A 144179-nucleotide genomic window follows, 5' to 3' on the forward strand; every position below is an offset into this window, starting at 1 on the left:
GTGTGGGCAACTGTCAACCTTGCCATCTTATTTCAGCTTCACAAGGCAAAACAACAACTTTCCCAAGGGAAATAGTTAAATGGGTTTCTCACGTTTTCTTTTTGAAAGGTAAGCTGTGGCTTGTTTACCCAACGGATTTACACAGTAAGGAGCTTATGCAAGCAAACAATTAAAGTTCAGCTTCCTTGTCTGAAGTGAGCAAATTCAGTTATTAAGGCTAAATCTTCAGAACCCCAATTCTAGGATTGGCTCTTGTCTGCTACTATATCATTCTGACAGAAAACTAAAGGTTAGAACTCTGGCTTAGCGACCACGAGAGCACTTGTTCCCCCTCACCAAAATGAAAGTCTCGGAGGGTGGCACAACACTGAAGTGTCTGAAGAGCTGTGTCGCCATGCTGGACTGCTTTGGAATTAATGGTCTCAGCTGAGGCTGAGATCTGTCTGCCCCTCTGACATCTCATGGGCCACCAGCCACTGGGAGGGAGTAGCAGTTTTTCAACTCAAAATGTTGGACAAGATGAGAAGGGCAATATGAAGTGTGCAAGCTTATTCCCGGAAAATCATCAATGTAATGTGCTATGTGTGATGTTGGTGCTCTGAAAACACGGTAGAGATCTTTTGTTTATCTTGTACAGCAATCCCTCATTAAAAGTAGAATTATTAGTAATAAAAATAAGAATCACGCTGCTCTTAAGTGATTCTTTTATCTGTCTCTTTGGGTGAGGATAAAGATTTGTGCACAGAAAACAATTTCAACAAAAATGTAGAGTATAATGAGTAAATCTATAAACATTTTAGATATTGTTACAGTGTTCTAATATACTAACCACTCTCAGATGTTGTCAATTGCTGGTGATAAAATCCTTTGATTCTTATAACTCTTTACTGGGGAGGAATATAAAGGGAACTTAATATTTACATGCTCAGAAATTGGGGAGGTAAGAAGCTATTTAGAAGAGTGTTATGGGAGGAAAGAGAAATGGCACCTAAATAAAATATTAAAAAAAGATTTTATGGAGAAATGAAACACTGAATTTGAAAGGACAGGGAAGAGAGTTTGGGAACCCCAGGACTCCTGTTGGAAAAAAATCTCCGTATTATGTCCCCATCCAACTCCCCCACCAAATTCATATGTTTAGAAGAGAACATTTTAGGATATATACCAAGAGATATGGGAAATGAGGGCACAGAGAGAAAAGGTTGTGCAAGAAGATACCACCTACAAGCCAAGGAGAGAGTTCTCAGGAAAACCAAACTCCCATCTGCATCTTGAACTTAAAACCTCTAGAGCTATGAAAAAAATTAGTTTTTATTGTTTAAGTCACTTGGCCTGTGGCATTTTGTTATGGAAGCCAGAGAAGACTAATACATGTGAATAAGAGAAAAGTTGGCGTCAGGGATGATGGGGGAGAGGAGCTTGGAGAGACGCCTGCAGCCAATCACGAGGGCTCTGTTAGTGTCCACAGTTTGAGCTCCACCTGGAAAACAAGGAGAGCCCTGGAAGGATGTAAAGAGGGACAATCAGAGAATGGGTTTCAGGTTTGTAAGGGGTAAGCTCGCTGGAGGGGGGCACAGCTGTGAGTGGGAGACTCTCCAGGAAGCTAATAATGCAGATGTCAATCACTGAGGTTCTGAACTGAGAAGGTGGGGTGCATGCCAGAGAGGATTATGAGGTTACAGTGATAAAACTGAATGATTGGGAGTGTGCAGTTGTCAGAAGTCAGGGAGGAGCCCAGTTTCTAACTTGGGGAGCTGGGTGACTGGAAATGGCATTTGGTATGGAAGGGAAAATATGAAATTCTATGGTGGATATATGCATTTCACAGGCTCTAGGTGGAAGGGAAGCAGTAGTGAGCTAATGAGCATGCTCAAAGGAAGGCCTCGTTTTTTTTTTTTTTTTTTTTTTCAGAATGGAGGAAGAAGCATGGGCAGGGTGTGGCTCTGCAGTGTAGTGCTTGCTTGGCATGTGCAAGGCCCTGGGTTCCATCCCCAGCACAGGAAAAGAAGAAAATAAGGGAGGTGCATGTGCAAACCCCAAGCTGGGGTCTGAGGCCGGAGGTGGAAGGATGGGATATTGGAAGATACAAAGGGATATTTGCTGTTTTTCAGTTGCCTGCATCAAACCTTCTTCCGAGTTGCTCCCAGGGTCCTTTTGGAGAGGCAGCTTGCAAAAGGGATGGAAAGCAGGGACTCCAGAGTCTGACCCTCATTGTTTTGAATCCAGCTTTTTACCAGACTTAAGAGTGTGACCTCCAAAAGAGTAAGTCAGCTATCTATGCTTCTGCCTCACTGTGTATAAAAAGAGACAATAGCATCTCCTTTAGAGTGTGTGGGAAGGACTAATTGTCTTAAGTGTTAGCTGTCACTCTTGGCCCTGCCACTCCCCTTGGAGTGTGGCCTCAGGAGTGACTCCTTGTGGCTCTCCCCTTCTATGGAAGCCACCTCTCTCCCTGAAGGCTCACTCCTGGGATTGTCCACCTTGAAGCAGAGAAGCTAGAAGAGGAGCCATCCGCCTCAGCACTGAGGTGCAGGTCCTGCCCCCGGCTTCTGGAGGTGTTTGGTGGCACCATCTGCAAGCTTGTTTCCCAGCCTGCCCTCAATTCTTTGGGTCTCAATATTCTTTTGATAAATTCTCCTTTGCTTTTGGAAGCCAGAATCATTTTCTGTTCCAGCTAGGAGTCTCTCCGATGGAGAAAGAGGGACACAGATGATTCTGAACCTATCTAGGATTACTAAGTGACAATGAAGAGCAAGTCTACTTTAGAAATGTCACCTCTGTAAAGTTACCAGTCCTCCATGGTGTTATTTTTTTCCCAAAAGTACTCAGTGGCTTCAGTGGAAATGTAAGAGTCATGCAAATGTCATTTATTATCATCTCCAAAGCAATCCGGAACCAATGAAGAGATGACATAGTGATCAGGGTCTGGTTTTTTGGGTGTTTTTTTGGGTGTTTTTTTTTTTTTTTGGTAAAAAATTGCCACACATTTTTCACTAATCCATTTTTAAAAAGGCTTTTGGTTTTATTTCTTTAATATTGCTTCTGCCTTAAAAGTCTAAAATGCCACCTTGGAATTATCTGTAACCACTTGAAGTTTATAAAATGCTATCATTAATGTTAATAGTTCGTATTTACCTAACTCTTTCGTTCAAAGCACTATATCATTGAATGTTTACTTAAGCTAGGGAAGATTTATCTTGTCATTATATAAGGGAGGATAATGAGAATTTTTCCAGAATTTGGCATGGATATATTTCATTTATAATCAAATGCCTTTTTTAATCATGAGTGTCAGCATCATCATTACTTAGATTTATTAATTATGTTTGTAAAGTACTCCTGCTAATACTACCTTATTTGTATTTGAGCCACACTTTTTTTTCCCAACTGCACATACTTTCTAGTCTTTGCAATGTGTCTTGGATCTGTGGTAGGTGCTAGGGATATAGCTACTAATTACTAAGACTAATTAACTACTACAATTACTAAGGAGGCATCCCCTATTTTCAAAACCCTTACAAGCTAGCAATGGAGTTAGACAAGTAAACTAGTGAGTGCAGCATACTGGGAATAATTCTATGCTGGAATTTGGGAACCAGAGAAGCATACAGGTGGTCCAAAACCAGAATGGAGTAAGGAGGGAATCACAAATTTCCCATAGATTTGAAAAAGCACAATGTAGAGATAATTACCTGTTCCGTTTCATAGAATGAAAACAGAGCTCAGAGTGTTCCAGGGCCCCCCAGTCAATAATAGCTAAGGAATGGATCAAGATGTCCCTGTCCTACCCTTCTCCTTCCGCTATACAATGATGTGTCACAAAGATCATGACTGTCATTTTTACCAATGTTGACATCACCACTGTATGAAATTTAATAGGGAATAACCATTATGTACAACTGTAATACATCAATCGAAATCATGGAAAGGAGATTTAATAGAATAGGGACACCCCATGACTTCACGTCAGACTTGACTGCTCCCAGATCCTGTGAACTCAGATGGGCTTTTCTGATGGTGTGAATGTGGGGAAATGAAAAAAGAACAACAACAGAATTTAAAGAGAAGGATGGGTAATCATTTAGGAAAGAAGCAAGAGAACGTTCTGTCTGTATTTTTAGAAGACTCATCAGAGGATCTTCCTGCATAACTCGCCTGTTGCAGATCAGTTATATTTTGGGGGGCTCAAAGGTAATGACCACTTCTACTCTTCATAAAATGTTCCGTTTCTAACATTGTTCCAAAAGCATTTTTTAAACCATCTAGTTTTTTGGTCTAACTTCTTATGCTTTTTCCTTGAAACTGGGAATATCTTTGTTAGTTTGTTAAAATATGGGGGTTCTCCACCTTTCTGTAATGATCACCTTGGGTGGTAATGAACACCAAGATGATGGTGTAGCTCTTTAGATGTTCAAATATAACCTAAATTTGGAACGATGACTACTGCATTTCAATGATTGCTCATTTCAAACATTTTGATCTAGCCCACAAGCTTCCAAATTTCTTTGCTTCCTAGAGAACTGATTTTTTTCCACTGTGGATGTCTAAGCAGCCTTTAAAACACCTCACCAAACTCCAAATGGTCATATTAGCTGGGTAAGAGATAAGGGTTAAGAAAAGTATCCAGGCATCCAACCACATTACTGCCATTTTGTACAAGCTTCAGATGAAATACAGTCCTTCAATAAAGTCCTTCTGTTTCTCTTTCCCTCCCTCTCTTTTCCTCTCCCTATTTGCTGGAGAGGGGAACCCTAAACCCTGTGGAGCCTCGCCAACAACACCAAAAGAATCTCTTGACTATTTTCCCAGGGAATTCCTGCCTTAAATGTCAGCCGAGTACAACTCCCCAGCCAAAGCAGAGTCTGCCTGAATCTGAATCAAGGCAAATGTGCCTGTTATGCCCAATGAGAAGTCCTGGCTCCATCCAGGGGCCATGGGGGTGCAGAGAGAAACTGATTTCTTTGAAAGTTTCAACATCCATTGGAGAGGCAGGTTTTCTCAGAGTCACCTCATGGAGGAAGAGGAGGCTACAATCAAGCATTCTCATCCCTTGCTGGTGTTCAATTGCTTTTTTTTAATTTCGTTCCTTTGGTGGTGAATATATCTGGAAACCACCCTGAATTATAAACATAAGGTAATGCATCTTTGAAAAGGAAACAAAGCTTCATTAAGCCCTTTGTTGTGGAGGCTTGGGCTGCTACTGCTGTTGTTGTTCTGTTTATTTGTTTGTTTTTAATGAACATACTGATCTATCAGTGCTCTGGGGGAAATTCATGATGCTGAGATTCATGAAAAGCAAAATAAGATTTATGAGTTGGGATTGGATGTGCCCACCAGCCTGGAGACACTTCCCGTCTGGTACCGAGGCATTGTTGGCATTTTTAGTGCCTTTGTTTCAGTCTTCAATCTCTGAACACATGAAGAAATATTAAAAGTTCTCAGGGCAAGGGTAGGGAAAAGCAGTCCACAAATCTCAAAGATATACATCAGCTCCAAAGCAAAACAGTATGGCGTAGAAGATTAAAAATTCAGAAACAGAGCACGTTGAACAGCTAGTTCTGGCTAGGTACCCTTGGCATTTTTCAGTTACTTCATGAGGCTCTGGGATTAAAAATCCATACGGTCATTGGGTGTGGAAGACCAACTGCAGATCAATGTACCCCATAACTATCATTCACCCCACCCCAGAGAATCACAGCATTATACAGTAAGAAAGTCAGGTTTTAATTATAAATCATTATTTCATTTTTAAATGAATTAAGCCTTTTTAAAGTTGTCAAAGGGGTAAAAAAAAAAAAATTGATTCTGACTCTCATATGGGTGGAGGCCCAGTTGCAGGCAGTTCAACTTGGAAGCTGTTACTTACATTCACCAGGGCGCAACCTCACACTGCCCCACCAGCCACCTGAGCATCTTCTAACTGCTTTCTTCCATCCTCCATCCGTCATCACAGACGGTTCTGTGGGAAATTACTGTCCCTCGTCAGAAGGAAAGCCAGGCAAGTAGCTGGTTATTGCACAGAGCTGAGAGGAAGAGTGGGAACTCCATCTCAAATACAAAAAGGTGAATCAGCAAGGCGGTACTGACACAAAGCACATCCAGGAGGTGAAGAGTTAACCTCTGAACGATTGTATGCCCCACTCTGCTGGGAGTACCAATAAGTGTATGAGTTGGTGCCAATTAGGGTGGCCCTTTCCTTGATGGGAACAGTCATCCCTTAGGAATTGGACTGTCAACATATTGGCCAGCCAGAAAAAAAAAAAAATGAAAAAGAGTCTGAGAAACTGTGGTAACCAAGTTTTGCTGGCACTTTTTAAAGAGGCGACTGGAGCTGCCATGGCCCTGTGGAGAATACCAATGAGCCTAGAGTATCCTGCAAAGAGAGGGCCTGAAGAATGTCCCTCCACTCAGCAGCTAAGGAAGAGTGCTCCTCATGGATTCCTGTAGGCCTAAGAAGCACTTAAACACTGCTGTGTGGTTCCTTGGGTTCAAAGACCTCACAAACACTCCTGACTTCTTCTTCTTAGGGTTAACGCAATTACATTTAGCACAACTGCCTGCAAAGTCAATGTTTTAAATTTTTTTTAAAAAAAAAAATTAAATTTAAAAAATTGGGCACCATTTTAAAATCTTGTTCTTAAATCTAAATGGTAAACAGTTTTAAAGTTCAATAGGAAACGTTTCAAGTGTTCTTGGATTCAAATAAATCCTTCCTACCCCTCCCTCTCATCAGAATTTATTTCAACTTTCAGGGAGCATATTTTTTAAAGGCTGCAAACACTGATGCACAATAATCAGTGTGCGACCATATTCTTAAAAATATAAACTCAGCCAGGTGTGGTGGTGTAAGCCTATAATCCCAGTGACAAGGGAGGCTGAAGCAAGAGGATCAAAAGTTCGAGGACAGCCTCAACAATTTAGTGAGATCCTCTCTCAAAGTAAATAAAAAGTACTGGGTGTATGGCTCAATGGTCAAGCACTGCTGGATTCAAGATTCAATCCCCAGTACCGAAAAGAGAAAACAAAGAGAGAGTGTAAACTCAATCTTTGTTATCTGAGAATACTTGAAACGGGAATAAAGTGCTCCTCTGAAATTCATACTCAACATTCTAAGTCCCTATTCTAATGAGAACTTTGTACTCATTGTCCTTGTCTTAAATACACAAATGAGACAACAAAGGTTTTAAAGCATAATCCATCTTCCCTCTGTATTTCTTCCTCATCATACTTCATTCTGGAAAAAAAAAAAAACCCAATTTGAAATGAGGTGGTAGGTGGAGAGACAAAGGAACCTATAGATATCCTATTATCTACTATCTTAACCAAAAATGTGTTATTATCACATTTTTGGTTAAGATAGCCAAACACACACTCATGATGGCAGCATGAACTGAGCATTATGATTAATCCAGTCCTATCCACCTGAGGTCAATTTTAAAAAAAAAAAAAAGTGCTGCTAATTGTTGGACCCTCTGAAAATTCAAGCTCCTTAGGCAGGGTCACTTTCAGGAGCATGTGACCTGTGCACTGGGCTCACTATTAAAAGGGCCCCACACTTTGGTTAATGTCCTGCTATTGCAATTTTGAAATCCTTCATATTTTTTGAGCAAAGAATCTTGCAATTCATTTTGTACCAGGACCGTCAAATTACATAGTCAGTCCTTATACTTGGTTTCCAACTATTGAATTTACCTACAATTCCTCCATCATTTTGTCCCCATCCAGTTTCTATATTTTTTAAATGTGCTACTTCTTACCCCAAAATTATTAATATAGCATCCAGATGAGAAGTCTGGAACCGTCTCATTATTTCCTATTTTGCCTTATTTTTTTATTATCCAAATCAGTGTTGCCTATGTTACAAATAGAGTTACAGTCACATATTGTGCTTCTTTTCACATTAAAAACTTCCAACAGAATTCATTGGCTATTTGACACTCAATTTTTTAAAAAAATGCATAGAAACCTAGATTGCAATTCATCTCAACTCCTGGATAAATACAAATCCATTTTCTGATAGGTGTCCAAATTCAACTACAACATGACAACAAGCAAGACAAATTTTCAGCATTTCTTTGTGGCAGGAAGATTTCAAATAAAGGTTTGGGGAAATTTTTTTGTTTGCAACCATAACTGGCTAAAGAAACATGATGTAAGTAAATGTTTTGCATTCCTGAAACGTTCCTGTGTCTATAGTGATCAGGTACTGAGAAGTTGATTTCAAGTTCAAATATAACTTAGCGATTGCCACATGGTGCAGAATCTTTCCACCCCTACACTCCAAAAACCCAATCAGACAAGTGGCCGTAATCTGACTCCTAGCACACTGAGAGCTGCGGGGCAGGCAATGAGAGCTGCACTCTGGCCAGGGAAGGCATGAGTGACAGACCCGCAGCAAGGCGGTGGGGGTAAGTCCTTCTTTGCCTTAAGGCAACAATGTGCAAGGCCAAAAGATGAAACTCTTTTGTTGCAGATATCTGTGCCTTCTTACACAGAATCTAGAAGGCAGCTCTGAGGTAGACGGGTGGTTCTTTTAAGTCTGAGCACTGAGCAAAATCAGAAGAGGAGGAGAGAGAAGGTAGAAGAAAAGGGATGCCTTTTAGCCAAATCCTCCACTGAAAGATTTGTGAGAGCATGGAGAAATTGCTCTCTGGAGGTAAATCTGTCTGTATTTTTTTCATCAGAAAAATTACTTACCCGGGGATTCAGCTGTCCAGGAGCGGATGAGACTGGGCATTCAACTAGAGAGTAATGTGTCCGGTTCACTACCACCCGGTCACATCAACAAGTCCTCTTTGTTCTGGGGCAAAAGAAGCAAAGCAAATTGTGTTGATCCATTTCCAGTGAGCGTGAACCTGTAAGAGAACATTAATGATCGTAAAGGGAGTTTGAGTGACACTGGAGAGCCCTCGCAAGGCCACAGGTACACACATGCCAGTGAACCTTAGGGTTCCCAGCCAACGGAGGCTGCTTACTCTGCCTAGAAGGAGATCAGATTTGTGGTGGTGTTGGTGGTGGGGGGTGTTGTTTTTGTTTTTGTTTTTCTGTTTTTAAAAAAAGGCTAAAAGCACCCTTAAGGAGTATATGTTTTGTTCTTTGAGTGTGGTGTTTTTTAATTTCTCTGGCTGATGAAAATTGGAAGCTGGAAAAGCAACTGAGTTTTTCAAATTAAGTCCCTGGAGAGGTAGACAGGTGTGTGCATGAGCAGGGACAGAACTCCTGGAGGGGCTGAAGCAAGGGGTAAAGGGGTGTCGCTGGAGGCTGGAGGCTGGCCTTCTCCAGGACCGCCTCTCCTGGGTGCTGGCCTGCACTGTTGAAAAGGGACTGTTTCCTGTTCACCCAGTTCCCTTCGCTTCCTGCTCTGTCCCCTTCTTTTCTCCCATTCAGTCCGGCCACACAGGACAGCACCTGGGGTAGCACCTTTGCCCTTTGGTCATCCAGCTACTGGTGAGTTCCAACGTGACTCTCACGACTGCCTTTTCAGTTTGTGAGTTCTCTGAGCTTCTCCCCCTGTGGGACAGCTTTCATGCCTCTCCTAGAGTGCCCTCGCTGGCCCGTCCCCAGTGCTGTTTTCATCTCCTGACACTCTCTTCCTCTAGGGAGGGTAATGTCAGTGACATCCCAGCAGGGGTTTTTCATAATCACACGATTTACTTAGAGGAACTCACCTGGGCAAGGGACGCTTGGGGTATGGCTGGCTCTTCCCTTTCTGAAGCCAGTCCTTCCTTTATCCTGCCACCCAGAATTGGGCAGATAATGGGTTTCTTTTTCCAAGTTGGAAGCAAAGCCTCATATCAAACCAGAGGCTGAGGGGAGGTGCTAAAGGTGAAGGGAAAGTCCCCCCCAACCCCATCTGCTGCCTATTTCCTTACTGCCTTCACAGAACACAGGCTCCTGGGGACACTAAGTGATGGGGGGGGGGATTAGGAACCCACCATGTATCAGGGGGAGAAGCTGTAAAAGTTCTAATCTCTTGTAAGTACTGGGCATCTTTGCCTAACCTTTTGCTGTCCTCTGTGGTTAGATTCTTTGCTAAATGCTTCCTATACTTTTTTGCTCTCATGATTATCACAGGTGAGGGAGAAGAGCAAATGTGTCAGCTAACGGGGTAACTGGGGTCGCTGTCCTCCCAAAGGGGTATCTTCGGACACTTTTTGCCAGAGAGGGCTGGATGTCAAGAAGACCCCAGGGGGAAAAAAAAAATTCTTTCTTTAGAGCCTTCTGCTCTGAAGACCAGTGTCCCCTGCCACACCCCCTTTTCCTAGTCCTGAACTCTGAGCTCTGCCCCCTGCGGGCAGCCAGGTAACCAGAGCGCAGCTTTCTGCCTTCCCAGCCGCCAGGAGCCCCTTTGGGTTACCTGAGGGGGACATGGAACCCTAGGAGGGGCTGCCAGTCCTCTCCTAACCTTTCAAAAGCATCGTCACCCCCTACTTCCCCTTGCCTCTGCACCGGTCCCTGCAGACCCAAGGCGTGTGCAGGTTCACTTGGCCGTGACCCCGCCCTGCGAGAGGCGATCCAGGCTCCCCTGGGGCCTGGGTTGTCACGTTCTCATGCACAGTGTCCCTGGGCAGGCTCCGCTCCAGGCTCCCCGGCTCCTCCTGCTGGCAGCTGGCTCCCTCCTGGCGCAGGAAAGAGGAGGGAGGGAGTGTCCCTGTCCCAGCCAGGTCTGTTCGCACCACGATGCCAGTCACCTTACTGAGACCTTCTCCTTCCACTAATTTACCTCTCAAAACACGGTCTTAGGCAGTCCTGGCTCCCTAGCTGGCCTCCCCTAAATCCACCTGCTAGGAGGAGGCGGACCGCTCTACAAACCTGTCTCAAAAGGTCATCTTGAAGCTACAAAGTTCAAAGCTAAAACAGACTTGCCTGGTTTTCTGCTTTATGTTCAGAATATAAATAGCATACAAGTAGCACAAATTTTAACTTTTGTCTAAGGGCATTAACTATTTTATTCTTAATATTTTAAGCAATGTGGGAGACTGAGATAGGAGGATAGAAAGTCCAAGGCCAATCTGAAAACCCTGTCTCAAAATAAAAAATAAAAAATAAAATAAAGGCTGAGGATGTAGCCCAGTGGTATAACCCCCCTGGGTTCACTTCCCAGTACCAAAAAAAAAAAACCTTTTAAGGAACTTTGAATTTAGACAATTTCCTTTCTAAGAATAATGCAAATGAATAGTATTTGAACATTAAATCAAAGGAGACTAGAATAAGGAGAACTTGACCATCACAGAGATTTTCTAGAAGCATTCTTTCTTGGTTTGCCAATAAAGGTTGGCAGCCCCTCTCTGCAAGACTACAGGCCCTGCCCCTCACCTCTAAATTTATCAACTCCTCCAACTGAAAGGCTGGTTTGGTGACTTCTGACTCCCCTTTGTTTTTCCTTTCAGTAAGTGTGGACCTCTGTGTAGAAGAGAGAGCATCATGGTGGCCTTCAAGGGGGTGTGGACTCAGGCTTTCTGGAAAGCAGTCACAGCGGAATTTCTGGCCATGCTTATTTTTGTCCTGCTCAGCCTGGGCTCCACCATCAACTGGGGTGGAGCCGAGAAGCCCTTACCTGTGGACATGGTTCTCATCTCCCTTTGCTTTGGACTCAGCATTGCCACCATGGTGCAGTGCTTTGGCCATATCAGCGGTGGCCACATCAACCCTGCTGTGACTGTGGCCATGGTGTGCACCAGGAAGATCAGTATCGCCAAGTCCGTCTTCTACATCGCAGCCCAGTGCCTGGGGGCCATCATTGGAGCGGGGATTCTCTACCTGGTCACACCTCCCAGTGTGGTGGGAGGCCTGGGAGTCACCACGGTAGTCTCTTAAACTCTTCTTTGCAGACTAGGACTCCCCAGTGCTTTCAGACTCTGATGAATGACACTCTAGTGGCCAAGAAACATTCATAAAATTGATAGCTCTTGAATGACTTGAAAATAGCCGAGTCTCGGTAGCACAACCATGATTTGGGTTTTTTTCTTCTCTCTCTATCCCGATATCTGTACTGATTATATATTTATCCTAAGGCATTTACAATTATTTGTTTATTCGGTTGCAGAAGAAATTATTTTATTTCCTCTCATGTTCATGAGATTTAAAATGATCTCCATGAAGGGTCACACTTGAAAAAACCAAATTGAGCCAGGTACAGTGGCGCACACCTGTAATCCTAGCACCTTGAGAGGCTGTGGCAGGAGGATCGAGAGTTCAAAGCCAGCCTCAGCAAAAGCCAGGCGCTAACCAACTCAATGAGACTCTGTTCTAAATAAAATACAAAAAAGGGCTGGGGATGTGGCTCAGTGGTTGGGCGCCCCTGAGTTCAATCCCTGGTACCAAAAACAAAAACAAAAGCAAATTGACATTTGATCCTTGTTTTGTTCTTCACTGATTAGGAATAGCATTTGTTATCTCAGAACCAAGGTTGATTTTATATACACACACACTCCTTAAGTTTTAATTGAGATATATATTAATTCATCTAAACTTAATAAATGGATTTAATCATTGCTAATAAAATTGTCTCTCAAGAAAGTCTTTAATAAGTGCAGCAGTGGCACATTTAGCTTCCTTTGTAGAAAAGAAAATTCAGCACAAACTCCTACTTAGTCTTTATAAAAGTAATTATCTTCAACAGCCCAAAATGAGTGTAAGTTTATTCCTTCTTTTTGGAAGAGGGAAAGGTCAGAGGTCTCCACTGGAGATGGGGTAGAAGATTCAAATTAACGATTATTTTCTATATAGAAAAGAACATGCCTTTCATAATGATTTGTAGTCAGAGAAATGTATTCTTGCTTCACTTCCAATGAAATGTTTTTTCTCTCTTCAGGTTCATGGAAATCTTACTGCTGGTCACGGTCTCCTGGTGGAGTTGATAATCACATTTCAGTTGGTGTTTACTATTTTTGCCAGCTGTGATTCCAAACGGACTGATGTCACTGGTTCAATAGCTTTAGCAATTGGATTTTCTGTTGCAATTGGACATTTATTTGCAGTAAGTTTCCAAGTCCATTTAAATAATTGATCCATCTCATTTATCCTCACACTAGAGCTGGCCCAAAGAGGTTGTGTTTTACAGCTATAGCTCTTTAGAATCCTGCCTTGTCCATTTTAGGTGGTCATTTTTGCCAACTATGTGATAAGAATGTTGATGTAGTAGCTTAACATCTTGAGGTTCTTCTGACTCCACAAAGAATATAGCAAATTGCACGGGATCTGCTTGCAGCCTTCTTTCAGCTATGTCTGACCCTGCTTTCTTTTTTTTTCCTATAGATCAATTACACTGGTGCCAGTATGAATCCAGCCCGATCCTTTGGACCTGCAGTTATCATGGGAAATTGGGAAAACCACTGGGTAACCATCATGTGTACAATTCCTGTCTTCTTAGAGTTGAGGATAATTATCCACGAGGCTTTCTTTTTTCATTATCTGACTCACTTGTTTCTGTTGCATTTCCCCCAACTTTGACTCTGGCTTTATTGCATCTTTCATAAAGACTAAAGAAAGTTTAGCACAGATCTGCTGCAAAACATCTCATCTTATATCTCTTCTGGGCCTGCAGTAATAATCTTTCTTTTGAATGCTAGTCTGAGCACTGTATCTGACAGGCTGCAGCAGAATACACCGCACAGGGAGGTCGCCTATGTGGAACAAATTAGAATGAGAATGGTGTGATAAATATGGTGTTTAAATAATTGAAAGAAAAGCGTTCCCAGAAATAACAGAAAATAAATTTATTTGAAAAATTAAAAAGAAAGAAATATTTAAAAGCACCATCCTTATCAAAAATATTTACCTTTTTTGTTTACAAAAGCATAACCCAATTAATAGTATGCGAGTTGGAAGCATTTGAACTACAGATGGTGCAGAATAAATGGTACAAATGTTTATGCTATTATCACCATAATCATAGCTGGAAAAATAAATGACTCTCAGAAAAGGCACGCTTTTCAATCTCAAGTCTAACCTACTTATTAATGAGGTGGCAATGGTTCCAAAGAATTGTGAGCTCCATATGTAGATACCATGATCAAATTTGTTTCCATTGGAATTTACAGCAAAGGAATTTAAATCCAGTAAGTGAGTCATGAGGCCTTCATGAAAGCCATTCATACATTGACTCAGAATAACCAATATAAATAGAGACGTTTGTAAGCCAACCTAAATTGGGACATTTATTGTCATTCATATGTTGCCAATATTATTTTACATTTTTTTAAAAATTCATGAATATAGCAGAATATATTATTTGGGTTTTAATCTTATGCATATGGTGATTACTGACCTAGTCACACTCACTCCACTGTGGTGTAACATTGCAAAGAAAATATTGCACAGTTGCTACATGTATTTGCTTTATAAAAAGTGTACAGAGTTTTAAAAAGTAATTTGTAATATTAAATAACAATATGAGAGCTAGTGTTCAAAAGCAGAATTTTGGACATGACCATGCAAAGACTTGGCCAACAATGCCATTTTTAAGATTGGTCAGGCTGGGGATGTGGCTCAAGTGGTAGTGCGCTCGCCTGGCATGCGTGGGGCACTGGGTTCGATCCTCAGCACCACATGAAAAAAATAAATAAAATAAAAAGATGTTGTTCCACTGAAAACTAAAAAATAAATATTAAATAATTCTCTCTCTCTCTCTCTCTCTCTCTCTCTCCCCCCCCCTCTTTAGAAAAAAAAAAGATTGGTCATTTTGCCACTGATATTTCCATTTACATCTCAAAAGATTTGCTATTTTATGACATCAACCTTACTAAAAATGAATGTCCACTTATGGAAGTAGTTATGTGAAATTTAAAATCAATTTAAGGTACCTTTGTAGACTAGAAATACCATCAAATTACAAACTGTGATTTTTGTTTAACAACATAATTTTCGTTTTCTTTACACTTCTACATATTTTCTATATTTTTTGCACAAAAAAAAACCCTGCAAAATTTAAAAAGTCACTTTAAAGTACATATTCCTTCATTTTGGAATAGTGACTTAGCACTGAGATTTGTTTACTTTTGAGAACATGCAGCTAGCTGTGCCCTTCATAGGTGTTTTGGGAAACAGTAACAATTATTTAGCATTGCCTGTTCTCCTGTGGGATTTGGAGCCTTGAACTGGCACTAATCTAATGAGCTCTTGCCAAAGGAACAAAGAGCAAAGACACTTAGAGGAGGTCTCTCATTTCTCCTTTAGAGGGCATGTAGAAGATAAAGTCACCCACAGGCTTTTCACATTCAGGATAAGGAGCTTGGTTCTTCTAGTCAATCTATGCAACAGTTTCCCTGTTAAGAACATGTGTTCAGTCTCAGCTAAAAGCTTGAATTTTCTTTAGATTTCACAAGGAGGCTGCTAGAAATGATTAATTTCCAGAGGCTGTTTTAAGCAAGAAACATTTATCACATTTTTGTTCAAGTGAAAGAAGTATTGTATAGTAGAAAACCGTATAATGGTTCAAAAGAGAGGTTTGAAGTTAGACCTGAAATTATAGCTCAACCACTTGCTAAGCATGAAATCTTAAGCAAGTTTCTTACCCTCTCAGACTGTCTGTTGTCTTCTCTATAAAATGCAGATATTAATAATAAAATCTATCTCAAAGGTTACTGTTAGAATTAAATGAGGTGATACAAGAAAAGTGCCAATTACAGCAGCTCAGAAAGAGGGTTCAACTAACAGGATTTGTTTTCTAAGTGAACCTGTTGAAAGTGCATCTAATACCCTACAGCATATCTATTCTCTGAAACAATTGTTGTGGTTCATTCAGACTCAAAACTTAGTTTATTCAAGGCATATAAGTGATATGATAAAAGCTTCATTTATTGCATTTCTGCAAAATTGCTCGACTGTGACTAGCTATCATCCATAAATACAGTCTCTATTCACCAAGCCTCCATGGAAAGGAGAACTCTCTACAATAAGAGAAATGAATAAACCATGGGTTTTTTTTTATTAAATCAAATCACTGGATTTTAAAGAGAAAAAGTAAGGAATGTGAGAAAAATAATAACATAACCAGTATAGTCGCCTACGTCTTTAAATTATCTAAGAAGCATAGGATGGTGCTGGTTACTATAAACTGGGACCTATTAAATACTTTATCAGGATTATTTCATTTAATCTTCACATTATGTCTGTATTAGTATAATCCCCACTTTGCAGATGAGGAAATTAAGGCATAAGAAATTAAGCCACAGATGTAAGCACTCACAAAATTACTAAGTGATAGAACTGGGATTCTATTTGCCATGCTCTACTGAATAACTAAAGCCCCAAAAGATTAAACTGTACTATGATCTTGATTATGCAGAAAACCAAAGTAGGAGGGCAATACTGAGTAAATAAGAGAATTACTCTCCAGAAATTCCTTTTTTTTTCTAATTTAGTTGAAAAATTCCTAGTGTTTTTATTTAAACAATTATCAGAAGATGGGAAAATACAATTAATGAAAGGAAGACAAGAGAGGAAATAAATTTTGTCTTCCATTCAAATGTTATTTAATAATTTATGAATTTCTATTGTGGATTGGGCGTATGTTCTTAGTTCCTTGTAAATTCCCCTCATTTTTATGTATGACACGTTTTCTCTCTTTAATTTAACCCAGCTGAATTCTGTACTCATGAGTTGTTCAACAGAAAAGCTTTCTTTACTCACACTCTATCCTTTTCCATCTTTCCCCCAGATATACTGGGTTGGACCAATAATAGGAGCTGTCCTCGCTGGTGGTCTTTATGAATATGTCTTCTGTCCAGATGTTGAACTCAAACGTCGTTTTAAGGAAGCCTTCAGCAAAGCTGCCCAGCAAACAAAAGGAAGCTATATGGAAGTGGAGGACAACAGGAGTCAGGTGGAGACCGAGGACTTGATTCTGAAACCTGGAGTGGTACATGTGATTGACATTGACCGGGGAGAGGAGAAGAAAGGGAAAGACCCATCTGGAGAGGTATTGTCTTCAGTATGACTAGAAGATAGCACTGAAAGCAGAAGAGAACCCTTAGAACGGTCCTCAGATTTCCTTCCACCCATTAAGGAGACAGATTTGTTATAAATTAGACATGTGCAGATTTGTTATTTCATGTCATATTACTCAGTCTAAACAATAAATATTTCGTAATTTACCAAGGAGGAAAGGAAGAAATCTATTGTGAATTTCAAAAAAAGAGAAGACTTTTTGGAACTATATATCTAGCTTACCTAGGTATAGAGTTTTTTGAACTTTCATTAATAACCTATTTAAAATGTATATCAAGATTGGGCTAAGTCTTGCCTTACAAAATATATAGACACACCTATCAGATTATTTCTCCTTTACCAGAACTTGATATTGACAATTCTCACTTGAATTTATTCCATTAAATTGAGTTGAATAATGACAAAATGCAGAATGTCACAGGGTCATGCAAACTTGAGATAAAATACATCAAGGTTTTTTTTTTATGGGCAATCTCTTATTTATAAACTACCTCGGCAAAAGGATATTAACAAGGATCATTGTTAATTGTTTCCATTCATATTGCAAATACTGACTTTCAAACCCAACTCCAATTTATTATAATCCTTCCTCTTCCTCAGTATCCAAGGTAATGTGGAACTAAAGTCCAGAAATTGGAAAAGAAAAACATTCTGAAATCCTGCATATTTATTAGTTTCATCTAATAAAATATCCCAACCATAAGAGACACCTATTTGGATTCAGAACAAGCATATTTATGAAATCTTAATGGGGGTGGGGAAAAGTTATCATCATGCAAAAATCACAAAGCAAAAGGAAATCTGTATTCTGGTATCAAATGGTTGATCTGTTTTCAGTGCACATCCTCAAATGCACCACACAAGTTAACAATCTAAACTTTTAACCACTAAACCACTTTGCTTTTTTTTTTTTAGTTTATTGGTAAAACTGGGGGTTTTGTTTGTAATTTTGATTATCTCTATGTAAACATTAGCAGAGACAAAGTTTTGACAACAAGATTTTAACTAGTTGGTATTTTATTGGTTATGAGTCCTGAGTCCTGCTCACTCTAGAAAGTGTGGATTTGTTCTGCCCAGGCCCAACTCTGTTGCTCCCTCACTTCTTGTGACATTTCTTCATAATCTTTACTGCAAGTGCAATGATATTTGAGTGAATTAAAATGTATGACAGACAAGGCAGGACATGGCGGCAGCATAGGAAGGTGACAACATCTAAACAGTTAGTTTTCAAAGCTATTTGACAAACCTTTCATTTGTAGAGATATTGTACCTAAGATGTCTTTAATATATTTTTATTACTGACCAGTTTACTTGTTAAAAATAATTTGTTTTTCCTGCACTTCTTTGCTTTTTGTTCGTAGAATGTTCTCTGAAAACCCCAGTTCCTATCCTCTTAACTGTCTAGTCTAGACTTCATCTTAGACAAAGAGCGGCAAATGTCAATTTCACTGAACAAAAGCTGGTAGTAGAAAAGCAAAGACCCATCACTGCGAGGAATGGCTTGTAAATAGCTCCTAACCAAGGGCTTTCTTCTCCCAAGATAGTTCCAACCGTGTGTCTCCTTTTAGTGTTAATGGCAGTTGTGTGTCTGTGGCTGCGAGATAATGGACCACTATTAAACCTGATTCTCTTTGGTGCTAAGAAAGAGTGATGCTCAAGATTCCCCCCAGCATCCCCAAGCCAGTGTGATGCCTGCAAGTGCCCCTGGCATATTTCACAGCAGGTGCCTACAGCACAGGTCCTTTCCTCAGGGGCACAGGGCAGGGCCACACCACACACTATGCCAGGGACAGGGTGGCACCCATGGAAACCAGGGTGCAAATCTCCCAAAGGTGGCTTATGCCCATTATTTCAAATGTTTGCACAATTTACCACTAAAGATTTAAGATCAGGGTGGTTCAAAAGGTAATACCAACCATCAGCAAACATGTCAGTTCAAAAATAAATTTAGTTAACAAGGAATAAACAGATTTCCGAATACGCTTACAAAATACTGGTTTATTATCATTTTTATTCTGCCATATGGTTTACTACATGTGCACTTACTTTTACACTCACTTCCAATTTTGGCATTCAATAAGTTAGGGATTTAAATAGAAGAGTGAATGATGTTTTTGTAATTTGTTTCCTAGCAGCTAGCAGAGCACCACACACATAGTAGGTACTCAAAACATGTGTGTGAATTAATAAAAAGGTATAAATCTCATATGAGGCTTAAGAATGCAGATAATTTCCTTTTCATCTTCATTTTGCTCAATGTTTAATAAAAGCATGATTCCCTATATTACTGAAGTAAGGCAATATAAACATGGAAATCATAAAGTGTTTTTTGCATTCTTCCTACATTTAGGGTAGGAAGTGAATGAAAGCTTATGCGCTCCTTTTCCCTGCATGTGAGACAACATATTTTGTATTTCACTCAAGGCTCTGCCAGTAAAAAGTAATGAAATTGTACCTTTCTAATGACATCTATGCAGCAGGGGTCTGCTGCCTTGTAGATGGCACCAAATTATCCAAGTGTATTAGCAGACTACGGGCTTTTTCCTTTAATCCCTTCTTATTAATGAAGTGCATAGTGCTGTTCCCAAGAGACTACAGCTGACAGATACAGAGAGAAGAGATCAGAGAGGAAAAAAAAAAAAAAGGAAGACATAAATGAATTATACCCAGCCATGGAACAATGCCAACTGCCTCTTCCCTCGGGAAGAGCACACAAACACCCCCAAATCAGAAGGTGCTCCCTACACTGAAAATGCAGAGTTGATCAAAATGGGGGGAAAAAAAGAGTCTTTCTTTTTTTTAAGTATTTGAGGCTTTCTTAAAAACTTAAGAGCCCCAATTGTGAATGTATATCTCCCCCTGTTGAAGCTGACATTTTCTTTGCAAAGTCCTAAGCTTTTTATACTTGGAAGAAACTATTTTCTGGCCTCTAAATAGTTGTTCCTGTCATTTGACACTTTCCATAAGTTCTCATGAGCATTTTTCTGCTGTAGCTCAGAGGCACCACTTGGAGCTGCTGCCCAGTGTTAAGATTTTACAAGATTAGAAATATTTGGAAAGTACATATGATGGAAATGAGCTGTCTGTTTTATTGGAGTTCTGATTCCAAACAGCATAGAATATTCTTCTAGACCACGAATCCAGGCAACATGTGCATTGGTTGAAACTCCGTAACAATAGGGAAACTCCTAAATGAAATAACAAATGCAAATGCTAAAATTAATCCTGGCAACGTCCTTTGTGGCAGCATGTGGCTACCATCCCCACACAGATAAACTGCCTCTGTAACAACTGAAGATGGCAGTCTGGGCTGAGCAGACAATCTCATCCAAAAAAATACAAAAGCCAATATAAATTCTTTGCCTATGCACCACATAATATGTGAATTCGGAATATTTTATACCTGATGGTAATTGTGTCTTCCCTAATAAGTTAATGGCATGAAAGTTATCTGGAAAATGTGGTTATACTCTGGAAAGTGTAATGTAACAAGAATCACTTTCTTTACCTCAAATTTTGTGAGCTTGCATTTGTGTTTTAATACTTTTCCAATCACTGAAACGGCGCTGACTTTTGAACCCTGTGATTCCGAATTGAATTAAATAGAAGTCATTTAATTCAAGAATCAAAAACCGTGGCCACTCACTTTTCCAAATGGCTACTGATAGCCTGTGAAAATACATATCAGGTAAATATTATACAGTATGTGCAGTGAACACTAAATTGAAAAGCAGTTACAGCGTTACCTGTTTATGTTGAAAATCAAAGCGCTAAAAACTACACCTAATTTATACAACCATTAGGATGTATCTCAATATTCTCTTCAGGATTAATTAAACCAACATGCAATTTATGAATATACATAAATTATTTATCACTTTTATGACCCCAATCACAATAAAATTGTAATTCACGATGAAGTAAGGAGAATAGACTGAACATATGGTTATATTCACAGTTATTTATTAACTGAAATGTTATTCCAACATTAGAGCTAATGTTAAAAAGATTTCAACTGTAATGTCTAATATTTGGAATAATCTATTAAAATGATAGCATGGTGGTTGACTTCCACAAATCATGTTGCATCTCATACTACTCAGCTTGTGCAAATAAACTTTCAAATGTTTTAAAGGTAAACTTGTGTCTAATGGTGTTCGAAAATCCATTCATAGTTTTTGCAAGTTAGAGTTGATGAGATTCCTTTAAACTAAATAGGAGGTTTAGGTATTTGGGTGTAATTAGCACCAAATGAAATGGTGGCAGAATCCACAAGATCAAATGTAGTTTTTTGAAAGCCTGCAGAGTGCACACTGTGGTAGGCCCTGATATAGTCAGCGAAAATTATGCTTTCGCAGACTTAATTCAGGATGTCTGCATCTATGCAAAATGGACCATGGGATTTCAACTATCATTTCAATGAGCCTAAGAGTGAAAACTCAACTGCTGCTAGTATCGCTAAATAAATGATCCATCCGCAGGGCACTTGGCAGATTCTGCCTACCCAGATGGATAATGTAGGCTCCATGAGTACTGGTTTGCCCTCTTGGGTTCTTGGTTTGAGGGCCTTCTCAATTTTGAGAGGTTATAGATGCTCAGTAAAGGACCGAGGATAATCATTAATGTAAGGTGCAACCTATCCGACGGAGTATCAATGATGCCTAGGAGCCAGTACCTCTCAGCGATTGTGATATTGGAGTGAAGTTATTCGTGTAAGTATCTGTCTCTTTCGCCAGAGTCTAAACTCCTTAAGGGCTAACACTGTGTTTTATTGTCTTTCCCATTCTCGTGCCCAGCCTTAGTCACTGAGGCTTGACATTTCACTCAGTAAGTTCTTGTTGCTGGGCGTGGTGGTACACTCCTATAATCCCAATAACTTGGGAGTCTGAGGCAGGAGGATCACAAGTTCAAGGCCAGCCTCTGCAACTTAGTGATAATTTCAATAACTTCACAAGACCCTGTCTTAAAATACAAAATTAAAAAAAAAAAGGCTGGGGTTATGGTTCAGTGGTAAAATGCCAATTACCCAAAAGACAAAAATAAAAATAAATAAGCTCTTGTTGTATGGATAAAGAAATTAATGACTGTCTTACAATCATTAGGAAATGCCACAAAACACTATTCTTCAATCTAGGTTTGTTTTTGTTTTTGTTTTTGCTACATGATTGTATGGTAAATATTTGAATTCTTATAGTTGCAGGTAAGATCCCAAAATTAGCTGAAACACCAAAGAAAAAGAGAAATACACACAAAGAATAAAACACTAATTGGATTTCTGAAATTTATACCCAGTGTGTAAGCAACAAGACATATTTTCATTGCTCTATTTAGACAATGCCCAGATGTTAGATGGAATTTAGCTCATTGAGTATTTCAGCAAGAAAACTATTTTAACAAGCATGGAAAGCTGGAGATATAATATCAGACTGCTTTTAGATAATTACCCTGCTTGGAAACTGTCCAAAAGAATACATCACCTGAATTAATTCTTAATATTTTTCAGTTTTTCCACTTCTTGTTTGGGTTTAAGGAGACATTGAGTACCCTGAAAAGCTGAGCTGAGTTCTTCTACCTCCACATATTCAGAAGTCTCTGAGAAAGCAGGACCCTGATGTTTATAACCTTTTTGCATATCACAAGGATAGCACATGGCTAGTGTACAGTCAATGGAAGGTACATGGATGCATGGATGGGTGGAGAGAAGAAACACTCTGATCTAGAGGTATTACTTTAATCTGAGAGCAAAAGGAAATCATAACCTGTATTCCTTTTTCCCCCTTCAAGATCCACTTTACACAGAAAAGCTATGGATTATGAAAATATTAACCAAGGGTAAGAAAGGAAGAAAAAAATGAATTAATTATAATGATTATCAGTTATTAGCACATATATACGGGGCCTTAGCATCGTTCAGTATCATTCTCGATCATTATAAAGCATGTATTACTATCATTCCCATTTCCAAAGATAAAGAAACCAAGGGTCAAGGGCAATAAGTAAATTACCCCAAATCATATCTAATAGCATAGCAGAAACTGGAACCCCAATTAATCCCAATCCCCCACATAATTCCCCTAAATCACACAAAGTTCTCCCAATCATCTATCAACCTTATTTACCATTGGCCACATTTCCCTTCAATAAAAAATTCTTATTATAGAGACTCCTCATTGTACCACACCACCATGAGAAAATAAATTAATTAATAAAATACTGCAGCCCTAGAGGGGGTGTTACAGACTTTAGAAAAAATATCAGATAAGAGATGGGGGATGGGGTTAATGTTACTATGGATTTACTTGGAACTTCAGATAATTTAGGAAATGGAGGGTTTTTTTTTTTTCTTAGGAAAATATCATCCAAGACCACTATTTAAGATTTTTTCACTGGATCCAGGAAAGACTCAAAGACTCAAAGTTGAGGATTAATTGCATATTTGCATATTTGCTCAATCTTCTGCATTTTAATAATAACAATGTAGCTTTCCATTGTCCAGCATCTATTCTGCGCTCATAGGAACCTTATGAGGTAAGCAGTGCTCATAATACTGTAGGTATGTTCCCTGTTTTACAAATGAGGAACAAGTCTAAAGGTAGATAACTTCTTCAAAGTCACAGGGCACTTGTGTGATAGAAATGGCATGGGAGGCCAGGCAGCCTGCTCTCTGCTCTCAGCCACCACCCTGCAGGGTCTCTGTGCTGGGCTGTTTGTGGGTGCCAGTAGTGCCAACTTTCATTATCTGCTTTTTTCCAAGCCTTTGATTTTTCATATCCAATGGAGATTGCAATACACTGGAACCTTTCAGTTGTTGCCGACCTAATCTGTGATTATCATTTCCACCACCTCTGAAGGAAGATTTAAACGCTCAAGTGCAAATGCCACAAAAATAAATCAGCAAAACTCACAGTGTAAGTTTATTTTTGAAAAGGACTTGAATGCTGAAGAAAACTCTCCGCTCACTAATTATGAGCAAAGGTGGGACAGAAAACTCTTACACAATATATCCTCCACAATTTGCTCAAAACTAGTTCTTTAATTTACCTAATTGGACAATTTCTCTTTACCCTTCATTGAGGCTTAATCCCTCATCCCAATTTGCATTGTCAATAAGTATATTAATCCTTATAAACCTATTAATCACCCAATCCACATGGACTCGAGTGCCCATTTTGTTCACGGATCTGTAGAGGATTCTAATAAATTAAATATATTTATCACACATCTATTTGTTTTTGTGAAATATTAATAAGGACATCAGTAAATGTGTTTGGCAATAATCTGAGCTACTGTATGACTACTTACCTCAACCAGCCTGTAGAGTTAAAAGACTGCTTATATTTTATTTAAAAAAAAAAATAAAACAAAGCAAAGGTATTTTTTGAGTGGGTGAAATTGTAACCTTGTCACACTGGCAACAAGTTTGGGAAATAATTGGATGGAATGACTGTTATCAGTACTTTCTCCTTCAATAAGAAAAAGATTTGTCTGTCTAAAATAAGACTGAATATACCTATTACCTCCTTGTTTCTAGACTGCAGGACTGTAGCCTCAGTCCCAAAATATGTCAACTCCAGACTGGCAAAAGACACAATACATAAATAAATCTTTAAAAATGTATTACCAATGACAATGGAAAATTATTTGCTTAAATTTTAGGCTCCCAGAGGGGGAAAAAGAAAAAAAAAGGAAGAGGGAGAGAGAAGGACACTAATTGTTCAGTAACAGTGAAATAGGCAGAGAGGGTCTCCTAGCTCTCCTGCCCCCATCCCCAGAGCAGGAATTACTAAAACAGCAATTGCCCCTGTACAAGGAAAAGTCCCCGTGCTAAATCAGCATGCTCTTGTCATCCTCTATTGTAGTTAGTGCCCCAAAGAGAATTGGGCTATGCATCGTCTTTGACAAACATAAACCCTTATCTCAATTTTAATTGTTAAAATGTCAGGGCAAGAGAAATAGTTAGCACTTCCTGTAGGACGAAAGGACTCACTACATCTTGATTTTCAGCCATGAAAGCAAAAGCAAAGCAAAGCCTCCCCCTTTTCTTTCAAGAAATCTAGTCCCTAAAATTTATTTCTTTAAAAAAAAAAAAAAGGTTATGAGGCTAAATCTCATGGTTCCTGGAAATACTTCACCATATTAAGCTACTCCAAGGTTTCAATGTCAAAACTTATCACAAAGGACTTGAGTTTTATCTCGTTGTTCCAAAAGCTGATATTATGGAAACAGTAGAACTGAAGAATGAGAGCAGCTGAGATTTCTCTAGTGACCTGCAATAAGGAAGAGTTGAGAAATACCAATATAGATTATTCAGCCCTGTGGTGTTGGTACATTGTGGTTAAATCATTCATATTCTTTGAACTCAAATAAAAAATCCTCATCAAACAATGATGACATTTTCATCTCATCAAAGTTTAATCATAAGAGTATTGTAATTCTGATTTTCTTCACCTCAGTTCAAATTGAAAGTAATTGTCAGACGTCATTTTAATTCTAACCATTACATCCATTCTTCCATGTTCTCCCTCATATTATTATGGTCCATTTTCTTTTCTAAAAGGCATGTCATTTTTTTCCTATTATTCAAGCAGTTTTAAAAGAATTTTGTCACCTACTTATAAATAGTACACTTAAGGCTCATTTTAAAACACATTTGAGATAACAAATTAACATGAATGGAGAAATTTTCCTTGAAACACTGAGAGACATGAGTGGTAATAAGTTCTCACTATTGAATTGTTTGATGTTGGGAAACCACTTAATTGCCTGAACTCTTGATTATTTAAAAAAAAAATTGAAGCAAACCCCATTACAGGCTTGAAATGCACAAAAGCACAGAGGGAAATACATACTTGTTAATTTTCTTCCATTTGGGGCTTAGGGGGAAAAAAATTGTTTTATTTCCAAATATCCTGGAACCTAACCTGAGAAAGAAAGCAAGTTTACCCTATTGAGAGAGAGTGGGTAGATTCCTTCCTTTGGAATAAGGAGTCCTAATCACCACTTTCAGGGATATATGGAAAGCCAGTGTGTTTGTCAGCTTTTCACTACTATGACAAAGTAACCTGAGAAAAACAACTTAAAGGAGGAAAGATTTATTTGGATTCATAGTCTCAGAAGTTTCAGTCTAAAATGGGATAGCTCTATTGCTTTGGTCCTAAAATGAGGCAGAAAAATCATGGTAGCAGGAGCATGAGGTAGAGCAAAACTGCTTCGTGGTAGTAAGGAAACAGAGAAAGAGAGAATGTAGAAGGGACCAAGATCAAGGAAGGCCTGGGCATGCCCCCACTGACCTCCCTCTTCCAACTAGGCCCCTCTTCCTACAGCTTCCACCACTCCCCAATAGTCCATTCAACCCCTCAATGGATTAATTGATTGATTACATCAGAACCCTCATGAATCAGTCACTTTCCAAAAGCCCCACTTCTGAATATTGCTGCCCTGGGGACCAAGCCTTCAGCACATGAGCCTTTGGTGGACATTCCAGCTCCAAACCATAATAGCCCACAACAAAATCTGAAAGGGCTACAGGGATTTGGGATATGTATGTGGCTTCTTCTATATTTTCCACAAGAGACATGTATTGCTTCCAGGATCAGAGGGGACAAAAATGAATGATATATTTAAAGAGACCTAAGAGGTCTCATTTAAATATGTGGGCCAGAGAAGGACAAAGAGTACATAATGTGGGGTCGGCCATCAGAGTGCAGTGTCCCTGCAGACACCAAAATCTGCAGGTGCTCAGTCTCTTTATAAAATGACATAGTGTTGGGGCTGGGGTGCTGACTCAGTGGTAGAACGTTTGCCTAGCATGTGTGAGGCACTGGGTTCAATTCTCAGCAGTGCATATAAATAAATAAAATAAAGGTCCATTGACAACTTAAAAAATTAAAAAATTAAAAGCAGGCTATAAAAAAAATGACATAGTGTTTGTATGTGACCCACACACATCCTCCCATGTGCTTTAAATTGTCCGTAGATTACTTATAATGCCTAATACAATGTAAATGCTCTGTAAGTAGCTGTTTTTCTGTATTTTTAGATAATAATGATAGAGACAAAGTGTGTACATGCTCAGTACAGATGTAATGTTTTTAAAGTATTTTCAATCCTCCATTGGCTGAGTCCCTGGATATGGACTGTATGATTTGGAAAGCCTACTGTAATTCCATTGCCCTCCTCAGTGGCTGGTCAAAGAAATGGCCTGAAAATAATTCATTGACTGTCATTTGAAAAAATACTCCCTATTCTTAAAAGGGGGTTATGATAGATTTATTGTGAAGTTGACCATCATAGTTAAAACCTCTTGTTTGTGTGTACCTTTTTTTTTTTTTTTTTGATAACTGGGATTGAACTCAGGGGCACTCAATGATGGAGCCACATCCACAGCCCTATTTTGTACTTTATTTAGAGACAGAGTCTCACTGAGTTGCTTAGGACCTCGCTTTTGCTAAGGCTGACTTTGAACTCAAGGTCTTCCTCCCTCAGCCTCCCGAGCCACTGGGATTACAGGTGTGCACCACCATGCCTGGCCTGTGTATACCTTTTAAATATAACATTGCTGTTCTTTCCAATCGCGGGTTGAAACCTACTCCCAATCCCTTGAATTCGGACTGGCCACCTTGCTTTGATGAACAGGTGGTGCCCTGTGGGCCTCTAGGCCTCAAGAGTTCTTGAAGTTTCAGGTCTCATCTCCTTGGGAAACGGCCTTGAAACTGCCACTTGGGGAAGCCCAATGTAGTCAACTGGGGAATGAGAACTCATAGATCAGAGAAGCCAGCTGCCCAACCATCCAGCTGAGGCTTCAGGGAATAGGGCTATCTTAGACCATCCAGCCCCAGGTGGCCACACAGCCAACTGCAAGTGAATGAGTCCACGATAGAGCCGCAGCAGAATTTTCCAGCTGAGACAAACCCAAAATGCCAACTTACAGAATCATGAGCAGGTAAAACAGTGGTGGTTTTAGAATGTGAAGTTTAGATGGGGTAGGTTTTGATGCAGTAATGAATAACGGATAGACACAAGGACATGTCCAGCCTTTGGAGGTGGGTGTGTGGAAACAGTACCTGGGCTGTTGCTGCCATTCTGACTCAGACCTGTCACTTGAGAAGAGCAGAACCGAAAGAAGAAATGAACTTGACCTTTCACAGTGTCACTGAACTGCTGAATTAAACACCCTACCTCCAGACACCGTGGTGTGTAGCGAAACAGTAAAATTCCCCATGGTTTAAGTTCTTTTGAGTTTTTTTTCTTGCTTGAAGAGAAAAATATCCTTCATTGGATTTTCATCGATCTTAGGATAAAATTGAAGCCTGTTCATGATCTGGTCCCTGCTCATCCCTCATTCCTCTTCCTTCATATTTCAATATCGACCCCTTTCTCCTCCTCCTACTTCCCTGCTGATCAAACTTGAACTTGGTTCAGTTCCTCAAATGAGCCATGCTCCCTGCCCACCACCCCCTCTCTGTCTTTACATGTCCTATTTTTCCTTCTTCTTTCTGAACTCTCTATTAAACCACTCACAATGCCTTCACTTTGATTTTCACTGTTATAAAAAAATGTATATGGTTAAAATAACACTTATTTAAATAGTTCTACAACATTTGCCCAACTGTGTCCACCCATTTTCCCCTCCTCCCATAACGTCAACCACGTTCACCTATTGTAACTAAATATTTTGGTAATTACCTCTATGTTTCTAAATAATAGATTTGTGCTGCCACTTGCTGATTTTGTTAGCTCTTGGTTTTAGACATTTATCTATTGACCTGACACTCTTAAAGAAGATTTATTGTCTTTCCTTGCTTGTTTCCTACACACGAATATATACATACATGCCAAATCTCGAATTTAACCTTGATTTCTTGTTTTCCTTGCATGAGTTTGTTTTCCCTGAAGCTATAAATAATCTTGCATGAGTCTGTTTTTCCTGAAGCTATAAATAATAAGGTCTTTTCCTTAATTTTTATGTATTTACAGTTCAATTCCCAAATTCTTCATCAATTATCTAAAGTTCCTCTTAATATGTTCAGATATAGCGAGAACTCTATCAGTTTTAGTTACCTAAAGAAGCTTCTTCAGCCGCCACAGTGGTTGCACACCTGTAACCCCAGCTACTCAGGAAGCCGAGGCAGGAGGGTCACCTGTTCAAGGCCAGCCTAGGCAACTTGAGGAGATCCTGTCTCAAAATCAAAATCAAATCAAATCAAAATGCCTGGGGGTATAACTCAGTGGTGGAGTGCTTGCATAGCATGCATGAGGCCCTGGGTTTGATCCCAGTACAGAAAGAAAGAAAAAAAGAAAGAAAGAAAGAAAGAAAGAAAGAAAGAAAGAAAGAAAGAAAGAAAGAAAGAAAGAAAGAAAGAAATCCCCAAGAGGCTTCCTGTGCCAGCCTAGATGGGTGGAGCTAGTCACCTGGTCGATCTCTGTCACTCTGTCATCCTAGGCTCTCTCTTTCCATCATATTGGGGATTCCTTTCCCACATTCTTTCTCTAGCCTTTTTTTAAATTTTTGTTCATATTGACGGTTGATTTTTAGTTTTGTGGAGTATACAAATTTTAAAGGCTTCCGATTCATAGCTAAGAGAAGATCTGATGCCTCATTTCTAGAAGAACCACATGCCACTCACTTCTGAGCTATAGATTCTGAGAAGCTGAGTCAGATTTCACCTTTCCCAACTTTAGCTTAGCCTTCAGTTCTCTTTCATCCTTCCCATCCATCTTTCTGCATTAAAAAACTTGATAGCTATTGCCTCCTTTTCTGTTTTTCTTATCCTTTGGAGTTTAATATTTTTTTTAAAAAAATCACTTCATAGTAAAGTAGTTTAATAGGATCTCAGAAGGAAGTAGAATTATTTAATCTGGCAGTTCATCGCAGAAATCCTCTCATCTCTTCTGCTCTTCAAATAGTGTTACTTCTTCTGTGAATCCTCTAGAACTGAGAGCAGACACCTCTGACATGTGCCCTCTGTTAACACTCTTGTGTTCCTCCCACCAGATATGTGGTAGTGGGTCTGAGTGGGACCAAAACACACACACACAAAAAAAATACCCACAAATTTATTTTTGCCTATTTCTGCCCCTTTCAACTTTCTTAGGGAAAGCCATCTTCCTCTGAATCTCTAAGGAATGTTAGCAGATCCCCATGCATTTTTGCCTTCACAATACCGGATTCACTAACTAGAAAGTGTTCTAGTTCTGCCCAAAATATGTAGCAGCTCCTCAATCTTTCTTCAGAGTTAGGAATTCTTCCCCTCCTCCTTACTATGACCTATAGTCGGAGCTGCCTGAATTCAGGGAAGAGGCTGTGACCAGCTTCTGCCCCCTCTCTACTCTCCTCCTGTCACTCTTGACAAATACTGCATTTGCTTTTAGTTATTTTAGTCCCTGTTCTCCTATTTCAAATGGTTCAGGTGTTTCCCTGCACAGGAAGTCTCATGGAATATTCAACTGGGGAGATCTCCCAACATCATAACTGCTGGCAAGGAGGAGAGGAATCAAGTCCAGTTGCCAGATTCAACAGATAAAACAATGATGATCAGGTGACTGATTATTTGAGTCTGTCCAATAATTAAAGTTGACCCTTCCCCCCATAGGGGTGTGTGTGTGTGTGTGTGTGTGTGTGTGTGTGTGTGTGTGTGTGTGTGTTGTTTAATCTGGGATTCCCATTCTCAGGGATTCTCCTTACCTGCAATTCCCAAGATAACCTGAAGGGGGTGCACTGATCTGTCATGCCTACCACCTGCCCTCACAGCAAGCTTTAAGATGGTTTCAGCTTGAACCTTCCTCCCCATGAGTAACATTCCCACAACCTCTGTACTGACAAACTGTAGGCATGCAACTGATGCGTATACAACATGGAAGCAGTTCATCAGCCTTTCTGCTGCCCTCTAGTAACAGTTAGATGCATGGTGATCTGCAGTCCTCAAAAACAGCAAGCTCTGGGCTGGAGTTGTGGCTCAGTGGTAGAGTGCTCACCTAGCATGTGTGAGGCACTGGATTCAACCCTCAGCACCGCATAAAAATAAGTAAATAAAAATAAAAGTATTGTGTCCACTACAACTGAAAAATATTTAAAAAAAAAAAAAAAGCAAACTCTCCAAATAACCATATTAAAGGTTTGAGGTGACTTTTAATGTGGTATCTCTTCCCACTTTACTCCTTGGGAAAAAAGTTGGGAATTTATCACATCATTTCCTGCTAAAGAAATTCTTCTGTCTCTTCTACAGACTTGTCCAGTCTTACACAGGTGAAGAGGATAAAAGGTAAGGAACTGTCCTGGTACATAAATCCTACATCAGGCAGAATTTGCATTACATTGACTTCAACTCCCCATGTCTATTATATCACTGTCTTAATCAAAAGAAAGGCAGAAAGAGTTTCAGATTCTCAATTCTTGTTCACTTTGTCACTTATCAGTATCCACCCACTACTTCCTAAAGCTTGTTGAGGGTAAGGAGTCATTGGGGTAGCTTCAGAATGTGGCACAAGTATATTACATGGATAGCCATCTATACATATTGATTGATTGATGGCTGAAAGAATAAATTAATCAAGAGTGGATTTCTGCCTTGGACTGTGATACAATAAATGGTCAGTTATTTCTCCTCTCCTTAATCAACAGAAGTATGAGTTTCACTTCAATTTGCAGGTATAAATTAAATAGAAGTGCTAAGTCTTGAGACAAATTACCAGTGAAAGTCTTTAAAATCTCTTTTTAAAAAAAAAAATTAATGTGAGGTCCCTATTCTCCTATTTCAAATGGTTCAGGTGTTGCCCTGCACAGGAAGTCTAATGAAATATTCAACTGGGGAGATCTCTCAGCATCATAACTCTGTGAAAATACAATAGCTTTGTCTCATTTCTAAGAAGAAATTGAAGCTAGATTAACATGAAATTAAGTTGGTTAAGGCCTCTTTTTATTGTTCAAGCCAAGTGCAACATGAAAAGTAAGCAAATTATATTCCTATTCTAAAATTCTATGATTCTATGATATGAATAATGGAAAATAATTTGGACTTCTCAAATACTTCCAGCAATAATTTTGCAACTTCTAGTTATAAGCATTTGGAACATATTATATTAGAATTTCATTACTGAATCTTTCCCACAATAATACTGAATTTGCTTTTAGTTATTCAAAAGAGAGTGAAGCAATCCACAAAGGGTTTTTTAAAAGATTTGGGACAACATAAAATTTACCTGAAGTAAATATCATCTCAAATATGTTTTCTTTCTAACTTATTAGTTAATGAATTTATCATATGTACCTCAACCTGCTTCTCAAAATAATTTGAGGTGGATTTCAGTTTATAAAAGGGTATTCAGGTACATAGGACAAAGATAGAAATAACAAAGGATATGGACAGAAAGATGGTTGCATATATAGAGTCAAAAATAGGTATTTACTGCACTTAAAATTTGGCTCTGAAATTTCTGAGCTTGAAACAATGGATAAAATGTAATGGTCTATGTTGAAATTGCTATAAAGTTTTTAGAAAATGGATTTTCAATAATTACTATTTTAGTTTTTGTATGAAATTCCAGGAATAATTTATCCTAAGTCTTCATAAATAAAAATTTGATGTATCTTGAATGTCTATCATGTGCCAGGTACTTACCTAAGCTCTTTATCAATAATTTAATCCTTAAAAAAAAAAAAAAAACATGGCTAGTCAGGCACAGTGACACACAGTCCCAGCAGCTCAGGAGGCTGAGGCAGGAGGATTGCAAGTTCAAAGCCAGCCTCAGCAACGGCAAGGTGCTAAGCAATTCAATGAGACCCTGTCTCTAGAAAAGACAAAATAGGGCTGGGGAGGTGGTTCAATCCCCACTAACTGCCCCCAAATAAAAGAAAGCATGGTTAGGTGGATTATTATCCCTGCTTCACAGTTAGAAAATAAAGGCAAAAGGAGATAAATTGTCCAAGATCACAGCCCAAAAGAAGCAGTTGTCACCTAACCCAGGTAATCCACGCCCAAAGCCCCTGCCTCTGAGAACCACGCTGATGTAAAATCTTCTCCAGTGGCTCCACAGGTCACCAAGAAAGTGTCCATGTCTCACATCAGCGCTCAGGAGATGGTGCTGGCTTTTGATTTACCCTCAAACCTTGATGCTGCTGAGTTAGAATCATTGAGCTTAATGGTCCTCAAACCCCACAACCCTCTGAAATTTCTCCAGACCCCCTAGACTCATGTATGTCCCCTCTCTAGTCCCTGGAGGCATTGTGACTCTATTCTTGTGTCTGGGAGGCAGTGAGGAGAGCTTTGGGCAGTGAGTGGAAGCAAGATCTTGTGCCACCAAATGAAGAAGGCGAATGGGCAGGAAGAGGAGGAGGAGGAGGAAGAGGAGGAGGAGGAGGAGACAACAACGATAACATTGGGTTTTGTCTTTGTCCTCTTTGAGAAAGGGTTTGTCTGCTTGACTTGCAGGTGCTAGAAATACAACTAAGCATAGACTTAAAACCAAGTAGAGAAGGCCAAATTCCTTCCAGGGATTGCTGATCTAAATGAGACAAGTAAAGAATGTTTAAATATACCAAGAGAAGTGATGAGAAGAGAGGAAGAAAGGGAGTGAGCATGTGGAACTAGCAGACAATGGGTGGAAAGCTGTTCTCTAGGATGTGACTCTCCCTGGGACCCCGCCCCCCAGTCTCCTGCCAAGTGAGAGGAAGGTGGAGGTGAAGGAGGGAGGGAAGAAGGCAAACACACAGAGCGGGAGGGAGTGAGGGAATGTGCTCGCACAGGCTAACTCCACATGAGTTTCTTCTGTAAACTGGACAAGAGACCCAATTCTGAATTTAGGGTTTGACTAAACCCAGTAGGATCCACCAGCTTCTATGAAGGAAACCAAAGACCATAAAAAGACAGCTGTGAGAACTTGCAGAGATATTAAACTGAGGTTTCTGAACCCTCCGGACCTGGGAGGTGGTTTCCTGCCAAGTTTAAGCTGATACTAGGGTTACTCTAGTTTCCATGGTCCCCAAAGGAAACCTACTCTCCACCCAGGCTCCAAGAGGCTCCCTGGGTTGGCAGCAGGTATGATAAACACAGTAGACCAAATTCTATTAAAACTCGACCTCTAAACAACTAGTTTCCAACATTTCATGAAAAGTTTCCTTAGTAATATTAGAAAGCCTTGTAAGTATAATTCCCCCTGGCCCTCACCATCACACATGCACACGCACACACACACACACACACACACACACACACACACACACTCACACACTCATACAAAACCAAACCACAACAGTATCAACAACTACAAATACCTTTGTATCATACAAAATGATCCATGTGTATTCTGGAAAGATTACAATGACTTTGCAGGATTTTTTTTTTAAAAAAGAAAGAGGGAAAACAGAAACCCAACCTAGGATCATTGCACCATTGGCAATCTCTTGGTGATTATGATCTAATCTTTTTTTTAAAACTTTTCAATTGTTTTGAGAAGATGCTCCTCAGAGGCTAGGTGCTTAGGATCAGGATATGACGAACCAACACTCCAAATGATGTAGATGACAATAAGCAACAATAGTCATCAGAAGAAATAACTGTGATGATAGTAATAATCCTGGAGGTGCCATCAGAGCCCCACGTTGCCATGACAACTGCAAAACTGAAAGGGGGTGAAAGACGTAGGGAATCTTTTACCCTGGACTGCTGCCTTCCTGGAACTCCTGAGAGTGAGCTTATGCACTGTATCCTAAAGATGATTCAAATAAATAGCGATCTTTCTGTGTTGCGATTATACACAACACAGTTAAAGACAAAATGGCCTGCCAAGGTCGGAAATGATATTCTGGGGCGATGGCGGGGGCATGTGCTTGCCTTTAGGTTCTGCCTCAGAGAAACAGCTGCACAACGTCTTTTTAGAGAGAATTCAGGCCAGCTGCACTGTGAGAAATATACACAACAAAATGAAAACGTTCCAGTGTTTCCATCTTCGCAGCTGTCCAGGGTAGTTCAAGTTTAATGGTGGCACACTTCGTTCTTTTAGGCACAATATAGAAACTTCTGAGTCCTGGGATTGAAATGTGAATGGATATAAAAAAAATCTCTCCAGTGATTTTGCAAGAACATAAAGGAAATGCTGGTGCCGGAAGAGGTCAGAAAAATCCATCTGGATTGCTTTTAAGCTCAGCAGTTCTATCTTTGGGGTATTTTTTTTGTTTAAAAACATTGATCACAATGTTATACAATTATATGTGAAATCGTTCTTTGTGTCAGTCCATACCCTGGCAAATACTTGGGAAGAAAATTTGTCCCATTGCTTGGGATAACCAGCTGGTCTGAACGCAGGCTGGGAGAGTGTTGTGAGAAGAAAACTTTGGAAAGGTGGAGCCATGAAAGGTGGTCCAGTACCAGGCAGCCATGGTGTCCTCCCAACATGGTAGGTTCATCAAGCCTGGCTCGCCGTAAGCACCCAGAGCATCTGGGATGACCAGTGACCTGGAAGGAAGGCTGATGCTTCATGTCAATACAGACTCTTCTCCAGTCTCCTTCCCACATGTGGGGCAATAGCTACTAATGTTTCCTTCCCTTTCCTGAATAAGAGTATACAAGCTGATCCATTAATGATACAATCATTTAATTTAGAGAAGATTAATTTAATTAAAGGATCCACCTTGTCGTCTTTCTTTTCTTCTCAGAAGTTAAGAAGTCCAAAGTCTTGTGCTTACAGTTCTCTAACTGAAAGTAAGTGATAACCAAATAATTCTTCACACAGTCCTCTGACAACACCATCAATGTCCCCGAGTGAAACCCAGTTCAGGGAGTCAGATAGAACTGTATTTAAATCCCATCTTCACTACTTACCAGCCATGGGAACTTTATCTTTCTGAATCCCGTTTTTCTCCTTCATAGGACAAGCATAATGAAGTTACTAAAGCTGTTGGAGGATTAAAGAAAAGTCATATTACATGTCAGGTCCTGTCCACCAAGCACTTCATTTTAGGTGACAAGGGGAAATCTGGTAGCATATGTCACTGTCAGTCATTATAAGACATTTACTCACCTTAAAGGAAAGAAGAGCATGAGAAAACCATGCTATAGCTTTCTACTGAAAATTCCTTTCCAAACCAACTGGAGTCGTTTCCATTGGAGCAAGAACACTTGGTCTGGAAGGTTTGCAGATGATGGGAACAGGCTGTATCCCGATGTGTAGGAGAGGGGTCTTCTACCTTCCTACTATAAGCCCTAGATCTCCAAAAAGACCCTACCACTTCAAGGCTTGTCCCAAAAGAAGTTTTAAAACCCTGAAAGGACATGACTCTGATTTATTACTGCCTGGTTATCTGATCTCAACTACAAGGAATAACCATCACCCCCATTTGGAAGCATTCTTGAATCACAGACCTGGCTCCAGGTTGCTTCTGAGGTCTCACACAGTGGCCACTTCCAAAGAGCCCCTTTCTGGTGCTGATTTAGAATTCTAGAAGCAGTCGAGAAAAAAGGCTTGGCCCTCACCATCTCCAGTGATTCGTATTTCCCCTCTTCCAGCCAAGTTGCAAGAAGAATCTCTAAAGTGGTATAAAACACATATTCAGTTATCAAAGTTTTCAGTCTCGAGTCACTTTGATTTCATTAAAAGCAATCATTCAAAAGGACTTCCTGTAAACCGGTACCCCAAACAGACTAACATGAAGCAGGAGCAAGTGATTTGAATTCTAAGAGGTTTTCCTCTTGAAATGGGCTTTGTAGTCAAGGTTGTGATGCTGAGAAAAGATAAAAGGGAGCAGAGTCACAGATGGAGTTCAGAATGACTTGAAAATCAAATATAATCACGAAGTGTTAGGAGTTTAGCCAGATGAGCACACAGTGAAATCTCAGTCCTCCGTTCTTTCATTAAGATTTCTATTTCATATACTCCGAAGGCTGATGTCAAGGGGTGGACAAGCACAGAGGGCCCCCTAGGGAAGGTTCAGAGGGCTCCCGGTCAAGGTTGGCCCTATCATTAGGCAGAACAGGCAGTAGCCCAGAGCTGCAAAATATTAGAAGCAATGAAAACACACAGTGACTGGAGAGTCTGTGACTGACTGTAGGCTCGCAGGCACCAACATTTTTCAATCCACCTGGAGCAATAAAAGTCTTCATCTCCACCTTGCAATTCAATCAGGGGCATACAGTATTGATTCCCGACATTAAATTACACTGAGGGCTTTTTTACTATTGTTGGTGAATACAGATATTTCCCATTGTTTATAATGCCTATCACTTTGAAGGAAAAAAAAAAGGGAAAAAAAACTTGAAGGAGCTACATCATTTGAGACACTGTGCATTTGAGTGTTTTAATAAACAGATCTCATTGATTTACACATTTCAATTGCCTGCACTGAATCCCTAAGACCAGACCAGATTTTAAAGGACTTTAAACTGTGCTTATTTAAAGACAAGAGGAATTTTTAAAGGGCTGCCTTTCTGAATGCTGATAGTGTGTGTGTGTGTGTGTGTGTGTGTGTGTGTGTGTGTGTGTGTTTTGACTATAAGGACCTACATACTTTATGATAAATGATTCCAAAGCTCTCTCTTAACCAGCCTCAACACAGCTAGGAGGGATTAACCAGGGCTTTCATTTCCCTCCATAAAATATACTGCTTGGTGCTATAGAATGCTGAATTCACACAATTAAGAGCCCACTCACTAGAACAGCCACACAATAACACCACATAATACAGGTCTGCCTGTACTGTGTGCCTAGCAACGAGCAGGCAGACCTCTTTCTAGATCCAGGCTTTCTAGATGCCAGTTTTATTCATTACTGACATTAAGTCATCTAGCTAAATATTATTAAAAGCAATTAATATGAATAGAAAGAGCAAAAATAATCTGATGTCTCTATAAAAGCCACATTAAATGCATTGCAGAGAGGCTTCAATAAAAGATCGCTTTTTAAAAATGCTGTCATATTAAGAGAGCAAGATAAATGTACAAGGACAGAGGAGGGAAATGATCAGAAAAAAAAAATCTAGAAGGATGCTGATCTCAGATTGCTTCCTACGTTTCTCCCCTCACTTAAGGAACTGAAACTAAACATTGTAAAGGATGCCGTGTGGATGCCACTTGGGGGTGAGAGCCAGGGAAAAACTTTAATCACAGGTTCCAACTCAAGGACAAGGTCTTGATCTCCTTCACGAGGCTGATGAACTAGTGTATAATTATGAATTTCACATTTAAATAAAATCTATAAAATTTGTATAAACTCTATTATTATTTCCTACCTTAAATGACCTTTTTTCCCATTGGGAAGAGGTGGGGATGGGAGGGTGGGCATTAAGGGTTTTATTTTGATCTAAGAAGAAGAATTTCATTTTATTATATAAGAAGATAGCACATGGGGATTTTATGAAGGTGATCTCTTCTTTCTTTTGTCGTCAGGCCGATCCCCACTTTGAAAGACACAGAACGATTTTGATAATTCTTCCTTGTGACCTTCCCATCAGTTGGCATCAGCATTCATTTCTAGGTCAGATGGCACACGGTTCTCTTCCCTGCTAAAAGTCACTTCCTCAAAAGACACAATAAAAATAAGATGGAGTATGGTCTTTTAATCTTGGGGTCATGAAAGAAATGCTGAGAGATGGGATTCAAACTACTCCCAGATGACACATCACAACTTGAGGAGCGATGGGGTATATGGTCCTCGTGAGGGAAGCTTCCTCTTGGAGAACCATCAAGGCACGTCACAGACAGGACCAGGAACACGGATTATCCCTCTGGTGCAACCTATTCCATTACATTCTGGAAGATAAAACATGGCGACACGTTTCACGCTCTATCTTCATTAAGAGAAGCTGTTTCCATGTAGGAGTTCAGGGATGATTAGCGTGATGATTCCGGGCTGTCTAGGCTGTCAAAATGAAAAATGCCCCCCACCACAAATGGGTCTCCATGTAGCTGGTCCTAATAGGTCACCTTTCATGATTTAGCAACTAAATCTGGTTATTGTAGCCTAGGTGACTGGAGCAAATTAACCATACACCATCTCATCAGTTAACCTATAAAGGGAGAGGTCATATTTTTGCTCTAACACATACATGCAATGATCTGGATATGGTTTGAGTGTGTCTTTCAAGGGTTAAGGTGTTGACAGCTTGGTCCTCAGTATGGCAGTGTTGGAAAGTGGGAGATCTTTAAGAGCTGGAGCCTACCAGAAGGTCACTGGGATGCTGCCCTTGGAAAAATGAATGCAGTTCTTATGGGATTCTGGTTACGTTTCATCAGAGAGTTGCTCTAAAACAGTGAGCTGAACTCTGACTCTCTCTTTGGTTAATTGCAGTCATATAGGATGAATAAGTTCAAAGGGCCCATTGTATAACATGATAATTATAGTACTAACAATATATTTATTTTAATCATTTTTAAAATATTAATGTGTTTATAGATGCATTATAATTATACACCATGCAGGATTCATGTGTTATAGTTGAAATTAAGAGCAAATTATAATTGTTCTCACCACAAAAAAAATGATATGTCAGGTAACATAGATTAATAAACTTGATTTAGCCATTCCACAATGTATACATATTTCAACTCATGTTTTACATAATAAATATATTCATATATAATTTGTTGATTAAAAATAAATAAATGCTTATCTGGATGGGATGATGTATACAGTAATCCCAGCAACTCAGGAGGCTAAGGCAGGAGGATCACAAGTTCAAGGTCAGCTTCAGCGACTGAGCAAGAACCTGTCTCAAAGTAAAAAATAAAAAGGACTGGCGATGTGGCTCAGTGGTAGAGCATCCCTGGGTTCAATTCCCAGTATGGAAGCAAATAAATAAATACCTAAAGAAAGAAAAGCAGTATGCATAGCAATATGTAATAGAAAAAAAAAACTCTTCAATCTTTAATGAAAGTCATCATTTGAAAACAGAGTTCGAGAACATATTCTTAGTAAGAACTTCTTGTTGTTTTACAGTTTTCTGCAAATAAGGTAAAATCTATAGTATTCCTGAAACAGCATAAATAGAATAAGTAGGATTATGTTTCATATTTACCAATAGCCCTTTTTCTATAAACTAACCTCCATGCAGTTCCTACAATATAATCACCATTACAGAATTACTTAACTTTTTCTACATGCAGCACAAATAAAATCCTTCATCAAAAAAAAATTTTTTTGAGGGCTTATCTAGCTACCTACTCTATTCCAGAATTCTGACATATGAAAATTTTTTGCAAAGTAGAAAGTGCTCTTCAAATATGAATAGCTCTTTCTCAGTCTGAGCAGCCATTCCCCAGTCTGCTGCTTCCTTACAGTGGTTATTGGCTATCCTTGAGAAAGAAAGAGAATCTAATAAGTTTCAGAGGTTATACAGAATCCTCAGCCACTTCTACCCTTTGTAAGAGAATCATATAATATTCTCATTGTACCCGCACTAAAGGCAGCAGATCCTTCTCGGTGGCCTAACAGGACAGAATGCTGGTTAGGCAGCACCACCTAATGGCTGCTGGACAGAACCTGTGTCCTCTACCTTGAGAATGTGGGCTGCTATATCACTCTCTCATAGGTGGATTTTAGAATCAAGCAGGATAAGCATTCATACTACTATGTCTACCAAGGTCAAAAGAGACACATTATCCAGACCACCTCCTTAGATGCTGGTAGAAATGTGACTGGACAGGTCAGCCTCATTAGAATTAATGACAACAAATTAGCCTACCCAAAGCTAATAGATCTAGGGCACCACAACTGTACAATGACATCCTGTGCTCTGTGGAAGACAACTCTTTTAATTCTTGCTACAGTCAAGGAAAAAGAAAATAAAAACTTACCATAAATCCTGCTATCACTTAGCATCTGTCTGAAAAAAAAGAACTTTAGGGGTAATTCAGGCTAAGGTTCACTTTCTAAAGATTAACTTCAAAAAACGTAATAATAAATGATTGAGATGAAGGATGATGTCCCTTTTCATTTTTAGATATAGGTCTAGAAAAAAAAAAAACAGATTTTCAACGTTGTCACCCTAACCATGAGTCATCACTTAGAAACAGTAACATCCCTGTGCACAAAAAAGAAGAAACAAAGGGTGTTGTCTATTAGGCTAGTCCATAAACATTTGTGATGTCATTACTTCCAGTTATTTTTCTGGGGAAAAAAAAAAGAATTACCAAATCAAATAAACACCTAACCTTCCTCCTCTCTCAGGCTCCCTCACTGCTGCTGAATCTGGCCTTTGTCTTCAAGGTTTTCAATTCCTTGACCTTTATTTCCCACTGAATCCCTTACTTTTGCCCATTTTCTCAGTCACACTTTCATCAGGATCCTAGTTTTTTTGGAATCTATTACCCACCTCCACACTCTCCTTTCCAATTTTTAATCTCACGTTAGTCCAGTCCGCCATTTTGCTTTTGATCACCATCTTGAACACCAAGCCTTACCAGGTGACTGAGTGGGAGTGTGTTGCGGGGGCAGAGGCAGCAAATTGAATGGACTGGATCTGCAACATGTCCGCGCTATCTCATTTCACCTTAACTCCATCCACTGGGCAATCCTGGTCATTGTCTCTACTGGTTTCTATCAAGCTTCCCTTTTGGGCTCTTCTGGTTCTTTCTCCCTTCTCAAGTCCTCATCACCACAGCCAAATGACTTCAATCTGAACTCTCTCATTATCCTCCCTTAAGTTCCAACTTCCCCTGCTTCTCATTCTTTCCCCCTTTAAGCCACTTTCAATCAGAAATGTCCTTCACAGATAGCCTTGTCCCTCTTCAGGTACTTAATCTGAGGATCATTTCCTTTCCTCAAATCTTCTCTCTCTCTCTCTCTCTCTCTCTCTCTCTCTCTCTCTCTCTCTCTCTCTCTCTCTCTCTCTCTCTCTCATCTTACTTCTTTGGTTAAAAATACAGCTCTTCCTTTGAACCTCTTTTTTCATCAAGACAAAATTTCATCTGCTGTTTCTTCTTTGCCAAACTTCCAGAAAGAATAGCTGGAACTCACTGCCACCATGTCATTTGATCTCTTTAACCCTCTAGTCACTGACTATTGGGTTTTTCCATCACTAATCACTCCTCCCAGTTACCAAATCCAGAGGCCTATCTTTGGGTCTCTCATTCTTCTATTTCTTCTCAGTATCCAGCCCTGCTATCATCTTCTTCATGAAACCCATTCCTATGCTGACTTTCAGAAACACATGTTTACTTTACTTTTGTTCCTGAACCCAAATTGTTCCTCCCAGTCCCCACCCTTCTGCCTTGATCATACCTCCAAGGTAACTGAGCTCTTATGTGCCCAACATGGGGAAAACATAAGAGAACAAGGCAAACAAAAATCCTTACTGGGCAGAGACAGAATATAACATAGTAATCAGGAAAATTATTTTGTACATTATAAGGTAAAGCAGATATGATCATTCTTTCTCTTAGAGATGAGGAAATAGAGACTAGCATGAATAAATAATTTGCACATGTTGGGATTCCTCCAATCCATCCTTCTGACTGGAGTCCACACTGAAGTAGTCCACACTGGAGTCCACACTGGAGTACCCACTGTGCTGCACAATATCACCAACATCACCAATGCCCAAGCAAACACCTCTTCTCTCAGGTAGAACAGGTGTCTGTCCAGCAGACCTGACTCTTCCTCTGAGTTTTGCCTTTCCTTAGTGCTCACTGGCTCTTCAGGACCCAAACACCACCATGCTTAGCCCCAGTAGCAGATTCTCTCCATTAAAATCCCAGCCCAAGAAAGAAAAGAACTCATCTAGAATTGATTTTGTTTTCCTTCACTCACCTAACAAAGACAGAAAGGGAATTTTTAAAAAATGTCAACATTTAAGGAAGACTTTAACTTCAGAGTACAAATAAAGCATATAAATTATACAAAAAAAAATAGGTATATGTGCAGCCAACCATATGGAGTACAGGTTTCTGATATAGGCATAAATACCTAAGTGACTTGCCCATTCCATCCCTCCCCTGCTTTTGGAAAACGTCTATAGAGAAGATCACCAAGGGTGTACCATGTTATCTTCCAGATGAAGGGCACAGTAGAAGGCTAGGTGGATGCCACTGTACCCCCATGACCTAGTCCTTTCAGATACAAGTTATTAGCTCCTTCTTTCAATAGGGCACTTATCACATCTCCATCCCTTACCCCCATTCCCATTAAACTATGGTCTTATGAAAGTCTACAATTAAGAGTTCTCAGCATAATGACAACTAAACTAGATGGGAATCCCTAAAAGTTAGTTTAGTTCAATTAAACAATTATTGAGTCCCTACCGTATGCTGGACCCTGTACCTGGCACTGAGTGGACAATCAATGTTGACTGAATGAATAAACAAGTAACTAAGTAAATCCTTTGCTGCGTTCTGTGGCCATGCATCCCAGTCCTCAAGGATCAAGTTCAGCTCCCTTGCTGAACCAGTGTACAGACAAAATGTAACGTGTTCACAAATGAGCTCTTGGCCAGCCCACTAGTGCTGGTTCACGAAGCCAAGACAAGAGGATCACAGCATAAGGTCAGTCTGGGTAGCTTAGCCAGACCCTGCCTCAAAATAGAAATAAAAAGACTAGGGATGCAGCTCAGTGGTAGAGCACCCCTGGGTTCAATCCACAGCACTCACTTCCTTACCTCCTTAGATTCCTATTCTCGTGTTACCTGAGTCATTTGCAGCTCCCTTCCCAGAGGCTCCCTCACCTACCAAGTCCATGGCCTCCTCTCCCTTCCCACCACTATCGTCCTAGGTCAGGATCCCATCATCTCCCATCTGAACAGGTGCAGAAACTTCCTTGGCCAGACATTCCAGCTCCAGGCTATTCTGCCCCCTACCCATGCCGCTGACTCTCCACCTTGCACCCCAAATTATCTTTCTTATTTCTGAGATCATTATCACATCAACTCCCTTTTTCAAAAATGTTGATAAGCACCCCACCTTCCCCAACTCTGGTGGCCATAGCCATCCACGATGAAGTCCCAGCCTCCATCTCGAATCTTACCCAAACCACACTCCTTTATCCTACCTGGCCTCCGTACCCACTCACCCCAGGCTCAGCAGGTTGTTCTCTGCTCTGGAGCAGGACCTGCACTCTGCAGCCGCTGCATAAGCTGAGGTCATTCTGTCCTCCTCAAATGCCCTTCTTTTGATCTCTGCCTGGTACTGGTCTACATCTCCTCCAGGGCCTTATTCAAGTCCCTTCTTCCCCGAGGTATCTTTCTTCTTGGAAATATCCTTTACTTCCTTTGTTTCTCTTAATGCAATCCACTCGCACTTTTACTATAGAATATTTCACAGTGTTTCTGATGTTAGAATCATTCCAATCTGTCTCCCCTGTGGGATTTCGAGCCCCGGGAAATCTTTGACTCAATCGAACTCATCCATGTAATCCCCATGGTACTCAGCCCAGTCATAGCTGAATTGGTTTGGTAATTAAATATTTTCTCTATAACTAAAATGAACATAGAATGCTGCTAATGAGGAATGACTGAGGTTTAAAGATGATTTTAAAAGCCCTTAAAAGATCTTGAAAGTAAAGAGAAAGGAACAATTTGTTTTGCATGAACAGAAGTGAGTATCTTAATCACAGACTGTCTCATACACAGTCTTCCAAGAAAACCCCTACACTTTTTCTACAAATGCAAAGTTGTATTCACAGGGGACACTGGTGAGAGAGTTTCACTAACTCAAGTTTAATTCATCATCACAACAATAAATACAGTTCCAAGTACATGCCCTGCAGACAGTAGGTCAATAACATCAACACTCGCATGAAGGATGACCCCAGCAGAAGACAAACTAGGCTGGAAAAAAATATATGAAAAAAAAAAACAACTTATAATTTGTCCAATGCCAGTTTCTGAACCATCTCAGAATATGGTCTCCTAAAGATTGGTAAATATTGGAAGAAAAGGAGTTGGAGTTTCAAGGGTATTGCCCATCTGGTGATCACCAATCGTTGCACTCCATGTTCCGCAACCTGATATTTCCTTTCTGGACACTAATGAGCAGCTCCCTGAATGTCCTCTTGACTTCATAAAGCAATTCTCCCATCCTTGGCCACACACTCGTGATTGGCCTGCCCCTTTGTTGGATTACTCCGTGAGGTGTGGTATCCCCCTCTGATCTGAGTCTGACTCTATTAATCTTGTCTCTAATGGGAATAGAGGAACTAATGGCCCAGATCCCAAATACCTAAATCTCCTACAACTTAGCATTCAGTGATGAGAAGTGACTCAAAAGATGAACCTGAAGAGAAGGTTGCCAAGAACAGTGTGTACCCTCCTGGCATCTTCTATGTTAACCCTTACCTAGCACACCAAGGGTAGTCACAGCCACGGGACGTGGGAAGTTGGGAAAAGGCCGAGCCTTCTCTCTACAAAAGAAACATAAAAAAATGGGCCATAATTACCACTTGCTGTTACCAGGCATGAAATCCACCTTGTTCCTTGAGCTTGGAGTCACCAGTTAACTTGAACAAACTTAACCTCAATATAGCATCCTCATTGAAAACTCCTAATACCAACATCTGGTCCCCTTTATCCCATTTTCCCCTAATGTCCATCTCTAGTCTTGCCCCACACTATTGTCTAAATGTTTGTATGTCTCCAAAAATTCGTGTTGACATCTAATTCCCATTATGTTGTTACTAAGAGGCGGGGCCTGTAGGTGACTAGGTCATGAGGGTGAAGCCCTCATGAAGTGGATTAGTGCCCTGATAAAGGAGGTTCTTGGGAGTCTCTGTGTCCCTTCCATCATGTGAAGATGGTAGCAAGACATGGCCATTTTTTTAAGGAAAGAGCTAGCCCTCACCAAACATTGAATCTGCTAGCACTTTGATCTTGGGCTTCCCAGCCTCCAGAACTATAAAAAACAAACTCTTTGCTTGGCACATTGTTTATAAACTACCTACTCCAAGGTAATTTTGTCATAGCAGCTCAAGCAGACTAAGTCACTCCATATAAATAATTTTACTGTGTAAATACTGGTGCTAATGTTAAAATAGTCTATGGAAGAGAATAGCAAACTTTTCTTTAATCTGAATCTGGCTATACAAAATTTTGTTTAACTTCTTGCATGTGTACACACACAAAAAAAAGTGGGTGGGGGAGAAAGAAAAGTTAAAGGACAATGAAAAATAATAGTTGTTAGAGTTTTTAGAAAATAAATTTCTAGGAGATGTCCTATGATCAATTTCCCATAACTTCTCCATGTAAAATATTGTACAATGAGAATTTATAGTCTGACTGATAACCCTCGGGCACTGTAAAATTCTTCATCATCAAAAATGCAATTATGCTCACTATACTGTAATTACTAAGGAAAGAAAAGTGCACTCATACATTTTACAAAGATTTTCTAAAGAGAGGAAATGATAGGGGGGGATTTCTAATTAACTTTCAATTAATCAGAAATTCAAGTATAACCAGAAAACTCCATTTCTTAAACATTCCATGAGCACTTGCTATGTGCCAAGCAATGAATTACTTTGGTGAAGAGCAAGAAAGCTCATTTCCTAATTGATAGATGGAACACCTTTCTGGAAATCCAATTTAACAAATGACTCCGCTCTGGATTTGCATATCAAAGGAAGTCATATGTAAGTACACAAAGCTCTGTAAGGTTTAGATATTTTAGACATCCAAATCCAAAAGAGACAGTAATATTCGTTTTCAAATTTTTATCTTATGAAGCCATAAAGTGTTTCTCCCTTCCACAGGAATGTTCTAACAGTAATGCCAAGTTTCAGAAGTAGGGACATATATCCTCTATGTTAGCAATTAACCAAAAAAAAAAAAAATCAACTCAGGCAGAATTACTAAATACTTGTTAGTTGTAACTGAAAAGATTGAAGGAAGCAGTGAAAACATAGGATCCAGAATCCATAAAGATACTGCCAGCAGTAGTTTTCTGTCTGACTCTGGTGCTGAATTTGTCCTAGAATTATTACATTCTAGAACTCACATCCTTGTGCCTCCTCACCCAGAGGAAGGGGACGGGGGTCTCTTCCTACAGCATTGAGAAGTACTGAATTTTAATTCCCAGAAACCTTAGCACAGGTCTCCTCAGTCTCTTTGATCCTGCTTGGTTTAGAGATCTACCACGGATCCAGTTCCAGGGCCAGGGGAGATGGATGGGGAATTGGATGGCATGGGCCACTTTGGAACCAGCAGTAAGTCTACCGCATCCCACACTGACTGAAAATAAAGGAAAGTGGTTTTCCCAAAGGAAATCCAGGGTCCTTACAAGAAGAAGAACGGGATACTGGGGCGAAAACATAAATAAGTAAGGTTCTATCTGAACCCATAAATGCAACGCAAATTCTGAGGGTTTTGCCCTTATTTCTAGTCTTGGCTCCAGATCAATAGTAATTTTTCTATCAGGAGTTTTCTAGCATGTTTATTTCAACAAATTTTCGTGAATGAGCTGTGGGAGGGTAGAGATAGCAACATAAGGCTGCCCACATTCCTCTAGAATTCTGGTGTACTGGGACAAAATGTCAGAGGTCTGGGTAAGAAATCTCCAGTGGACCTTGAGGGAGGGGGGGAGTCAGAATTAGTCATCTGTCTGTCCCTGGGATTCCAGAAATTGCCAGGAGGAGAGCAGGGAATTCAGGGACTTGGGCTCTAAGATTTTGCTGGATGGAGAACATGGAGCCAGAGACGATGATCCCTACCTTTAACATTGTTAACTATATTTTGCAATTTGTCCCTTTAGCCAGTATGACCTGGACAAGTCAAGGTTCCACATTACAGGACATGATTAAAGGAAATGTATTACGTTAGCAGATGAGGAGAATCCTAGTAATTACCATGATTTCATCATTTAACTAATTTTTTCTACTTTTTTTTTTTTTTTTTTTTGCCCAAAAGTTGGAAATCTGGGATGGAATTCTAGAATAGGATCTGTCACAAAACCCTCTATCCCATTAGAGGAATTCTCTTGACCCCCTGAGAATGTAGCCAATACAAAAAAATAGAGACCTCAAGCCAAATGGAGTGCAGCTTTTGATGGTAACACTGTAGCTGCTGAAGAAAATCCTGCTGCTGAAAGGAAATGCTAAAACAGCAGGAAGCAGCCAGCTCAGAACCCTGCAGGGAGAGCAAACCGGATCTGAATGAGCTCTGGGTGCAGCTAAAGACCCAATGTTAAAAGACAAGGAGTGTCAGAAGCTCCCAGGCAGGCCAGCTTCGGATTTCTGCACCCACTGTCTGCTGCAATCCTAAATGCTTAAAAGAAGGGTCAAGGAAAGGGACCCGGAATTTCTGCCTCTGTAGAGTAGTTTATTTCCAGCCAACCTACATGTTAGCTGGCTGCAGCATGCCACCTAATGGTGACACCAGTTGTTCTGGTTTAAGAAGATGGCACTTAAAAAAAAAAAAAAAAAAAAGTCTAAGTTTCTCTGCTCTAAGTGAAACGATAAGAGTCTAAATTGCTTTAACAGTTACAAACAGTAGCCTTGCTTAAATTTTTTATGGCTCTAATGAGGATCTTGAGTATGCTTTTAAATATTAACATTCAGATTAACTACCAACTAGATGTAGGGACAACTAAAAAAGCATTTTTGGATAAGCTTAATAAATGTAAAATCCAAAAAAAGACTCAAATTAATTTACTACTTTAAATCCAAGAATTTCAGGCTAGATTTCCTGACCACTTTATTTCCCCCATCAATGTTTTATTTTAACTGTTAAGTGACAGTCCCGCACAGCATTTTAAAACCAAACCTGTTAAAGTTAACAACCCGACCCTAAGAAGCACATTTTCTGCATCATTGTTTTCTCTGACCACTTATTCCTTCTCTCCATGTTATACACACGACTTACCAAGATGTGTTCTCTGGGGGGCTGTGCCCTTGAGCACACCCCATTGCAGAGGAATTTACATCACATTTATAATCAGGGTAAAATTACCTGAAGAAACAAAAGGCAAAGAATCCCATACTGAGGAAGGAAAAGGGATAGAAGAGAGGTCTGCCGGAATCACAGTCAAATGCTGTGTTGAGGAGTCAGAAAACCGGTGTGATACACCAGTGCTCTGTACTTCTGCAGCTCCACCCTTTGGCAGGTGTTGAAAGCAAATAATCCAAAAATCCATCCTCCCTTCTTCCCTCCCTCCCTCCTTCCTTCCTTCTTCTTTCCTTTCCCCTTTCATTTTCTTTGCTCCTTTTGGTACTGAGGATTGAACACGGGGCTTCACAGTGCTAAGCACCCACTCTGCCACCAGGCTACACCCCATTGAAAGGAAATAATGTCTGCACCAGCTGCCCTGGTTTGGTTTTTGTTGTTTGTTTTGTTTTTGTGTTTGTTTTACATTAGGGATGGATGTGTGTGTGTGTGTGTGTGTGTGTGTGTGTGTTTTAAATATTTAGATTTGGGTGGATGTGTCATTTTTCTTGACTGTAGTCATCATGTCTGTGTATACCAAAACATCATATTGTACGTCCTTGTTGTATACAATAAAAATTAATTTTTTTTTAATTTTGACTTAATTTTGGGAGATGAGGAATGAACAAGAGGGTACAGTTTTAAAGCAAGGAGGTCATCATTGCAAAACTGAAAAAGAAAAAGACATAATGGTCCCCCCCCTCATTATACGATGTTCTGTACAAATGCTCTAAAAGCAACTGTAAGTGGCATTAAGTTTGGTGCCTCAGTGTGGTGAACTGATGAGCTCAACTAAGAATGAAGCAATTTAACCATGAGTTGCCTTTTTATCCTTGCCGTTTCAGCTTTGTCTTGTCACAGTGGTGAAGGCTAAAGGCTCAGATCATATTTTAAATTCCAAATGTACTGTAAACTAAGCAAATCACCCAGCATATATAAGATCACACACCAGCACCATTGAAAAGTCTTTATGCAGCATCCTTAGAGGCAAAAGAAATGATTTTGGTTGAAAATAAAGATTGGTGTTTTCAATAAATCAGGCGAGTAGGGAGAGGGCAAAGGATGCTGGGGAATGGCTGTGTCTACAACTGTGAGCAGACGCAGGCAATTTTGTTACCCACCTTCCAGAAACCGCATTAGACTTTCAGGGTCTACACTGAACTGTAGAGGCTGAGGCAAGGATGTGTCTAAGAACAGCCAGCATGGGTGTGAGGGAGATTTGACCTTGACATCTGTCGCCCCATTGATGGCCAGGGTTGATTGGGCTGATCTGGCTGGCTAGGTCGTGTCCTCTTCAACCCTCACTGCTCCACGTCACTGCTGCATGCTCCTGAAGAGGACGACCTTCCTTATAGAGGAGGATTGTTCTTCTGTCAAGGGAATAGGAGTAGCTACGCGCTCCTGCTAGGACCTCTAAAGTTCTCAAGAATGGCCAGCACCTTGCAGTGTGCGCTTCTCCAAGTCAGACCTTATTTTCTCACCCATCTACAGAGGAAAAATAGGCTTTTGGAGCTCAATGTGTTTTCCATAAAGTCAAGAAAACTTTGGCTGTGGCTCTGGGAACTGCTTCAAAGTTTGTTCTTGGAGTCTAACTTGAAATTATTTCCCTCTTCGTCCCTTAGTATCTATCAGCCTAGACTTCAGAACTTTTTGGTCCTTGGCAAACTCATTTCTATATTACAATTTTAGTTGATTTTAAAAAAAATCAAAAAAAAAAAAAACGGCTGTTTGTGATGGAGAACAGTTCATGGTGACTCCCAGGGGATGTCTAATGGAATATGCAAAACCGATATCTAAGGAGGTTGAAATGTTGAGAACCCACATAACTGCCTCAGTGACCCCCAGGATATTCAAGGGGGAGAACCCACATCTGACTGTGATGTGCTACTGATGCTTGACCTGCTCTTACCCCCAAGAGATTCTGATTCCACTTGTCAAACATGGGACCCAGATATCATTTTTTAAATGTCCCCAAATACATGTTATGTGCAGTTAGGGTTGGGCTCCTAATTTTAAATGATTTAGTCTAATTTACACATTCTCTTGGCATTCGTTAAACCTGTTGTGGGGTTTCAATAAGGTTATTAATGGCGGACTCCAAAGGGACCTGAGAAACTTTCTCAAGAGACCCTGAGTGGTCACAGTTCTCCCAAGGCTTACACTAGTGACCTGGTCGCACTAACCCACCTCCCCAATGGTTTTGTGAAATTGGTTCTATTTTCTATTAAGACAAAGCACTAAGAAGGGCAGTATTTTGGAATTATGTGCGACATCGCTGTTCTTCCCTCTCATCTTGGAAGCAAAGGAAAAGCTAGCAGGTGACAACCCTCCCACTAAGTGTCTTTAGGATGAAAACAATATCTTCTATTGATATAATAAATACCTCACTGTGTTGAAGAAATAATAATAATGCCAAGTCTTCTGAATCTCTTGATCATAAAAGATTGGTCACATACCTAAAAAGACCAGCCTTTTCATGCTACTCGATTTCTATTTAATTATTTATTTATTTTAGGAATGTCTTGAGAAGCAGAAGCCAGTTCACAATGGTCTCGAGGCATCTTGTTTATGTTCTTGAGACAAACCAATCAGATAAGTTTTGGATCCTTAGGCCGAACTTCAACAACATTGCTCTGAGTCTTTTTTTCTTCTATAAGATGAGAAAAGTAAGATTGGCTACTGAGCAAACTGATTTCATGGGTGTAAGAGGGTGTGTCAACTATGAAATTCCTTACAGATAAAATGGTTAGTCTGGGACAGTAAAAAAAGACACCACCAACACCAGCAGATGCCACTGACCTATCAGAGGTTATGTTATTCAGTTTTCTAGTACTGTGACAAAATACCTGAGATAATCAACTTTAAGGAGGAAAGGTTGACTTTGGCTCAGAGATTTCAGACCATTGTTGCTTGGCTCTGTTGCCATGGAGCCTGTGTAGGGGACCCACATAACTGCCTCAGTGACTCCCATGGATATTCCAGGGGGAGAACCCACATCGTCCTAACATTATAAAAGACTTTGATGTGCTACTAATGCTTGACCTGCTTGATTGGCAGCACAGTCTATCATGGAGAAGAGCACATGGCAAAGAAAGTCTGTTCTCAAAATAGCCGAGAGAGAGAGAGAGAGAGAGAGAGAGAGAGAGAGAGAGAGAGAGAGAGAGAGAGAGAGAGAAGGACCAGGACCTCAATATCCTCCTTAAGGACACACCCCAATGACCTCACTTCCTTCCACTAGGCCTCACCTTTTAAAGGTTCTAACACTTCCCAATAACACTATAGGCTGCAAGCAAGTCTTTAACACAGGGGCACAGGGGGACATTGCATATCCAAACTGCACCAGAGGCCAACAAAGTTCTCTTCCAGCTCTCTCACAAAAGTTTTCCAAACTACTATTCCCCACCACATAAAATAGTCTCTAAAATAGGTACTAGACACAAAATTCACTACAAATACTCAGAACAACATTTAATAAATCTTCCAAATAATTTTTAAAAATTGAATACATAGACATAAAGGTGGTTACCAGGAGCAGGAGGGATGGGGAGAGGTATGAAGGGTACAATATTGTGACTATGTAGGATGAATGAATCCAGAGCTCTATCTAATGTACAGCATGAGCACTAGAGTTAATAATATTGGACGATACACTTTAAAATTGCCAAGAAAGTAGACCTTAGATCTTAGGTACTCTTACTAGAAAAGAGAGGGAGGAAGAGAGAAGGAAGGAAGAAACTATGTGAGATGACAGGTATGTGAATTTGTTTGCTTATAATGATCACCTCAGTCTGCGTGTGTGTGTGTGTGTGTGTGCGCGCGCATTGTACTCCTTGGATTTATACAACAGAAAAAAATAAACTGTTAAAAAAGGACTAATCTATGTGTGGCAAAATGCAAATGCACCAAGTTTAGGGACAAAAAATAAAATTTTCAGGTAATACAGAATAACTCCATGTATAGAAACCTAGCAGCAATGATCAGAGAGTGTAAAAATCTGTTTTATATTTAGTTTATTTATCAGAAACTTATTGAACCACTATTAAGGGACAAATAGTCTTCATACCACAGTGTTGGTTATAAAATTTGATACCAAAAATATGAACATGACCAAGCTGTCAAACATTGTATAAATAATTCAGTAAATTTATGACATATCTTAATTATAGAATTTTAGGCAGTAACTAGAAATGATGCTTTGAAGAATATCAATGATATTTATAAATGCTGATGACATAAGTTAAAAAAACAACACACTAACTGAAATATACATAAGCAATCTCAGTTTTGTTTACATACATATGGGTGAAATACAGATGCTCTTGACTTACTATGGGATCACCTCCTGATAATTGAAAAGCCAAGTAGAAAATTCATTTCATATGCCTAACCTGCCAAACCCCAAACCTTTGCAATACAATCCAACATACAGTATCAGTCGTTTCCCTTCCTGGTCTCAGGACTGACTTGGGGCTGTGGCCTGCTGCCCACTACCATTATCACAATAAAGGACCATACTGCATATCAATAGCCCAAGACAAAATTCAGGAACTGAGGTACAGCTTCTACTGAATGCATTTCATTTTGCTCCATTGTAAAGTTGAAAAATCTGAAGTTAAACTATCATAAGTCAGATGCCAGGTCTCTCTCTGTGTGTGTATATATATATACTAAAATATTTTTAACTTCTTTACTCTTGGTAGAAGGATTATTTTTAATTCCTTCTCATATTTTCTGCATTTTCCAATTTTCCTATTCTAAACCCCAAGCAAACAATTGCTTATTTTTTCCAAAAATAAAAAAAGCATAATGTTTAACAATAAACAGAAATTACTGCCTTTGTTAAGCATATGGTAAAGGTTCCCTAATGCTCTCATTTGGCATATTCCCACATGATACCATTTCCAAATTGTATCCACTTAGAAAAGTTTGTAAAGATTCTCTTGTATTTACGTGGCATCTTTATAAAATTACCTGCTTCTTTCTGTGTATTTAAGCTCTTAGAACCACCTTTTAAGTTGTAGTACAATCATTCCAACTGAGGCCTTCTGGTTGCTATGACAATTTATTTCTTATCTCTGCTACCCTGTGATCCCATCATTTTAGCATTTGGCAGCATCTTACTTGAGTTGTTTGTGTAGTGATGCAGGGAATCTTTGAACAATATTGCTTTTATATAATATTCTTTAGTAAAGAACTAGTCCTTTGCAATGTGCCATTTGAAGAAAGTTCAGAGCAAGGAAGATAAATAATTCATAAGAAATAACAAGAGAACCATCATGCCCAGGTAGTTCTGAGTCTCGATTCGTCTGCCGAAGCTGAGTTATAAATAGAATTTGTGCAGCAGGGTTGTTGTGTATTCTAGTTAAGAAAAGCAAGCCTAGGTTTGTCTTTTGAATTATATAGAAAAACAATGATAGCCTCCCATCATTCATGTACTCATTCATTCATAAAATATTTAAGGGGACACATTTGGCACAAGACCTGTGCTATTTGTAGAACAGAGTATACAGAGAGGGGCCAGATAGACCCCTCCCAGAAGAAGCCGACTTTTGCTGCAAGATGGGAGTAGCAAAGTGTTGCCAGAGACTACATTTTCTAGCCACCTTGTGAATCCAGAGGCATTCATAATGGAATGAGAATAGATGGGATGTGTGTCACTTTCGGGGAAGCATTTTGGAGAAGATGGTTCACCTTCACACTTTTGATCTGCCATGAACCAGAAGCTGAAGGATCCAGACCAGAGGAGATGGAAGAACCTCATACAATGAAAGGATCCATGGAAAGTCCCATGATGTGGTAGCCCTAAATAGGCCCACAAACCATTTTATATTATTTACCTTGAAAGATGGAGCATAACGCACATGCCCCTGAGTGTGAGCTGAACTCAGTTACCACTTTTCACATGTAGACTACAGAGATAATGGCTGAGCATGACTCCCGGGGGTAGATTGTGAAGGACAAGCGCCATCCAGCTCTCCAGATCTCTCACTCTAAGGAGATGTCAGCTGCTAGGCCATGACGATGCTCAGTGGAGAAGCCCGTATGGTGGAGGACTGTGAGTGTCCCCTTGGGGGTGGATCCACTGCCCCAGTCAAGTTTGCAGGTCACATATCCCCAGTTGATGGCTTGATTCCAGCCTCATGAGAAACCCCAGAGTCAGACCAGCAGCAAAATGTCTCCCAAATCCCTGGGAGAATTGTGAAATACTAAATGTTAGTTTGTTTAAGCCAGTTAGTTCTGGAACTACACAGTCATAGATAACTAATAGATAAAATAGGGAGAAAAAATTCAAACAAATAAACTAATGAACTTTTTAGATTAACCTCTGGAGAAAAAAACTCCCACTAACCAGCAACCTCATACTGAATTAGTATGTGGACACTACAAGCTAGAGGTTTGTTAGAAAAGCTAGCATAACCTTGACTAATATGAGGAGGTCACATATGTTCAAGTTCAACCTCCCATATACCACACAGTTCAGCACTTTTAGGTGCTCAATAAATATTTATTAAAAGATCCTAATTGTAACAGAGACACTCAAAGGATAGAGACTTTGTCTTCATCGGTGAGAACAGAAGTTCTCATGGATCAGGTAGCATCTGAACAGTGCCTTGGACTGGAAGAACTCTGAGAGACATAATTAGCGAGAGGGTATTCTAGCCAGAAGTTACATCAGAAGAAAAACTAAGAGATTTAAGGGAATTTTCTTCTCTCTTTCTGAAAGAAAAAAAGAATATTAGTGCTAATGGCTTATTCAATTGATTGCAATATAAAGTGATAGGGGGTTGAGGGAGTTGAAATCAGAAGTAAAATCAGGGACCAAACAGAAGACTTGGAATTGAATAATAATGTTAGGGTCAGTAATAAAAGTGGCATTGAGCAGACTACCCCTGGCCTTCGTGGGTAAGTTTATTAGAATGGAAAGAGACTAAAAATATGAAGACCATTGGTAAACTGTTGAAGTAAGTTTCGACAGGCCACAGGGCCTCTTCTCCCGGTATAGAAAGAAGGTACAGGTGCAGGAAACACAGGAACATCTTAGGCTCTGTCTTGTGGTCCCCCAGTGGTAATGGATGGTGCTGTCTTGGGGAGGTCACGCTCTTTCTGTTTGTGAGTAAATTCTGTGATTATGGAGTAAAGTTAAACCAGAGGATAATGAGGCCAAGATAGCAGCCTCATTAGCATCATGTTCTAATCAACTGAGCTGCCTAGACTTTTAGAAAGACCACACCTGTATCTTGGGCTAGTCTGATAAAAGGAAGACAGATATGAATTGCCCAGTCTTACTCATTGCTGAACCCCAGAAGCATCAGCTGTTCTTCTGAAGCACAGCAAGGGACCTCAAGGAGTGGGAACCCAATTGGCAGAATATATCATATTGTCCCTTGAAATTCAACCTTATATCTGGCCCCACTAACAGAGGTGGTCTATACTCAAATAAGTGCCATAAGAAAATGGAAGAGCAACAGGCGAGATGGAGAGAGTCATCTCAGGGTTAAAGGAATCCTAACATCTCTTCCAAGACCCTTCCTTTAACATCTCGTCCACCTCTGCCTTTCTTTCTAGGGCCTTCGCTCACCTGTGTTGACCTCTGCGTACTCCTTTACTGACACTTGTGGTCATTTCCTATTCTGAAACTCTTCCCTGGGCTTTGGTCTTCCTAGAAGTTGGATTCATTTCATCCGTTTCCCTTCCTCTCTGTTTCTGCTGTAAAGAATTACTAACCGTGCCTCTTTGATCTCTTTTGGGGGCAGAAGCCACCCCAACCCACACTCGCAGATCATCTGCGGCACTCAGAAGAAGATGAGAAAGTTGCTGGTACATTTCAGCTTGCTTCATTAAAAACAACTCTAGGCACTACAAAGTGTGTGTTATTAATATGCATATGTGATATCTTTGAGGCAGAGCTGCCTTTAAGGTGTATTTGCAGCAGGACAACATTTTCCCACGTGAGGCGGGGAACAACAGTGAATCATATGTGTGGGAGGGGAAAGCCTGTGGGCTATGTACAATACTTATTCCCTTTGTGTCTCACTTCCCTCTCCCCCTCACCCCCCTCCCACCCACTTTATTAATGGTTTCTGCAATTACTGGTAACAGTGCATTGCCAGCAAAGAAAAATCAGGGACTGTCTGACAGATTGTCAGCAGGAGGGGCAAGAGAGGTTACGTGTGCAGAGAAACGAGGGCATTGCTGCTACAAAATGGAGTTTTCTGAAGTCAGGGTAGTCTGGGATAGGTGGAGGTCAGAAATCCAATTGGATATAGGATTCTGTGTGTTATAGCACCTGACATTTTATAAATAGAAAGGGAGGTCTCAGGACAGGAAAGGTCACCCTGAGAGTACATCCCACATCCACTAAGATGATGCTTTTCAAAGGATTTCATGAAGGACTGACACGGGAGGCCCTGAGAAACTCCAGAGAGAGTATTTTATGTGAGATTCAGTGGTTAAAATATCCAAGAGATAGATTTGACTTTCTTTTCATTTATTACTCTCTATACAAAAGAAATATTTCAAATTAGGGCCAGAAATTGAATGCCTCCATAAAGACTGTTCCATTAAATAAATAAACATATAAGTATATAGTCTCTAAGAAGAGTAACTGAGAAATGATCTCAACACTTAGCTCTTGGTTCATGGAGTTGACAAGGGGAATGTTAATCTAGCTAAATAAAAAACTAGGTACTTTTCCACAGGGTACAGCAGAATACTAAAAGGGCCTAAGAATTGGAATAGTTGTAAATAGCTTTGCACATCTGAATAACTATATTGTCCTGAAACCTAAAGCTAACATTGAGACTTAGAAGGAGGAGACTATTTCTGCTCATTTGTGTTTTATTAGTTTACAAACTTCACATATGCAGTGGATATTAGGTTTTAATATGTTTAAAAATAGTTTGAAAGAGAACTATTGGGCCTATAGATACCTGGATTTGAAATGGAAAAATCTCTATTGTATTTGGTACATGCAGCATTTATACCTTCTCCTTTATTGTATCTAAGCAAAATAACTAAAAAGGATCATCTTGTCATTTGATATTTTTTTAAAACTACTGTGCTTAGAGTTTTAGGATATATATACTAAAATATACATACAATCTAAAATTGGGGGGCTAAATTTGCTTCCATTATAAAGTTTTGCAAAGGTAAAGAAAACATGGCTAAGCCTCCAATAGGACTTTAATGGTAATACAAACCCTAATTTTATTTCTTGGTGAACCTTAAAAGAGGAATTGAATGAGGAAAATTAACTGAAAGTTAATTTCTTTCACTTTACATCCATAAAATTTTAGTATATATCAATATATATCAATATATATATATATATATATATATATATATATATATCCTAAAAACTCTAACCACAGCCTGCCCACTCCTCTCCTGCGTGGGACTGTGTTAATAGCATGTCAATTGTTTGTTTTCCATAACACAATCACACACACGATTGTTATAGTTCTGTGTTGGTCAGCTTTTCATCACTGTGACCAAAAGATCCAACAAGAACAACTGAAAAGAGGAAGAGTTTATTTGGGTGCATACTTTCACAAGTCAGTCCATGGCCAACCAACTTCCTAGCTCTGGGCCTGAAGTGAGGCAAAACATTATGGCGGAAGAGCAGGATGAAGGAAAGCTACTCAGTGTATAACAGCCAGGAAGCACAAGAGGGCTTGAGCACAAGGCTCCAAGGACAACATAATCCCCAAGGGCACAGCCCCAGTGACCTACTTACTCCAGCCACATTCTATCTAACCCATAGTTACCACCCACTAATCCATTCAAATTATGAATTCATTAAATGTATTCATTCCTTGATTAGATTCTAGCTCTCATGATCTGAGTGGTTCACCTCTGAACATTCCTGCATTGTCTCACACATGAGCTTTTGGATACGCCTCATATCCAAACCATAACAATGCACATATTCAAACACAGAGAGAAGGACAGAGACAGAGACAGAGACAGAGCAAGGAAGAGAAAGAGAGAGAGAGGACAATGAGGTACAAGCCTTATATTCCCTGGACTCTGGCTTTCTCAGATGATCCATTCTATAAACCCCAGCCAGATCTAAGATTGTGTGATCCAAGTACGGTGGAGTCTCTGTTAAACTTGGATCAATGAGTCTTCCCCTGCCAGGCACTCAGCAGAGCCCAAGGTGGACTGAGATAAAGTTGTCTGCTGAAAGACTGAAAATGATCCGCATGTTTGACAGGTTTAAGAAGTCTACAATGTCACCTTCCAAATCTGGGGAATTCACCTAGAGCAGGGTGTCACCCACAGTCCTTAAGTATATAAGAACACTCAGATTTTGACCTTCTTTCCTGGTATCCCGAGCAGGCCTCACCCCCAGGCCTCTTTTCTCTCCTCACTGGCACCTGGAGCTTACATGTCTTCTAACAACCCAACAGAATATTCCCCTTCCTCAGAGCCTCACTGCTGCCCACAAGCAATGAGGGCATGTGGAGATATCCACTTCAAAATGTCCTGGCAAAGGTTCATAGCCATCCCCTCCCCGAGAAAGGCACCTTGCCCCATCATGGCGGCAGTCCCTCCTCAGGGTCAACTCTCAGTGGAGCTCCGGGCTTTCAAAGGCTTCCTGTCTTCTCCCTTAACCTTTCAAATCTCTGTCCTTCCTACTCAACTCAAGCCTTTGGGGAGACTCAGGGAGACACAAAGAGGATGCGTGCTCAACCCCAGGGAGTGCATTGTTCAGGAAGGCATAGGAAGAGTCACCAGCAGCAACAAACATGGCAAAATGAGCTACTACCTGCTCTTGGAGATCCAAGGAAGTGTGTGGGGGGCTGAAGATGGGGGGAACGTCTTTTGAGGATTTGAAGAATGCTTTGTAGAAAAAAAATGACATTGGATATAGACTTTGAAACAAGGCCTTGTGCCCTCCCAAATTCATTTAAATCCACATGGGAATATCCCAGGACATTTAGATTCTGTAACATGTCACAAGAGGCAACCAGTTGCCCCCACAAAATTTGACCAAAAAATAAAAATAAAAAGAAGTTTTGTTAATTTACTCCAAAACCTCAAATCTATGCTTTCCAAACCCACCAACCTTTCCCATCTTGTACCTAGGTACATCTTCTGTTTAAGCTCCCTTTCATCTTCTCTCCTTTGGCTCACCCCTCCAAATACCCTGGCACCTAGATACCTATCATCTACTGAGTTACTGGTAGGAAAATTGTACCTCAATGAAACGGCACTTTCTCATTGGCTTTGTTTCCAAGAACTGGCCTTCCAGTAAAATTAACAGCCCTCCAATTACAAAGGAAGCATTAGAGTATCCACTAAATGCCAGCCCACCATTTGAAAAAGATGTCAGATTTTATTTGTACATAAACCTTCTATCATTAATGCGTATAAATGCCTCACTAAAGAGGCCCAAAAGGAGCCATCATGAAGTAGAGATTGACAGTCTGGCTGCAGAGAAGGGACAGGAAAGGCATTGCAGTTGCATCTGGTCTATTGGGACCAAGTGCAACCCGTGGAAGTCACACCAGTGATATCTGCACATGTGAAGGTAATGGAGCTGCGAATGATAAGGGCATTTGTCAAAATGGAGAGAACAGTGTCTGCGATTTAATCTCACCTCGAATCACACTATCTTGAAACTTATGTAAGAGGAATAGGGAAAAAATACCCTGAAAAATTATGTTTGGAAAAAAAAATCACTTATGACTTATTTGCATATCTCTTAGTCATTGTGAACAAAAATAACTACGTCAGTTCCCCCAGGAACAAATGTGACAATTGAAAACACTCATCCAGATATCCTGAGGACTCCGAAGAACCCAGATAAAGAAGGTGAGCATTTTGGATATCTGAAACATTGAGCTGTAGAGATTTTTTTTTTTTTTTTTTCTGCCCCGTGGAGCAGGCCAGCTTAGAGCCCTGATCCAATCTGTGGGCTGATTATGCTGTTTTCCCCTCTTGTGTATGAGCAATCACAAAATACAAAGAGTCTCAAATAATGTCTAACAGAATTCCTGACCCATTCTTGTGAAGAAGTGCTGTGGAATTCAAACATTTCATGGAGGGAGGTAGGGATTATTATCAAAGGATGCCTTTCTTGTTTTGTAGCAAGATAACTCTACCTGTACTCTCACGGGAACAATAGTTCAGAGAAAAGAGAGAAATTCAGTGAAGTAGATCCCACGCAAATTGACTCAGCAGGAATTTGCTTAAGACTCACTTTTGGTTTTCATGGTACTTTGTTATTTTGAAAATATTTAGCATAGTTCTTTCCCTAAGATGATAATAATTTTTTAAAATTTTTTTTAGTTGTAGATAGACATAGTACCTTTATTTTCTTTTATTTTTATGTGATGCTAGGGATAGAAACCAGTGCCACAAACATGGTAGGCAAGCGTCCTAACACTGAGCCACAACCCCAGCCCGGATATTTTTTTGAAAGAGTTCTAAGATTTAGATGTAAGTGGACGTGTTCAATTTTCTGATGGTCCAGATGTCACCTTCCAATTCACCACTGAAGGGAGTGACGCCCTTCACATTCACACCATGGATGGGCTCCTCTCAGTAGATCCAACATAGAGGAATGGAAGTCTCCTAAAGACACTGGCACAGAAGAGATCATTCAGTTCAAGAAACTATGAAGAATAGCTAGACTCTATTAGGATGAACGAACAAATGAACTTGACCATGTTGTGTTGGTTTCAAGGACTTGATAAAAGGACAGACAGTCCTCCCAATGGACCTGAGTATGGTATAAAAGAATCTTCATTTCGGTACTTATGCTGTGATTTTTTTTTCATTTTTTTCTTTTTTCTTATCATAAATCAAATGAACATGAAGACTCTAGGAGTGGAATACAAATTCAATACTCAATATGGAAAAGGCTCGGGGGGAGTGATGGAATCTAATGGAAGTAAGACCTAAGACCAGGTGCAAGATGAATGCTATGACCTGAACACATGAAGAACTTCATGAACGTTGTAAAATCACTAAATGATTAAAAACAGAGTGAGCTACCTTAGTAGATGGTGACTTTCTCATCACTGGAAACATGCAAAACAAGGCACTCTTTGTCTGAGATGCTGTGAGGTCATTCCTCCATCGGGGCAGGAGGTTGGACCAGATGACCTCTAAAGGGCAGAAGAGAGGAGGCCACAGAGTGTGCTCAGAAAGACGCTGCACATGCCAACATAGCACAGCAATGACAACCCAGGAAGTGTTCAGCCATTATTCCAGAGAGCTCCTGGATTCTGAATAGCACAGGGACCCTGGAGATTCGTGAATAATAAATAAAGTATTTCTTCTTTTGTTAGTCGTGTCTGTCCCTGTTCATTAACTCTCTATTCCTGGGCAGCCCAGGGGGATTCTGGGAGGCATGATGCCTTTAGGTGTTCCCACAGCTGAGCGGAGCCACTGAACAGCTGGAAGCTCTCTGCCTGCTCCCTAAAGGGAAAAATCTCCAGTCTTCTCCTTTTTCCATCTGCAACACCTCAGTTGTCCTCCCTCTCCCTATCGGTGCATCAAATAAGATACACAGAATCTAGGCACACATTCACACCCCCGCTGTTCAAAGGTATTCATTTGTAAAGGACTTCAACACTGGAAAGACAACTAATTATGGTCCTATTTCTAAACTATTCATTTTATACTTTCAAGGTCATATTGTAGATTTTTTTTTAGTCTTATGCAAAATTTTTAAACTAAAGGCTATTTTCTCTCCTCTTCAAAAGCAAAATAATCTCTCCCAGATTCTTTTGTTTGTTTGTTTGTGTGTTTGTTTGTTTACCACATTCATGTTTTTATAGATGAAAAACAAGAGCAAGAACTGGAGAAGCAGCAGCCAGCATATAAGGAGAACTCATCATAATTTCTTTCTATTCACTCAAAACCCCGTGGGGTCTTCCTCCCACCCCCAGGGCTCAATCAGCACCTGATGACATCACAGGTCACAGACAACCCACACCCCTAAGAGTCTCTACTCAGCCCTTTCCTCCCAGCCTCTGGGCAGATGTGCATGTTGGCCCTCCTCCCCAAAACGCTCTTTCTTGGTTTCTGTACTTCTGAATTATTAGATTCTCCTCTTGTTTCTTTATTGCTAATTCTATGCCTCTTTTGTTGGCTTTAAGCTCTCTTTTCTTCTAAATATCACTTTCCTCTTCTCTTTCCATATTCCTCTCTCGCCCTCAAGTCTTATCGCCTCGTTGAAAATTATTTTCAGAATTTCCTCTCCATTCTTGACCTTTCTCCTCAGAATTGGACCGGCTTGTCAACTGCCTGCTGGACATCCCCGCACCGTCCCTGAACACCCCGCTGAACTTGGAACCACATGACCTCTTAACTAGTCACAGGACTTTCCCAGGTCACTACCCTCCAGGGCTTCCTAGCTGGAAGACAAAGGAGCTCCACCAAATGATCTCCTAGGTTCCTCCTAACTTGTCACATATTGCACTCCAACTCTGGCCCCATAAAGAAGCTCTTTCTCCTGTCCTCCCTTAGGCTTGACTTCTCCTAATCTTAACTAGGCAAAGGTTTCAAGGCACATTTGGAAAAAAAAAAAAAACAGAAAAACCAAACTCCAGTCAAGCCCCACCTCCTCCTCAAGCCCCACCTCCTCCTCAAGCCCCACCTCCACCTCAAGTCCCACCTCCTCCTCAAGTCCCACCTCCACCTCAAGCCCCACCTCCACCTCAAGCCCCACCTCCTCCTTAGGTCCTTTGCATCTCACCAGCTGTATCATTCCTCAGTCTGCCTCTTGGCTTCCTTTTCTCCAGACATGTGATTAGCTACGCTGGCATCAGCCTGGCCCCCTGGCTACTCATCACATCCTAAACACCCGTCTGTCCTGCTTCATACCTCTGTGGCTTTTCTCTGACTTTTCCGTTCTTCAGCATCTCCTTTCACTCCCAAGTTCCTCTGCCTGTTAGCCTCTCACACGCACTTTTCTTTCCTAAATGCTACAGGCTTTCAGATTCCAACCTGACACAACGTCCCAGGGACATCTCTTGAATGCTCTTTGCCCTGCCCGTGGTCCTTAACCTTAAAAGCTTTCCAGTCACCTGGAAAGGCTTTATAAAACCCCCAAACCCCAGGCTGTACCCCAGACTAATTAAATCAGCACCCCCCAGGAGGAACCCAGTGCTGGTGTCCTCACAGATCTCCAGGTGACACCAATCTGCAGTCCAGGTCGATAGCCACTGCTTAATGCCATTTATCACTTTCTTCCTTGTAGTTGTAATTACACTGTATCTGTCTTATTCCCACCACTAAATTCGAAACTCCTTGAGGGCACACACCATCTTACCACATCTGCTTGTCCCCTGCAGTTCTGAGTGAATCAGAGATGCGATAAATATTGTTGAATTGAATTTGGAAACTTGAACTTAACCATAAACTTCAATTTTTAGAGCTTGCATGGAATTTTAGAAAAGGCATTAAAAAAAAAGGAGTCTCTCTGCCAAAAATATTCTGGTATGATTTTTAACAGCTCTCATTAAAGACCTGAAAGTGTGGGGGGGGGGGGGCTAATGTTATCCTTTGCTTTTACCCTTTCAGTTTTGAACTCTTCACAAGTAAAATAAATATTCTCTTTTCACTGAATAACCAACCACAAAATGTGACTGCATCTATGTGCTCACTCCAACTGAAATAAACAAAAGCATCCAGTGACGTGCACATGATCTGCCTTCCCCAGCTCCAATGCAGAAGGTCCGACAAGCAAAGATCCAATGTGAACTTGACACAGTGCATCTGACCTCCTTTCAGGAACTGCAGAAAATGAAATGAAAAATGAGACGGAGACGACTTGCCAGCCCTTCATAGGGCTACAGTTGCTAAGGAAACCGCTTGCTTAGCCCCAACCTGTCCGGCACAACCCGATTCATGCATTCTTCTGGGTTTTTGAAAATAAAGATATCCGTGAGAGAAAAGGATAGAGAATAAAAGTCAGGGTTGTATTGGTCCAAACAAAGCCTAGTGCTGTCTCTCCCTCCCATGCTGCTTCTTTCTCAGTCACCTAGAATATTTGCCACCTGGCAAAACCCTCCTGGAACTAAAATCATAGAATTAGCCAATAGGGTAAACAAAACAATAGGAAGCCCTATTTGACATGCAGCAGTAGCTAAAAAACTGCTTCCTCACCCCAACTAGGCTCTTTCTTTCCTGCTGGGAAAGTAGGAGGCAACTTTTAACCCAGCAGGAGATGCGCCTCAGCCCTCTCCTGCCCCACATCTCAGGAGAAAGTGCTCCAAGTTTCTCAGCACCATGAACACACCTGGGGGCTCCAAGTTAGCTCCAGTGAACCCGAACTGTACGTGTGGGAAGGACAGGCAGGGGGCTCCAGTCTCCAGGGCAAGTTAGGGGAGTAGGCTGGTCACAGGAACAGACATTACAGTCAAGGAGTCCCAACTTCCCCAATCCTCAGAGAGGATGCAGAAACAAGAAAATGCACAGGACCATGTAAGAGATAAGGAAGATGCTCCTCTATCAATCGTCTGTTAAATGAGCAAATATTTCTCCAACATCTACTGAGGAAGCATTATGCTCAGCCAGTGATTGATAGAGCTTGGTTTTGGAAAGAATTTTGGTGATAAATATTGCTGCACTTCAAAGATTTCCTTCTTCTCTGGTTTTCCTTCAAAACTTTATTTTTTCATTTTGCTTTCAATAAGAATAATTTATTTTCTTCTCCAAATAGGCTTAAATGCAGCACAAATAAAAGTGGTCTAAAAAAAAAATCTGGTAGCACATGTGAACTGAGGAAAGGAAACTTGGGTAGCCAGGAGATAGGTAGGAAGTTTTTCACATTGATTTTTTTTTTTTTTTGGATGTGATGCTGGACATTGAATCCAGGGCCTTGAATGCTAGGCAAGCACTCAACCACTGAGCTACACCCCCAGTCCCAACAATTGGCTTTTTTTTTTTCAATTTTGAACTTAGTAAACATTTTTAGATAAATAATACTTAAAAATAAAATTAAATGCTGCTTTCCTAGGCTAAACTACCCAAATTGAACTATGGATTAATTTACATATCTCTAGGGAAATGTATACTGATTTTTTTTTCTGATTCATAAGACTTTCATACAACCTAGATAAAATAAAATGGGTCGTTGTCTAACTACCAATTTTATGAAAGGCAATTATAAATATTTAATACATATTACATAATATATAGTAATAATACCTCATTCATTTTTAGTTTGAGATGTTTGGATAGGTTGTTTGTTTTGAGGTGCTGGGGATTCAACCTAGGGCTTTGCACATGTTAGCCAAACCCTCTACCACTAATCTATACTCCCAGACCCCCATACACATTTTTCAATAGAGTACAGCAGTATTTTAATGATATGTATTAAGATTAAGAACATACAGGTGATAATGACTATTTTTATTAGAACATAAATAAATGTGTGCAATCAATAGAAAAATTGTACAGACATGAATTATTTCTTGGAAATACACTTTTAAAATGTGGAATCCTATTATGCAACATGGATTAAATTCTTTTAATTCAGACTTCTGGGATATTACACATGAGCCAGTAATCATGTCCTAAGATCTAAAGATGGTTTTGGTTTTCTCGGTTCTTAAGGCAAAAAAGCAATTCTCCTTGTGGCCAGATGGAAAGCTCTCCTGTACAAGGTAAATGAGATGGGCTCAAGGCAGTAAGAAACCAACTAACTGGTATAATCACAACTAGGTAATTCTGAACAAGTTGCCCAAGTTCTTCCATTTCCAAAACACAGGAAGCGCAACATAATTATGTTCATGTGAAAAGACTAATTAATGACCAGTGGGATTCTCTCAGAGTGTGAAACCCATCCAAACATGGATTATGAGGTTTTTCTTAATTTTACAGGTGGATGAAAAGATGCCAGTCTGTTCTCTCTGATGCCGGTCTTCTGATGGGAGGTCATGGCTAGAGGCTAGTATATTCTGCTAAACCCTGAGATTACCATGTCGGTGGCAGAGGACCACGAGAGCATTTCTAACACTTCTGGAAACCTGCTTTGCAAAATCAATAGGTCAAAAGGATTTCCTGTATTTGAAAAGCACGACAGTGAAATACACAAGAAATCCACTTGAAATACAATATTAAGAGCATATCATAATCTGGCTTAAACGGCCAGACGTGCTGCTCTTGCTCTCGCTCGGGGAATGGCAGGGATGACATACACCAGGCAGGTGAAGAAGGTGCATAGCCACATAGGAAGTGGGCAGAAATCACCTGAGCTCAGGACCCTCTCAAGAACAATTAAATCAGAGTCTCTTACTACCAGGCTCTGGGGCTTCCCAGGCTAAGAACCATTTATTTATAGGAAGAACTGTTTCAAAATATTATCAGTAAAGAGATTTCAATATGCAAAGGCTGTTTAAGAAGATATTAAGATATTGGTTGTTGAACTGTGATTCCAATGTAGGTAGGGATATGTGTGTGTGTGTGTGTGTGTGTGTGTGTGTGTGTGTGTCTTCTGTCTGTCTGTCTACAGGATAGCACATTTCCTTGGTATTCTTATTGTTCTCTGTTTATTTCTTTGTCTTTGTTTTTGTTTCTTTGTTCTTTTTTTGTGGTGCTAGGGATTCAAGCCAAGACTTCAAGCATGTCAGACAAATGCTCTATATCCTGCCCCTATTTAATTTTTACAAAATTGTCTGAGTTAATTTTTAAAAAAAACTGGAGCAATACAGCATATATCAATGAAGTAATAATGTCCCTTCTCACTGAATAATTTTTTTTGGGGGGGGGGTGGGGGTGGGAATTGGACCTAGTACCTGAACACATGCTAAGCAGGTGTTCCACCACAGTGCTACATGCCCAGCCCTCAAAGGAATGGGGTTTTCGCATGGGCAGCGATGCCTTGGCCTGCCTAAAGAATGCAAACAGTCGTGTGAAACCTTGGCCAACCCTTCCACAGCTGGCTGGAAGATTCTCCTCCTTGGGCTGTGAAGCACTCTGTTCCCTTCAGCATCCACTGGCAAGGACTTTGCTTACACTTGTTCTCTGTCAGGTCTCGTGGCCAGGAGCTTTTGGGGCACTCCCAGTAAAACTTCTCCTTGAAGGCTCCCTCCCTTCCAGAATGCACGCCTGTATGCTCTACTCATATCTGCATTTTGGCAGGGACAGAGCTCCTTTAGGATTTCTTTAGAGGGTGCATTTAGAATGCTGACTGCAGGCAGGGTCTGAATGACCTATGCGTCTGCAGGCAGTCTGTGTGTTCCTTCCACCTAGCCTCACAGTCATACTGCATCTTTGGGTCTGAGGAGGAGAAGGTGGGAGGAGAGCTGAGGAATGTCTTCATTTCCGCTCCTGTCATTAAACCCTGCCACAGCCTGGGCACTCTGTGCTCCAGGGGACTCCCATCTCCAATGCAAGGCCAGGCTGCTTTGATTTCGCTTCGTTTGGGATCTAGCTCAACCTTGTTATATGCCAAATACCCTCCAGGGTGTCCTACTTTTTTGGATCTTCTCCTGTGTCTTGCTGTCTTTTAGGAGCACACCCCTCCCCGCCCTTCCCTTCCCAGGGAAAGAACTCTGAGGCCCACTGACCTGCTGTTTCAAAATACTGCACAAAAGCGTTTTTGCGAGCTTGAGCAAAAATTATGAAAATATGAATTACTATGACAAAAGTTATACCAGCCAGGTTTGAAAATAAATGGGGCATGCTCTGAAGCTAATTGAAAGAAAAAAAATATTCAATAACCATTTGCAAATTAGTCTAGGGAATAAATTCTCCTTTCTCAGCCCCTGTCCAGATCTTTCTTAGTTCTTTCCTTCCCTCTTGATCCAAAGCCAATTCACATCCATTCCTAAGAATTTCTCAAGTCTGAGAAATGAGTGCAAGTGGAAGAACTTTGTTTTGAGACACCATGGATATTTCAAATCATGTAGACTCTGAAAGGAATTACATACAGTACACTGGAATTTCCCCAGCCCTATTTTGTGTTTCATTTAGAGACAGGGTCTCCACTGAGTTGCTTAGCTCCTTGTTTTTGCAGAGGCTGGCTTTGAACTTGTGATCCTTCTGCCTCAACCTCCCAAGCCACTGGGATTATATACAAGTGTCACCACACCCAGTTTGGGTTTGACTTTTGAGCTGCCAAATAAAAGAAGAATTCTCTTTATCTCAGAGGCATATGATGAGTAATAAATGAAATGCCATGACATTTTAGTGTTCACTAAATGTTATCTCTAGAAAGTGCAAATTGGAGGGGCCAGGATGTAGCTCTGTAATAGAACACTTGTTTAGTATGCATGAAACCCCAGGTTCAACCCCCAGCTCCCCAAAAAATAAAAATAAAAAAGCCAGTTGGTTAACTGTAAGGACTTGAGACTTCAAATTCCATCTTTTGAACTTACTGGTTGTGTAACCTCGAGCAAGGTTTTAACCTCTCTAAACTCCAATCTTTTTCAAATATTAGGAATTAAAAATTTAGCTGTCAGTATATGGAATATTCTTTTTATTTTTTTCCAACTGGGAATTGAATCCAGAGGTGCTTAACCACTGAAATTTTTTTTATATATATTTTATTTTGACACAGGATTTTGCTAAGTTGCTGAAGTTGGCTTTGAACATGTGATTCTCCTGCCTCAGCCTCCTGAGCCTCTGGGATACAGATGTGCACCACAGTGCCCAACGTATATGGCATATTCTAACTGCTCAAAGAATAATAATTTTATAAAAATTTGAAGGGGGTTCCGGTTTTTTTTTTTTTTTTTTGGTTGCTGATTTTTGATGAGAGAGTTGTTTGTTTGCAATGCTGAGAATCAAACCCAGGTCCTTGTACATACTAGGGAAGCATTTTACCTCAGAGCTATATATCTAGCTGAAAAAGTGTTCTTTCAAATACTCTCAGATCTATAGATAATTATAATAAATTTCTATTAGCATATGTATAGGTATGTCTCCAAATACATGCTTCACTGGTGTATGGGAAATTTGCTAATGAACATGGTTATTGCTTTTCATATACTAAACTTGTTTATGTCTAGTTATCTAGTTCCTTTTTATTTGGATATTTTGTTTTGACATTCATTGAATTTTGATTTTATTTTGATATTTTGTTTTAGACATTCATTGAATCAAAGTTGACATGACCATAAAAATGTTTCTGTCCCAAGTACAACTATACCATGTCACCTTACACAGGATAAGGAGCAGCTCCATTCTGCATTAGGAACTTAGAATCTTAAAGTAAAAGGTCAACGAGAAAGAAGTCCCCATTGTAATGAAGAATTCTGGAGGTGGGCCAGTGGAAGCCTGCCTTGTTCTCATAGACAGGAGTGTGGGGAACAGAGTGTGAAGAGAAGGGAGCAGCCTGCACTTAGGAGGAATTTCTCCCACCTAGAGACTGAGACCAGACCACTACAGTGTGCAGCCTGCCTGATCAGATGACACCCCAAGACCCAGTCTGACCCTAGGCCTTTCTGTTAGCGGAAATACAATAACAAGATGTGGCCCAATTTCTCCTAAATATCAGCTATATCCAACCCAAGAAGGAGCTTGCTCAGGGAATAAGAGAACTTGGTCCTAGGAACAGTAAGTAGGAGATGGGAACAGCTGGTGTCAATTGCTTTTTCTTTCTTTCTTTCTTTTTTTTTTTTTCTCTTCTTTATTTGTCTGGTGTTAAGAAGTTACGATTTGCTCAATACACATGGGAAGTGAGATGAAAGCATGTGACATTATGCAACATCTGGGTGTAAGAAAGAATTTCATGCGACTTTAAATAAGCTTTGAATTCTGCAAAGAGGAATTGTATGTTGTTATTATTTTCAGGAATGAACCAAGAATGCAAGCATTAAGCCTCTCCAGAGTTCTTGGGTGAGTAGCAGTGAACACATCCAACCTTCTCTCTCTCTCATCCACATTACCTTGATCATTCATGAAGTGTACACATGGGAAGCACACCCACACACACACATACGTGCTCTTCAGCAATACGTCTCAAATCATATCAGCTCAGAAATTATTTACCTCTCTGACCAGGCTAATAACCTCAGATGGCCACTATCTCTACTCTTCTGCTCTAACGCACTGGAAGCATGAACAGCATCTACCCTCTGTGACAAGCTTATTAAATGGAGAACCACACTCACTATTGTTCCATGGGCTTGCACTAAACCTGACACACAGTAGACAATTCATTAAAGCAAGAGAGGGAAGAAGAAGGAAGAGTCGTTTCCCCCCTCCTCTATCTCTTTCTCTTTCTCTCTCTCCCTCTCACTCTAATTTTTGCTTTAATTCCAGGATCCCAAAGGGAACCAAAGATTCAAAATGAAGATCGAATACTTTACTCACAAAATAAATGCATTTCTAAAAGGAAGTCTAAAGGTATAAGAATAGATGCTGCATTACCCATATGCATATGGACTATAAAAGTCTCTATGAAGCCACCACAAGGAAATGGCTAGGTAAATATGATACAGCTACACAGCTGAAAACAGCACCCCGTTTAAAAAACAAAATCTGTTTAGATTATTTCTTTACATAGAGAAATTCTCACAAAGTATCTTTTAGGTGAACAAAAAAAAAGCAGATTGTACAAAAAAAATGTATAGTAGATCCCATAATGTGGTGGAGGAATATATATATATGAGAAGGATATACCGCAGAATGTTAAAAGTGGTAATGAAATTAAAAATGAGTTAGTTTATCTTTATAAATGCATTTTATCTTTCCCCCAAAAAAGACTTATTTTATCTTTATGAATACATTTTATTTACCCCCAAATTCCTGCAGAATTGCCACATACTCAGTTTATAATCAAAAAAAGGAAATTATGACAAGAAAATAAAAGCCATGTGAATAGTAAATGTGACAGAAAAGATTTGAGAAGACCTCTGCCTGCAAGTCAAGATTCCCAAATCGTGATGGGTGGTGCCAAATGTCACAAAACTGCCAGGAAGGGCTGTTTTAACTACATTCCCCAGATTCAGATTTCCCAGAAACTTCCATCGCTGTGTGAGTGCTCGCTGATTACTCTGTGCAACCAACCAAGCTCTTCATTTTCCTGCTCATTTTCCAAACAAGGCTGACCATGATTTCTGGAGTAACGCACATGACTTTATGTCAGCTCTCCTGAAAACTCAAATGCCACCACAGCTAATTTTGTCGGCTTATTTGTTTGTTTTTGTTTTTTTCCTGAGGATTGAACCAACACTGACCCACACACAGACAGGAAAATAAAGTAGCAACCTCACTGTTTGGAATCTTAGGAAGCCAAGTCTCCAAGTGTGCCACGATGACATCTGCTTCTAATTGAAATGATTTATCAAAGTGGCCATCAGCGGGAACGGGTCGGTGAGTGCATAAATCTAGCACAAACACTTTCAGGTCTGAGCCTGGAAACCAAAGTCTGGTTTTGTTTTGGGCATTAACAAGTCATCGGCTGGCGGGAGGAGCCCATGGAAATCAATCACTCTCTCAAACGCTCCGTCTCCCCATCTGCACAATGGAATTGATATCAGGTATCAATTGCCAATGGATATCTCTGGTCACAGGGAAGCTTCTCTTTCATTCATTTATTCTTCCAATAAACATACTCAGAAAACTTTTGATGTACCAAGCATGAATCCCTCCAGGTCCCCCAGACCCAGTGTTAATTTTTGTTCTCATAGATAAACTGTCTGAGGATTATTGATTCCCCACAACCCTTCACCAAAGGTACTCAGTGCTCCCACTGTCTAACCCTTAGACTACTGCTATAGTTTGGGCTGGGATGTCCCCCCAAATATCCATGCTTTAAAAGGCTAGGTCCTTATCTTGGTGTTATTGGGAGGTGGTGGAACCTTTGAGGTGGAGCCTAGTGGGAGGAAGTTAGGTCATTGGAGGCCAGCCCTTGAAGGAAATATTGGAATCTCAGCCTCTCCCTCTCTCCTCCCTCTCTCTCTTCTCTCTCTCTCTCTCTCTCTCTCTCTCTCTCTCTCTCTCTCTCTCTCCCCCCCCCTTTCTGGCCACCATGGCAGCTTCTTTTGCTTCCTCTGCCTGGTGCTCCCACCACGATGTTCTCCCTCACCACAGGCCCAAAAGCAACTGAGTCAACTGACCATGGACTGAAACCTCTGAAACTGAACCAAAATAAATTTTTCCTCCTTATAAGTTGATTACCTCAGGTATTTTGTCATAGGGACAGAAAAACACCAAAGTGAAAATGAAGGAGAAAGAAGGAACATAGAAGAAAAGTACCACAAGTGTCTGACATTTGCTAGGCATGCTATAATGTGACAGATGACAGTATAAGTTATGTAGATCATAAGGGTTTTCTCAAAATCACCTTATAGGCTGAAAGCCTTATTGCTATGTGGGGTGTTTGTACGCAGAGCTGATTAAAGACTTTAATTTGTTCTATTGTGCATCTATGGTTTTTATTTCCTCATCCTTTTGTTTTGGCTCTGCCATGAGGACCTACTGAAGGTCAAAAGCAAATTCAGAGTCAATGAAAAGATGACCACAGACATTGCAGCATTGTCCAAAGAAGGATGACTTTGCTTCATTTCTGCAATGTCACCAACACTTCTCTGGTGTCAGGAGCAGGAGGAGAGGAGGCTCACTCTGTGGGAAGTTGAGCTGCAGTGTCTCCCTGGAGCAGTCAGGCATCTGAGAGCACTGGTGCCCAGTACTTAACACCTCAAAGGATCCCTGATCTTCAGATTGAGAAAAATAAACGAAGTCAATTCTGGAATCTCCGAATTCTCCATAGCAGCCCTGGGGCTGCCCTATACACTCTTCACCACGGAGGCATCACCACTGGGGCCCTTGCCTTGTAAACAACAAGGAAGCTGACACAGGTTCAAACGGCAGTGAGCAGCCTGGCACAGAGTGGCGGAAGCTGCATTTCCAGGATGCGTCTGAAACAAGTAGTAATGGGCTTGTTTGAAGTCGGTCTCGTTGTTCACATCTTTCTTTTTTGGTTGACTCTAACCCAAGCAGGTAATTCCCAGCTTTTAATTTTAAGCAGTTAGGACTCTTCTCAAATATTTCCCTAAATAAAAGGGACTAGAACAGAAGCTAACCTGAGATGCCTACACATATCTCAAATATTTCCCTAAATAAAAGGGACTAGAACAGAAGCTAACCTGAGATGCCTACACATATCTCAAATATTTCCCTAAATAAAAGGGACTAGAACAGAAGCTAACCTGAGATGCCTACACATATCATGTGCCATGTGTGATGGACACATGACAGGAAATAATCCACATAGTGGTGTCTGCAGGAAAACACAGGAAGTAAAATATATCACTACAGGATGGTCCCAGCATCAGCCTTCATATAATGAAGGAAACTAATGACAGTTACATGAGCATGAGCAGGCACATAATAACAGTCTACACTATCATTACATATATAGTGTATACATGTAGTTTATATATATGTATGAATACAGTATATAAATGTCACATATTATATATTAAATACTATATTCATATGTACTATATGTATAGTATATGATATATACTATATACATGAATATAGTACATATACTACATACTATATGTATACTATGCTATATGAAATATATATACTATATTCATATGAATAACCATGCTCTGCAGCAGCATTATTCACAACAGCCAAAAGGTGGAAGCGACCCAAGTGTCTATCCATGGATGAGTGGATCCACAAGATATGGTATATACATACAACCAAATATTATTCCGTCTTTACAAGGAAGAAAATACTGACATATGCTGCGACATGGTGGAACCTTAGGAATGTTATGCTAAGTAAAATCAACCAGACACAAAAGGATCATACCATATGATTCCACTCACAGGGGAACCTAGAGTAGCCAAATTCATAGAGCCAGAAAGTGGAATGGTATTTGTTAGAAGCCAGGAGAAGGGGTTGGGTCATTAATGTACCAAGGTGGTGAAGACGAATAAGTTTTAGAGATGGATGATGCTGATGGTAGCACAGCAATGCAATTGTACTTTATTGGTTGTTTTTCTGGTACTGGAGATTAAACCCAGGGGTGCTCTATCCCTGAGTCACATCCCCAACCCCTTTTAGTTCTTATTTTGAGACAGGGTCTCACTATGTTGCCCAGGCTAACCTTGAATTTGAGATCCTACTGACTCAGCCTCCCAGGTCACTGGGATTAAAGGCATGCTCCACTGCACCCAGTGTGAATCTACTTTAAAGCCACTAAATTGTAGACTTAAAATGGTTTATGAGCTAGAAGTGTAACTAAGTGGGGGAGTGCTGGCCGAGTATGATGGAAGCCCTGGGTTCCATCCTCAGCATTACCCCCTACCACCACCACCACCACACACACACACACACACACACACACACACACACACACACCAATTTTTATCACAATTTTTTTTAAAAAGTTCATGTCATAGAATACATTTTATCCAAATCAAGCCAGGCCCAGGGGCACATGCCTGCAATCATGGCTGAGATGGGAGGATCGCAAGTTCAAAGCCAGCCTCATCAAAAGAAGGCACTAAGCAACTCATAGAGAGACCCTGTTTCTAAATAAAATACAAAATAGGGCTGGGGTGTGGCTCTATGGTCAAGAGCCCCTGGGTTCAATCCCCAGTACACACACACACACACACACACACACACACACACACAAAGAGTCTTCTAAACCCTTCATCAAGAATTGTGTTGCCCCTAGTGATGATGTAAGTCCACCCATTTTATCTTCCCATTTCACCAGATGAGAGCAAGGGGCTGTAAGAAGAGGGTCCGGGATGAAGGGTGGTATTTCTAGCTGTAAAGAAAAATGGAATTCTTTTCTCCTACAAACTTGAAGTCTTCTTATGTCCATGAAAGCTGAACCTCTGATAGTCACCCACTACACACTACTCGTCACTCTCCATTGCCAATGAGTGGCACTGATCACCCACAGAAGGCAAATTATCACTGAGTCTTGGTGGAAATCACAGAGAGATGTGAGACACAGCTCCTATCTTCTGAAACAGAACTGAGGACTTGAGACCATGAGACACACATGCAAAGAAAATCCCAAAGAAAGCTGGTATTTCATAAGTACTAAAATCAACGTAGCCACACTAATAAATAAGCAAATAAGAATTTATAAAACTATAACAGAGCTGGGCATGGCGGGTGCACACTTGTGATCCCAGCGACTTGGAAGGCTAAGGCAAGAGGACTGCAGGTTCAAGACCAGCCTTGGCAATTTAGCAAGGCCCTAAGCAACTTAGCAAGTACCTGTCTCAAAATAAAAAATAAAAAAGGGCTGAGGAGTGGCTCAGTGGTTTAGCATCCTGGGTTCAAGCCCCAGTGCCCAAAATGAAACAAACAAACAAAAGAATAGAAATAAAAAGCTAAATAACTTTTCCAATTTATAGCAAGAGTACAAGCATAACACCAATTTTTGCATCAACAATATTCATTGAGTCCCCTGTGTGCCAAATACTGTGATAAATCTTTCATTTGAATTATCCCATTAATTCCATGTAAGCAGTTGATGAGGTAATTACCATTAACCCAATATTACAGAAATGGGTTTATTAAGGTTAAATAACAAAATAAGATGCTCTCTCATTAAATGGAAAGCTGAGTTCTCCTCCAAGTGAGTCCACTCCACCGCCCATGCCTGTGACTCTCATTCTCTATTGACTGGGTAGCATCACACTCTACAGATGATTTCCTTTTTGCACCCTTTAAGTGTGACTTTGCACAACCATTTGGCTGTACAAAAATATAAGATATTTGGCACTACCAGTTGCCTATAAACTATGGGTATAGAAACTATGTCAAGTCTCTAGAGCAAGTGATATTTAGATTTGGATACTCAGAGGCACATATGGGCAAAACACACACAAAAAAAAAAAGAAAGAAAAAAAATCCAGGTTGTGATTTTGAACCACAGAATGACAATTAGCATTCCAGGACTCACCCATGCACTAATTAATCATGGTTGTCACTGATTGCTTCAGGACACATGGATAAGAAACTGCTTTTAATATCCAATTTCATATTAAGGAGAGTCCTTTTCATGATTCCAGGAGAAAAGATGGGTCTTATAATATCTTTGTGACGATGACAATTTACAACAGCACAAGGAAGATAGTGTAAGATTCCAAAGTTGGAATGCTGACATTAAAAGGTACCTTTTGCTTTCAAAAGACCCAGTGGAAGATCTTTGGCTTCTGACCTCTCAACCACCAATAAAAGTTAACATGCTCTCACTGAAGTTCACTTTCAATATGATACCGTCCACAAAGGATCACTAGAAGATGCGATTTGGGCCATTTTTGAAACAGCGAGCATCCACTTGTGCTGATTCATCCACAGATTTTCCGGCCAGATGCCCCATTGGCAAAGCCCCGGAGCCTTCCTTTCATTAGTTCTCCGCTCCAGCCATCCGAGGTAATTCCTTCCTCTCCTCTCTCCTGATCTGCCGGTTGCAAACAGAATCTATCCAAGGAATAAACAAACCTTCCGAATGGCTGAGCAGCGCAGCTAGGCGCTCTGAGGAACGCGTGGGAAGGGTCTACAGGGTTTAGAGCTTGAACTTGGGAGGGAGCTGCCTTTCTCTCCCTCGATGCCTCCCCTTGGGCAGGGTTGAGGGCAAAGTAGATGATCAAGGGCACCAGCCAGAGGAAGGAAAATAAGGGAAATGTCTGCTGTAAGAAAACCATCTGTAACTGTCTCCAAATCTTCTATTTGTATTCAAATTTGTTCTAAGTGCTTTGTTCTAGTTGGTTTTTTTTTTTTATTGTAACAGAATGCAGAGACAAGTTCCTAAGTGAGCTAGACATGTTTTTATCTCACTGCTAAGTGAGCAGAGAGAAAGGATGAATGTGGGTGTGAGTGCATATGGATAATTTTTTTTTTCTTTTTAATCAGGAATATTGTGTTTTAGCCCCAAGGGTTTTCAAATTAGTCCATGATTGGGGTAGAGCTGAAGAGAGGCCTGGTGAAGGGAGCCACCAGGCACTCCATTGTTCTCTTGATGACTTCACCTCAAGGCAAGAAAGAGAAATTGGTCAGAGTTTGGAGAAGAGAAAGGAAATTTCACTTTTATTGAGGACCTACTGTATGCACCGGCAATTCACTTAAGGTGGTTTATTAAATCCTTCAAAACAACTTTCAAGTTAGTCTTATTTTCATCTTATGGTTGTGGAAATTGAATCCCAGGAAGGTAAACCACCCAATCAAAGACCCAAGGAAAATAAGGGCTGGAGAGGGAATTCAAACACAGGTGTTCCTTTCTTCCCCAGCAGGGGGAGGCAGCCAGAAGGATGAGAGACAAGAATGCTGGAGCTCCCCAGAAAACCAAGCATGCTTGTCCTTCATGTTTGTGACAGTCATTGATGGTTAAATAAAATAGCTCAAAGGGCTCTGGACAGGAAAATGGACAGATTATGATATCCTAAGATATGTAAACCTCCTCCTCCCCAATTCAGAACCTAATGACAGAATGGGCTTGATTAAAAACCTATTGACTTTGAAGTTTTAAGAATCCATATTTAACAAAGGGATGTAAATTCAATATTTGCTCTTTTGCCAACTTGCTTAATAAAGATAGTGTGTTATTATATATATAATCAAGGGATAAATATAATCAACTGTTTTCTTACCTTTTTTAGTGGGGGGGGGGACCAATCCTAGGGCCCCACACATATAGATACATGCTATACCGCTGAGTTATATTCCCTAATCCTGTACTTACAACTTGGGTGGCCTCTCTCTCTCTCTCTCTCTCTCTCTCTCTCTCTCTCTCTCTCTCTCTCTCTCTCTCTCTCTCTCTGTCAATGGATCTTTATTTACTTATATGTGGTGCTGAGAATCGAACCTGTGCCTCTCACATTCTACACAAGTGCTCTACCACTGAGCCATGACCTCAGTCCCTGACATCTGTTAATGAATCACCCTTACCTCATGAGCTGGTCAGACCATAAGATCCAAACTAAATCAAGCACCTGAAAACCAGTGTCACCACATTCTAATTGTAGTAAAAATCTGCAGGCAAAACTGAATGTTCTGTAGGGTAGAACTAAAGACATAAACTTACAAAGATGTTGCTTAAAAAAAAAATCAAAGATGGCCATGGTGTTTCTTATTTATTTTTACATTCTTCTCATGAAGAGTTGGGTTTATAAGCACTCTTGGATCTAGGTATGTTCTGTGACTTCTTGACCAATAGAATATAGCAGTCCATTTCCAGGCTCAGGTCTTATAAATAGGGACCATTTCTTGGAACTTAGCCACCATGATATAAGGAAGCTCAAGCAGTCCCATGGAGAGGCTCAAGTAGGGGGGAAATGAGGCTCCCAGCTCCAGCCCCAGCAGAGTTTCCAAATGACAGCCAGTAACAAATATGTGAGCCACCACCATGGAAATGGATGCTCAATCACCCCAGCTGGCACTGTGTGAAGCAGCGATAAGCTATTCCCACTAAGGCCTGTCAGAATTTCATATTCACATGCAAAATAAATGACTCTGGTTGATTTTATATGGCAAAAATATCAGTGGGGATCATAATGCAGTGATAACAAAAACACATTTCATTGCTTCCTTACAGTTTAATAAAATTTAAAATTGCATAGATATTTGTTTTTATCTTGCTTGTTGTCTAGCTCTCCCTCTAGAGAATAACATGCATGGAGGATGGGGGGCGGGGGAGGGACCTGTACCTGTTTCCTTCATCTCTCTATTCCCAGCACCAAGAACAGAGACTTGCCCAGAGGAAATGCTCAATGAAATGTTTGTGAGTTGAAAGAACCAATGAGAACAACATCCTGATAACTATATGCTGCATTTCTTCTTCCCTCCCTAATTTAAGGGTCTGAATCCTAAACTGGAATGGTTTTAAACATTCTTCCAGTACCCTTGAGATTTTCAGGAAATAGAAGAATTGCAACAACAACAATAAAAAAAAAAGATCAATAACTCAGCAAATATTAGCTACCACCCAGTGTGGAAAAAGGACTCATGGGGTCTCTGGTCAGGTATTAGAGGTCACTGTGGCCAGCAAGTGGCAAGGGGAGGCAGGAACTAGCATAGCCCATGAAATATTTAAACACAGTCATGGTGATGCATCTCTGCACGTGGTGGAGACACATCACCTCTAAGATCTGTCTTCTCCAGGTTAAATATTCTCTGTTCCTTCAGTTATTGCCCAAGTGAAAAATGATACTACGAATAAAAATAGCACAGGATTTTGTTCTTGGACAAATCATTTCATCTTCTCTTGTGCTTGATGTTCAAGGTCTGTAAAAATCATAGTTTTAAAAAAAACTGACTTAACATGGTCTTTGTGTGTCTTGAATGTAATAACGGTGATGAAAGCATTTTCCACTGTAAAACGCAACTTGATTTTTAGTTAGCACCATCGTTTTCATGATGACGGATGAGTTAATACCTGTGAGAAAATTAGAACAGGGCTCGGCACATAGGAAGTGCTGTTAGATGATTGTTTAATAAACAAATGGCATCATTCTGCATCTCCTCACTGACCATTAGACTTACCTGCCTTTCCCACCTTACCTCATCATACCAGTCTTCCCTGGCTCTCTGCTTCCCAGATTTTCCAGCCCTCTTCTGTTCTCTAAGCTTTTCCCCACTGCAGGGTCTTTGCATTAGCTGTTTCTTCAACCCCAGAATTATTTTCCTGCATCTCTCTGTTTGCCTTGTATTCATCCCTCAGATCTCAGCTCCTCAGAGAAGCTTTCTCTCATCACCCTAAGTAAGTAGATTATCCCACCCACACTCACCATTAAGTCACTTTCTAGCACATCACCCAACTGTATTGTCCATGTGGCTTATTCCCTTACACAATGATCTAATGTATTCATGTACTGCAGTGTTTCTCCCTAACTCCTTAGACTAGAACAGAAACTTACTAGGAAGAAGAACCTTGGCTATCTTATTCTTGGCTAAAATCCCATTATCTAGGAAAGCATCTGGCAATTAGTAGGTGTTCAGAAAATATTTGGTGAATAAGGGATGCATGAAACCGCTCTTCCAGATGCCAATAATTCTTATCAAGTATGATGCCCAGTATTGGACTCAGGACACTGGGTGATATTAGACCAAGACTCGTGGCGAATGCCATTGACACCTGTCAGTCCAGCCTGAGATCCAATGCACTCTTTCAGGAATCTCATTTTCTTATTAACCCAGGTCACATTTTCAACTCAAATCCCCAAGCCATTTTTCTACTGCTTCTAGACTTTGGCTTCCCCTTTCTGCTCATGGACACCTGGCTGGTTGGTACCTGTAACAGTTCCCTCCTCACCCCTGCCTAAGGCCCACACAAATGATTTAAAAAAAAAAAAAAAAGTACACAGACAGGAATTGCCCCAGGCTCTGCCTACAATCTGCCTCCCCCACCCTCTCCAAGACTTCCTCCGAGACAGATCTCTATCTGGTTCCCAGTCCCCCAGCCTCTAGGACTATTACTCTGTTCAATACCTCCACACACACACACCCTCAGGCACCACACCTGAATTCAGCATCCAAGTGCAGGCTTCAAACCCAATCTCCCTTATCTGAGAGACAAGAACATGCGAACAGTGGTGAAGGTGTGTGTGTGTGCATGCTCGTGTGTACGCGCGTGCTGGACCCACGTACACTTATCTTTGCTGAAGTCTATCTTGATAGACTTTCACCCACAGGCCCAATATTTCTGGATTTGTATTCGGTTATTTAGTGTCTTTGCTAATAGGCTCATCCTCTTCACAAAATCAACAAAGGTGATCAGTGTGTCAAGAACAATCTCATTCAAGTCACTGTTGACAAAGTCTGAATAATACAAACACTCTTCAACTCTTCCAAGCTAAAAATGACCCATTAATCAACCTTCTCCAAGAACTATTGTCATGGATAACACTGCCTAAACACATCCAATCTTCGAGTTCTCTCAAATAAAAAGAATTTACTAACTGGCTTTTTCATGGATCCATAGTGAGCCAGGAGTCCTTGTATCCCGCTGACAGGTAGCACAGAGTTAAGAACTAGAAATACTGTGAGGGCAGGGGTGACCATAAACTTTACCCTGTTCTACCCACCAGGAAAGACTGGGACCAAGGGTGAGGTTGGTGATTCTGAACCATGTAGACTAAAGAGAGGTCTCTGGTCATCCCAATGTAAAAATACTCCCGCAGTAGAGTGGGGATAAAGAAATCATTTAGGGAAGTCAGTGGTACTTTTTGAGAACTTCTTGTTCAATGAAGGATGGAATGACAAAAATTACTTCTTCTAGAGGGGAGTGGAAAGGTAGCCATAAATGAACTCCCATGTAGTTGTTATCTCTCTGTCTGGAAGAACAAGAACATGTGAACCTGCAGAAACTAGGAACACTCATTCTCCAAAATCCTAGAAAAAAAAAATTAATAGTAACATTTTGTGGAAACAATCCATTTTTCTTCATTAACTGAGAATAAATAAGCATGACTCTTTTAACTACACAAACACAGCAGAGTCAGAGATGCCAAATATCAGAAAGCATGAATCCAAGTCACTTTTTGAAAATACCAAGACAAAAATATCTTTGTTCATTCATTCAGTAAGAATAGAATGGTCATTTATTATATGCTAAATAATTGATTCTACCACTAAAGAACTTGAGAGAGACGCCAAAGCACACGAGAAAACCTCTCTCCCCACCATAATTTTACACTTCTGCTAAGACATACCCAAATGTCAATAACAATAGAAGAATTGTGTACAACAACATAAAAATGTCAAGTTTGTATTTGTGTTAACTTTTTGCTGTTATGAAACAAATTACTACAAACTTAATCACTTCAATAATACACACTTATATCTCATGGCTCCTCTGGGTCAGGAATCTGGATATGATATAGCTAGTTTCTCTGATTCGGGGTCTCTTGCAAAACTGCAATCAAAAGAGTTAGCTAGGGTTGGTGCCTCATCTGAAAGCTCAATTGGCAAGAATCTAATTGGAGGCTTGTTTTTGTGGTGGTTAGAAGAATTTATTTTGAAGGGAATATTGGACTGGTAGGATCAATGTCTAGCCAGGAATTGGCTGGAAGCTGTCCTCAGATCCTTGCCACAAGGGCTTCCTAAATGTGGCAACATGTTTCATCAAACCTCCAGGAAGAGTCTACCAGCAAAAAAGGACATCAGGATGACCTCTTGTAATATGATCATGAAACTGACAACTCCTCAAGACCGACATGTGCTATTTATTACAAGCAAGTTACTCAAGAGGTAGTGATTACACAAAGGAATGAGTATCAGAAGAGGGAGATCATTTAAGACCATCTTAGAAACTACTACTGCAATGTTTAAGTAGGAAAAATAGGAAATGTGAGTATTAAAAATACTCAAGTTTGGTGGACAATTTTTTTTTCCCAGTAATGGGGATTGAACACAGGGTCTCATGCTACATTTTTTCCTTATTATACAGATGTTTAAAAACAGGAGAAACAGTGTTAGTCAGTTTTCCATTACTGTAATAAGCATCTTAAATGATCAACTTATAAAGAGAGAGGGTTTATTTTAACTCATGATTTCAAAGGTTTCAGTCCACAGTCAATTGACTCCATTACTTTGGGGACCACGTCAGGGAGTACAGAATAGAGCAAAGCTATTTCTTTATGGAGGCTGAGAAGTAAAAGAGTAGAAGAAGAAGAGGCTGGGGTCCCCATATCCACTTTAGGGCATGACTTTATTGACCTAAAACCTCCCATTAGGCTCCACCTCTTAAAGGTTTCCATCACCTCCAATAGCATCAAGTTGGGACTAAGCCTTTATTTACCACATGGGTCTCTGGAGGACATTACAGATGTAAACTATAGCACAAAGGGAAACCTTAGTTATCTTTGCTGCCCCCACGGGATTAGAAAGACAAGATTTCACAATTATCCCAGAAATGTCCTTACATGGAAAAGAAAATTGAAAGAAAAATATGGAGGGTGTGGAGGAAGGAACCAGACTGCTGGTTGCTGCTCAGGTCAATGACTATAGAAGGCACCAAGGCACAATTATCCATCCCCCTGGCTCAGAGGAGGTGCCCCAATGACGTCACTCCATGGAGCGTTGAGGGGAACGTAAGAGAGTAGAGGAACTCTATTGCATGTTAGAAAAATGAACTTTGGACTTGACAGTGACAAGCTTCAAGACACCTTTCCAAGACATTAGGGGAAAGAAACTCCCTTCTTAAACCTAGAGCAGAAAGCGCCACTTAAGAAGGCACGGGTTACATCAACCTTCCACGATGTAAGAGGCCACATGTGTGGTCACCATTTCCTTAATGTCATTATCAGACGAGCCTCATGGAAACAGAAAAGTCAGAGGAGTACTTACAGTTGCGTTTTGTCTTGCTCTGCCTTTTATTTAAATGAATTATGGGCCAGGCATGATGGTATATGCCTTCAATCCCAGCAACTCCAGAGGCTGAAGCAGGAGAATCACAAGTTTGAGCCCAGTCTCAAAGACTTAGTGAGGCTCTGTTTCAAAATTAAAAATAGAAAGAGTTGGAGACGTGGCTCAGTGGTAAAACAACTCTGGTTTCAATCCCCAGTACCCCTCCCCTCCAAAAAAAAAAAATCATATAACACTGTCCCTTATACTGGACTTCTTTGGAATTGGGGTTTTTAAGAGCTAGCTTCTCCATTTCGTTTGCTGCTCTCAAGTGTTCTAGCAAGTAAGCAGTGATTAGGGGTGGGGTTGGATGGATGTGACAAGTTGTCTCTACGTGTAGCAAGCTGAAACTAGCTATTCCTCCTGCTTCCATAAGAGGAAAGTGTAAAGAGAGAATTTGGTTTTTCTCCTCCTCCTGCCTAAGGCAGGCTATTAAGAATTCTGAGGGACACACTAAAGGGAAATAAATCACCATTTCTATGACTTTAACACTGGACTACTATGTCAGGTTGCCACTTGGGCAGGTATGAGAGGAGAAAGTTCATTTGTTGGATCTCACTGCACTACCAGATTCCTCCAGGATAAAGAATTTTAAACCACACAGGGTTAAGGCTGGCTGTCCCTTTGCTTTACAACCATTATTATGAAATGCAAGGATCAGTCACTAAGAAGCATGAAGTGAAAGCAATTTCCTATGGCTGACTTTAGTGTCACTAAATGGATCTTAGGATCCAATCTGTTACTGGTACTATTCCCACTGAGTATCATATGCACTTCCCCCCCCCTCCAATTTCTTTCTTTTTTTTTTTTTCTCCTAATATTGGCTCTTCCTCTCTCCTAGCACTTTTATTTTGGGGGGTGGGGAGACAGGAATTGAACTGAACTCAGCAGTGCTTAACTTCTGAGCCACATCCCCAACCCTTTTTATTTATTTTTTTAAAATTTTGAGACAGGGTCTTCCTAAGTTGCTCAGTGCCTTGCTTTTACTGAGGCTGGCTTTGAACTCATGATCCTCCTTCCTCAGCCTCCTGAGCCACTGGGATTACAGGCGTGCACCACTGCACCTAGCTCCTAGCAACCTTTAAGACAAAAAAAAAAAATTCTTTCCCCAAAGAGCAATAATGGTATATAGAGGCTACTACCATACAGGGAGAGGCAGATACAGGGAGAGGCAGATACAGGGAGAGGCAGATACGAGGAGAGGCAGATACAGGGAGAGGCAGAGAAATTCATGCGTTCTTCAAGCTCTAGGGTCAAGGCCCAGGCATCAGTATTTTTGTTTCATAGGTAATGACTCTACCTACCATGTGACAAGAACTGAAAGTTTCTCCAAAACTTGGTCCAACTCTCTAACTGCCCCTACAATTTCAAAAACAAGAAAGTCTTTGAAGAATGGAAAGAGGAAAAACTTACAAACCACATCAGAAAGACAAGACACCAGGAAATACAACAAGTGTACCTATGTATCCTTAATGGGGGGGGGGGTGTCCGATGAAATCTAAACTTGGCTTTAGCTTCCCACCAAGGAACCGTTTCAATCCTGATGTCCTGCCATCCCTGACTAATCAGGTCAGAACCCAGGCAGGGGGCCCAGGATGTTCTCCCAGAAGACTCCTCAACAGACTTGCTCCTCTCCACTGAGACAGCTTCCTTGGCCATATCTCCTGAGTTCCAAGTAACTGCAAACTTCAGCAGGTTGAACCACCAAGTTAGGTGGCTCTTTTGCAGTGTGACCAAGTGTTGCATTTTGAATCAAGGTTATTGACTCAAACACATGTGCTGCCTAGACTTCAGTTCTGTGCACTTCAACAAACTTCTACCAAACTCTTCTAGTGTGTTAAGAGGGTACAAAAATAAACTAGATGGGCTCTGTATATTTTGAGAAAGGAAACAAAGAAATGCTCCTGATCCAACATGATAAATCCTTTAATATACAACAGACAGGGACTTGAAAGGGTATAGAAGAGGAGTATTTAGCTCAAGGGGGGTAAGGATATAGGGGAGACAAGGAGAATGGGAATAACCAACAGCTTAGCTTCCTAAGGACACCTAAATGGAACTTATAAATTGGCCTTGAGCGGAGGGTGCTCCAGGGAGAGGAAATAGCAAGAAGGCAAGAGGTATGAAAATCCATGACAAATAAAACCCCATCAGGTGGTATAAGGTGGGAGACAGTGGAGATGGAGTTGGCGTGAAATGCAAAGCCCTGGTTAGGAAGGAACGGGAATAGCAGGCCACATCCAAGGGCTGGACTTGACCCATCAGAAGGGAGAATACTGTCCCTAAAGGGTAGTGCTCAGAGCAATTATGCATTTAAAGAGGTGACTCTAGCAACATCTGGACTGAATTTGAGAGTCAGGAAGATTAACTAAAAGGAGTCTAAGAGAGAAATTACAAGGACCAAACTAAGTCCAGGCATCAAAAAAAGAGAGTTAATTGGAGATTTGGGGGCCTTAGTCTTTGGTGACTGGGATTGGATTGAGCCTCAAGGTGATGAGCTTTGGTGCATTAACTGAAGAAAGACACATTTGAGGGGGATGTAGTCTCAGAAAAAGATGAAGTCTGTCTGTACACCTTTGTGGAAGAAATTTCTAATTGTAGTGATAATAATGTGACTGACTTTCAGAGACGCTCCAGGGTCAGGACCTGCTGTTATGGAGACCTTAGCTAGGGGCCTCTTCAAAGACTCTTGACCTGAGAGACATTTAGGTGGCTACTGAGTTCTTGATCGTGTTTGAGGATTGTTATGGTTTAGATGTAGTGTCCCCTAAAAGCTCACATGTGAGACAATGCAAGAAGGTTCAGAGAAGAAATGATTGGGCTGGGCTGGAGTTGTGGCTCAGTGGTGGAGTACTCACCTAGCATGCGTGGGGCACTGGGTTCAAGCCTCAGCACTACCTAAAAATGAAATAAATGATATTGTGCTCACCTACGACTAAAATAAGTATTTTTTTTAAAAAAAGAAATAATTGGGTTGTAAAGTCTCAAGCCAGTGAAATAATCCCCTGATAGGGATTAACTGAGTGGTAACTAAAGTGGTGGGGTGTGGCTGGAGGAGGTGGGAATTGGGGCGTGGCTTGGGGTATATATTTGTATCTGGCCAGTGGAGTCTCTCTCTTTGCTATCTGATGATCATGCGAGCTGCTTCCCTCTGCCACACTCTTCTGCCATGTTGGTCTGTCTCACCTTGACCCCAAGGAATAGAGCCTCTGAAACTGAGACCTCCAAAACTATGAGCCCTCAAATAAACTTTTCCTCCTTTAAAATTGTTTGATCAGATCCTTTAGTCACAGCAGGAAAAAAAATTAAAAGGCTGATTAAAACAGGAAGGATCGCTTTCTTTTCTGCTAGAACTCAGATGAGCCCACGGAAAATTCATCCTTCCATGCCTACTCGAAAGTTGCTTTATACCCATTCCCAGCCCAGATTTCAGAACACAGGGCTTTGGTGGTTCTAATCCAGAGAGAGGTGTTGGAATCATTGTGATCCCCAACCCGGGGGGACAAGAAGGAGGCCTCTTAGGCTCTGGGTCCCAAATGGGTCCATACTATTTAAACAGCGGAAGTTGATGGTTCTGCCAGAGAAGCAGAATAGGGAGGTTGAAGTCCCTATACCTAAACCTTTCGGTGGATCCTCAGACCCACTCTCCAAACACTGGTCTCCAATGACTGTCCTTAACTGACGAGCTAGATCAGACCATCAACAAGCATCTGTAACACTACATCACCTAGAGGAAACCACACCACCTTCTCCTCTAGGAACATAAGGGGGATTTAAAATACTAGAGAGTGAATTTAGCTGCTTTCAAAATTCCATGCTACCTTAACACTCTGTGGTCATTTTCAATTTTTAATTCTGAAAAAAAAAAAAAGGCTTAAAAGTCCCTCCAAACAGAATTGCAACCTTCCTGTGTTACACTGACATTATTCACACTTGCTAATGATTAACTCCCTTTGACACTGTAGCATTGTAGAAGGCAGAGTTAAACAAACAGCTTCAGGGGGCCCAGAAATGAGTTACAGGAGACTGGGCCAACTGACTTGGAAGAACTCCAGTGCTATTTCCCTAGTTTAGACTTGTCCTAAGGGGCATTTCCATTTGGGGACCTGAAGTTCTGGAATTCCTTCCTCTTCCTGGTTCAACAAAACTCTAATTTATTGACCTGCAGGGCACAGTCTAAGACATCTGTTAAGTTTGGCATTTCCTTGACCTGTACAGAGAATTCTTTGAGTAAAAATGGCTGGCCTTTTGTTCATTTTGGGTTTTGCATCTACAATACACATGCAATTAGACTCTGATCTAAAGGAAGGGCCGAAGGATAAATCCAAGAAACTAAAGCATTTTGCTTTTTGTGTGTGAAAGCTGTTCCCTCTGGGGTGTGGCCTCCATGGAGTCCTCCCTTTTTCAGTATGACAAAAATTAAATAAATATCCAAGAATCTTTTCTTTATAAGGAGAAAAGGTGAAAATGTAGTAAATGGCACATTTTTGTGCTTTGCAAGGAGAAAAATCAGTCCTGCAAGAATATGAGAAAATTCCCGTACATAAGCCAAACAGTTGTTTTCTAAGCAGTGCCTAATAGCTCATGTTCACCTTGGATGAAAAAGATAATGAAACATAAACAAGCTTTGGAACCAAGGAAAAGGAACAGACGCGCTTACAAACCTCCCACCTGCACATGCTCTGCCAACAACCGACAGCACAGGTTATACTTGGCAGGTCTTGGGGATGGAGGTAAGAGAGGCACTCTCCACTCCAACTGAGAGGTCCTCTGGGTGACACTTAATATTGCTTCATTTCAGATTTCCTATCGACTGTCTTGGCCATAATGGGAGATGTCCGTGGGAATCAAGCTGAAAAGAGGCCTGAGGAGAACTTTTGTGGTCCTTCTGCCAACTAAGGAGAAAGAGGCAGGAAACTTACATAAGAGATGGTGGACTCTTCCTTTCCTGTTTTATCAGAAACAAGCTTCCATAATAAGAAAGAGAAAGAGAAAAAGAAAGAAAGAAAGAAAGAAAGAAAGAAAGAAAGAAAGAAAGAAAGAAAGAAAGAAAGAAAGAAAGAAAGCTTTATCCCCAAAAGAGAGATTTCTTTTTTAGTCTATCCAGATCAAAAGGGGAAATAATTTCGATTTGTTTATAGGAAATGTGGACATGCCCAGGGGTTATGATAAATTGAGATCTAGACTTCATATGGGATTTGAGCCTGCACAGCTTATAAGAATGCTAGACTGCAGTGTCTTTAATACAGACAATGTCCTCAGACCTTTCAAAGCCAGTATAATTGAAAATCGTAGGCAGGAGAAGATTAAGCTGTTTGATCAAGGATAGGAAGAGATACTTTCTCATTGAAGTTTAAGAGGAGCCAGGAAGCTGAAAAAAATGGCAGAAAAGAGACTCATGCCTATAGAGAGAAGTTTCAGGAGTAATGTGTAAACTTGATTATCTAATCATCTAAAATAGGGATTATGTCTTAATGTGTGATGATAAAAGGAAGTTTTTTTTCTGTATTTAAGTAATGAAAGAAAACAAAATTATACATTCATAAAACATAGGATCATACATTTTTTGAGAGTTTTCTAAAGTACAAGATAGTGTTCATTGAGAAAGAAGAAAGGGAATCTGCCATAATTCATATTAAATTACTAATAATAAAAAGAATTAAACTAAGTAGGAAGTCAAAGATATTGTCCCAGCGGGCTATTCTCTTAGATTTCCAGCGGTGGCAGGGAAATTACATTGACCCTTCCATACTTTTTTTTTTTTTATGGAATCAACTACAAAAATTGGGACAAAATCTACAGATAGCACAGCTTTTGACTCCTGCTCAGATCTGGACCACAGACTGGAGTTCACTGTCACTTGAACTACACTAGAACCATCTAGCAAGACAGAGCAGGACAATCCCTCTGGTTTGTCTGGTTTTGCTAATTGAACGCAGAATAATGCCAGGTCCTTCTTAAATTTTTCCTAAACCTGGTAACTATATGCAGCAGAAGGGAAGGGTCTGAAGTCAAGATTCATCTGACTTTAAGTAGTCTTTCAACTATTTATGTTCTGCTCCAAGTAACAAGTTTCACAAGAGCGCTGACTGGGAGAACCCAGGTGGGATCAAGTCTGGCTGCAAAAAAAAAAAAAGAAGAAGAAGAATCTGATTATGATGGAAACCAATTTATAGACAAAACCCACAGCTGAATTTCTCTGTCTACGGCTGCCATAATGAAGTGTCACAGACCAGGTAGCTTGAACAACAAAAATGAATTTTCTTATATCTCTGGAGGCTAGAAGTCCAAGACCAAGATGCCAATGAGATGGTTTGTTCGGAGGCCTCTGCCCTTGACTTGTGGATGCCATCTTCTGTGCCTCCCCTCCATGCATGTGACTGCATTCTATAATCTGCCATTCTTATGAGACCACAAGTCTTACAGAATCAGCACCCACCCTAATAATCTTTTCTATTTTTTTCATTTAATTACATCTTTAATGACCCTATCTGCAAACACAGTACAGTCACATTCTGAGATATTCTGGGTTAGGAGTTTGGCATATGCATTTGACGGAACACAGTTCAGTCTGCGACTCAAAAGTTAACTGTGCTAGCATCCCCACGAGGGACTCTTACAAAGAAGAAAGGGAATTAAGTTGGCCTGCTGATGAACATAGCTGGAGTCCAAGAGTTTGAGGTCAGCCTGGGCAACGTATAGCTAAAGTTAGCTGCACTCAAGATGGGAAAATTCAAAACTCCTGCCTCCCACAGTACGCCAAAAACCAAAGCCAAACCAAAGCCCTTAAATTAATCTCTGAAAGAGAGTTTCAGAACTAAACAGGATGACAAACAATCCTTCCCATCTTTTCTCCAGGAAAAGAAGGTAAGAGTTTGTTGATCTATCCAGACACCTGCCCGTGGCCAGTGAGAACTGTGGACAGCACCTAGCATCATGCCTGGCAAAGGTCAAGTGCACCATAATTATCAAATATGAAACAGGTCTAGTCTGTGTAATTGTATATTCTGCAAACAAATTTTTTAAGAACTCAGAAAATCTGTGCCTTCTCAAGGTCAGATAATTAAAATACATTTTAATTTTCCTTTCTGCTTCCCTTTTCATTCATTCATTCATTAAATAAACAGGCACCCAGCATCTACTGAATTCTAGGAGCCATGGTGAACACCCTTGAGGTGATAAAAGCCTAGGAGACAAGTCAGACAGAAAAACACATAACCAGGTAATGGACAACAGCCATAATGTGTGTGTGATAGATACTTTCACGCTGCAGTCTTTTTATGTTGGTTGGACTATAGTCCCAAAAAAATATCAGTCAAATAATATTCTGGGTGTTTCTATGAAGGTATTTGGAGATGAGATTAACACTGAAATCAGTGGACTTCAAGTAAAGCAAATTGCCCTGCATAATGTGGGTGGGCCTTATCCTATCAGATGGGACCTTAGACGAATAAAGACTGTCCCCCAACCCTGCAAGGCAAGAAGGAATTCTGTCAATAGAATGTCTTTGAACTTGGATTTCGGCTCTTCTCTGAGTCTCCAGCTTGCTCATCTGCCCTACCAGATTTAGCAGATTTTAGACTCACCAAGACTCCATAGTTGTGTGAGCAAATCCTTAAAATCTCTCTACACATACGTGTTGGGGGATGTGTCCACAAAAACATATATTATACATTGCATATTGTACATATCCTATTAGTTCTATTTCTCTGGAGAACCCTAACTAACACAGTAGGTATAATTTTTTTACCTTCCTCCCTCCAAATTACAGAAGAATGGGCATCTGATTTGGATCTGGAGAAGAGTGTATTTCCTAAAACTAGTCAGTTATAAAACTAGGGACTAAGTTTAGGGCAGTTTTTCTAAATCCAGTGTTCATCAACCAGATAGCTATTCTAGAATCCAGAGATCTCTTCAAGAATTGTTTTTAATTTTGTATTTCCAGTTTGATAATCATTGCAACTATTAATACAAGGATGTTGGGTGTCACCTGGATAACTGTATAGCAGCATAGAGCTTTCATGTGACTTCAGTATCTCCAATGGCATTTATGGCTATGATCAAGTTTGCAAGAAATTGCACCAAAACAGGATCTACAAATGGCATGATGAGTGAATTTAGACATCACATGACACACTTTGTGCTGGAATGTCCAGTACTTAAGTGAAGGAAATGAGAGGTACATGTACATGACACACACACATGCATGTGTGTGCCCATGTACACACATATCCATGAACAATCGTTTCAAATGGGTCTTTTAAAAAAGACTTTGATGTTTTCATTATTCTAGAAAATGGTAGATTAAAACAACAACATAAAAAAATATCTTCATCTACAGATACCTAGAAATGCTGCCTGAAAGTTGAGTAGTTGAGCTTGAAAGAAGAAAAGGAGAGATAAAGAGTCTAAGGACACTAGAAATAAAAAAAGAAACAGAAGCCTGAATTCTGACCTGATTCATGCTGATGACTGAGCGTGGCAGGGCTGGGGAAGGGCCCTAACTGAAGGCAGTGAAATCTAAAAGCCTGAGTTTTTGTTTGTTTGTTTGTTTGTTTTGAAATATATTTTTAGTTGTCAATTAACTTTATTTATTTATATGCGGTGCTGAGAATCGAACCCAGTTGTGAGGCAAGCCGTCTACCACTGAGTCACAACCCACCCCACTAAAGGCCTGGGTTTTACAATGAGTCACAAGATGTTGACAACTGAAAGTGTAACTCGTATGTAAAGCCAGATCTTCAAGAGCTGCTACCCTGGAGAAGCAGAAGTAGGAAAATCTCTGCCTGCTCAGACTCAGGGGACTGACAGAGAAAAGCCCTGCCGGCTCAGTGTAGGGAACATTTGTTAAGAGAAAGCACCTGACTTGAACTGAGCCTCTGGTGGGCTCAAAGGTTAAATGCTGCTATCCACAAGGCCTGGGAAATTCTGAGCGAATACATTCACAGATACTTGCTTATCACTTTTGGGTACCTTGCAGAAGAAACGCAGATTCATTTTGGAAGGATGTTACCACAATTTTGTCACAGAGAATTCTCACTTCAAATGAGTCAATCATGTGCTTAGCATGTGCAAGATCCTGGGTTCAATCCTCAGCACCAAAAAAAAAAAAAAAAGTGTAAGTCCTACATACAAATGAATTCACAATAAAAGACTATAAGAAAAAGCAGATATAGCAAGATCTAATGCCTAGAACTATGGGTAGTAACATAGCAACCTGAAAATGAATATAGAAAAGTATATGTAAGCAGATTAAAGAGATTCAAAAGGATAAACAAAAAAGAAATACGACAAATTCAAACAGAATTGAAAATAACTAAGCAGAAGGTCTAAAGAAAAAATGAACATTGAAATTATAAAGTCAATGAATGGATTAAAGAACCAATTAGATGCTATCTGAAAGACACATTAATGAATGATATGAATAAGTCAAACAAAATAAATGTAGAAAGAAATATTTTAAATTTTTAAAATATGGAAAGATTTTAAAAGATAAATAAGAAAAACTAAGATACATTTAGAAGAGAATAAAAATGCTTAATAATCATTTATTAGGAATTTAGAAGAATGAAGAATGAACAGATTAGCTGAGTATTTCTCAAAATTGATTAAAGGCATGAATCTTCAGATGAAGGAAAACATTTGACTCTTACGAACAATAAGTAAAGTAAAAACACCCCACAATATGCCACTGTAAAACTTGAACTAGAAAATCTTAAAACCAGAGTAAAAGAACAGATACAATCAAAAGGAAATTAGACTGGCAAATAAATTCTCAGTAACTAAAGTAACTAAAGAAGACAACGGAATAATTTCTTTAGTGTGCCAGGGGGGATAAAAAAAGATATCCAGAATTCTATACCCACCTAAACTAACTGTCATTCAGTAGTGAGGGTACTGAAAGAGAAAACACTTTTTAGACAAATATTGAAAATTTTTCTCATTTTTAACATCCAATGAAATAATTACCAAAGTGCATACTCTAAGACTCCAAACTCCAAAATTATCAAATAAATTTAAAAGAGATTATGAGTAAAGTAATTGATAAGCATGTATATAAATTTAAATAAGCTTTGACTATATAAAATACTGGGGAACAATAACATGTAATACAAAGTGGTGCATTTTAATGAAAATGTTAAAGATATGATTACTGTTGATTTTATCTAATCAAATGATCATCTAAAAATTTTTAAAGATAGTCACTGAAAGAAGAGAAATTAGATGATTAACAGAGGAGAAAAGAAGAAAAAAATTAAGTTAGAAATATACAAAGAAATACTTTTAAAAGCAGACGGTTAACACCAAAAGAAATGGCAGAAATACATTTTATAAGTCAGGAAAATCAATGTAAATGGATCAAATTTACCAGTTATGACAGAAATTCTCAGAAATTCTCAGATTGGATAATTACCATTTGAAGGAAATATAGGGAATTATAGAACAAGGTAAAAACTCACTTTAAAAATGCAAGATAAGGGGGATTTTACAAGAAACTAACTTATTTCTGGAATAAATCAAGAGCGTCAAAAAAGAAAACTAGAAAAGTAGAACTGCTCTATATTCAGAGGCGTAACAAATCAAGTGCATGGACCTTGTTTAGATCCTGATTCAAATCACCAGCTGTAAGAAAGCACAAGAAAATTGGAGGAATTACATATTGGGTATTATATGATGCCAATGGATTAATATTTCCTTGGATATGATAATAATATTTTGTTATAAAACATTTATATTATTTGAACATACATGAGGTAAAATGACGTAATGTTTTGAGAATTGCTTCAAAGTACTTCTGCAAGGAAGATCAAAGAGAAAAGGAATCTTTTTAAAGGAAAAGGGAAAACCAATGTGATCAAATCTTGATACGATCTGACTAATGAATATACAGAGGCTCATTGCACTAAATTCTCTACTTTTAAACAAGTTTTTTAAAGTTTTTAGTCTAACTACAAGACGTTCTCAAAAAAAAAAAAACCCTCTAAAACACAATAAGACACAAAATTTTAAGTAAAATAATAGAAAATAATGCAACATATCAGTACCGAGCCAGAGAAAATTGGGGAAAAAACTACGTTCTTATCAGCCAAGTAGATCTTAAAGCAAAATATATATATTTTGCTGTATGTATTTACTTATAAAGTATATGAAGGAGAATTTAGGAGGTCATCTCATAATGATAAAAGGAACAATAAATCAGAGAAAAAATCCTGAGCCCATAGTTACCTAATAACACTACCACAAATACATGGCAGAGGTATGAGGAGAGAGATGTCAGAATGGTGAGAAATTTTAATATACTATAGAGGACTTTATGATTGCCCCCAAATGTATGTCCACACCCTGATGCCCCAAATCTTTTTCCTTTTTCCCCACTATTTTGGAAAAGAGCCTTTAGAAATATAATTAAAGAACCTCAGATGACATTATCCTGCACTGTCTCAGTGGCCCCAGATCCCGTGACAAGTGTTCGAGACAGAGGAGGACATATGAAGGTGGAGGCAGCAATTGGAGTTCACGAGCCAGGGAATACCTGCAGCCACTGGAAACAGGAAGCAAGTAAGAAAGGAGCTTCCCCTAGAGCCTGCAGAGGGAGTGTGGCCCTGTCACCACCTGGATGCCCACGTCTGCCCTCCACAACTGAGACAACAAATCTGTGCGGATTAAGTCTCCAGATGTGTGGGAGTCTGTTGACGGAGCCCTAGTAAACTAATACATACACCCCTCTCTGCAGCGAGTAGATCCAACAGAAAAATAACTTTAACAAACACAAGGATTTCAACAACATAATCAACAATGTTTACCTAATGGGCATAGAGGCAGCCCAGCACTCCATTATTTCTTAAAATGCATATTCTTTTTCATCACACATGAATTGTCTCTATATAAAGTTGAGTAACATCATAACAAAAATAATTTAAGACAATATTGCAGAGCTGAAATCATTTTTATCCTCTAAATGAGCAGGTGCGTTGCCCAAGTGTGAGAAAAATTGGCTTAGAACTTTCTGACCCTTTGTATACTAGAGACAGCTTGTCATTTTTCTGCTTAGGAAAGAATATAGTTCACTAATTAGCCACAAATAAACAACAACACCCAGGCTCTTAGTTTTATCTATTTTGGGTGACTCTTACAGGAACTATAATTTTCAAGGACACGCAGATTCTATTGTCATTTCTAAGTAAGAGCTCATGTTACAGTCATTGTCATTGTCACTTGCAGAATAATTACTCTTAAAGGAACAGTCCCCTGAAGCAAGAAGGGTTTTATTGTTGTGGGTTATTTTTTTAATTTTCTTTCCTTCTTTTTTTTTCGCTTTTTTTTTTCTTGGTGTTTCTGATCAGCCCTGAGGCTTCATAAGTAAATACATACAGCATTAACAAGCTTAAATAAATTTTGCAAGAATCATATATATATATATATATATATACACACACACACACACACACACACACACACACACACACACACACACATACACACCAGATATATATGCCCTTCACACACACACAAAAAAAAGATGCAAGTTAACACCTCGCATATGTAGGAAAAAAGTAAAGGTAACTTTCAAAAAAGAACCACACTTATCCTTCTTAACTAGTATACCAACAGAAAACAAGTATCAAAACACAGTAAGGTGATGAGAACACACTCACAATGTGAGCTGCCTTTGGCTTTCTCCTTGAATCTCATCTTGCATACTGTTACCTCCCCAGGGCAGGGACCAGGTTATTATTATTTTTTTTTGGTACCACTCTATTTAATCATGCAATGAATGTCCACTTTCACCTTGCAGAAATAGTAGAAAATAATTTGATTGAAAGAAAAACCTCTTTCACACTTGTGCAACCTATTGTATCTCCTGGACCCTTGCAAAGGAAAGAAATCTTTAGAACTGAATCCAGTCTGGAAGGAGGAATGTTTGCCCAGTGAAGCATAAAGTATGTCCTCGCATATCTGGGAGAAAGGTCACTGTCCCAGGGTTTCTATTTCATCAACTGTACCCTGTCACGGCATTTCCTGGAGGGATTATGTAATGGATTGGACAAAGACCTCTCTGGTTGCCTACTCTTAGTGAAAAGTAAGCTTTGGAAGGAATAGTTAAAACATAAAAAAGACAATTCCTTAGGGCAGCTTGCAGATAGAGCCAAAAAGTCTCATGACCCATAAAATACTTTAAGTTCTCACCAGTTCTAGCCAGAGAGCAGTGTCAGAATCACATCTAACAGCATGAGCTGCGTCTGCCAGCAGACATCACGTGATAGGTTCCAAATTTCTGCCTCATTCTCGTTCTTTTCTGTATTATGGTTTCTTTCGGAACTGGATTGGTTTCTTTTTCATTCTGACCTGTGCTAATTTGCAAGGATGCCTTCAAGGGGTGAAATGATACCTTTGGAGAAGTCATCTAAAATGCTAGGTGAAATCAAATTCCTCATGCCAAATTTTCAGAGCAAAAAACATGGTGTTCTAATTGCCTTTTCCAGAATACAATTCTTTTTTGTTAATTTCTTCTTTTCTAAGGTATTATCCCAGGCAATAACCAAATCGCTGATAAGAAACGGATGCAATTATTCCTTCACTTTCAGGAACAGAGCAATTAGAACCAAAATCAAATTGATTATAGCATGCAGAAGCACATTCCTTTCGGGAGGTGGACATCATAAGCCGGATGATGGTGACAGGTAAGGAGGGGCTTGGGAGATGTGCCTCTCAGTGGCAGAGTGCATGCTTGGCAAGGCCCTGGGTTTAATCCTGGCACCACAAACAAACAAAAATAGGTAAAGAGAAATGCTGAGAGCTTGCACGGGGACAGCTGCAGCCTTGAGTAAATGGCTCAGTTCCTGCTCTGTCCCTCCGAGCCCCACAGACCTACAGTTAAAGAGATTTTCCCGATATCCCTGTAATTGGGACCATTGAAACTTTCTTCTCCAGTTGATTCTCAGTAGCATTGCCAAAGGCTGTCTTTTTCCAATCATCCTCATCTCTCTGAACTTTTCTGAGGACCCTACAGTCATTTCACATTGTCCTACTACTCATCAAGACTTAGTCTCTCCTTCAAGAAATTCATCCCTAACGTTTCCCAAAGATGACAACCAAAATACCCCAGACTCCAAAGTCCCTCGGGGGCTCTCTTATGTGCTCCTCCTTCCCTTCTTTCCTCCCTTCCCTTGCCTATATGCTGTTCCCACTACCCTCCTCCCCCACCAAATAAAAGGACAAAGAAGGAAAGTGTGGGGTTCCCCCATGCATCACCTCTAGGTCACGCTAACTCCACACACCAGCTTGCCCAGCTCTCTCCAAGGTCAACAACCTTCCTGTCCTCTTTGGCAACTTCATGGGCTCCCTGAGAGTTTTCAGTGTCCAGCCACCCACTTCCTTGTTCCCTGTTGTCCCCTGTTCCTCCCCTGTTCTGTGGATGGAAGGTGGTGTACACACTCATAGGAGAAACCTGACATAACTCTCAGGTGAGATAATTTTTCTCAAATTTGGAGAGGGGTAGAAAGAGGGGAGAAGAATTAAGTAACTGATTGAAGTAATTTGAAACATTATTTTTGTATTAAAATAAACAGGGATGCGTATGGAGCAGAATGCAAACTCAACATTAATTTTTTAAATGAAAATGGGACTTCAAAGAGGCATCCATGCAGGGCAATTTCTGACACCACCAGTAAATCTTTCTGCATATCCATTCTAATTTTTCTCTACCTAAAAGACAAGCAGAGACCCCAGAAAACACCTTCCAAAATCCCAATGGGTCCTGATTTAATTTCTTCAATTCACCAAATTGAATACCCACTATGTGCCAGGCCCTGAGATATAAATATAATTTGAAAAAGTCCCTATCTTTGAGCAGCTGACAGTTTAGAGATTAATGGAGATAACCAGCCATAATAGAAGGTAAAAATTTTTAATAATAGTGTATGTGCAAAATACTATGGTTTCACATATGAGAGAGCCATGAACCATTTTGGTCAGACCAAAGAAGAGTTCATCCTTTGGTAATCTAGCTGTATTCCTTAAATTTTTTGTATTTTTTTTTCTACTAAATCTTCTACTATCAGCAAAGTCTGCTTTAGGTATCACATATCTGTGTTTAATTAATTTCCAAACACATATAGGATCTAGTTATTATTCTGATTCTTAGAAACAATAATTGTTAAACACATTCTCATGCATTGAAATGAGTCCCTCCAAAAATAAAAATAAAAATACAAGTATGTTGTAGTCCTAACCCTCAGTACTTCAGAATGTAACCTTACTCGGAAACAGGATTTTTATAGAGGCAATCAAATTCAAATAAGCCATAAGTGCAGCCCTAGCCCCATGTGACTGGTGTCCCTACCAAAAGGGGAAATTTGGACATGCACACACAGAAGGAAGGCAACGTATAGACACAGGAGAAGGTGGCCATTAACTGGCACAGTGGGTCTACAAGCCAAGGATTACCAAGTATTGCCAGCAAACACTAGAAGCTAGAAGAGGCAAGGAAGATTTCTCAAGAGCCAGCAGAGAGACAGCATGACCCTGGCAACACCTCCATGTCAGTCTTCCAACATTTAGAGGTGTGAAGCAATAAATTCCAATTGTTTAAGTCACACTGTTTTGGGTACCTGTTATGGCAGCCTGTTATAGTTTGGATCTGAAATGCCCTCCAAAGGCTCATGTGTGGCCACAGTGTTCAGAGGTGGGACTTGGAAGGAATGACTGGATCCGAGGCACTAACCTCATTGATGGAGTTAATCCAATGATGAGGTCATAGCTGAACATCTATTAGGAATGGAGTCCAGTTGGAGGGAGTAGGTCACCAGGGGCAAGAGTCGCCCACCTCCCCGCTTCCTGGCCACCATGAGAAGAGCAGCTCCGCTCCCCACCCTAATGCTCTGTCTCACCACAAGCCCACAGCAATGAGGACAAGCAACTACAAATGGAAAACTTTGAAACTGTGAGCCAAAATAAATATGTCTTCCTCTAAGATGATTTTCTCAGGTATTTTGTCAGAGTGACAAACAGCTACTGCACGGTGCTAGTGAACTCATACATGTTCTAGAGATCAGTTCCCAACCTCTCATGATCCCTCGGAACCCAAGGCTGGGTGCAGGAAGGAAGAGAAAACTAATGTTTCATGGACATTGTGCCAGATGCTTTACTTCTATAATGAGACTGTCAGGGTAAGTGACATCAACCAATCAAACATAGCCTTCTGAATAAAAGCTCCAATTCTTGGTCATTATAACTTTTTATTCTAAAAATAAACTTTGTCTTTCTGGCAATACTCTCTGCTTGAAGTTAACTTCCAGATGAATTTCTCTGCCCTAGTGGCTCTCAAAATGCCGTCATGGGGTCAGGAACAACAGCAGCAGCAGGGGACTTGCAGGTCCCACCCCAGATCTACTAAAACAGTCTTTCTGACTTGAGAACAACTCCTCTGTGGCCTGCTTCAGCCAATTTCCACTTGCTTCTGAATTCTGTTGTATTCCAAGTATTGAGGATGCTTAGACATTAATTCTGAAACATCCTAACAATAAAAATAAGCTGCAGCTTTTAGTTATTGTCCCCTTAACTAATAGGCAAAGGCCCAACAGAGTTTCTTAGGACGGGCCTTTAATTCTGCAATTTTGGAAATTTCCAAAATTGGAAAGTGAATGTATTGCAGAGGTTTTGTTTTGTTTTGTTTTGTTTTTAATTTTCTCCCACACTCAGCACTGCTCTGCTTCTTCCCTGGGACTCCATGACTTTGTCCTCATGCTCCACAATGACTATGCAATGTCACCAGACTGCTTCATCCTGGCCCCGTGTTTCCCATGGCATCCCAAGACTCAAAATTCCCTCTTTCCTTCAATCCAATGTCCATTCAATCAGAAGATGGGTCTCAACTGCGTATTTGGAAGATAAAAATAAAATTACAATGTTTTCAATATGATGTAAGTGTGTTCCCCAAGGATGCATATATTGTGCATTTGATCCCCAGCAATAGTAAGAGGTGATGGGACTTTTAAGAGGTGAGGCCTAATGGGAGGTCATTACCAGCCCCCCGACTCCCAGAGCCTAATTTTCTCTCTGGTCATCTGATCTCTTGCTCTTATACTTGCTCCCCTACAACATCATCTGCCGTGATGTGATCAAAACAAGAGACCCCTAACTAGAGGTCAAATTGATGGAGTTTGCCAATATTGGACTTTCAGCCTCCAAAACTGCAAGTTAAATAAACCTTTTTTTTCTTTATAAGTACCCAGCTTTAGGAATTTCAATACAGTAATAGAAAACTGACTGATACAATATTATTGACTAATTTAGAATTAAAATGTTAATGACTTATGGGCTTCCCTCCTTCATTGGCCTCAGTTGCATAATTTTTTAAAAAGTACTTCTTCATCCAAAATAACTATTTGGGAAGTTTTCAGGTACTGTGTTAAAATAAAACAAAAGTCGTCTTGTTTTTATTTTTGATGGTGGTCTTAAAGAGTGGCATAGTCTGTGCCCTTTAAATTATAGTAAGTCATGGAACAAATACTTGGCATTCATGAGGCCAGTCCTGCTCGGCAACTCCTTCCAATTCCTGGGTCATCAGCCTGCCAGCTAGTTGACCTTGAAGAAATGGTACCAGGTTTATCCTACTATTTTGCTGCATTCCACATCGGGTGAGTTTTTTTGGTTTGGTGTTTTTTTTTTTTTTATATTTCAATTTCTTAACAGGAAATTTTAGCTGCTGTTTTGAATCTAATTGAAGTGTTTTGTCTGCATACCCTGAGACCTTCAGGCTAGGGTGGTGTATTTTTAATAAATCAAATAGATTCTAAGCTTTGTAATAACTAGAATGTCCTTATGACTTTAATGACAGCCTCTTAGATATTAAAATCTTGACAAACACAGGAATGATGCCTCTTTAGTAGGCATCATTAGGCATCAACAGGTTAAAAAAGAAAAAAAAAAATTCAGATCATGAATTTGTCTCTAGGTCCCAAATATTTGAATCCAAGGTTGTTTATGGAAGAAAAATGTCTAATAAACATTGTGACAAATTATTTATCCCTGTGAGGGCATTATTGGGATAAGTGACTTCAACTTTAGATACCATCCCTGAATAGAAGTTTTCCAATTCAAATCCATAGGATTGAATTTACATTTGCCTATATAAGGAATCAGTCAAGGTGATGACTAGTTTCATTTCCAAACTAAGTCCTGGCCCTCAAACCTCAATGGAAACCAAACAAGCCATCAGAGGAATGGAATATAGGCCACTGTATTAGTTAGGATAATATTTTAAATAATCAAAGAAATTTGTTCTCTTATAATTGAAATATCCATGGGAAGATAAATTTGGGGATCTGTTTGATTAAGGAACACAAAAATGTCATTAGGAAAGGATCTAAGTCCTTCCCACCTCTCCACTCTGTCTTTTACAAGTTAGTCAACTTACCAACCCAAGTTGGCTCCCCCTACCCACGTGGCAAAATGGCGGCAGAAGTTCCAGGCGTCACACTGACCTAACACCTTGGATAAAAGAGACACCATCTTTTCTTCTAATACCTTCCTTAGAAGACTGAGGAGACTTTTCTCACAACACCCCAACAAAGCTTTCTTACTTATTCATCTAGTAATTACTAAGACTTAGAATATGGCAAGCAGTTGGTATACATCAGAAAACAATACAAAATTTCCCCCTCTCATGGAGTTTCTCGAAGTAGCTTACGTTTTAATATCCCTTGAATCTCATTGGAACTGTTCTCTGACCTCTTAGGTTCTGGTAGCCTCACTTCTTTCCTTTTATATTGCCAGCCTTAGGCGTGGTAGCTATTCTCAACTGTTAGTGGCTGTCATTTCTTTCATGTTCCACTTTTTATTTCAACCTTTGAATGCTTTTGTAACCAACCCCCTGAATTAAACCCCCTTCTGTTTGAAACAACAAGTACACATTTCCTTTATTGAAGGATGTTGATGGATGTAGGATGAAAACTAAACAAAGACCTGCTTGCTACTGGAAAAAGTTAGAAAGGTGAGAGTGAATCCTGACTAGGTACCCAATCCCTGTATAGAAGCACTGGAGTATTCATCATCCACTGGGACACTTCTGAGCAAAAGCCTATGAGTTGACAATACGAATAAGAATTTAGGACTAATTTCCATAAAGGTGCCATATGTTGAGCATTACCAGTAAGTTCATCTCCAGGCATCTATCTGCATGGATGGATTTGTGTTGAATGGAAGGAAACCTTCTAGGAGGAGTTTCCTGTATGAGCAACCTGAGGCAGAGAAGTTAACCAGATGAAGGAAGGAAGAGTCAAGAAGTCGTAGGAAGATAGTATGGTGATGTTTCCTCTGTCCAGACACATGGTCTACATCGGCCCTGTGGAGAGACGGGTCACATCTGCAGCCCTTTTTATTTTATATTTTGAGACAGAATCCTGCTAAGTTACTTAGGGCCTAGCTAAATTGCTGAGGCTGGCTTTGAACGTATAATCCCCTGCCTCAGTCTCCAAAGTTACTGAGATTCCAGGTGTGCACAACAATGTCCAACTCCATGTGCTAATTTTAGAGACGTGCTTCTGTGTTCCTGCAAATGAGCTGCTGGATTTCGAGCATGAGCCACGGTGCCTAGCAAAAATTACTCCTTGAAAACCCAAGTGACCATTGGCTAGAGTATTCTCTGACTCTAGAAATCAGCAAGTTCTGGATCATTCTCTCGTTGATCCCACTATAATCTGACTCTTGTCTCCATCATCCCATCAAAACTGCTCTTGTGAAGGTCACAGGTGACATCCAAATCTACTGCTCCAACATCAGTTCTCACCTTATTTCATTACCAACATCGATCATCTTTTGTGTTCTTCAAAAGCTTGTAGAGACATTCAACTCTGAATGAATGCCAAGTGGTTAAAGGAAAATTAATACATCATCTAATCCATTCAACTACTAAGAATGATGACAATAGTAGCTGACATTATTGAGCATTTCCCATGTACTGGACACTTTTCTAAGCATCTTATGGGATTATCTCATTTAATCCTCACTGCAGCCCTGCTGGATGAATGCTGTTATTATCTTTATTTTCCAGGTAAGGACTTTCAGATACAGAAAGGTCAAGTAACTCACCAAAGGTCACCCAGTCAGTAAATGGTAGAGACAGGCAGTCTCCATACTTCTATTACTTGACCTTAAGAAAATCAAAATATCAGAGTTTTCAAATTGTCACCCAGATATGTCTCGGTAATATCTATATAGGAAGGAGGAAGAAATGAGTTCAGGAAGGTCAGGTTCTTGGAAATATCTGCACACTATCTCACCTTCTGTCTGAGCTGAGGCCATGGCTGGTAGTGATATACTGACCTACAACCACAAGAGTCAGAACATCAGTCAAGGAAGCCATGTCAGGCATGCTGTCCAGCAGGTAGGAGGTCAATGGGTGGTCGTCAACTTGTAAGGCATCAGCTCAGGGTTCACAGAGCAGGGAAAAAGGAAATCTTAGAAATAAGCAGGAGATTGCAAGTTCAAAGCCAGCCTCAGCAACAGTAAGGTGCTAAGCAACTCAGTGAGACCCTGCCCCTAAATAAAATACAAAATAGGGCTGGGATAGGTCTCAGTGGTTGAGTGCCCCTGAGTGCAATCCCTGCTACCTCCATCAAAAAAAAAAAAAAAAAAAAAAAAAAAATGGGTAGTGTTCTGATTAAAGGCTAATGGAGGAATCTGTTGGAGGGTGCCAGAAACACAGACACCAGCTTGAAGTTCAGAATAGAACTCATCACTGAAAGAGGAACTGGCAGAACAAAGCAAAAATACAAGCCCTAGAGAAAATGATTTTTCAGTGGATTATAAAAACAGAGAATCAGGAGGAATGCACGAAGCATTTCCCTTCCAGAGAAGGGCAGGGAACCTGTTTGTCCTGCCCCATTGTGTTCCTCTCGCTACCCGGCACACACCCTATACTGTTCTAGGAGTTCCATTTATGCAATCTCAAGCCAAACCCCTGCCACTGATAGCATGTTCAAGTTCACGTTCAGTGGCTACTGACCACATGCACCACAAGAGGAGCTAGGCCAGGATTTCTCATGCTAGGTCTAAGGACAGTAGCCTGGAACTTCTAAAGTGCCTCTAAGACACAGGAGGTTTCCAAAGACCATATTGAGGCATAGAGAGAAGGAATGTGAAGGATAAAAAAACTAAGCAGGCTGGACAATTTCTTATCTTTCTTTCCAGAAATACTCCTCACATTGCTAAATTTCTGTGTAATTGTTCATTCAAGTCATACTGTTGACAGAGGCTAAATGTATCACCAAGCACTTTCAAAGTCTGATAAAAATTGATGGGATAATCTGATATTTTTTTGAATAACCTTAGCAATGGAGTCAATTAAGATCAGAAGCAGATTGCTCCAAAAAAATTTTTTTCTTTCATGAATACCCTTTATATATTGATTTTTTAACCTGGCTAAAATATTGCTTGGATATTTTTGACCCTCATTGAAATACTCCCTAAAACTGGCTAAATAGTGAAATTAAAATAGTATCAATGTTCAAAATAAAATCAACTAAAAAGGGCTCATTTGCATGAACACAGAAGCACCTCTTTAAAATTAGCACATGGAGCCAGGTAGGGTCGTGCCTGCCTATAATCCTAGTGACTTGGGAGGCAGGAGATCACAGTTTCAGATACTTAGAGAGACCCTGTCTCCAAATACAAAATAAACAAGTCTGGGGGTGTGGCTCAGTGGTTAAGTGCCCCCCGCCCGGGGGGTTCAATCCCTAGCACCCTTCCAAAAAAATTAGTACATGGATTTCCTATTATCCAAAAATGTAAGAATGTGCAAAACTATAAATTATTTACAGCAAAACTTTTCAGTGCTTTCACCATATATTTTTTTCCTCGCGACAGTGGTATATTTTCTTTTTCTATTCTTCCCTTTTTGGTTGTTGTTTTATTGCCGAGTGAACCATTAAGTGTCAGTCTGAATTACTAAATCTTTAAGTCCATAAATTAGGAATTTTATGTCATCCAAATCATAGCATTGTCTTTTCTCAAATAATTCCATTTTAACTTTCTTCATTTTAACACTTCCACCTTACCAAAACTACTCCTATCATAAAGAATGATGAAAAAAAGATAAAACATGAAAGAAATTGAGTTAAAAAAAAAAAAAAAACTCCTGTGGTCCTAATTTGAATTGAAAGTAATGGTGTAAGTTCAGTAAAAATCAGAGCATAAAAGAAAATTATAAGACAATTAGAAATATGAACACCAACTGGATATTTGACAATATTAAAGATCTTCATGATATTAAAGATGGTCATGATATTAATATTAATATTACAATATTAAATTAATATTAAAGATTGTAATGATATTAAAGAATTCACTGATGAATTTCTTAGGTATGTTAGTGATACTATGGTGAGATTTTTTTAAAAGTCTTTAGAAAACCAGACCAAAAAAAAAATCTTTTTGAGATAAAATATTATGGTGTCAGAGATATTTCTGAAAAATACTGCTCAAATGGAGAAAGTAGTTGTTGAATTGAATGAGGAATGTGCAGGTGTTAATGGAACTGATCAGTCAAGCTATGTATTCATGTATGTATATTCTTTTCTTTTATGGAAACAAATAAAATTTTAATTAAAACATAACAGATTTCAATTATAAAAGGCCTGGATGCTGAATAAAAGTAAATTAAACATTCATAACACTGTATGCATATTAGTCATAATAATGAACTTTTCAATTTTTGGCATGAAAAGATGTTTATCATATATTATTAAGTGTTAAGAACGAGGGTACTAAAAATCATGCTTGGGGGAGTTGCAATTTTATAAGATATATAACCACTGAGAACATACATGTGGATTTTTGCATATGTGTATAGAGGAATTGCCACAAGGATAACACTTACATTAAAAATTAGCATGATCATCCTAAGTAGAGAAGGATCTTTCTCCTGCTGTGCTTCTGCTTTTCCTTCATCTCCTCCTTCCCATCAGCTACCTCCTACTTCACTTTCTCCTTTTTATCCTGTCCTTTACAGATATTTTCTCCTTCTTCTCTATGCTTACTTGTCTTTATTTCCTTTATATATATATATATATATAAAAGAAATATAATGCATTCCACTAATATATATATATATGTTAGTGATACTATGGTGAGGTTTTTTTAAAAAGTCTTTAGAAAACCAGACAAAAAAAATCTTTTTGAGATAAAATATTATGGTATATATACATATATATATACATCATAATATTTTATATATATATACACCATATATATATATATAAAATATTATGGTGTATATATATATCAGTGGAATGCATTACAATTTTCATTATACATATAGAGCAATTTTTCATATCTCAGGTTGTATACACAGTATATCCACACCAATTCATACCTTTATACCTGTACTTTGGATAATAATTATCATCACATTCCACCATCATTAATAACCCTATGCCCCCTCCCTTCCCCTTCAACCCCTCTGCCCTATCTACAATTTGTCTATTCCTCCCATGTTCCCATTCCCTATCCCACCATGAATCAGCCTCCTTATACCAAAGAAAATATTTGGCATTTTTTTTTTGCTAACTTAACTTAGCATTATCTTCTTTAACTCCCTCCATTTACCTGCAAATGCCATGATTTTATTCTCTTTTATTGATGAGTAATATTCCATTGTGTATATATGCCACAATTTTTTAATCCATTCATCTATTGAAGGGCATCTAGGTTGGTTCCACAGTTTAGCTATTGTGAATTCTGCTGGTATAAACATTGGTGTGGCTGTGTCCCTATAGTATGCTATTTTTAAGTCCTTTGGGTATAGTCTGAGGAGAGGGATAGCTGGGTCAAATGGTGATTCCACTCCAAGTTTTCCAAGGAGTCTCCATACTGCTTTCCATATTGGCTGCACCAATTTCCAGCCCCACCAGCAGTGTATGAGTGGACCTTTTTCCCCACATCCTTGCCAACACTTATTGTTGTTTGTACTCATAATAGCTGCCATTCTGACTAGAGTGAGATGAAATCTTACAGGAGTTTTGATTTGCACTTCTCTAATTGCTAGAGATGTTGAACATTTTTTCATATATCTGTTGGTTGATTGTAGATTATTTTCTGAGAAGTGTCTGTTCAGGTCCTTGGCCCATTTATTGATTGGGTTATTTGGGTTTTTTTGGTGCTTAGCTTTTTGCATCAGTATAAATGACTGGAGAGTCATACCTAACTTGCCTGACACTCAATAATGCTTTTCTCCAGAAACTTGAATCACATTTTTTGCAAGTTAAGATATTTAATTTTCTTGCATTTGAATATAAGGTTTCCCTCCACCAATTTTCCTTTTCAGCTACAGAAATCAGATTAAATCAGATTGAATAAAGACAACTAAATTGGACAGCTATTCAAAAGAAAATTAAACGGGGTTTTTTCAGGATGGAGGAAGTGGTAAAATGCTGGATTAAGTCTTATTTTCTAAGGAACTGATTGTTTATTATCAGTCTTCAAAACTGTAGGAAAACCTTCTGCCTTCATACAGCTGATCTTCTATGCATCTGAGAAAATGTTGGTTCTGCAATTTCTAATATGCTAAATGCTGAGGGACTGCACCAGGTCTTGAGAGGCACTTCCAGAACTTTCTTCCCATATCCTTGAGCTACCAAAAGTTAGCATGCATTAAGAAAAGTCAGTGCCCGGAGCATGTTTATGAGGGCTTCAGTCCCTTTAGATAGGAATAATAATCGTAATAGAAATTATTTCCATTTCATATAAGGCAACTAATTTGTAAGGTCTTTAAAAAAAAAAAAAGTCCCCTAAATCTAAAAAACAGTGAAAAACAAAGCCAAGATTCAAGCCTGGGTCTTGCTTGGTTCAGACCAGGCAGTTCATCATGTTGCAATGGCCTCCTTCAATCTTAGAGGAGCCACAGCAGAACTGCGAATCCCGAGATGAAAACACATTCGTGTTCCCTCATTAAATTCATGACACAACTCCTCAGGCCTCACTCTGCTTGCACACCCTGCTGTGCTCCCCTATTTAGTTTACTCCCCCACTTTCAAAAAAGAAAGATGATTTTTATACCTTTTCCTTTCTTCTCAAATAACCAACCACCCCTTCATATATTTGTCTCATAATTGTTGACTATCTCATGCTTATTGGGAAGAGATAAACAGTCCAAGGGACATATTGGCTTCTTTCCCAAATAAATCTATCAACCCACTCACGCCTCTGTCAATGCTCTGCCCTACACCCTGATTTGAAGGACCACTCCGTGCTGTGTGGAATAGTGTGTGCAGACTCTCCTCTACCCAACTCTCCAGGGAAGCCCTTCTCCCCTGCATCTCCAAGCTCTCCACTGAAGTAGCCCATCAGCAAATGTTTTCATCAGTGTTTTTGTTACTGTAACCAAAAGACCTGATAAGAACAATTTTAGAGGAGGAAAAGATTATTTTTGAGCTCATGGTTTCAGAGGTCTCAGTGCATAGACGGCCAGTTCCATTGCTCTGGGCCAAAGATGAGGCAGATAATCATGGCAGCAGAGTGTGGTGGAGGAAACTGGATCAATGCATGGCCACCAGGAAGCACAGAGAGAGAAAGACTGCAGACTAGGAATAAAATATATACTTCAAAAGTGGCCCCAAGGACCCGCCTCCTCCAGCCACCTTCTCCTTGCCTACAGTTACCACCCAGTTAATCCCCATCAGGGCAAACCTTCTTGGAAGTGTGCCTCCAGAATACATTTTAGACATTTATTGCAAGATATGGTAACCATAATAAAAAATAATGAATTGTCTACCAGAAGATTAATTTTAAATAATATTATCACACACACTCCAAAAAAGTGATAAGTAGGTGAGGTGATGGGTATGTTAATTAGCTTGATTTAATCTTTCTTCAATATATACATATATCAAAGCACTACTGGTGGTAAGCTAGTGGTAGAGCACACTAGTAGGTCCTAGGTTAAACGTCCAGCACTTCATAAGTAAAATGACATTAAAAACAAATTGCAGTGGGCCCCATAAACCTATACAATTTTTATTTTGTCTGTTGAAATGTTTAATTAAGAATTTTGAAAAGAAGATTTGCTCCCAATGACTTCTCCCTCTTCCTCCCCTTTTGTATACTCTTCGTCCTCCTACAACGAAATGAATGTTTCCCTCTTTGGGACTATTTCTGACTTCCTCGTCTTCCTCTTATTTTTGTCATTTTCTTACTTCATTCTGCTATTCTGACTGTGTTCCACCAGGGCTTTTCATCTTTGTGCCTGTTGAATGTCATGGAAGTACTAAGGAAAGCACTTAGGGTGAAATTGCTCTTGAAGGAGTTTGCACAATGGGGCTGTAGCTCTGTGGGCATGCCTGCTCTTGAACTAATGAGGGCATGTTTGCTTATCGGAGTACCCAGCCTTCTGCAGCAAAATGACCTGATGCTCATTTATATGTTATTTGGAGTATGCTCAATTTGTATTTTCCCTCTGAAGTCTCGGCTGTCTCCCCAAGTCCTTCAAAATCCAGCAAGCAGAAGGGTCTGGAAGACAGAAATAGACCCCAAGAGGGAGGCTCCAGGCAACAGATAAAGTGCTCTTAGATCTAGCGAGGGGACAATCTCACCCACGTGATTTGGCCAGGTTCCCAGCAAACCCACAAAAGCATCAACTAAGTCTCCCTGTCCAGATGTGGCAGTGGAGCCCATTTGCTCCTCTAAATGGTGACACATGGCCTTCTTCAGCACCTGCGGTTCCTATCAGGCAATGTTCAGCACGGGGAGAATTTGACTCATTATCCTCTACTGTATCTGCCATGTCACATTACTCTTCCGGCCCTGCCAGAACACTCCAGAGGCTGATGCACTGTGACTTGACACCAGTTACCCAGTGCTGTACCTCATTAGAGGGAGCAGTAGAGGCATGAGCGAGGGGGGACCTGCTTTGCACAATCCCGACTCTCCCCTGGTCAATTTCCAAATGACAGCTTTTAGTGTCAAAGTGATCAAGGAAGGATGCTTTCCCCTCCTCCCCCAGTGACAACAGCAGACAATCACAGGAAATTGATCATGTTGGATAAACTCACCTGATCCTAAAAATGATATTGGCTTCATGCTCCAGGGCAGGGCAAAAACAACTGAGAAATAATTGCCAGTACACCCCAGAGGGAAATTCTTTCTGTTCCCCAAATTTGACAATCAATCTAACTCAGTGCACGTGACTAAAAATCACTGCTGTAAAGAACGTGATTCCACTGACACACCAAAACACCATAGCAATTTGGTTCGAATTGGGGGTCATTTTATCTCCGTTTTTTTCTTCATGAAAACCTATATTTGCAAGACCAGCAAGGACTTATAATATAAAAAACAACAACCACATCTAAAACAAATCAGCATATCCCGATTGTGTGATCTTGTTAGAGCCTAAAGTGGTCTTTAGCTGTTTTGATAATCCCCCTCTCAGTTTTTAAAACATTAAAACAAAACTCTTTATGTCCTAGTCTATTTTTTGTTGCTATAATTGAATAACACAAACTGGGTAACTTTTAAAGAGTAGAAGTTTGCTTAGCTCACACTCGGAAGGCTGAGAAGTCCAAGAGCCATGACACCAGCGTCTGGGTGGCATCTGATGAGGACCTTCTTGCCACATCATTACATGGTGGAAGGCAGCACATGGCATGATAGAGCAAACATGTATCAACTCAGGTCTCTCTTGCTTTAAAAACCCACCAGTCCCATCATGGAGGCCCCACCTAACCTAATCTAATTCTAAATCTCTCTCAAAGACCCCCTCTCCAAATATAATCAACATATGAATTGGGGGATTAAATTTCCAACACATGAAACTTGGGGGACACATTAAAACCATAACAACTGTGGTGCATTGTAATGTCCTTCTTCACCTAGTCTGAGTTAAATGTGCCCGCTACCTTCAGAAAATATACCACAATTTCCATTAACTTAGTCTTTTCCATACAGAAAGCTTCTAGAATGGATTTATTCATCTCTCCAAAAGTGAGGAATCCAACCTGACCACAATGATCCAGAGACTTCATGTGACCAGGAAAAAATAGTTTGTACGCCTTTACATTTAATCTCCAAAGGCAACCAGGGCTTTTAATCTTTGCAACTGTTGAATGTCATGGAAGTACTAAGGAAAGCACTTGGGGTGAAACTGCTCTTGAATGAGTTTGCACAATGAGGTTGTAGCTCAGTGTGTATGCTTGATCTTGAACTAATTGTGGCATATCTGCTCATCAGTTAGAGCACCCAGCCTTCTACAACAAAGTGACCTGGTGCTCACTTGTATGTTATTTTGAGTATGTTCAAATGGTAGTTTTCCCTCTGAAGTCTCTGCTGTCTCCTCAAGTCCTTCAAAGGCCAGTGGTCCTTACCCTCTGTGCTTAACTCATGAAGCCACCTACCACGCCCATTTTCTGCACACACCCAGCCTGGTTTTTCCAAATAGGAAAATGGCCCCGATTAGTATGTAAGAAACCAAACTATTTGGAAAGGAAAGCCAGAGCCTTAGCAAAGGAACAAGGATCACATCCCACAGCTGTGTTTCCTAGACTTTATCTCATTTTACCAGTTGGGAGGAGATTCAGTAGTCAATAAACATATAAGAAACTCTTAAGTGTTCAGCAAGAACATGAATTGACAAAAGAGACATTAAGAGGCTAATGAAGCTGGGTATGGTGATGAACACCTGTAATCCCAGTGACTCAGGAGGCTGAGGCAGGAGGATTGCATGTTTGAGGCCAACCTGGGCAACTTACTGAGACCCTGTCACAAAATAAAAAATAAAAAGGGCTGGGGATGTAGCTCAGTGGCAGTGCAATCCTAAGTTCAACTCTCAGTACCTAAAGAGAGAGAGAGAGAGAGAGAGAGAGAGGCAAATGAATAGCATACTTGCCCAATGTTAACCAACAGCAGGCATTGTGTCCAGTATTTCCCATCTGCAAAAATATCCTCTATTTATATACCTATGTGTCTATTTATTCATTTATTTACAAGATGAATGTGTTTTTCTTCACCTTTTCATTTTTTGAATGTATCAAACTTACCAAATAAATATTACAAGTGGAAATCAAGTATTGTTTCTTGCTTGGTTTTAGAGGGCTTAATGATCAAATCTAAGGTTAACTATCCTTGGGTATAGGGTGATCTAAAATCTTAGGATGAATTGGGCTATGTCAACCTTCAGGCAGTAGGGGCTCTTGGGGGTACTAGCTCCTCTACTGTTTCTTTGGGTAGGCTTCCTAATCCTTCTGCATCTCAGTTTTGTTAACGGTGAAAGGGACTGATAATAACACTAATAAGGTTATTGTGAGGATTTCGCGAAATAATATGTAAAAAGCAACCAGCACATTTTAGGCAATCAATAGATAACTAGTCCTTTTCTTTTTTACTTGCAGTTAGACTTCTTGAGATACACATTAATCTAGGTTGATAAATTCTTCAAAGACCATACTTTAGTATGATCTATAACAAACTGGAATACAGCCAGGATGTATTTTCCCTTTATTCTGGACCCTAGTCTAAAGATGAATGACTTTTACAATGATTACATATTTCAATGACAATAATTTCTATATAATGGGTTAAATAAAATTCATCTTAGTAGTATTAACTTCACCTGTTTTTTTTTTTTTCTTTCTCTTTTTTCCTTTCTAATGTGGCTACAGGAAAACTCTGAATTACATGTATGGTCCACGTTATATTTCACTGGACAATGCTAGTTTAAAGAGTGAAGACCCAGAGAGATCCCAAAAGAATCATGAGAGGTGAGGTACTTGCCACATTCTCCAACACCCTGAGGCTGAACTGAAAGAATTTAGTGCTCAGGTACTTCCTTAGCTTAGCCCTCCTTTCAGGCCTGCCCAGTTGACCACGCCCCCTTGATTCCTGCTTTTTTGATAATAAGAAATAAACCACCACTGTAGAAAGAGGTCCTCAGCAGTGCTATCTACCCAGTTGAGCCACATTTCAAGTGCTATGTAGTCACAGGTGGCTAGCGATTATTGTACTGCACAGCTCAGCTCCAAAGAATGAACCCACTATTTCTTCTTAATTACAGTAAGATTGCTCCACCTGGTCAAAGAGAGACGGATTTTCCAAACAGCAGGAATATAGCCTCCCCAAAAGAACCAAGTTCAAGCACCACCCTAATCTGAACCAAGCTCTACATTTTTTTCTTTGCATTGATTACAATATTAACCTTTTTTTTTTTTTTTTTTTTTTTTGGTAGTAGGGATTGATGATTGAACCCAGGGTGCTTAACCACTAAAGCCACATCCCCAGTCCTTTTTTATATTTATTAAGAGATAGGTCTTGCTCCGTTGTTTAGGGCCTCTCTAAGTTGCTGAGGCCGGGTTGGAACTTGAGATCCCCCTTCCTCACCTCCCAAGACACTGAGATTATAGGCCTGCACCACTGCACCTGACAATAACCTTTATTTAAATAATAGTCTCTATTTAAGATCTAAGGATAGGCCTGGAAATAAGAAGAGTTTATCTTACAAAATAGAAAGATTTACAGTCTAAGACAAAGTAACTTAATTTCCTACTTGCTACTAGTTGCAAGATATTGCATTTTGACTTTTTTTTTAATTTGTTTTTAGATGTGGATGGCCCTTTATTTTTTTCATTTATTTATGTGTGGCGTTGAGAATCGAACCTAGTGCCTCACACATAAGGCAATGCTCTACCACTGAGCCACAAGTCCATTTTGACTCTTAAAGAATTCAGGGGCCCACACCTTGACTGACTGCAAACTGGGTATGGAACATGGTAACTCTAAGACAAAGGATCTTTTCAGGATTTATCTGCTATTTTCATTGCACACCTCAGGTGTCCAAGGACAGCTAGAAGACTAGACCTAGGTATGAAATTGTGTGTACGTTACATAAAGACAGCAGTTTATTTACACTATAGGTTGCATATAGAATTTTTAAAGTAACACCTTTAAAATGCTGGGGAAATAAAGATTAGCCCTTCCCACATAGAATTCTGGCAACTAATTTTTGCAAGGACATTCATGATTACTCTAGGATAAATGCCCCTGGAGGTGTCCCTACAGAGAGAAGCTTCAAGTAGAGCTCACTGCTGTGACCAATGAGGGAACTTCCATGAACTAGCTCTCCTGTTGCACCCAGAGGTTTGACTTGATTTCAACTCATTCTTTGATTGGACCAAATAGGTTACATTGACTTGATCTCCACTTCATAAAATGTGCTTGCTTTAGAAAAGCAAATCTGTATTTTTTTAAAAGTGCAGATGTCACTTAGTTGAGGGTTTGGACCACACAGGAAGCACAATGTTAAGAACAGTGGGAATGGGGCTGGGGATGTGGCTCAAGCAGTAGCTGGCATGCGTGGGGCCCGGGTTCGATCCTTAGCACCACATACCAACAAAGATGTTGGTCTGCCAATAACTAATAAATAAATAAATATTAAAAAAAAAAAAGAACAGTGGGATTGGGGAGTGTCCCCTTTTCCTCCCTCTCTCTACTCCACCCGTCACCATGGGCTAATTATTTAACCCCTCTGAGTCTCTGTTTCCCATTAGCAAATTAAAAGCCATGACTTCAGATCTCCCTACCACACAAAGACATTCAGATGACTAGCAGGAATAACAGTGGGCCTCTTTCCTCTGCCTTAGGCACACAGGAGCTGACCTTCTGCCCCTTCCCCTAGTCCCCCTTTTCCTATACCACTCCCTACAGCAAAGAGGGAGAGGCAGAGAGGTAGAGAAGTCTACATATCAGGGATCAAAGAGAAAAAGTAATTAACTGAAAATCAATTAAATCCTTAATGGTTTCAAGAAAACTCAGAGCTCTTAGCCACCTTGATCTAACTTCATAAAAGGCTGGGTCCTTTTTCTGCCTCCAGCCTCTAGGGGAATCATAAGAGATGCTCCAGACATGTTAACACAGGCCATTTATCATGTCGCCACAGAGAAGGCGCCCATTCATGAGGCCAACAGAGCAGGTGGGAGCCACTTCCAAAAATCCAGGTAACCAGGTATCAATTCCTGTTCTACTGGAGAAGGAGAAAGTAAAAATTATACCTAAGCCTGGCTTCATGGTATGAGCCTATAGTCCCAGCTATTTGGGCGGCTGAGGCAGGAGGATCGCTTGAGATCAGGAGTCTGTGGCCAGCACTTGCAACATAGAGAGACCCCCATCCCCCCAAAATCATGCCTAATCTTACATGTGATTGACAGAAATGGAGGAAGCATAGTAGGGTGCTTCTCAGGCCAACTCCTAAAGTTAATTGGGTGGTAGTAGAAAAAATAAGCCAAATGTGATCGTCTCTCCAGCCACAGACTGTGAAGAATATGTGATTTCAACCTATGAAACATTCAGTTAAATTCATGGATTTCTTCATGGGTTTTTAATGCAAAATGTGAGATTTTTAATAAAATGTTAGTAGCAGCTTGCTCCTTCAATTGTCTTGCTCAAGGGGACACACTCACTTTCCTTTGTCTCTAAGGGTTCTTTGATATAAGTTTTTGAGAACTTCATTTCCTGAGCTTTTCTGTGACCACCAGTGGAACTTGCCACTCAAGTTTCTCATGGACACACAGAGAGACACGGGTAATCTGCATTCTTCTAAGAAATGTATGCAGCAGTGTGCAGTGACACTATTCCCAGCTCCTCCAGAGGTAGGAAGCACGTTTGAGGCTAGGTTGGGCAACCTGGTAAGACCCTGTCTCAAAATGAAATAAACAAAAAAAGGACTCAGGACAAAGGACCCTGGCCTAGCATGCATGAGGTCCTGAATTTCATCCCTAGTACTAAAAAGAAAAGAGAAGAAGAAAGAAAATAAATATATAAACAAATGCAAATTGGTCAAAACCAAGAATATGACCATCTCTTATAAATCTGCAGAACCATCAGGCGGTACTATGGATTGTTTAAGGAGGCAAACAGCACATAGTCATGAAGAATTCCATGTGCAATAAGCAGACCCAACCCATCTTTTTTTTTTATTTTTAATCTACTTATCAATAAAACCAAGTTCAAAATGTTCTGGAGTTCTGGGAAGCAAGTGAGCTATAATGAGGTTTGGAAGCAAAGAAGTGGAAGACCAAGAATTGACCTTATGCATCCTCAGAATTTGTTATTTCCAACTCTAAAATACTTTTAATAAGAAAAAAATGATGTATTAGACAAGATTTTTGCTTATGAATGGCCTAAGAAATTGAATTTATCTTCCTGCCTTAAGAAGAAAATGGGACCAGATGTATGGCTTGTTTTCAGACATTAAGCCATAGCAGTGTGGGACTGTGTTCAGGAGAACAATGGCTGACTACAGGTAATGAAGTCAGTTCTCAGGCTTCCAGGTAAGAAAGGAGAACCCACAGACCAGCAGCTCTGCTGAGTAGAGGAGACAGAGATCAGAGTTCAGAAAAGCCAAGAAAGCTAATAGTGAAGAAGCAGAAAATCAGGCACCAAAAAACTACTTGGCAAAAGAACTCCCAGGATCTGTGGATGAGCTTCCTCAAGTCTTTGGTTGAGTACCAAACTGAACATGCAACACAAGAAATTTCCAGAGGTAAGAAAAAGAATGACCAGAAATGAATACATAGAATGCTCTGCATGGGACTGAGAATGAATTTGTGCCCCATCAGACAAAACAAGAAGGTCTTGAAATATGGACATTAAGTAGAATACTTACAAGGATACTGACTTCATAATGGAATTCAGTTAGACTCAGACTAAAGATTGCTCTGAATCTGTTCTACCAAAGCTTAAAAGTATATCAAAAGAACACATTGACTCAAAGTCACTTGACAGTGCACCAGGACAAAATTCAACAATATGTTTTTTAAATACAATAAAACTCGGCAAGTAAAACCTCATCCAGTAAAAAAGTAAAGTGAAACCATAAAAAATAAATTATTCTACAAGTAAACAGGAAAAGAAGACTAAAGGAACAAAGAACAGATGGGACCAATAGAAAAAAAAAATGTGTCAAGATAAGAGATTCAAACTCAATTATGGATAATTACACAAAATATAAAAGATCCAAACACTTAAGTTAAAATGCAGAGATTCTCAGATTATAAAAAAAAAATTCAATTATATAGCATCTATGAGAAACATTTTAAATGTAAAGATATGAATAAGTTATAAGGATGGAAATTATATATATAAATACTATTCAAAAGAAATTTGGAGGGCTGGGGCTGTAGTTCAGTAGTAGAGCGCTTGCTTTGCATGGGTGAAGTCCTGGGTTTGATTCTCAGCACCACACATAAATAAGTTTTTTAAAAAGGTCCATCAACAACCAAAAAATATATTAAAAAAAAAAGAAAGAAAGAAAGTTGGAGCCGGGCACAGTGGCACATGTCTACAATCCCAACAGCTTGGGAGGCTGAGGCAAGAGAATTGAGAGTTCAAAGCCAACCTCAGCAACTTAACAAGAGGGCCAAAGCAATTCAGTGAGACCCTGTCTCTAAAAATAATATTTTTTTAAAAAGAGCTGGGATGTGGCCCACTGGGTTCAATCCTTGGTACCAAAAAAAAAAAAGAAAGAAAGAAAGAAAGTAGGAGTGGTCAAGGTAGATTTTAAAACACCAATTACCTGAGATAGAGACAGTTTTATGCTTTTAAAGTGGTCAGTTCATCAAGAGGGCCATAATATCCAAATGTATGCACCAAATAACAGTTGCAAAAATACATGAAGTGAAATGGGTAAAAGTCAAAGAGAAAATAGACAAATCCACATTTAAAGTTGCTGCTTAATAATAGATAGAACAAGTAGATAGAAAATTAAAGCAACTACAGAAGATTTGAGCAGCTCCATTAATGAACTTGACCCGATTGAATTTGTAAAACACTCCACTCTACAGCAGAATGTGTGTGTGTGTGTGTGTGTGTGTGTGTGTGTGTGTGTTTAGTGTATCCAGAACAATCACTAGGATAGATCATACTGTGGGCAATAAGATGGCTCTGTGTCTTACTGTCCCCCCCCCCCAACACACACACACAGATGAATGAAATTGAAAACAGAAAAATTAGAAAAGCAAAAGTTGATGTTTATAAATATGAACAAAATTGATAAACCTATAGCCAGACTGATGAAAAATGAAGAGAAGAAACAAATCACCAACATCAGTAATGAAATATAAAACATCACTACAGATCATATACCTATTACAAAAAAAGAATATTATTAATTGGATGCCAAATGTGCAACTAGATGATTAGAAAAATTGAAAGACACAAATTACTAAAGCTCCTTTAAGAAGAAATACACGATCTCAATAGCCCCAGGAACAATAAAAGAATTTAATCAATAATTTAAAATACTCACATGAAGAATTCACTGATGAGTTCTTATAAAACTTCCTAGAAACAAATAATCCAAATTCTACCCTGATTTTCTGATTTTCTTTTCCAAAGACTTATTGCTTTATATCTATCTCCTTTCATCTCTCAGAGCTCCATTTCCTCATCTAAAAAGTATAATAATAATTTTTCTCAATTTTATCATAAGAACCAAATAAGAAAATGATGTAAAATAACTGTATATATGGAAACAAATTAAAATCAATGAGGGAGCTGGGGTGGTAGCTCAGTGATAGAGCACTTGCCTGGCATATGTGAGACACTGGGTTCTATCATCAACACCACATAAAAATAAATAAAATAAAGGTCCATAAACAACTAAAACAAAAATTAAAAAAAAAAACAACAATGAGGAACTTGGGGTGTAGCTCAGCAATACAGTGCTTGCCTAGGATATGTGAAGCCCTGGATTCAATTCCCAGCACAGAAAAAAAAATTTTAAGAGTTTAGTCCTTTTCATTAATAAATTATTCTTATCTGCATATGTCCTGTTTGAAGTTTCTCACTTAGAAAAATCCTGAAGTGCATTTACCAAGAAAGACAAATGAATGCTAGATTTTTAGAATGATTGACAGGTGATAGATAGATAGATAGATCTTATTTTCTACTAAAAGAAATAGATATGCAATAGATCTGTATGTGTCTTTATTTAAAAACAACTGAGGTTTGGTATATATGAAACCCTTCCTCTGGAGTGACCTTCTTAAATTCTGCATTAAAATGCAATGGAAATATATCTGTCATCTTCTCCCAGTTATAAAACACTGATTCAACCTCTCAGAAGCCTTTTTAGCTTCTCTGAGCAAACAGAAGCAGATTCCCTGCTCCTAGTTACATAAAATTGAACCACAAACACTCACCTGATGGTGTCTGTCCAGTTGGACCTGAAGCTGCCCAGCCCAAGGTTTTCTTAGGACAAAAGTGCCAACGGAGAAAGAATGGGCAGAGAGCCAAAGTCAGAATCAGGAAACCCCCAGACAAGGAAGAGTTGGCTGTGCAAACTTAAGATACACTGGTGCTAGCACATGGGTTCCAAAGCAACACTGTTTTGAAAATCAGCAAGTAAAATTTGTCATGCACGAAAAGGTGCAGATTATCAGATCTAAATGCCAACTATATTTAACCAACAAAGGAAAGGGTTGAACTTGGCCAGAATTATCAACACAAAAACCAATCATGTCACCATTTCAGCAAATGCTGGGTAGCACCCACAGCTGGAAAACAAAATCAGAAAGTTAGTGACTCTCACCACTGCTGCCCCACCCCCACCCTGCCCCGCAGAGGTTTACCCCCATCAAGCTAGAATAAAAAGAGGGCTGTGGTGACCAAGATATTTGCTCACAGGGCTTCCAGTGCAACAGAGACACATGTGAACGTAGAGTAATAGAGAGTGACATTCCTTATGTTGTGTCAGTTTTAAAATCCTGATAGACGGAGATATAGATGTCAGCTTGTAGGACAGGCAGGCTTCATTGCCCATGGACATCACACTGCCAGCACCTGTCCACTCAGCAGGTTGTGTGCCTTGAAGTGAAGGAGTACACGTGATCTGCTCCCCAGCCTCTCCTCCCCGGGCTGCAGCGGCCATAAAGGGGGCACCTCCTCTCAGTCTGTGTCAGCACATGGAGATCAGTCAGGGGAGACCACTTATAATTATTTGATGCAGATGGTCACTTCATTAGCATAGAGACCAAGCGGCCAGTTACAGGGCATTGAACTGCCTCCTCCTCCCTCTTCCTAAGCAAGCCCCAAGGCCATCAGGCAATATATTTTAAGCAAAGAATAGCCCACTCCTACCTCTCTGGAGGCTCATTTTGTGAGACATCCCTTTCTTCTAGGAAACTCTAAAAGAAAAAGTTCCTGGGTCTGTGCGATTTAAACACCAGATGCAGAGACTCACCTTTGCGTAAATGAGGCCATCAAAGTGTGTGGAACTTGTAATGAGAGCTGGCAGGCTTCTCTGCTCCCATTCCATGGGTTTGGAACACATGAATTTGTAGCAGATCCTCAATTATAGAAACGTGCTCTCACAGAAAGACTGAGATAAGACTTGGGCCCACAGCCTCATCTTGCTACTCTCAATACCAAGAAAAGAAACCAGGAACAAAGAACTGTATAAAGTTCAGGGGGTTGTGTTTTTGTTTTGTTTTGTTTTTTAACTGAGAATGAAACCTAAGGGTGTTTTACCACTGAGCTATACCCCCAGTCCTTTTTATTTTTATTTTGAGACAGAGTCTTGCTAAGTTGTTGAGGCTGGCCTTGAACCTGCAATCCTTCTGCTTCAGTCTCCTGAGTTGGTGGGGTTACAGGTATGCACCACTGTATGGGGCAGGGATCTGAATTTTAAAGTGAGAAGGGAACTCAGGAGGCACACAAGTCCAATGGGTTTCCAAACATTTTTTAGTAGACCATCTCTTTGTGTAAATAGCATCTTTGAATATTAAAGTATAGAACAGGAAAAGCAAGACTTTGTGGAAGCAGAGTTAGGGGCTCTGGACCCACCTCTGCCGGGCCCCTCCCCTTTGTCCCATGATGCCACAGGAGAGTTCTCTGGCAAAACCTAGGTCTCCTCTGAGTGCTGTGTGGAAACACAGATGAGTCAGATGTTCTCACTGTGGATAAAGCAGAGCTACAGGGAAATAGAGAGACTGGTCCAAGGTCAACATGTGAGCTCTTCCAAAGTGGCAATAAAAATAGTCTCCCTTCTCCCAGTGCCAGGCAGATGATCCATACTGACCCCATGGTCTCTGAATTAGCCAAATCATGGTGACCTTCTTGAATAAAGAGAGATTTATTTCACCTTCAGCCCCAAGTTCTCTTTCCTATAAAACAGGATCACCACAGCGCATCGACCACCAGAGACACCGAGTATCTAACACAAACCACAAAGCCCCTCAAAAAGCCCCCTGATCCTCTCCATCCACCCTGCATTCCTGACCCCTACCACCAGAAGCACATGTCCAACCCACGCCACGCTATGTATTTCGTGGTGAATTGATCAGTGTGTCCCCTCTTCCCAGGGAAGAAGAAATGAGGAGTGAAGTATTTGAGCCTGATCAATGAGGACAGACCATCTGTAGCACAAGGACCCTCCACTCCTTCCCACCCTCCCCTCCACAGAATTTTTCTGCCTGAGTTATGCAAATAATTGCACTTTGCCTGACCTCTGTAGACAGAGCAGAGAAAAATCATTCCGTTCAAAAGTGGAAATTTGCCCAGATTCTTCTTAATAGATCTTTGGTGCATTTTAAAATCTTCTAAAAAAAAAAAAAAAAAAAAAAAACTCGTGCTGCTCTCAAACAGTGCCAGCTATCTGAAGAGCATTTCTCAATCTTGGAGTTCAAGGTTGATTTCTATTTCTAGATGATCGTGACTAAGATGTTCTGCAGCCACATTTATTCAGTGGTTCATGGGCGGCTCCTTCTGCGTAGCCTCCCATGGATCTTTTCACCAGTCGGGTCAACATTTGTGTCTTTTTAAAAACATAGTAAATCTCTTTGATTGGGACTTGAGGCTGGAATCGTTGGATTGTGTAAAACTTAACTGTCTTATCTCCCTGTGTGCAGGGCTGTCCCCGGCATGTCCAGAAACTGCGTCCCAGCAGGGCCCAGGATGCCGGTACCCAAAACAGTCAACAGGAGCATTGAGGCAGGACGGACAGGCTTTCTCTGGCTCTCCCAGGACTGGGTCCCCGGTGATGGGAGACAGGGAGATATCCCGGGATTTTTACTCCAAAACAGAAGGTCGTTTCTCCTCTATATAGACAGAAGTCTGAGCAAAGACCAATTAATTTCAAAGGGGAAGAGACAGCTGCACATATGTTGCCCATGAACGATCTTCGGCAGGCTCCCAAGAGCCAAGAAAAATATTTCTGTTGGGAACTTTTTTAGAGGAGCATATTTTTTTTCCTGCAGATTTAATGCTCTTTTTTTTTATTAATTTTTTCCATTCCCTGCCATTTATTGAACACCTATTACATGCAGGAATATTTTTTTCTTTTTTCTTTTCTTTTCTTTTTTTTTTTTTTTTTTGGTGTGGATCTCTTCTTTCATTCATTCTCTTATGTTTTCATCTGTTAACCAACCAAGTTTGGAATAGTTACTGAGTGTCAGGAAGCTTTTGCCAGGTGCTGGGCGCACAGAGAACAATGACATTCACCCTTGGTTGAAGAGGTCAAGGGGCACCGATGTTGAGTCAATGCCTGCTCACTGTTGGGCCTTTGCCAAGAACTTTTGGACCTCTGTCTCATTCATGACTCACAGCAATCCCGGGCACATTTCACAGATGAGGAAATTTTAGTATACTGTCTCTAATTCCAACATCAAAATTCTTTCCAGCTCACCATTGACTATAACATAAGAGCCCGAAATGTGTATTATAAGAGAGATACATAAAGGATAACATAGCACCATCCTTTCCATCCAAAGATGATAGCCATTTCTATTTTTTCTTTGTGTAACTCCTATTAAAAAGAAGTGCCTAATGTGGAAAAAAAGATTGGCAGTTCTTCAAAACATCATTACCATATGACCCATTAATCCCACTCCTAGGGCTATGCCCAGAGAAATAAAAACATTTCTTTGTATTAAAAAAATGTGCAAGAATATCCGCAGGAGCCTTATTCATAATAGCCCAAAGTGGAAACAACCCAAATGTCCATCAAATGGTCTATGTGGTATATCTATACTAAGGAATATTATACAACCATAAAAAGAAAACCACGGACACATCTTGAGTGAATGATGTGCATGAACCTATGTGAAGAAAGCCAGACACACGAGGCCATGGAGTGTGTGAATCCACTTATGGGAAATTCCAGGACAGGAAAATTCATAGAGACAGAGAGCAGGCGAGTGGGAACCAAGGGTTGGAAAGAGTGACTGCTCACGGATATAGAGTTTCTTTTGGGGGGAAAAGGAAATGTTCTGGAATTAGATAGTGATGGTGATTATACAACCTTGTGAACAGACTAAAAACCACTGAATTATATGCTTTCAAGAGGTGACTTTTAGAATATGTAAATTATATCTCAATTTAAAAAGAGAACAAGATCCATGAACGGCAAAGGTGTCCATGAGCCAAGAGCAGCCTCATTGCAGGGCCCTTTTGTAGCCCCTGCTGTTGGAGCTGCCCACACAGCAGGGCAGAGGCCACTGTGGGGTACTGGGCCGCTCCGGTGCACAGGTGTTGGACAGCAGCCCTTGGCAGAGTTTGGAAGTAGGTGACATTTGTCTCTCCAGCTCTCCAGCTCCCCTGAGATGGCCCTCACTTGTCTTTGACTTCAGTCAACTCTTACTGATCTTTCAAAGAGGCTTCTTCTCCAGACTTTTGGCCTCAAATGAATGAATAGGAGAAGGGGGTTCACCCGCCGTAACTGTTTCCTTCTCATAAGGTGGTAGCTGCCCACGGCATCTGGGATAATTCTAAAAATTCAAGCAAACAGCCCCAAAAACTCATCTCAAAGAGTTCCACCTCCACAGGGTCACCCAGGAGCCAGGAAGCCTCCTGCTGCTCTGGATGGGCCTGCTGGTGCTATAACTGTGAATGCATGGATCTTTCAGATCATCTTGTTTTATAAATGAAAAGTTGAACCCTGGCCACTTCAGGTTCTAATCCCCAAGTCACGCGCTAATAGAGGCCCAGCCCCACTCTTTCCTGCCTCCTGCCCAGGCTCTTGGGAACTCAACATGCTGCTTCTGTACATCCGTCTCTTATTTGTAGAAATCCTACTCCCAAGATGTCAAAATACATTTGCCTTAACACCTACATCAAACCCTTACCCTCTCTGAACCCACCGGAGCCCAGACAGGAAATTTCACTCATTTCAGGCTTGTTTGCAGGTTTCGACAGAGCAGGACCCTAATTAGAAGAAAGTCAAGAAAGAGCACGGAGGGGAAGTAAATGCTACCCGGCAAACACTTATCTTAATCATCTTAACCATGCAACAGCGCCTCTTGTCACAGCCTCTGTTTCATCTTTACATGCCATGACGATTAGAACTCTTGATTGAAGTCCAACTAGCTTATGAAAAAGGACATGTATTGGCACACAGAGGTAGGCTTTAGGTAAGGTTCGATCAGGGCTTCAAAAACGTCATCAAAGATTTGATGCTTTCTCTGGCTCTTGACTCTGTTCTCCATATTGACTTCCTGCCATAGAGACTCAGCCATTCCAGAACTTACACATGAACTTATACTTGAAGGTACTTCAAGGCCAGGGGTAAAGAGCAAGCATGTACTCCCCCAGAGTGCTCCAAGAGAAGTGGATCTCAATGTTTCACACTGTCCTAAGAGAATTTTTTTTTCTCCTTCCAAACAAATGTAGTTGGATTTTTTTTTAATTCTCTCTGTGATACTGCAGCCTAATTAATAAAGGGTCATTAAACATGAAAGCTAATTCTTCCATTCTGCTTGAACTTATTAATAAACAAATCTCAACGTCAGACTCTGTCTTCTTAAGAGTGGCTTTCTCACTCAGTTTGGACACCAAACGCCCATTAAAGGAGGAGAAAGAAAAGCTAACAAGAATCCTCTACGCAGTCCACATAATATTTTCTTTAGACTAAGAGATGGGTCTCTGGGGGTTTGCACTGCTAATTATGATACACAGTTTGAGACCTAAAGATTGATCTAGTAGGAAAGCAGAATAAAGCCTCCTGCTATCCGGGACTATTCATCAAAACCAGAAAGTGTGTTGTGTGTGTCACCCCCTCCCCCAACAAAAGGAAATTGCTGGAAAACATGTTATTTTTATAGAGTCATTTGGCTCTGCAAATACTTCCTGTTGGTCAGGATCAGCCATGGGCCAAAATGTGAAATAAGAAAAATTGGATCTTTACTATCAATAACATCTGCACCCCAACCTCTTTTTTTTTTGTAAATCTCTCCTCATGCTCAGTACTCTTGGCCACTCCTATACCCCAACTAGTGCCCTCATAGAGCCCCCAAAAGACACAGCTTTCCCTTCTTTGCAAACTGGATGTCTCCCAGGAAACCTTCCTTCACTGTTATTAGCAGACATAGTTGAGTACCCAAAATGTGAATCTATTTATGAGTGAGATGGGCATCTACTATGTTTTAGCTACCCTGTAATGTTTCTGTGGGAGACCAGCCTCCCCACTAGTCCATGCAATACTGATGGAGCTGTCAATCAAGAGAAAGCACCTTGCTCAGAAATGGTGAGCCTGTGACTCAGGGTGGCCAATCAGTAGAGGTAACTGTGTGACCCAAGTGAGGACAATCAGAGTCCTTTTTAGAGGCTGCCATGAAGGAAGAGAGAGGGAAAATATATATATATGCTTTTCTTCTGCCACTTGACCTGGTGCTCTGAGAACCACATAAGCCAGACATTGACAATGTCCGTGAGATGTTGGGCCTGAGATCACAACCAACCCAGAAGAGAAGAGAAATGAAAATTGGAGCAATACAGTGGCATTGGCTTCATTTAAGTGTGTGATTAAGTTTCATCTAAATTTTTATCCATCAACTGATCATTTACCAACATCATGAAATGTTCTCTTTAGTTAGGTTAGCTCAATGCTGCTTGCAATTAAAAAAAAAATCCTAAGTGATATAACAGAATATTAAGAAGCCTAAGGCGTCCACACCCTACCATATAATCAGTTGAAAAGAACGGTGGGGGGCTGGGGATGTGGCTCAAGCGGTAGCGCGCTCGCCTGGCATGCGTGCGGCCAGGTTCGATCCTCAGCACCACATACCAACAAAGATGTTGTGTCCGCTGAGAACTAAAAAATAAATATTAAAAAAAATTCTCTCTCTCTCTCTCTCTCTCTCTCTCTCTCTCTCTCTCTCTCTCTCTCTCTCTCTCTCCCCCCCCCTCTTAAAAAAAAAAAAAGAAAAGAAAAGAACGGTGGGCCTATGACCAAGGTAAGAAATTCAAACAGAAACCATAAACAGCAGGCTTCCTATCAAAGCTCACTGCACCCCCAGAATTTGGCAGCCACCTGAACGACCTTCATTCAACATGGTCCTTTTTCTTCACTCAAAAAAAAAATCAGACCTTAGGTTGGTAAAGTAGGTAGAGCCACTTCCCAGAGGTTGGATACCCAGAGACCATTCTTCAATGACCTGATTCTGTCAAGGCCCTCATTTCTACAGGCCAGAACCTGACCAAAACAGCAGAGTTATAGTGGTTTTCAGGATGGTACTGGTCCCTCCATCCCTGGCACAGAGCTGCCTACTTGACCAGAGGCAGCTACCCCACTTGGCAGGATGACCCCACAATTCATTCAGCGTTTGGTGCATAACCACACATGGGGCCTCTGGATCGGAGGCTGAGCACCACCTGAACAATAAATCAAAACCAAAGTGAAGAAACAAAGGGAAGAAGTTGGGTGAAGGCTCATGACGGATCCCCCAGATGCTGTGGTGAGCAGGCGAGTCGTTTTGTTCTCACCTCCCAGCCAAGTAACCCTCTCTTCCTCCAGATCACTAGCTTGGTTCTTGAGTACTCCAGCACCTGACCTCAAAATTGGCCATTGAGACGCATACAAAGGGAAGATTACCTACAACACAGATAGGATATTTGTTTATTTTATTTATTTATTTGTTTGTTTGTTTGTTTGTTTGTTTATTTATTTATTTAGATACTGGGGCTTGAAACTGGTGGTGGGGATTCTGCCACTCATCTACATCTCTAGTAATTTTTATTGTTTATTTTGAGACAGGATCTCATTAAGTTGCTAAGGCTGGCCTCATACTTTCTATCCTCCTGCCCCAGCCTCCCAAAGTCTCTGGGATACAGGTGTGGGCCACCTGACCCTGGCCAACAAAGATAAGATTTGACTAATGAATGGTACAGGTAATGAAAGTTAATAATTCAGATAAGGAAACTAACCTCCTCCAGGTAGTTCAGAAAATACTACAGGGAAAAGATAAGAATTGAAGTAAACAGTAAGGGGAGATTTGAATTTCAATGGTGGCAAGAAGCAGAAGGGACATTTGCAAAGGGCCAACTGGAAGTACTTTTCTCAGCCTCTTTCCAATCAAATTAGACCTCCCATCTCCCATTCCTTGGGGCCTTATTCTCCTTCCTCTGATCTGATAAACTAATCCCTGCAAAGGTGTGAATGGATTGATGAATAGCTCCTTCTGAGTAGCACATTTGCATTTTAATGGGGACCTTCTGGACAGAAAGCCTTAAACCAAAGAAATCCTGCAAATACTGGTTGGTCATTTCTGGTACTGTGATAAATTTTGTAAGGGAGAAATTATAGGACAGATAAGTTTTCATTTCCCCTCAAATCACACTTTTGCATGTAGAGCTGGTCTTCTCATCTCAGGGCTCAGAGTTTAACAAAACTCAGTTTGCCCAGAAAACCACATTTCTCACGGGAATACTTCTATTCACACACCAGCCACTAGAAGCCTAGCTCCCTAAGTAAAGCTTGCTCATAGGAATGGTTCCCAATTCTACATGTGGGCCGGAGCTGGTAGGGACAATCCATGCTGGACAAGAAAGGAAAGTCTCTGCAGTATTATAAAACACAATCAATACGACCTGTTTCTTCCAAGTTTCTTGATTCTAAATGCTCTTAAGTTTGGGAAATCTCATGAGGCAATGATTAAGTAATAAAGACAAATCTCAAATGAACTCTTTCCATATATAAACAATACATACATAAAGGATTATAATAGCAAATGCCTTTTTTTTTTTTGAGTGGGGTGTGTACCAGGGATTGAACTCAGGGGCACTCAACCACTGAGCCACATCCCCAGACCTATTTTGTATTTTATTTAGAGACAGGGTCTCACTGAGTTGCTTAGTGCCTCGCTTTAGCTGAGGCTGGTTTTGAACTCACAATCCTCCTGCCTCAGCCTCCCAAGCTACTGAGATCACATTCTTGTGTCACCAAGCCTGCTATCAAATTCCTTTTGACTATAAGTTTGCTTGGGTTTTAGTAGTAGTACTAGCAACATTGCTCTAGAAAGAAAGTTCTCTCTGGAAGCATAAATGGGAAGTAACTGAATTTACAATTTTCTTTCCTCTTTTTTTTTTTTTTTTTTTTGGTGTGGGATTTAAACCCAGACCTTTGTGCATACGCTCTACCACTTCCAGACAGATTTTCAGTTTTCTTACTTCTAGCTCATATTCTTTTCTCTTAAACATGGGTGCCTGTCAGCAAACCAAAGTTACATGTTGTGGTGATGATGTTGGATACTGAACAAAATCCACAAAATACACAGGTCGATCAGAGTCCATGGCTGGAAAAACCCAAGAATTCATCTTGAAGACAAAGAGGAAAAAGGTTGGCTAAAATAAATATATTTTAAACCTCTCTAGATTTTAATCTTCCGATTAGCAAAATGTAGGCAACATCTTGCCAACTGCCAAGCGTTGTCACCGTAGCTTGTCGAAGGGTCTTTTTTGAAAACCCTGCCAAATTGAAAGCTTAATTCACTCACGACATAATTCAGCTTTCTTCTGTTTAAAAGTATCGTTTCACTCATTATAATTCAGGTTGAAAATATAAGGAAATACACACAAGGTTTACTTTTGTGGGCGTTCTATAAAGACTTCAGAACCAAAGGATATAATTAAGTACATAATTAACTGTTACCACATCCATGTGATAGGAAAAAAGTGGTGGCCTCCTCCAGTGGCCCCTTTGATTAAAGTCAAGCCCCAAATGGCTCTTGTCAGCCACGAAATCCTACCTGGTATCGTACCTCTGATCCCTGATTCTCAATACAGGGGTACCTTCAAAGACCCCTTTTTAAAATTCCCAGGAGAGCCAATATAAGCTTCTCACTTTTTCTGGAGTTTAACACATGTACAATTTCAGACCACACATATTTCTTAAAAAACAAAAAAAACCCCACATATCAAAATTGTGCACTGCATCTTAATGCTGTCTGTGCCCCAGTGTGTAATTTGTTTGGGGTTTTTCTGTTGCTTTTGTTGTTGTTGTTGCCTTACTTTGAATAAGTAAATTAACCAATGAATGCCTGAGGACACACAGCACATGTTCAGGGTTTGTGACACAGGAGGGCATAAAAGCAAGGATGGCAATATCTGCTAATAGAACTTCCCATCCCCATGAGGGGGTTTTCATTTCTTTTGTTTGCACAATTTAAATAGGCAAAGCTACCCCTTTAAATGACACGAACCTTTTGTCCCTATGAGATTTCAGTTATCAGGCCACAGTCTGGCAGTTTGAAACCATTTCCTTCCCAATTAGCTTGCAGTTGGGTGGTGCCTCTTGCTGTTTTGCGGCTTCTCTACCTTCATTTGACCTTCAGTATTATCTGCAGTGCTTTCTGTTTAGCACCAAAAAAAAAAAAAAAAAAATCACAATCGATGCAGAGAGGCACCTGGTGTGTTTGCTCAAGAATTCTGTGCTTGAAACCTTAGAGCCTGCCAGGATTTGGAGACTGCAGGTTGTCTGTAGTGGTAGGTTTGCTCTATGACCATGCTACTTTCTCTTCCTGGGGACTTTAGGGAATGAAAGCCCAGGGAAAATCTCCACACATTTAAGGCATTAGCAACAGTGCAAAGCAAAACACCTTTATCAGCTGATTCTATCTCTTCAACCCTTATCTTGTTTGAACTGAGATTTGGGCTATTTGCCCTGAAGCAAATCCTCTCTGGCCATTCCCACCCCCTTCCTTTCTGTTCAAAATGATTGCCTACAAGTAGACTGTCTTAAACATTCTTTCTCAGTCCCCTCTCTCCGTACCACCACCACTGAACAGCCCAGAATGACAATGGAAGTAGGGGGAAAAAAATGTGCTGCATATGGTGTGTCCAAAAGATCTCAGAGCAAATGCAAGAGGATCACAATTCCCCAGCATGAGAGAGGATACTCCTACCAGAGTGAACGGCAGCATCTGATTCAGTCAAGGGCATAATTACAGAAACCTTGAAGTCAAAATATAAAAGAGAGACCTGTTTCCTTGAATATATCAGAGGATCATGAAGCTGCTGGAGGGAATGTAAGAAATATTAAAGGACCACCTAATTTTTAAAAAATTAAAAGAAGGGAAATCTTTACCTTCAAGCTTTCAAGATTTCTTCTAAACAAAATGGAAAGTTACTTTTGATATTTCAAAAAGGCAGAACATCTTACTTTTCATTTGTTCCAGCCTTGTTTTTCTACAATCGAGGAAACTGAGGCCCAGGTTCAAGGTAATCACTCAAGATGAAAAAGCCCAGTGCTGAGCCCCTTCTTCCAACTAACTCCTTGCTCACTTTTTTTCTTGTGGGCTTTTTTTTTCTTTTTCTTTTTTTCTTTCTTTTTTTTTGGTGGGGGGAGAATTAGAAGAGGCTTGAAATGTAACAATGGCAGAAGAGAAAGGTCTAAGTCATCAAAATTGTTTATTCTGCATTTTATTTGGAGTCTGCCTCTTTTGACATTTAAATCGTCAACATTTTACTGGGTGCAAAACTCTGAAAAGAAGAGAAATTGCAATCTGGTTTAAGAAGTTTGTCTGACAAAGACATAACGCTAAGAAATGTCAAAGGGTGAAGGCTAAGTATCGGAGCTACACAAAGAAGCCCTAAGTGAGCTTCTTATACTAGAACCATCAGCCTGAAAATCAGCACTGCGGGGAGTACGTCCCTCTGTCAATCAGAAAACATCAGGGCCAGTTCTTAGAGAGCTAAGGTCAGACCCCACGGCCAGAGTGATGAGTTTCCAAGTGAAATCCAAAGAACATCAATGGCAATTTGTGCTAGAGTGCTATTAATCACTTCATCATAACAATCATTATCACTCTTTTTGTTGTTGCTAGGTGGGGATTAAACCCAGAGGTGCTTTACACTGAGCTACGTCCCAAGCATTTTGAACTTTTTTTTTTTTTGGTGGTGGTGGGGTACCAGGAATTGAACTCAGGGGCACTTGACCACTGAGCCACATTCCCAGTCCTATTTTATATTTTATTTAGAGACAGGGTCTCACTGAGTTGCTTAGCACCTCACTTTTGCTGAGGCTGGCTTTGAATTCATGATCCTCCTGCCTCAACCTCCCGAACCGCTGGGATTACAGATGTACACCACCACACCTGGATTTATTTTTACTGTCAATATCAATTTTCTGCCCAGAATTTACCAGAATGACTACATTCAGAAGAGAGAGGAAATTTTTAAAAAAGACAATACCAAACGCATGAAAAAATAGCATATGGTGTTAATAGGATGTTAAGATGGTCTAACTACTTTGACAAGTTCTAACAGCCTCTTATATAAACTAGACATACATCTGTCCCAGGACCCAGCAATTCCACTCCTTGGTATTTACCCAAGAAAAGCAAAAACATTCATAAAAAGGTTGCACAAGAATATTCATGACAACTTTACTCAGGAAATCCAAAAACTAGGAAAAGCTCATCAATAGGAAATGGATAAACTATAGAATATCCATACAATAAAATACCAACCAGCAATAAAAAGGAATCGGCTATCACTACCCAGAACACTATGGGTAAATCTCAAAACATTTTACTAAGGGGAAGAACCTCCTCCACAAGAGTTATTGGCAGAAACAGCAGAACAGTGGTTGTTCCTGTGGGGAGCCAGAGGAGGCAGAAATTGACTAGGAGGGGGCTTGGGGGGCTTCAAAGATGACGGTAAGATGTTCTGCCTTGAGAAGGGTTTGGCTGTTACAAAGGTGTGCATATTTTTCAAAACTTCAGTGAATGTGTACTCAAGACCTGTGCCTTTCATTGATTGTAAATCATGCACCAAAACGAAAGGCCTATAAGTGGATATTGAACTATTGTTAAATATGTGCGTCCTGAAGGATTTAGGGAGAACTCTATCGATGTCTCAGATTTACTTTGAAATGCATCAAAAAAAAAAAAGATTCACAGATGGATACGGGGATGAGTAGGAGAGAAAAAGAAGATTAACAGATGATAAAATAAGTATAATAAAATATTAATGATAGAATCTAGGTGGTAAATCAACAAGTGTTCAGTACAATGTTCTCTCAGCTTTGTTGTCTGAAAAGTTTTATAACAAAATTCAGAGAATAAATCTACTAAGATTTGGGACTGCTGAATCCTTCAGTATCTCAATATCTATTTCTCCCCCCCCCCTTCACACACACACACACACACACACACACACACACACACACACAATATTACTCTATTCTCTAGGAATTTCCAGCCCCCAGTGTAAAGTTCACTAATTTGAATGCAAACAGATCAGTAAGAACCATCTCCAAGGGGCCTTTCAACATACACAGGAAGAAACAGGGTGATCCCACAGCAAGTTTCTGTGTGGCCTAAGTTGCTTGGACTTGGATCCTAGAACTAGTGTTCCCAAAGCTGTCTACTCTCTGTGAGACTTACTCTCCCCAACTATAAAATGACCAGCATCACCACCCTGTGAGGTTCATATGATGGTAGAAATGAGCCATGGAAAGTACCAGCCTATTCCTGAGCCCAACAAAGTGCTCAGCGTACAGACCTCTCATTGAGATGGGCACTCAGCATACAGTGCTCCATTAGCTGTGCTGACAAATCAGCTTCCACAGACTGGACCCATTTTCATTTAGGAAAAACTGTACTTGAGAAATGCCTGTTTGGGGAAGCACATGTTTAACATCCTAACTTCCTTCAGAGTTTTTCAAATAAAGCAGTCAGAGGGCTGTGTGGAATCCTCAGCACCACATAAAAATAAAAAAATAAAAAAATAGAGGGCTGTGTGGAGCTCAGACGGGCAGAGGTGTGTCCGTGTGCTTTGTACGTTTTTGTCATTTTTCTAATTCTAAGCACGCAGGCCTGCCATGCCTTTGCACTGCTGGAAGGCCCTCCTGAAGGGCAAGCTCAACACTGTTAACCATTTGCTCTCTTCTTTGCCCATGAAGACCTGCCATCCCTCTCCCCTCCACAGAGCAGATGCACTTCATCAGACTTCCTTGGCCTGAACGGAGCCCTGATGTGCTGGGCAATAACACTCTGTTTCTCACAAATACGGTCATGACAAAAAACAAAAAGCAAACAGCCCTTGGACCACACCAAGATTAAAGCCTTCCCCTGTTGTATTCCAACACGAATATTCGTGTGTTTTGACAACACGAATTCTTAGGGGAAACCATACTGGTGTGATTGAAATTGCATACTTCATCAGATATCCTACTTCTTGAGGAAGTAGATGGAGGAAAGAATGGTTGTTACTGGAGAATCCGCTCCCATCTTTCTTTCTGAAAAGTCAGAGCACCCCCAAAACAAGATGGTGGTGACAACCTGGGATGTTGACAATGATAGACGAAGTCACCAGCACACTGATTAAGCTTCCTTACCTATTGAGAATAACTCCTTGGCAGTCTCATAAACGGTGTTTATTGCGGTGGGCCCTCTGCCTCTGATGGAAGGATTTTTAATTATGGGTTCAAAGGACAGCCCACAGGAAGGAAGTCTGAGACTTGAGAACCCAGGTAACTCAGAGGTGGCCATCCAAATGAGACTTGCAATTGACCATAAACTTGCATGTTGCAAGAGAGTTGGGCTGGCCCTCCCCACAGGAGACCCTGTAGATTACTTTCCTGGTACTAAGGTAGGCCGGACTGACCCTCTCTACTGGGGAACTGAACCAGAGCAGGCACTGTGTCTATTCACTTGGCACCATCAGTACCCAGCACATGGCCAGGCACATTGGAGGATTTCAATAAGCATTGGCTGAACTAAACAATAAGGCTGCAAGGTGCCAAAAGGATGCTGCTATGCTCACAGGCACCAGCCCTGGCACCTCTTTGGTTCAAATCCAGGCTCTGCTGCTAATGGGCTCCACAACCTTAGCTGAGCTATTTAACCCGTGTGTTCCTGTTTCTTCTTCTATAAAATGGGAATGAAAAGAGACCACCAATCTCATGAGATTACAAGGATTGCATAAATTAACAAGTGTCAAATCCATAGAAGAGTGCTTAAGGTGTGGTTAATGCTATACAGATGTTAACCACTATTTTTATTTCGTCAGAACAGTTCAGCAGGACTGCAATTTGTATGAGAACTTCCTAGGTCTTCTTGGAAAAAAATAAGAAGGAAACTGTCACCAGGTGCAGCGGCACGTGCCCGTAATCCCAGCAGTTTGGGAGGCTGAGGCAAGATAGCAAGTTCAAAGTCAGTCACAGCAAAAGCGAGGTGCTAAGCAACTCAGTGAGACTCTGTCTCTAAATAAAATATAAAATAGGGCTGGGGATGTGGCTCAGTGGGTGAGTGCCCTTGAGTTCCATCCCAGGTACCCACCTCCTCAAAACAAAAAGGAAACTGTCAGACTCAGGGTAGGGCACCTGAACCCTGCTCTTAACACAACAGGCATGCTGCAGGAAGAACAGAAAGTCAATCCCAGTAGTACCCTTGTTCATCTGGTGTCATTACTCATAGAACATCCATTCACTCTTAAAATTGCCACAGTTTGAACCACAAGTGATGTGATCATCTCTCACACCATCCACCTTCAGACTGTGATTCAGAGTGAGTGAAGAATTCCATCAGTGTGCCCCGAGAGCTGCCCTTCAGGACTCAGCAACTGTGATTCACAAAACCTGTTCTCTGTGTCTCAGTGGAGGCCACTGTGAAATGCCAAGAGCAAGACCAAGGTTCATTGCCATTAGTGGGGAGGAGAAGGGACACCCCCCCCCCAACTTCAAGGATGCTGAGGCTAGGACTATGGCTCTCAGAGGAGGACTGGCCAAGGGGAAGTGCAGGAAGAACAGAGCAAGACACCCATATGGCAGCTGACGTATGTTCAGGGAACTGTGTTGAGGGAGAATAATTTGAAGATGCTGACTCAGCTCCTCCCTCTCTACCATCTAGTGAATGGCTCTACCCAAGGGGCCTGGCTTTTTCGGAGATGCCCCTTCTGGGTGGGTAAGCCTGCCAGATTCTGGGTTTAAAGACTCGTAAGCCCACCTGCCTACAGAGGAAAGCCGAGCTGTCTCCAGGGTCAGCAGCCTCTGTGTGGCCCTGCTTATGAATGGAAGAAGGCTCCCGTCCTGCCCTAAGAAGCCGAGTGGCCAGGAACAGAGATCTGAAGGAGTCCTTTGTCTTCATGACTTCATGGCAACATGACCTACAATTACTCATTCAAAACATGAGTTCATCCATTAATTATTCTAATTATATTCATTCTGAAGCCAATAGGAAAACCAGGACGGGAGCTTTTTGCTTTTATTTCTTGATTAAACCTTTGGACAGAGCACAGGTTCTCCCTGGTTCCTGCTGCCTCTCATCCAGACATCAGGAGAAGGAGGAAGGCATGAGGCAGGTGGTGCTATTCTCTGCCAGTCGACAAGGAAGAGTAAGGTGTGATCAAACAGTAATGTGAAATAAAGGAAGTCAGCTCCACCTGGACTGGATCAGCTGCACCTCACCTGGAGGACAGGATCAAGCTGCTGGCTCAGAGCAGAAGGGCAGATCATTCTAGAGTTAGCAGGTGCCTGAAACAGATCCACCTTCTCTAGGGATTCCCTCCCAGCGATGGCTGAACAACTCAACCTCTTACCTAGAGCAGCAATTCTCAAACTCCTTGGTCTCAGGATCCCTTTGCACCGTTCCTACCCAGACCCCCAAAGAACTTCTGTTTATGTGGGTCCTACCTATCTATAGTGACCATATTTGAAATTAAAACTGAGAACATTTAAAAATATTCAAGTATACATTTATTTTAAGAGGAAAATAAACCCACTATATGCTAACATAAATAACACATAAGTGACACAAATGACATTTTTAAATTTTTTTTTAAAAAATGCATTTTCCAAAACAAGATAATTAGCAAGCAGAGCAACATTGCTTTATGTTTTTGCATGTATCTTTAATGTCTGTCTTAATACAAGGCCGCTAGTTTCTCAAATCTGCTTCTGCCTTCAACGCGTGGCAGTATGTTCTTTTAATTAGAGTATTTGAAGAAATTTCAGCTTCACAGGATTAAGTAGTCAGAAAATAAGAAGGCCTTCACAAACCCCCTGAGAATATCTTGGATGTCCAGCGGCACCCCCAGATCACAGTTGAGAGGCTGAGTTGCTAGTGAACACCAGAAATCACAGAGGAGAGTAACTGTGAACTCCCCCCACCCTGCCACACACACACACACACACACACACACACACACACACACACACACATACCACCTCCCATGTGTGCATTGTGCTCTGATCTCCAACCCACTCTGCTCTGCTCTTTTCCTTCTCAGTGTAGGAAATGAGGAAAAGTCACCTCTGAGAGCTTCTTCCACTAAGGAGGCCTCCCCACACCCAACCCACTGCCAGACTACCAGGCATGGATGAAACCACGCCAGTACTCTACCCAGAACGTTCTCTGTTTTGAACATCCTCTGGGAACCAACCCCAGGCACACGTGGGCCCCTTATTGCATATCCAACCATCCAAACACTGGTTTTTACATCAAAGGTCTCCTCTCCTCATCTGCTTCTCATTCTTAGTATCACCAACAATCCCCCAGGCAGGCGTAGGGGACAGTGATGGTTTCACAACCCAGAGGGACCCTGGGTGGCACTCCCCAAAGAGATGAAGACTGCTCCCCAGAAAGAGACATGGAAACCATCTTGAGAAATGTTAAACAGACAAGGCCAAGATCTAAGAGGAGAAATGAAGAGTGTGTGCAATTGTTCCACACATTCCATTATAGTTTTAAAAAAAAGTTATTTTGAAAATACTCCTACAAAAGGAAATATTTTGAGTCCAGAGTGGGAATGAAAATTCCATTTAAGGATTGGGTTAGGGGTAGGACTTGGTGATAGTGCACTTGCCTCGCATGTCCCTGGCTTCAATCCCCAGAGCTGCCAAAGGTGGGGGAGGGGGCACAGGGATCACTGATGTCAGGGATCATTCCATCTTATTAATCAGAAACCTGCATTTACTTCCTGGGTAACCCTTACCAAAACTAGGGAAGCCTGGTTTGAGAATTGCTGTCATGGGAAGCCAAATCGTATGACAATTTTTTTTTTTTTAAACCATCATCTAAGACTAGTGTTGATGTCTATTTCTGTTGGAGGGTATACTGATTCACTTTTTTGTTTTTATGTTGGGGATTTAACCCAAGAGTGTTTTATCACTGAGCCACATATTCAGTCCTTTTAACTTTTTATTTTGAGACAGACTAGCTAAGTTGCTGAGGTTGGCCTTGAACATAGAATCCTCAGCCTGTGGAGTCACTCTCTGACTGGTGTGTACCACCACACCTGGTGATCCCCATCTATTTCTGTTGGAAGATATTAGAGATTTCCATAGACCTAGGAATCCTTGTCTTTCTGCTCTTATTTAATATTTAGCTGGAAAGGGCTGCAGTTGTGGCTCAGCAGTAGAGCACTTGCGTAGCACGTGCAAGGCCCTGGGTTTGATCCTTAGCACCACATAAAAATAAATAAATAAAATAAAGGTATTGTGTTCAACTACAACTAAAAAATAAATATTAAAATACACTCAGCTGGAGAACTAAATGATTTTTGTTCAAATATCTCAAGCAAAACAGCCCTTGCCTCGAATTCTCCAGTGATGGCCCCTACTGTTCCTTAATTCTACTATGATTGCTGCGCTATCAGATAGGCTTGTGTGTGAACTCACAGCAGTGGCTTTCATGGTCACAGGTGTGACCTCAGCCACTCACCATCATCAGACTTCAGAGTGTGCTCCCGCAGACCTCCATCTGCTCTTCCTGGTCTCTCCAGAGAAGGGGAAGAAGCAGCTTTTCTCCTCCTGCATCCATCATCCTGCCCCTACTGGGATGCCTCCCGCCTTAGCTTTTCCATGGATCTCTGAAACTTTTTGTTTTTAGATTGCTTAGGAGCACCCTGCCCAGTTTGGGCGCAGGAAAGAAGCTTTAAAACCCAGCAAGCTGTGAGAAGAGAAGGAAGAGGGGTTAGGGCTGCTTCTCAGTCACCTCTGGGAAGTCCTCTCTCCCTCCCCCCACCCTTCTTCCCTCTCCCTCCCCCCACCCTTCTTCCCTCTCCCTCTCCCTCTTCCTCTCCCTCAATCTCTCCCTCTCCCTCTCTCTTTCATGTGTGCATTACCTGTACTTGGATGTGGACCCAAATGTACAAACATTTCACTTCCTTCTTTGACTTACATCCTCCCCAGATGCCCCAGGACCCCAGAGCCCTTGTGCCCTGGAAGGTGCTTGATAGGCCCCCAGGAAAGCCAAAGAATGTTCCTGCAGCCCTGCGCCACCCCCACATGGTATCTCATTAGAGGGGCATTCAAAGCAGAACATTGGCTGACAAGGCTCTTTGAAGAATTTTTTTTCCATTCCCTTAGGAGTATCTTCCCAAGGGGAGATTCAGATCACTGCCTTGGTTTGTTTAATGCTTTAACTTTAGTTTCCAGCTACCCCTTTGCAGGAAATCAATCAACAAATATTTAATCAGCACCTACTATGTATCTATCACTCAGAGCCTCTCCAAGTGAGAAACAAGGGGGATTACAGCACAATCCAGTGCCCTCCAGGAGAATGTGACCTATTTAGGAAGACAAAGCCAAAAAAAAAACAATTCAATGCTACACCGTGTGGATCTAAGTAGGGCTGAGAGTTGTAGGAAACTGTATCCTAGAAGAGGGAGGATTTGTCTTCAGACCTGAAAGATGTATAGGTTTTAAACAAGGAAAGGTCACTAAAAGCAAGAGGAGATTGTATAATCAGGGGCACTAAGGAGACTGCACCAATTAGAAAGAAGATAACACCCCAGGAAGTCTTGGGAAGAGGGTGATTAGAGACCAGACTGTGGAAACTCAGAGACTTTGGTAAATTTGAACGCAATCTTTCTGCACTTCATATTTTTGGAGTTTCCTTAGATTCTTTCCTGGAAAAACAGGGTGTTTTGTCACCAGGTTGTGGCTGCTAAAATCTCTGCAATTGTGTGATGTATACTTTGCCTGAAATTCAGTTGATAATTTGAACATTGCCTTTTTCTCATCTTTTTTAAAAAGCATTATTAAAATAGTCAAACTGCAAACAGGAAAAGCATTAATTTTAATGATTCTTCAGGATGGTTGTTTTCGCTCTGAGCTCATCTGAGCGCTAGGATTCCGAAGGCAGACCTGCAGGGCAGCCTTGGGAGAGAAGATGGAGATAAGCCAATGGGGGTCTGGATGCCCTCAAGCCACTCCACTTTTTATGGGTTTCCATTTAGGATTTTTCAAAAGAACACATAAATAAATCCTTGTTGCAAAGAAATCCTCGGTGACCAATCATTTGTATGTTATGAAAAGCAATTATCAACTTAGGTGGCTTGGATCCTCCTTTTAAGGGGGCCACCCCACCCCACCCTACACAAACACACACACACACACACACACATACATGCACACACACATACACACACACACACACACACACAACAGTGTAATTGCAATATAACTGATGGGTTCATTTACTCCCTTATTTCTCAAGAATTTGTTAAGGGCCTACCCAGCACCAACCAGCCAGCATCAAATAGGATAAAGTCAGGTTAGTGCACTTTGGTGATAATGATAATGGTGATAGGGTGATACCAATACTGAGCACCTACTGTATGCCAAGCACTGTGCACCAAATGCAGTATCTACTTTGATTTTTGCCACAATCTATGAGCTATTATTAGGCTGAGGGTGGCTGAGGTTGAAGACATTTGCCCACAGTCATGCAACTGCAGAGAGAGAGAAACTAACTTCAAAGGTTGTGCTGTTAGCCATAAGGATTAATTGGCTTGGCTTTATAATGAAAACAGGCTACCAGAAACATTCATTTGTTCTTTAAATAGTAATTACACAAATGGATATTTTTCTGAATTTTTTTTCTCTACAATCTACAAGTTAAATAACCATTCTCCAGGCTCCCAAACAGAGAAAGACTCTCCCACCACATATTTCCTTGCTTTGCCAGGCAATCCTGCCCTCCTGCTCAGAATCCACAGTCTGCTGAGCATGAGACAACAAATTAAAATGAGAAAATGGACACCAGACTTGAAACCCACTTTTAGAGAAAATAGGAACTACCAGACTCTAACATTGTATATTTTTCTGAGCACGTGACTATTAACTTCATCTCATAGCTGGTGACACACACCCTGTAACTTTGTTAGTGCAGAACCCAAGCTCCGAAATCACATTATTTGCTAACAGGATTTGGGTGCTCGCTGTTGTCACAGCACAATAAATTTAAAAAAAAAAAAAAAAAAAGAAGAAGGAGGAGAAGAAGTCATCTCTAAATTGCTCCTGGAAGAGGGGTTTGCTCACAAAATTGCCCAGTTGCACCATAAGTTACCATTACTCTTACGGTCACTACAAAGAAACTCAGGCTCACTTTGAAAAAGTCAGCAAAATTAACTGGGTCTTAAATAACTCCCTATCTGTTGGTTTCAGCAGTGCTTTGGCAATAGAGGCAGGAGAAGAAGGTGCAGAATCCCACTAAGATGTTCCCTTGCTTGAGTTATTTTAGTACCCTGCCATTTCAATCAGAGAGTTAAAAAAAATTGCCTTTTTTCCCATGTATCAGGTTGTATGGCATCAAACATACAAGCAAAAAAAGTACATTGTTGGCATAAAGTCATATTAACATAAACAGAAATGGAAGCAGAATATTCGGTGGGTGGAAGAAAATAGCTCACATCAGTGGACTACTCATTTCAGTTGACTTTACTGCAGCTGATAAACTGTGAAATTTCCATAATAATATAGAGCACAGAAAACAAACAGCAATTTTATTTGATAGGGAAATTGCATCCTGTTACTAGATATAAAATTCTACAGCATGTTCAATGGTATTTTCCAAGCCTTGAAAATGTAGACATATGTTTTCATTTTTAAAATGGAGTTGTAATGTAAATAATAAATCCACCACAATTTGGCTGGTCCAGAGACTGCTGGCATCATTAACTCAGAAACCTAGAGATACAAACGCTCTACTTATCTTGGTAGGCCCTCAGCCAGAAGTCGCCCATAACTCTGTGGATGTTTATACGTGTCCTCTGCTTCATCTACATTTCTGTCTTGCTTAAGGGTTTTCTGGGGTTCCCTATTGCTATTTGTATCACATTTTAACCACTCATTGCTCCTTGATGCCCTTCTTTCTCCCTTGCCTGTGTCCCCTTTTTTATTTTTCTTCCTACTTCTCTGCCCACGAGTTCAGGAACAAATCAAGCCCCTCTTCCTGATACTGTTCATGATGGTAGATTGATGGGGAAATGGTCACACAGCTCCCTCTCTTGTATCTATGCCCTGTGACCTTGCAGGTCCGCCATCCAAAGGTCTCGCTTTGCAGTTTGCTTGGGCCCATGGCATGCACTGGACGTAACAGAAGATCAGAATGATCCTTAGGATGCCTCGCGTGTTTCCATTCCTCTTGAAATTGCTATTTCTACTGCCTTGGGAATAAGCTCATGCTAGCTTCCTAGAAGATGAGAGACCATGTGGAGCAGAGTTAAGGTACTCCTCCTACTCTAGAAGGCCTACCTAGTCAGCTGAGAGTTTGCAAGAGACACATGAGGGAGACGAGACCAAAACTGTCCAGCTGAGCTCAGCCTAAACTGGCAACCTCCAGAATCACATGCTGTTGTTTTAAACCTCTGAGAAGGGCTGTGGTTTTAAGCCACTAAGTTTTGGGGGTGATTTATTACATGGCAACAGCAAAATGACATTATTTATCATAGCTTGTTTTCCTCTTACTTCCCTGCATTCATCACTCCTGACAGAACACTTATTTCTTCCAAGAATTCCAACACATTGGAAAAGAACATTCACCAAACAAACAAAGGATACCTACCGCTCACTCTGGAATATGAATGTGCACATGGATAGGTATCCACCCAGCTCAAGGTGATGCATGCTATTCTCAGTGTCCGCCAGTCCCTACCATCACCAGCCACATGATCTTTCTTGGTTTCTTTTTTCCACCTCAATATTCTTTCACATAAAAATGAACGTTCTAATTTGCCAACTGAGAAATTACCAAGAAAAAGTATTTCAAAATTCTTCATAGATTACTAACATTCATTAAATTGTAAGGCTGAAAAAATACTTGCTTTCTCTTAAAGAAGAATAAAATTATGACATTTGTAGGTAAATGGATGGAACTAGAGAATATCATGGTAAGTAAAATAAACTAATCCCAAAAAACCAAAGGACGAATGTTTTCTCTGATAAGCGAATGCTGACCCATAGTTGGGGGAGGGGGGGAAATCGAGAAGAATGAAGGAACTTTGGATTGTGCAGAGGGAAGTGAGGGAAGGGGTAGGGCTATGAAGATGGGAAAGACAGTAGAATGAGACAGACACTATTACCCCTATATACATGCCTATATACATGTATGATTACATTAGTGGTGTGACTCTATACCATGCACAGCCAGAGGAATGAAGAGTTGTGCTCCATTTGTGTACAATGTGTCAAAATACATTCTGCTGTCATATATACCTAATCAGAACTAATTAAAAAAGATTAAAAATATAGGAATCAATAGCTTCCCCCCAAAATAAAAAAAATTGAAAATCAAGAAAAAAAATACTTGCTTTCTTTCAAATTCATCTAGCAATGTGAAGTCTCTGCAAGACAAATAAAATTAAATCCATTGATTCCAAAGTAGTTTATAAATTTCAGCCCAGCTAAACACCCACAGAATCTGAACCATCGTAAAGAGAGCATCTGTACAACCACAAACAACATTTGTTCAAGCTACAACATGCATGGCATCTTGACTTTCATTCCTCCCCCAAAATGCTCTAAAATCTTATCTTCAAACATGGCATTGAATTGACTTGTGACCAACACTAAATTTATCTATGAAATTCATACCTTTATCCCAAGGAACAAAATGATTGCACC

General features: G+C 40.3%; 1 protein-coding gene and 2 long non-coding RNA genes across 8 annotated transcripts; 1 reads left to right on the top strand and 2 right to left on the bottom strand.

The window, feature by feature from the left end:
- Positions 1-5700: 5700 nt before the first annotated feature.
- LOC144369830 (uncharacterized) lies at positions 5701-10933 on the bottom strand. Its single transcript, XR_013429619.1, has 3 exons — positions 9669-10933; positions 8698-8855; positions 5701-7234 (listed from the first exon to the last, which is right to left on the bottom strand). It is a non-coding gene; the product is annotated as an uncharacterized LOC144369830 (long non-coding RNA).
- On the top strand, positions 8297-21090 carry Aqp4 (aquaporin 4). 4 transcript variants are annotated; one of them, XM_021728932.2, is made up of 5 exons: positions 8297-8408; positions 11391-11805; positions 12815-12979; positions 13258-13338; positions 16661-21090. In XM_021728932.2, exons 1-5 carry the CDS (start codon positions 8377-8379, stop codon positions 16937-16939), a joined length of 972 nt encoding a protein of 323 aa, XP_021584607.1. In that variant the 5' UTR covers positions 8297-8376; the 3' UTR covers positions 16940-21090. The 4 variants fall into 4 exon arrangements, with proteins under 4 accessions (XP_021584607.1, XP_040130113.1, XP_013215661.1 ...); XM_040274179.2 differs by lacking the exon at positions 8297-8408 and adding an exon at positions 8472-8656; XM_013360207.4 differs by lacking the exon at positions 8297-8408 and adding an exon at positions 8834-8923.
- A 13130-nt stretch (positions 21091-34220) lies between these two features.
- LOC120886208 (uncharacterized) lies at positions 34221-120438 on the bottom strand. 3 transcript variants are annotated; one of them, XR_005728998.2, is made up of 5 exons: positions 120262-120438; positions 45203-45267; positions 36735-39643; positions 36306-36469; positions 34221-35838 (listed from the first exon to the last, which is right to left on the bottom strand). It is a non-coding gene; the product is annotated as an uncharacterized LOC120886208 (long non-coding RNA). The 3 variants fall into 3 exon arrangements; XR_005728995.2 differs by having other exon boundaries at positions 36306-39643; XR_005728997.2 differs by having other exon boundaries at positions 35965-39643.
- Positions 120439-144179: the final 23741 nt, after the last annotated feature.

This window comes from Ictidomys tridecemlineatus, chromosome 13, assembly GCF_052094955.1.
Source record: "Ictidomys tridecemlineatus isolate mIctTri1 chromosome 13, mIctTri1.hap1, whole genome shotgun sequence".
Taxonomy (NCBI): Eukaryota; Metazoa; Chordata; class Mammalia; order Rodentia; family Sciuridae; genus Ictidomys; species Ictidomys tridecemlineatus.

Excerpts from the sequence above, each read along its gene's own strand:
- Aqp4 (XM_021728932.2), top strand. The coding sequence starts at position 8,377 with ATGAGTGACAGACCCGCAGCAAGGCGGTGGGG. Across the intron at positions 8,409-11,390 it reads CCCGCAGCAAGGCGGTGGGG|TAAGTGTGGACCTCTGTGTA; the intron begins GTAAGTCCTTCT and ends TTTTCCTTTCAG. Across the intron at positions 13,339-16,660 it reads GAAATTGGGAAAACCACTGG|ATATACTGGGTTGGACCAAT; the intron begins GTAACCATCATG and ends TCTTTCCCCCAG.